At 45.3% G+C, this 144,179-nt stretch overlaps 1 non-coding gene and 1 pseudogene across 1 annotated transcript; both read right to left on the reverse strand.

Moving 5' to 3' along the window:
• Positions 1-46,911: 46,911 nt before the first annotated feature.
• Positions 46,912-46,995, reverse strand: LOC125549633 (small nucleolar RNA SNORD36). The gene has a single exon (XR_007301409.2). It is a non-coding gene; the product is annotated as a small nucleolar RNA SNORD36 (small nucleolar RNA).
• Positions 46,996-47,094: 99 nt separating this feature from the next.
• On the reverse strand, positions 47,095-47,179 carry LOC125549631 (small nucleolar RNA SNORD36; annotated as a pseudogene).
• Positions 47,180-144,179: the final 97,000 nt, after the last annotated feature.

A 144,179-nucleotide genomic window follows, 5' to 3' on the forward strand; every position in this document is an offset into this window, starting at 1 on the left:
TCCGATCTCGAAAGCCAAATCACGGTGCTTACTATCATAATAGCTCTTCTGGCGGGATTGGGCTGCTTTGAGGTTATCTCGAATGACTTTGCACATTTCCTCTGCCTCTGTGATTAAGTCATTTCCGAGAAGCTGACGTTCATCGGTTTCAGACCAGTTGAGAGGGGTACGACACTTCCTGCCATACAGAATTTCAAATGGGGCCTTGCCCGAACTTGCTTGAAAACTGTTGTTGTAGGAGAATTCAGCATAAGGAAGACAATCCTCCCACTTCATGTCGAAGGAGATCACACAAGCCCTGAGCATATCTTCAAGAATCTGGTTGACACGCTCGACTTGACCGCTAGTTTGAGGATGGAAAGCTGTGCTGAAGCGGATGTTGGTGCCCATGGCCTTCTGAAAAGAATCCCAAAACTTGGAGGTAAAGATGCTGCCACGGTCTGAAGAGATCACTTGTGGAATACCATGCAGATAGACAATTCGAGAGGTATAGAGTTCCGCCAATTGAGCTGCAGTGATTGACTCTTTGATAGGCAGAAAATGAGCCACTTTGGTGAGTTTGTCGATGACAACGAATATAGCATCATTGCCACGCTTGGACTTTGGAAACCCAGTCACGAAGTCCATCTCAATGTGGTCAAACTTCCATTCTGGAATGGCAAGAGGTTGGAGGAGACCAGCTGGCCTTTGGTGTTCTGCCTTCACTCTTCTGCAGACATCACATTCATTCACGAATTGAGCAATCTCGCGCTTCATTCGAGTCCAGCAATAAGCCTGCTTGAGGTCCTGATACATCTTCGTGCTCCCAGGGTGGATGGAGAGGAGAGAATTGTGAGCCTCGTTCATGATCACTTTACGGAGGTCACCTTTGGGTACAACAATACGATCCTTGAAGAAAAGAGTATCCTTGTCATCAAGGCGGTAGCACTTGTACTTGGGTAGACTCTTGGCAATCCCAATCTTCACCCTTTTCACCATAGCATCAAGAAGCTGGGCTTGCGAATCTGGTCTTCCAAGGTAGGAGAGACTTGAAGGTTGGCGAGGAAACCTTGAGGAACAACTTGCAGATTAAGTTTGCGGAAAGCTTCACAAAGCTCGGGTTGATAAGGCTTGAGAATCAGACTGTTGCAATAAGCCTTCCTGCTCAATGCGTCGGCAATCACATTGGCCTTGCCTGGAGTATACTCGATACTCGGATTATACTCTTGAATCATTTCAACCCATCGAGTTTGCCTGAGGTTGAGATTAGGCTGTGTGAAGATGTACTTGAGACTCTTGTGATCAGTGAAAATGTCCACTTTTCTTCCCAATAAGAGATGTCTCCAAGTCAAAAGAGCATGCACAACTGCCGCCAACTCGAGATCATGAGTGGGGTAGTTCTTCTAATTAGGCTTCAATTGGCGAGAGGTATAAGCAACAAATTTCTTCTCTTGCATCAACACTGCGCCAAGACCTTGGAGAGAGGCATCACAAAAGACCTCGTACGGCTTGGATTCATCAGGCGGAGTCAGAACTGGAGCAGTGATCAATTTCTCTTTCAAAGTGTTGAAAGCAATGTCACACTCCGGAGACCAAACGTACTTGACGTGCTTCTGAAGAAGATTTGAGAGAGGCTTCGTGATCTTAGAAAAGTTTTCAACGAATCTTCGACAATAGCTTACGAGACCAAGGAAGCTGCGGAGTTGCTTCACGTTCTGAGGAGGTTCCCAATTCACAATTGCAGACACCTTCTCAGGATTCACCGCAATGCCCTTGGCAGAGATGATATGACCAAGATAAAGAACCTCATCTAGCCAAAATTCGCACTTGGAGAACTTGGCGTAGAACTAGTGTTCCCTCAACTTATCGAGTACCAAACGCAAGTGCTTGGCATGATCTTCCTTGTTCTTCGAGAAAACCAAAATGTCGTCGAGATAGACCAAAACGAAGTCATTGGTGTAGGCGTTGAAGATGAAGTTCATCATGCGAGAGAACGTTGGAGGAGCGTTGACGAGGCCAAAAGACATGACAGTGTATTCATATGAACCATAGCTTGTTCTGAAAGCCGTCTTGGGAATATCTTGCTCACGGATTCGAATCTGATGATAACCCATACGGAGATCAAGCTTGGAGAATACTTGGGCACCTTTGAGTTGTTCGAACAGCTCGTTGATGTTGGGAAGTGGGTATTTGTTCTTGATGGTCTTCTTATTCAATGGACGGTAATCAACACAAAGTCGGTCCGTTCCATCCTTCTTCTTCACAAAAAGAACACCACAACCCCACGGAGAAGAACTAGGCCGGATGAGACCCATTCTCTCTTGAACATCGAGTTGCTTCTTCAGCTCCTTCAACTCTTCAGGTCCGAGCTTGTAAGGACGCTTGCACACTGGTTCCGTGCCAGGCTCAAGATCAATGAAGAATTCAACTGGCCGGTGCGGAGGCATTCCTGGAAGCTCTTCTGGAAAGATGTCTTGATATTCGCAAACGACTAGAATTTTCGAGATGGCATCGAGTTCACCCTTATCATTGAGAGAAAATAGACGGATGGTATCGTCATTCGCGGAAAAGACAATTACATCCTCAGACAAATGAGTCAATTGAATCTGCCTGGCTGCACAATCAAGCTGAGCCTTGTGCTTAGAAAGCCAATCCATCCCGAGAATAAGATCAATATCCGAGTTACCAAGAACCATTGGGGAAGCCAGAAACTTGAAATCCCCCATCATGATAGAAATATCCGGGACTATTGAAGTAGCCCTCATAGACTTAGCCGGAGAAACCACTCCCATAGGTTTACCCAACATTTGTGAAACAAAGTCATGCTTGGAAACAATTGATCTTGACATGAAACAATGCGAAGCACCAGTGTCAAAAAGAACTTTTGCGGGAAAAGAGTTAACTGGAAAGTTACCCATGATAACATCTGATGAGTCCTCTGCCTGAGCTGCATTCACCATGTTAACCTTGGCGTGCTTGGGGTTATGCTTGACCACAGCTGTACTTGCCAATCTCACAGGAGGAGGAGGAAGACGCCTCTGATTGAAGCACTTGTTGGCATAGTGACCCTTCTGTTGGCACTTGTTGCACGTGACCTCTAAAAGCAGACGGTGGTACGGAGCACTCGATCTTGGAGCTTGAGACGAAGTCTTGTTCTGAAAGCCAGGGTTGGGTGGGTGGGAAGAACCACTGCCACCTTTGCTCTTCTGATACGGCTGACGGAACGGAGGAGGAGGAAGACAATACTTCTGCTGCTTGGCCACTTGAGTAGAGGAAGAAGGAGTAGCATCTCTGACTCGCTTCTTGGAAGCAACACACCTCAGTTGAGCGGCCTCTTGCTTCAATGCCATGTTGTAGAACTCATCGTACCTCAAGGGCTCGAAGAGAACACGAGCTAGCTGGATTTCTTCTCTGAGACCACCGCTGAACTGGTATATCATGCTCTTCTCATCAGGGACGTCCTGCTTGGCAAAGCGGGCGAGCTTCTGAAACAACTTGTTGTAGTCATAGACAGACAAAGAGCCTTGCTTCAGGTTGCGGAATTCCTCACGCTTGCTTTCAACCACGCTCTGAGGGATATGGTGAGCTCTGAAATCTTGATGGAATTCATCCCAAGTGATAACACGTCCACCTCTGGAATCCTTGTACTGCTGGAACCATTCTGCAGCTTGATCTTTGAGTTGGAAGGAAGCGAACTTGACAAAGTCCTCAGGCCTGATGTTACTGCACTCGAAATGCTTGCACAGATCCACAAGCCAATCGTCAGCATCGGTTGCCTCAACACAATTGCTGAAAGTCTTTGGCCCATTAGCAAGGAACTGGTTGAGTGTAGCAAAGTGATTCTGATTGTTGCCTTGGTTCCCTTGGTTGCCTTGATTGCGCTCTTGAAGAATTTGCATGATCAACTGTGTGTTTGCATTGGTTGTGGCCATCACAGCTTGCCATGCCTTCGGAGGAGGTGGAGGTGGTGGCGGATCAGGATTCGGAGTCGTGCGCATTGGAGGAGCCATCCTGAAGAGGTTGACATCCATTAGCACATTGATAGACAAATATTGAAGCTGAATCCAACGGAATGAAAATTGCAACATATAGTCTTCACATCCGAACAAAATGAACGAATGCATTCCTCTTGAAATGGTCACATATCCATAAGTTGAGAAGCCACATAGAATTTAGGTAGAGAAATAAATCAACAAGGTACGGATCAACAACGAATACTCGGTAAGAAATACCAATCTCAAACCAAATATCCGTGGAAGAAGAACTAGAGCTACGAGAATTCCCACCTATGAAACTCCCGAACCTTTCCGGTTATGCAATCAAGTGTTGGGGATACAGGGGAAGCATAATATCTCACCCAAATCTAGCAAATCCTACATCCAGCTGTATCCATCCTTCAACACATAACCGAGAAAAACTTCGGAAACCATCTACCTCAACCTTCGAAAAGCATCCGTTATACAAGTTATGGCGATACTCCCGAACTCCCGCCCCAGTACTGGGTGGCGTCGAGGTTATCTCACCAACGAACTGCATAAAAGAGATTTTCGATGTCGGCGTACTAAACTCAGGTTTTCCAGAACTGCAACGATAAAATTATGATGACAACACCTCAGAGCTCAACTCCCCGGGACACTTCCACAAAACCCCTGACAGGAGGCACCAAGACAATGTTCTCATCATAAAACCATCGGAACGATTCCAAGATACCCGCGTGATCCTAAATTTTTTTAGTGAACTTTCAGAAGAGAAGAGTCAAAACTCTATGTCAGGATGCCTTACCAGAGCGATGAGGAGACTGAGAAGTAAAAAGAATTCCTAAACTCTCCGATATATAATTCCTAAATGACTCAAAACATTTTTCTAGACACAACTCAGCTGCTAAAAATGATCAAGCAATGGGGCTCCTAAGGTCAGGGAAGGCTATGATACCAACTTGTAACACCCTCGATGCGACTATATCTCCCACGTGTCAAGGCACGACTTAGAGGCATAATCGCATTGAAGGCATATGTCGCAAGTCAGGCAATCTTCACAACATCCCATGTAATATATAGATAATAAAAGGGGAGATAACATAGTTGGCTTACACTCGCCACGTCAATCAAGTACATAAATAACATTACATCATCCAAACACTCATGGCCCGACTACGGCGCCAAAATAAAAGATAACCCAACATGCGACACGGTCCCGATCACCCCCAACTGGGCACCACTACTGATCATCAGGAAAGGAAACATAGTATCGTTGAGAGTCCTCGTCGAACTCCCACTTGAGCTCGAGCGTGTCACCTGGAGTGGAATCATCAGGCCCTGCATCTGGTGTAATAGTATTCTGTGAGCCACAGGGACTCAGCAATCTCGCACCCTCGCGATCAAGACTATTTAAGCTTATAGGTAAGGCAAGGTAAAAGTATATGTGGAGCTGCAGCAAGCGACTAGCATATATGGTGGCTATCCTATTCGCAAAAGAGAGCGGGAAGAGAAGGCAAAGCGCGAGCGAGAAACTAGAGAGAAACCTGTGCAAGCATTACTCCAACACCGTGTTCACTTCCCGGACTCCGCCGAGAAGAGACCATCACGGTAACTCACATTGTTGATTCATTTTAATTAAGTTAAGGTTTAAGTTATCTACAATCGGACATTAACAAATTCCCATCCGCCCATAACCGCGGGCACGGCTTTCGAAAGTTCAAATCCCTGCAGGGAGTCCCAACTTAGCCCATGACAAGCTCTCACGGTCAACGAAGGAATAGACCTCCTCCCGAGACGTTCCGATCAGACTCGGTACCTCGGTTCTTCAAGACAACTCCGACAATGGTAAAACAAGTCCAGCAACACCACCCGCTGTGCCGACAAATCCCGATAGGAGCTGCACATATATCGTTCTCAGGGCACACCGGATAAGCTAAGCGTACGGGAGCCAACGTAACCCAAGTTGCCAAGGGACGGCCCCGCACGGTGCTCTAGGTTGGACCAACACTCAGAGGAGCACTGGCCCGGGGGGGGGGGGTTTAAAATAAGATGACCCTTGAGTCCGCGAAACCCAAGGGAAAAGGCTAGGTGGCAAATGGTAAAACCAAGGTTGGGCATTGCTGGAGGAGTTTTATTCAAAACGGACTGTCAAGGGGTTCCCATTATAACCCAACCGCGTAAGGAACGCAAAATCCGGGAACATAACACCGATATGACGGAAACTAGGGCGGGAAGAGTGGAACAAAACACTAGGCGAGAGGCCGAGCCTTCCACCCTTTACCAAGTATATAGATGCATTAAGATAACATGGCAATATAATGATATCCCAACAAGTAAACAATGTTCCAACAAGGAACGGTCTCCAATCTTCACCTACAACTAGCAACGCTATAAGAGGGGCTGAGCAAAGCGGTAACATAGCCAATCAATGGTTTGCTAGGACATGGTGGGTTAGAGGTTTGACATGGCAATTTGGGAGGCTTGAAAGCAAATGGTAGGCATCGTAGCATTAGCATAGCAAAAGAGCGAGCATCTAGCAAAGCAAAGATAGTAGTGATTTCGAGGGTATGATCATCTTGCCTGCAAAGTTGTCAGAGTTGACTGGATCCTCGAAAGCAAACTCAACGGGCTCCTCGTTAGCGAACTCATCTCCCGGCTCTACCCAAACAAGACAAACAAGCAACAAGGACCAATCAACCACGTGCAAGGATCAAACAATATGATGCAAAGATGGTATGCTATGCGGGATGCATATGCAAGATTTGCCAAGGGATGCATGAACCTGGCCTCAAGTTGGAAATCCAAGTGTACCACTGGAAATATGAGATGAAATCGCTTGAAAACGATATAAAGAACGCCGGAATAGGAGCTACGGTTTGGAAATGGCAAGCAATTCAAATATGACACCGATCTGCGATTTACAGCAAGTAGCCATCTAAATGCAATGAGATCAACATGTTACAGCACCCAAACATGGCAACAAAATACATGGCAGGGATGCATTCAAGATGCTTAACAAAAGTCTAGCACTGAGCTACTGCCAATTCATCCATTAACAGGTTCAAACAAGTATGGCAAAAATGCATATGGTAAACAGATTTCAGACAGCGAAATTAACACTTGTCTGAAATCTCAGATCAGGTAGCACTCTTTGGAGCAACAAAACTACGTGCTACAGGACCTGAACATGACAAAGTAAAACATGGCATGGAGCTACTCAAAAATCTTAACAAAAGTCCCTTAGTGACCTTGAGCCAAAAGGGATCAGAAAACATATTAGCAAGCATGTGAACATAGCAAAAGCATAATCAGTTTTCAGACTTAGTGAAAACTGGCACATGCTGAAACATATCTCAAGTAGGCATGTTTACGAGCTCGATGCACTCATTACGGAGCAAGTCATGAAAAGCTAAGCATACATCCATCAAGAATACACAAAATGCAAGCTAGACATTGCAAGAACAATAGCATAGCATGCATGGATCAACTACAACAACCTCGGCAAAATTGCTAACAAGTAGACAATCTGCCCAGATTCATGAAGTAGCAAAAGTAGAGCTCGATTGACTCAAGCTAGGTTGCTCCATAATTCCAAACAAAGACATTGATAGATAGAGCACTACAAAATTAACAAAACATCCTTACTGATCATCCTCAAAAGAGGCACGGATCACTAGGAAACAACATGAACATATGGCAATATGAGATAAACAGATCAAGGACTTAGTGGAAATGCTAAGTCCGTGAAATCAGAATTACCAAGTGCCTCACTTTGCAAGCTTGTGCTAGTCACCACACACATCACAAAAATACATGGGTTGCACCTCTGGAAAGATGGCAAAACCCTTAACAAAACATATGTAGTACTCATGGGCATATCATGCACACAATAATCATGGCAAAAATGACAAATAGCTAAATGGAGTAGCAGATCTGACAATTATCTCAAGTAGCACTCTTCTAACATCATTTTGGGCATCAAGATTAACTCAAATGAAAATGATGCAATGGAATTAAATGATGTACTCTCTGAGATGACCATTTTGATATGCTATATGCCAAAAACGGAGCTACGGATGCAAAGTTATGATGCTATGAACATGAGCATATGAGCTAGGGTTTCGCGCAAAAAGTCAACCGAGATCTAGATCCAGATCGGGATCCGGGCGCGATTTACGAGGTTGGCCGGAGTGAGTTCGCCGGAGTTGGAGAAGTGGCGGCCGGATCTTGAAGAGACGGTCAGGGGCGGCGCGGATCCGGTCGCCGGAGCTCGGGGCCGGAGCGGCGGACGGCGGAGATGGCCGGAGAGGCTTGGGCGAGGCCGAGCGGCACCGGATGCGGGACGGCGGCGAGCGGGGTCGGCGCCGGCGACGAGGGGCATCGCGGCGGAGCCGGCAGCTGGCGCGAGTGGCACGGCGAGGGAGGAGGCCGACCCGGGAGGCGACGGGCGGACCGGGCCGCTGGGGCTTCCCGCGGGCCTGGCGGGCCTCGGGCGGCGGCGGCGAAGCGGTCCCGCCCCGGGGACAGGTGGCGCTCCCGGAGTGGCCGGCGGGGGAACGGACAATGTCCGGTCGGACGGAAAAATGTCTGGCGGGCGGCGGGTGGAGACGAATCTAGGTTTTTAGGGTTACGGGGGGGGGGGGGGGGGAAGACGAAGAAGAATTCGGAGGAGTCTTTATATAGGCATAGGAGGAGCTAGGAGAGTCCAAATGAGGTGCGGTTTTCGGCCACGCGATCGTGATCGAACGCTCTAGATGATGGAGCAGGTTTAGGTGGGTTTTGGGCCAAATTGGAAGGGTGTTGGGCCGCAACGCACACGAGGCCTTTTCGGTCCCTCGGTTAACCGTTGGAGCATCAAACGAAGTCCAAATGGTACGAAACTTGACAGGCGGTCTACCGGTAGTAAACCAAGGCCGCTTGGCAAGTCTCGGTCCAATCCGGAAATGTTTAATCCCCACACACGAAAGAAAGGTAGAAATGACCACCGGAGGAGAACGAAGCGCCGGAATGCAAAACGGACAACGGGGAAAATGCTCGAATGCATGAGACGAACACGTATGCAAATGTAATGCACATGATGACATGATATGAGATGCATGACAACGACAACAACACACGGAGACAAAAACCCGAACCCGAGAAAATAAAATAACTTAAGGCCGGAAACGGCAAGAGTTGGATTACAAATTGGGAAAGTCATATCCGGGGTGTTACATGGAGCTCATCAAGGAGGCTAATGAGGCGGCTCCCGGGTCCATCGGTGCCCACATCAGATGCAGGCACGTCGGAGAGGCGAATCTCACCAACTCGCCGCGGAGGCAATCTCCACGCCATGCAGCGCGTCGGCACAGACGCCGTCTGGCGTGCTGGGTTGGCTGCACTCGCTAGGAAGGAACAGGGTTCCCGTCCAGAATAGGTCTCCGGGAGACGGTGCACCTCGCCCCATGGTGGGTGCCAAATGTCGGGGGTTGGGTGCGACATACGCCAAAGGATGGCTTATCATGGTGGGAACAAGTAGAACGTTGCCGGTGCCTGGAAGCAGGATTAGGCGTAGACATGAACGCCGGCGTACTTTACCCAGGTTCGGGGCTCTCCTAGGAGATAACACCCCTAGTCCTGCTCTGCGGGGTCTCCGCATGATCACTAAGGACAAGCATGTACAATGTGCTCCTTGAGCTGTATGCTATACTAGAAGGAGGCAGGGCTTGCTCTCCTCTCCCTCTAAGTGTGAGTCTAGTCCTAACAGATCCGAACCATTTGCATGGGTGCCTTGGGGGGTTTATATAGGTCTACCCCCAGGGGTACAATGGTAATCCGACTGGGTGTAGGGCCTAGACATTAGTCTCTCTGGTCACCGGCTTCTCCGCCGGCTGCTGGGGCTCGCAGCCTGGTGGGCGCCGCCGGCTGGTCTGGTACAGAGCCGACAAGCCGCCTCCGTCGCTCACCGGTCTTGCCGGCTGCGGATTACAGTAGCCGTGTTGCTAATGACACATGCTTGGTCAGGGGAGCGTGGCTACAGTCCCGCCGCCTGGTGGGAGATCACTTTAGCCATTCTGTGTCTTATCTGGTTAATGGTGCACGGGCCTTGCGGAAGGAGCGGGCCGCCTGCCAGAAGCCGGCTTCACATGGTCCAACTGGTGAGGCTCCCGCCGTCTTCCAGGCTCGCACTGAACGGTAGGGCCCGCCGCCTTCGGGCTGTACCGACAAGCGGTCGTGGGAGCAGTGCTTCGCCTGACAAAAGTGGCGTTAGGGGGGAGGGGCAACAGTGTCGCGCCGGGTGGAGATCTCCGCCTATACGGAGCATTGTGGCCATGCCCGGTCCTAGATGCGGGGATGATGGGATACACTGTTGCCTCGCCCTGTCCTGTCTTCTTAATGGTGGTGCAGACTTCGAGGGCACTATGGGCCGGCTGCTGGGAGCCGGCCTCTCTGGAGGCCACCTGACAGGAGTCGGCCCGTCTTGGAGCCGCATGCCAGGAGTCAGCCCGTCTCGGAGCCGTCTTCCTAAGTATGTCCGTCTTCTAGTAGTCGGCCGTTCGGCCAGCCGGCCACCAGAAGGCGGCGCTTTATCTTGACGTCTTGAGGGGCGCAGCCGGCCCAATTCCTTGAAAGGTTCTGGGACCCGGGTTTGCCTACCCGTGGCCCATTACTCCGGCACGCATCTTCCCCGGCTCCACGTCATCCCCTTCCTAGGCCTCGCTGTCGTCCACCGCCCTGGTGCTCTTGGCGCGGCGTGGTCAACATGGTCAAGGAACGGCTTCCATCGGACATGGACTATACGTGGAGAGGCTGACAGCTGGGTCCACGGTCGCAGCAAGGAAGTGCCTCCTTATTACGCGCAAAATAATTATTCCTCCACCTAACAGCGGGGACCCACCGGACGGGCCATCGTATTTCATGAAAAAAATGTTTCCCCTGACTGCTGGGACCGACCAACTACATCTTCGCACGCAAGGAAGTGCGTCCGGGCAAAAAAATAATTCGCCCCCTGACTGTTGGGACCCACCAGCTAAATCTTCGCACGCAAGGAAGTGCCTGATAGTCGGGACCCACCTAGTCAAAGCATATGTAGCATTGTCATTCTGGTCGCGAACGTGTACATACATACTGGTCGATGTAGAGGCGCGCACGTGCCGTAGTAGAGGCGCGCACGTAGCATGTGCACGTACGTACAGCGCCTAGTGTGCAAGAAAGAAAATACATCCACGTACGTACATACGGGCGGGGTCTCAAACGCCTACTCGCGCATACATACGGCCAGGGCTCGTGTACATGGCTGGGTCGGAACGGAGAAACTACATCATCGTCGTGTTCATGGGGAGCCAACCGGCTGGGTCGGAAAGGAATGCGTCGTCGTGTTCATCGGGAGGGCTTGGACAGAAGATCCGATGGAAACGAGGCTTGGCGTACCACAGAACGGAGGAAACGACCTTGTGTTCGACCGGCCACGTTCAAAACGGGATCCTGTTTATTAGGAGGGGTCTGGCGTGCCGCAAAATGGAGGAAACGGACCTCCTATGGTTGAAACGGGGTCCTGTTGATCAGGAGGGGTGTGGCGTACCGCAAAATGGAGGAAACGGACTTGTGTTGGAGCGCTACGGTCGAAACAGGGGTCCTGTTCATCGGGAGGGGTGTGGCGTACCGCAAAACGGGACTCCACGGGATTCTGTTCATCTCCACCGTCGAGCCCCTCCAGCCTCCACGGGCTACTGTTCATCCACCGTCGACCTCCTCCAGCCTCCACCTGCGACTGTTCATCCATGGGCTCCTGTTCATCCAGCCTCCACCGCGCGCTACTCCACCGGCTACTGTTCAACCAGCCCTCTCCACGGGCTCCTGTTCAACCACCCCTCCACGGGCTCCTCTTCATCCAGCCCTCCACCGTCTACTATTCATCTAGCCCTCCACGGGGTGGTCCTGTTCATCTAGCCCTCCACGGGGTCCTGTTCATCCAGCCCCAACCGGCTCGATCGATCGGGGTCATGTTCATGCAGAGGCAACACCACGGGGTCCTGTTCATCCACCCCCACCGGGAACTGTTCATCCAAACCCCCTAGGAATGCTCACTGTTCATCTAGGGGCAGCATCGATCGGCTACAGTTAGCAGCCGTAGCGAAGGAATCGCTCGATCGGGTTCAGTTAACAGCCATCGATCGATTGCTCGGGTTCAATAACGCGTAGCCTGCAGTGCAATTGCTCGGGTCCAGTAGGCTAACGCCTCGCTCGGGTTCAGTTATAGCCCAACGCCTCGCACACACACGCGTGCGTGTACGAGAGAAACGCGCATCGCTCGGCCTCGACCACCCACCATAACCGGGAACACCCCGATATTTTCCTAGCCATCGCTTCTACCATGGTTTTTTCCGCCATGGACGGCCCAAAGAATGTCATGCAGCTGCTTCTCCGGCCCGCCCAGGACGAAAAGCCCATTTTTTGTGATGATTTTTTGTCATTGAAGTAGGAGCCCCCCACATCTATGATGATACCGTCTTTTGTCACAATTATTGTCATAGAAGTGTCATAAGTATGACAGAAAAAATTTCATTCGGCCCAAAATGTCACGGATGTGTTTTTTTTGTAGTGCGTTGATGATCAACAACTGGTTTAACATCAGGCTCCATATTAATTTTATGCTGACATAGAGTGGGACTAATTCCCTTAAGATCATCAAGATTATATCCAATAGCGGCATAGTGATTCTTCGGAGTTTTCAACAATTTCTTTTCTTCATGCTCTGAAAGGTTAGCACTAATAATAACATGATATATCTTCTTTTCATCAAGATAAGCATATTTCAAATTATCAGATAATTGTTTAAGATTGAACACAGGATCACTCTTGGGTGGTAGAGGATCTCCAAGAGTTTCAACAGGCAAATTGTGTTTCAAAACAGGCATCTATTTAAAGAAAATTTCATCTAATTCCTTTCTTTCATTCATACACATATCTGTCGGATATCGGGTTCTGGCAGACCCTTGAGGTTCGAACACTGGGGTGCGCGTGGAGATCTCTCCCCTACCGATATACGTCCAATCTCCTCGCGTGATCTAAGATGGAAACAACGAACAACACAAGGGACATGAGGTTTATACTGGTTCGGGCCACCATTGTGGTGTAATACCCTACTCAAGTGTGTGGTGTGGTGGATTGCCTCAGGGGCTGATGATGAATAGTACAAGGGAAGAACAGACTCGTGAGGGGTGTTCTTGAGCTGGTGCAATGAACTGCTTGGGTGAGTTCATTCGCCTCTCTCTCTCTCTCTGCTAGGGCTCTATCAGATCTCTAGATGTCTCTGCTCTCTCCCTCATTTTCTCTCCTTTTCTACTCTGTGGTGCCTAGCTCTATTTATAGGGGCCCTGGGCCTCTCCCCAAATAATGAGCGGGAAGGGCGCCAACAATTGGCCATTTTGAAGGGGAACATCTAGTACAAGTTATCCTGACCAAAGGTGGTATTCGACTGCCAAAAGTACTGGTGATGACGCCGTCTTGGGCTCCACGGTGACCTCCGTCTTGCCGCTCTGCTAGTCTTGGTCTCGTTGCACCGGAATGGCAACGTTTGCCCGATGCCTTGGCCTGTGCTTGCCCCCTTTGCACCAAAGGGGAAACAAGGACACTGCGCAGGCAGGCGCCCGCCTGGCGCCCGCCTGGTCTCGATCGTCATGGCTTGCGTCACGGGCTCCTCGTGAGGTATCCCTGCCTTGATCTCTCCACCTCCTCGCGAGCCTGCCTGATGAGGCTGCCTCTGAGGAAGCTTTTTGTCGTCCGCCCCGCGAGGCTTGGCCCCTCGCGAGGGTCTTGAGCTTGAGCTGATGAAGATGGGCCACGCTGGGCCCCCACTTGAACCACGCCGCAGGCCGCAGGCAGGCAAGTCTGGGGACCCCTGTTCCCAGAACGCCGACAGTAGCCCCCGGGCCCAAGGCGCGCCCGGGCTTGGCCTAGCAGGGAAGCGAAGAGGCAAGCATGAAGTGCCGCGGGCCCCAATAGCCTGCGGCCTTGGGCGCCGCATGGTGATTGATTGGACGTGGACGCCTACGCTTCCCCATGACGCCTCAGCGGCCGGACGACTTGATGAGTCCCTGCATGCAGAGAGACCGGTCATGATTACCTGCGATCATGGTACTCGGCGGTTGGCCTCCTCCGACTATAAGTACGAGGCTGCGTGACCCCCTTCAGTCCCTCCCTTCCTGCTTCTCCTTTCCTTCTTCTTCCTCGTTCTTTCTTCTCCTTACGCCAATGGCACCAATCCGCCGGTTTTCCGCAGAAGAGAAGGGAAAGGCCCCCCGAGAGGGTCCTGACCCACTTCTGCCGAAGAAGCGGCTGGTCCTCTGCCACCGAGATGAGGGTGCTCAGCAGGAGGTATCGAGGCCCTGGTATGAGCGGCTGCCACCTGGGTATCCGCTACCCTTGTACGCCCGTGTGGTGGGTCTTGGGGGAGAAGGCGTCGAGCGACATCGACGGTGCCGCCGTCGATGCCGGCAAGTCACGGTGGTGCGCGTCATTCCTCCTGGAGTCCACGCCGAGCGCTCCTCTCGCGAGCTCGTGCTCCACGCCGCCATGCCTCCAAGCTCTTGGATTCGCCTTCCTTCTTCCTTTGCCTTTGAGATGCCGCCAAGCGGGGCTCTGGAGCTCTGGCTGCAGCACACTGACTGCAGTACCCTTGCGACCAGAGCGGAGGTCGCGGTCGTCGCTCCGGGCAAGGTCTTCATGACTGGGGGCTGGGGCGAAATCGCCCGGGTCTGCCGGACGGTAGGTGCCCTCGTAATTCATCTTGAATACAACGGCGCCTCCCTGATGTTCTTCAAGGTCTTCGATGCTGAAGGACGCCGGCTGGAGTGCTGCTCCAGGGAGAGCGGCAGGGGCAACAAACTGGCGAGGACCTGGCCCACCCATCGGCCCTCCAGCAGCTCCTCAGGAAGCAGTGAAGGAGCTGGGGAATCCAGCGGCTCCCCGGAGCTCCTCACGACTCCGGAGACGAGCGACGACAGCTACCAGCCCCCGAGCTTGCGCCGTGCTCGGGGCGGGGCAGCTGCGTCCAACTGCCGACGCCACTGATCTCGATGGGGTTGGCGCCGGCGTTGGGCAGCCCACTATTGATGATGATGTCCCTTGCGGAAGTGCGGGCGATTAGCGTTCCTTAGGATTAGTACTTTTGTTCCCTGCGAGGAATCGAAGCAACGCCCCGTGGGGGTATGTAAGGCGCCTGCCATGTCTTTCGTGAACATTATATCTTAATATGAATCAATGCGAGGTGCTTGTCCTGTCCCGGCTCGGCTCCCCCTTTCTATCCTCACGAGGACTTGGTGCTCTACACCGACAAGTCCTAGTCCCCAGGTAGGCTTCAGCCGTCGCTGGTATGCCAGGTCGCGATGTCGTGGTCAAGGGCAGGAGGTGAGCGGCTCGAGGTCCGGTAAGAGCCCTCGAGTCGCGATGCTCAGGAGGTCCCCTTTAGCGCTCAAGCAGCCCTCGCTGGGCGAGAAAGGAAAGCAACGTCGCCATGACAGAGCCGCTCTGGGCGAGGGTTTGGCGCTGCGTTGATCCAACTCCTGTAAGGGCGTGACTTATCTCTTGAGTCTGGTGTAGTTCCTCGATGAAGCGCCCGGCCCGAGTGGTGGCAGCTGAGGCGCTGTTGGGTTAGGTCCTCGCGAGCTTCTTCCCACTCCCCTGCACTTTCCTTAATGCTCTACGTCCTCAGATCCCGGCCCTCGAGTGAGCTCAGCCGCCGCTGGTATGACAGGTCACGATGCCGTGGGTCAAGGCCATGGGGTGAGGGCTGGAGAGCCAGTAGGAGCCCATGAGTCGCGATGCCCAGGCACCCCCGTTTTAACATGCAAGCGGTCCGTGCCGGAGAGAGGGAGAGATAGATCGCGACGTCCCCAGCGTTGCTCCTGGAGTAGGTCCTGCACACCAATCATGAAGAGAAACAAGACCTGTCGTTACGGTTGCGAGCCAACCTTTGGTCGCTCCGAGGAAGTGATTGGGGCACTGAGGGCCTGGTGAGGTGGCGCCTTGCGGGGCTGCCGCGTCTAGAGCTCGACCACTCAGATTTATCGGCGTTGCAGGGACGGACCCATGCGCAAATGCCGTGCCAGAGCGAGCGGCTCCATAGGTAGGCGTCAATCGAGCAGGCGATTAGGTCGGGTATGTTAAGCACGTAGGAGGAAATTCATTTTAAATAGACGCGAGAAAAGCAAACGCCGCTGAGCCAGGCCCGAGCAGCTCGGGGATGATGCAGCCCGAGGGGCGCCCCCAACAAGGTAAGTAAAGAGCATAAGCAAAATGGATACATGCCGCAGGGACGGACCCACGCGGCCTAGGAATGATGTGACCCTGTGGGTGCTCCCAGCTAAAAACGGAACTTAGAAAGATGTCACCTAGTGCTGTTGAAGATGGAGTGATGTTGAAGAAGCAGGCGATGCGCGATGAAGACGTCGATCCTCACGAGCCCCCAGGCCCAGGAGCCTCGAGAGGCTCCGGGGGCGCAGGTGGGTCTCCAAGGGCCATGTCCATCTCCACCAGGACCGCACAATGCCTGACCTCCTGGGCCTCCAGAATGCTCCTCAGCAGGTGCTGATGAGCGGCGACCGCATTCCGCAGGCTGAAAGGCATGCGAACGTAGCTGTGGGGTGGACCCTCGCAACGCCCCACGCGCGAAGGCCAGAGGCTCTCCTGAGACGCGGCTCGGTTGAGCCCTGGCACGTCGATGCAGACGCGCAGCCCACCATCCTCGCCTGGATGTGGGGCTACAGCGGGAAAGCGGCAGCTGCCGCGCATGACTCTCGACTCCTATAGCTCCTGGGTGTTCCTTGCGATGAACTCCTGTGGGTTTGGTCTTCCTTGCCTTGTACCTTCCTGAGGGAAACGTGCCTGGAAGCACCCCTCCAAGTGGTGCCCGAGCGCCTCCCTTGCGACCTTGGCAAAGTCGGTGGCTCTCCAAGAAAGAGCCCCCGAGCCCTGCCTAAGGAGGGCACCGGGCGCGCCTTCCTATGCGAGAGAGGGTGGTGCTCCCTGATTGGGCGCAGATCCTGACGCAACACCTCCGGAGGCGACTGCCTCCTTATGGCTTGGGCCAGGCAAAACATTCTTCTTCTTAAGGGTCGCCTCGGGAAGTCTTCCGTTCCTGTGGTCTGGGTCTTCAATTGCTGCAGCTTGGAACACGCGCTCAAGTGAACACACTGCGTCCCTTTCTTCACAAGGTATGGTGATGACTCCACCACTTCCTGGCATCTCGAGGACATTGTATCCATGGTGAGTCACTTCCATGAACTTGGCCATGGCTGGGTACCCGAGGATGGCGTTGTACGACAGACGGATGTGGGCGACGTCGAAGTCGATGAGCTCGGTGCGGTAGTTGTTGCGCTGCCCGAAGGTGACTGGAAGGCGAGCCTGCCCTATTGGAACAGTGGAACCGTCGGTGACTCCTGAGAAGGGCTTGGTCGGTTGAAGCTGATCGTACGACACTTGGAGATTGTCGAACGTCTCAACGGACAGGACGTTGAGTCTTGCTCCGCCGTCAATGAGGGTTCTAGTGACCTGCACGTTGCTGATGACTGGGGAGCAATGCATCAGGAGGACTCCGGCCGTTGCCGCGCACTTGAGCTGATCTACTGAGATGAACATGATAGCGCACGCAGATCACCTGAGAGGGTGCGTGGCCTCAATCTTGGGGAGGACTGCATTCACCTCGCGAGAAAACTACTTGAAGATGCACTGTGAGGTTAGGGCTTGCGCGCCACCCAAGATGCAAGCGATTGCGTGCGGCTCCTGGAAGGCCCCAGCTCCCTCGTCTTGATGCTGGCCTTCGTTCCTCCTTGGCGGTGGCGGCAGAGGAGGAAGGCCTGCGTTGCCGTGCGGGCGATCCTCACGAGGCTGATCTCTCCAGCCTCCCTTGCGAGGCCGGTCCTGCCAGTGGTCCTCGCGAGGTCGGTCATGCCACCCTTGGTGAGGGCCACGGTCTTCCCATCGTCCGCCACCTCTTCCTCCTCCTCGGACATAGTCTCTGTCGTTGCGCTTGGGGCGTCGGCCGACACGTCCATCTCTCACGGCCCTGAGCTCTTGATATTCATTGGTGTTGTGGGTGTGGAGGTCGTGGTACACGTAGTACCGGCAGCCCTTGGATGACTCAGGCTGATCCCTGCCCCGCTTTGTATCTGGTTCCGCTGCTAGCACGGCAGCCCCCTTGCGCTTCACGTCCTTGGCCTTGGGCTTCTTCTCTTCTGGGTTGGCAGCCGGGAGTTCGAGGAGGGAAAGGCGCCCTTCCTCAGCCCTAGCGCACTTGGTCACCAAGTTGAACAGCTCAGGGATGTGCATAGGTCTTCATGGATTGCTAGCTCCTCCTTCATCTTGATGTCGCGTATGCCATCGGAGAAGGCCGAGATGATGTCTTCTTCAGTCACCTTGGGGATATTGAGGCGAGCGTTGTTGAAGCGCTGGATGTATTTCTGCAGGGTTTCCCCTTGCTGCTGCTTGATGCGGCGCAGATCGCTCACGGCCGGGGGCCGGTCGCGAGTGCCCTGGAAGTTGGTGATGAAGCAAGTGTGCATCTCATCCCAAGAGGAGATCGTGCCAGGAGCCAGGTTCATGAGCCAGGAGCGGGGCCCGTCCTTGAGCGCCATGGGAAACCAATTCGCCATGACCCTTTCGTCTCTGTTGGCGGCTTCGATGCATAGCTCGTAGAGCTGTAGGAACTCCGCGGGGTCTGCCATGCCATCGTAGCGAGGGGGTAGGTCAGGCTTGAACTTGCCTGGCCATGCGACACCACGTAGCTCGGGGGTGAGGGCGCGGCAGCCTGCCGTGGCCACCGGCTCCTTTTGCTGGTGCTGGGCTTGTTCCTGGGGATTACCGCGCGCCGCCACATGGAGCAGCGCGGGGTCTTGGCGTGGAGGTGTAGGGACGCGATCTTGATGCACCGGCGCTGGGAGCGCGCATGCGCCTTCTTGGGGACGAGGGATCTCTTGGCAGCTCCTTTCTTGCTGCACAGGCACCGGACGCGGAGGGTCTCGCCCTGGGGCTGCGTGCCTTGGAGCTAGGGCACCTTCTTGGGGAGGAGGTGGTGGAGGCACCTCCTGATCCTCGCCTCCTGCGCGGAATGGAGGGCGAGGCAGCGAGAGGGACGGTAAGGGGAAGCCCCTGCGGCGCTGACGAGCTCGGTGATGCGGGCGAGCCAGTCCTCGTAGAGGTTGTCGACGGGGCGGTAGTGCAAGAGCTCTCTTGCCAGGAGCAGCGCGGCGTGCGCGTCCGTGGGGGCACGACGGGCGTGGGACAACGAAGCGGCTGGAGTCTGCGACGGTGTGGCGGTGCGGCCCTACCGTCGTACCGAGGGATGTTGGCACGAGGCCTGCTGCTCATTCCCCACCGGGCCGGTGGCGGCGTTGGCGGCAGGCGACGAGGAACGACGAGGGCGTCCGCCGACGGGCGCCGTCTGGGCGACGCGGGTGGCGAGAGCAGCCCAGCGCTCGGCGCGAGCCCGACGAGCGTCAGCCATGGACTTGACGGAAGATCACACGCGAACAACGGAAGAAAGATTCCGGCGCACCCCTACCTGGCGCGCCAAATGTCGGATTTCGGGTTCCGGTAGACCCTTGAGGTTCGAACACTGGGGTGCGCGGAGATCTCTCCCCTACCGATCTACGTCCAATCTCCTCGCGTGATCTAAGCTGGAAACAACGAAAAACACAAGGGGCACGAGGTTTATACTGGTTCGGTCCACCGTTGTGGTGTAATACCCTACTCCAGTGTGTGGTGTGGTGGATTGCCTCAGGGGCTGATGATGAATAGTACAAGGGAAGAACAACCTCGCGAGGGGTGTTCTTGAGCTGGTGCGATGAACTGCTTGGGTGAGTTCAGTTGCCTCTCTCTCTCTGCTAGGGCTCTATCAGATCTCTAGATGTCTCTGCTCTCTCCCTCCTTTTCTCTCCTTTTCTACTCTGTGGTGGCTAGCTCTATTTATAGGGGCCCTGGGCCTCTCCCCAAATAATGAGCGGGAAGGGCGCCAACAATTGGCCATTTTGAAGGGGAACATCTAGTACAAGTTATCCTGACCAAAGGTGGTCTTCGGCTGCCAAAAGTACTGGTGATGACGCCGTCTTGGGCTCCACGGTGACCTCCGTCCTGCCGCTCTGCTGGTCTTGGTCTCGTTGCACCGGAATGGCAACCTTTGCCCGATGCCTTGGCCTGTGCTTGCCCCCTTTGCACCAAAGGGGAAACAAGGACACTGCGTGGGCCAGCGCTCGCCTGGTCTCGATCGTCATGGCTTGCGTCACGGGCTCCTCGCGAGGTATCCCTGCCTTGATCTCTCCACCTCCTCGCAAGCCTACCTGATGAGGCTGCCTCTGAGGAAGCTTTCTGTCGTCTGCCCCATGAGGCTTGGCCCCTCGGGAGGGTCTTGAGCTTGAGCCGATGAAGATGGGCCGCGCTGGGCCCCCACTTGAGCCACGCCGCAGGCTACAGGCAGGCAAGTCTGGGGACCCCCGTTCCCAGAATGCTGACAATATCAATTTCATGGTTTAGCAAATATTGCACTCAAGGATCAGTAGGAGGCACAACAATAAAAGCAAGACCAATAATTTCATCTTTACTAGACAATTCTTTATCATGGGGTGTCTACGAAATTTGGAGAAGTTAAACTCATGGGACACATCCGCCAAACTTACACTAAAGTTTCTTTCTCATAATCTATCTAGCATTGATAGTGTTCAAGAAAGTTCTACCAAATATAATGGCACAAAAATCATCATGTGGGGAACCAAGAACAAGAAAATCAGTAGGGTATTTTACTTTCCCACACAAGACTTCAACATCTCTAACAATCCCAATTAGTGAGATGGTATCTCTATTGGCAAGCTTAATAGTAACATCAATATCTTCTATCTCAGCAGGTGCAATATCATTCATAATTTTTTGGCAAAGAGTTTAGGGAATCACACTCACACAAGCACCCAAATCACAGAAACCATGATAACAATGATCTCCTATCTTAACAGAAACAATAGGGATGCCAACAATAGGTCCATGTTTATCTTTATCATCGGGTTTGGCAATTCTAGCAGCTTCAGCACTAGGTTCAACTTTAATTTGTTCAGGGGTTGTAGGTGTTCTAGTATGACTATTACGAACCACAACTGAAGCTTTAACATGTTCTTTTATCCTAACAGGAAAAGGTGGTTTCTTAGTATAAGCAGTAGGAACAACTGGATCAACATTGTAAGTAATAATTTCTTCTTCCGCTTTAATAGGTTCTACAACTTTCACTTCAATGGTAGGATGATATTTAAACCACTTCTCCTTAGGGAGATCAACATGAGTAGCAAATGATTGACAGAAAGAAGCAACTATCTTAAAGTCAAGTCCATATTTACTGCTAAATTCATGAAAAGCATCGGTATCCATAAAAAATTTAACACAATCAAACTTAAGGTTAATACCTGACCCCTTACCTTCATCGAGCTCCCAATCTTTAGAGTTGCGTTTAATTCTTTCCAATAAATCCCATTTTAATTCAGTAGTCTTCTTCATAAAAGAACCACTACAAGAAGTATCGAGCATGGATTGACCATTACGAGAAAGCCGAGCATAAAAATTCTGAATAATAATTTATCTTGAGAGCCCATGATTGGGGCATGAATACAACATTAATTTAAGCCTCCCCCAAGCTTGAGCGATACTTTCTCCTTCATGAGGCCAAAAATTATATATATAATTCCGATCACGATGAACCAGATGCATAGGATAAAACTTCTGATGAAATTCGAATTTCAATCAGTTGTAATTCCAAGTCCCGATATCATCGCATAGCCTATACCATGTCAATGCCTTCTCCTTCGAAGATAAACGAAAGACCTTCTTCTTGACTTCATCCTCGGGCAAACCTGCAAGCTTAGATAATCCACAAACTTCATCCACACAGATCAGATGCATATCAGGATGTAATGGTCCATCTCCTGCATAAGGATTAGCTAGCAGTTTCTCTATCATACCCAAAGGAATTTCATAATAAATATTTTCAGTAGGTTGAGGAGCAACTTCTTTCTCTACCGATCGGGGTGAAGAGACCCCAAACAAGCCCCTTAAAGGATTATTTTCCATAGTGACAAGTGACACTAAATTTCAGCACGTAATATAAATGTTTCCTTACCAAACTCCACTTACCAAAGACGCCTCACTCCCCGGCAATGGTGCCAGAAAAGAGTCTTGATGACCCACAAGTATAGGGGATATATCATAGTCCTTTCGATAAGTAAGAGTGTCGAACCCAACGAGGAGTAGAAGGAAATGACAAGCGGTTTTCAACAAGGTATTCTCTGCAATCACTGAAATTATCGGTAACAGATAGTTTTGTGATAAGATAATTCGTAACTGGTAACAAGTAACAAATGTAACGATGGTGCAGCAAGGCGGCCCAATCCTTTTTGTAGCAAAGGATAAGCCTGGACGAACTCTTATATAAAGCAAATCGCTCCCAAATACACATGGGAATTATGTTTAATGTGCGTTTATGACCGTTTTCATTTTTTGGGTTGTTGCTTCTCAATCTATTTGCTATCCTTCACTTGTACTAAGCGGGAATACTACCTATGCATCCAACTCCTTAAACCCAAAGTTGTGCAAAATGAGTCCACCATACCTACCTATATGCGGAATTTCCATGCCGTTCCGAGTAAATTTGTATGTGCAAACCCTAATTTCAAAATGAATTTCTGTTTTGTGTGCCCGTATCACTCATGAAGCGGCAAGGGGTGGCCAATATTTTCCATGCTAGGTATTTTATTCTCATGATGAGGTTTATTGACTTGTCATTGCATGAGAGTGTGGCAGGTAATAGGGATGCCGAGTCCCAAAATGAAAATAAATATTATGATAATAAATTCCTTGTGAAGTGATGGTATGGAAGGCACCCGTGGATATGGCTAGCCATGAATTGTGAAAGAATGGTGGAAAGGAAATAAACTTTAATTTTTGTTTGGGAACCTCCTATAATTTGTCTAGCATGGAAGATATTGGGAATTCTTGGTCGTTTTCGTTGACAGGAAAAGCATGCCTCTCAAAACAATTTTATCTCTCAATTTAAGCTATGATCTCTCGCACCTCTAGAAATCTCTGCTACCCTCTGCGAAGGGCCTATCTATTTAGTTTTATGCAACTTTTATTTTTATGTTGAGTCTCCATCTTCTCTTATAAAACACTATTTTCATACTTGTGTATTGGATGTAGTTAATATTTGATTGTGTTTCATGAATGGATCAATCATTGAGCATAATGGGCTTGGGACAATTTTCTTTAGCGTTGATATTTTGAAAGACGTAGTTACTTGTTGATATGCTTGAGTATTGATGTTTTCATGTTAAATTATAGACTATTGATTTGAATCATTCAAGTCCAAATGTCCATGCTACAAAGAAAATAATATATGATGAATATGTTAGGTAGCATTCCACATCAAAAAAATTGTTTTTATCATTTACCTACTCGAGGACGAGCATGAATTAAGCTTGGGGATGCTTGATACATCTCTAACGTATCTATAATTTTTTTATTGTTCCATGCTATTATATTATCAATCTTGGATGTTTTATATCTGTTGAAAATTATGGGAGTCCCACCTCCCCTCCCACCAGCGCCCTAGGCTCTCCGGCGATCTCCCTCTCCAACCAGTAAATCTTGTTCTTTCTCCATCCATCTTCTTCGGCGTTCTCTGATCTATAACCCTATACCCATCTCACATGGGTCCTCATGGTGGATCAACTTTGGATCTGGACTTTTCCAAAGGAGAGGCTTTGTGGAGGATGGTTTTAGAACTTGTGGGAAATGCATTCACCCTTCGGACGACACACGCCATTTCATTATGGTCATGTCTTTTAGCAGGCACATCTTTCGTCTTGATGATGATTTGGCGGCGGCGGTGTTGGAATCTACAATTGGAGGATCAATAATTGATCTGTCTGTTCAACTCATTAAAGACAAGGTATTCTCATTTATTGTCTCTTGCAAACGTGTTGGTCTTCTTATCCTTCAATTGCGATCTTTTGTGTGTCCGCAATTCAAATGCTTTTTTGTGTTGCCCTAATTGGAAACGTGAGTTTATTATTTGGAAGAAAGAATGTGATGCTGAATGGATCTTAATCAGTCCCTCTAAGAGGCATGCTTCTCTCGGTATGATTGCCATGCATAAGCCACCTTCCAAGTCTGCTTTGTGTTCAGGTTCTGAATCATCGAAGAAGATCTCATTTGCCACTTTCCAACAGTATGATGTGTGCAAGGGATATAGTTCTCTAGCCTCGCCAGGTCTTGTTGATGCAGTCTTTGATGCTGGGTATTCAGTTCTGCCTCGTGAGAGAGTAATTTTGCCTCCGCCACCGGCGACTGATCTTCGATGGACGGTGGCCGAACCACCCATCATTTTCGGAACAGTTAACGTTCATACAAATTCTTTGGCCGGGTTTTCAGTGGCCACCCCAACTAGTTTGGACATCAATATGCATGTGCATGGGGGGAGCTGGTTGGACCAGCTTCTTCTCCAGCCCAGGTTGTTTCCCCAGCCCAGGTTGTTTCTCCGGACCAGGTTGTTCACATGGCCCAGGTCGATTCTACTTCTCAGGTTGCTTCTCCGGTCATATCAAATCTGGACTCTTCTAATATTTCTCCAGCTGTTTTTGGCAATGAGGCGAATATAGATATTCAACCAACAGACTCACCTGGAGATTCTGCTAAGTTAAATGATCTTATTGATGACATGGTTTTTAATGTGTGGAAATGCCAAAATTGTTTGTCCATGGTACATTTAACCAATGCGTGCACCAACAGGGTTAGGTGTCGTAGATGCTTTCGGTTGGGGCACCGGGCAAAGGACTGTTCGGATTCTACTCCTTCTCCCTCTTACAAGTGGGTCCCGCAGATCTAATCTGGTGAGTCCAACCGGTCAGCAGGAATTTCTATGCTGGACGCCTCGATTCCCTCCATAGCTAGTCCCGCTGGGTCTATGCCCAGTCCCGTCGAGCCTACCACCCCATCTATTCCACCATTGCCCGCAGAGCCACCACCCATAACGCCTCCTCCGCCTCCCTCCCCGCTACCATCACCTAACATCTCATCGCCGCCTGCATCGCCCACCTACTGCATCAACGATCCGTGCTGCTCTCCTTCCTCGGCACCGGCAATGGCCAACTTCGCGCTTGATCCCATGGAGTTTATCTCGCAAGGCGTTGACATCATCGGTGGCGGAGAGATGCGTCTGCCCCGCACCTTCTTCGTGTCGGCGGTGGCCCCGGACCGGCATCATCACGATTATGCCATCGCCATTGTCGAGCCAGCTCCTCTGCCTGAAGAAATCGCCATCTTTCAAAACATGGTCAATGATTTCGTTGTCAATAATCTGGGAAGAGCTGTTCTGGATGCTCAACCTTGGATTCAAGGGGTTGGGTTATTTTGCTTCCGTAATGCTCTGGCTCGTCAAGCATTAGTTGATCACCCACCCTTCGATCTGGGCAATGATAGATTTGTTCGGTTTATTCCGCACGATGAGGGTATAAATTATAGAGCAACGCAGGGTTTTCACCGTGGTTGGGTCATGTTTCTTGGTGTTCCTCTGGACTATAGGCATACAAAGTACCTAACGGATGTCATCAGCACGTTTGGTCGTTTCCACCATTGGCACCAATATGATCCGATGCTGGTCCGCTCACTGGCTTATTCCTCTTTCCCTGCACTGACCTTAGTTCCACGATCTGTGGCTTATAGAGAGTATGTAGACTTTGGTGGGGCTAGGATCTCTTGGGCTGCACCTGTCTATATCCTTTTAGTGGATTTTGTAGATGTCTTGCCAGCTGATGAAGATCCCATGCCCTTCAATGGTAATCCGCACCCCCTCCCTGGCAATATGCAGTTTGATAATCACAATTGGGTCATGCCTGAATTTCCAGAGCTGGGTTGGAATGATGTGCCACACCCTGTCAATGAGCAGCAGCAGAATGTACCTCCACCAGTCCAAGAAGCAGTGCAACAAGATGATGTTGAGGAGATTCAGTCTCAGGAGTCTATTGTTCAGCAACTTTCTGAGGACTCGGTCAACAATGTGGACAATGCTGCGGAGGTGGCTGTCTTCCAGCCCCCAATGGGACCACAACAGCCTCCCCTTCTGATCGGGCAAGTGTTCACTGTCTTTAGACCGGCCTTGCCCCCTGTGATGTAGTGGCAGCATACTTTTGAGAAGTTGATGCCGTTTATGTGGATTTCTGACATTCCCCAGCTTGTCTTCAAGTCTGAAATTGGTGCTTTGCCGAACATGCAGTCCTGGGAGTCTATCTGCAATGCTCCAGGCCCCAATCTTCAGTTGTTGCCTGCACCTATTTCCACTATCAACCCGGTGAGGGATATGCCACCTGTTAGAAGGCCAGTAGCTCAGACTCTTTTCTTTGATGATCTTGATGAGCCAGTTTCTGAAGCTTTTGAATTCTCGGCTATTCCTGAAGTCTCTTTGAAGCATGGAAGAAAGCCTAAGGCCTCAAGAGTTATTGTTGACACTAAGGTTCGGTGCAGTGCACGTCTTAGCACTCTCTACGACGGATACCGCAAAGTTACAGGTGGCACTCCATCTTGGAAGTCTCACACCCTAAAGAAGTGCAAGACCAAGACATCCCAGTCTGAAGATAGCCCTACTGTGCCCCCTCCGACAGCTATAGCTGACCTGCAGCGCATTGGTGCTCGACTTCGCATTGTGCCCGAGAAGATTTCTGCGGATAAGCTTGTTGCTGATCCTGCCAAGTCTGATAGCAGCATGGGTTCTTATGATTAACTACATCATGCAGGGTTCAGGTCCATGGCGTACCGTAATCGCCATTTATCTTTCTTTCTCTGTTTGGAACTATGCGATGCTTCTCTGCTTAGTGGGTCAGTGTAGGTCATTGCGTGGCCTACTTTTAATGCTTTTACTTTTGGTTTGTAATGAATCAGAAAAGGTTTAAGGATTGGAAAGTTCTATGTTGGAACATTCGGGGCCTCAATTCTGAAGCACGTCAGCTTGTGGTTAGGCAAAAGATAGATGAAAGCGGTTGTTCTGTCGTTTGTCTTCAGGAAACTAAATGCATGCATATTGATCAGCGTTTCATTAGGAAGTTCTGCCCGAGGCGTTTTGATAATTTTGTTTACATTCCGTCGGCTGGTGCGTCTGCTGGGATGGTGGTTATTTGGAATTCATCTTTTTTCATAGGTAAATTAATTGAGGCAAAACCCTATGGGATTATTGTGGAGTTTAAGTCTAAGCACACATCTAAAGCCTGGTCTCTAGTCTCGATTTATGGCCCATGTCAAGGTTTTTCCCGTTATGGATTTGTGCAGTGGTTATATAATCTTGATATTCAGTTTGGTGAGAATTGGCTGCTTTTGGGTGATTTCAACTTTATGCGATCGCTTGAGAACCGTAATCCTCTGGGTGGTGATGTAAACGGTATCTTCTTGTTTAATGAAATAATTGGTCATTTCGGTCTTGTCGAGCTACCAATCAAGGGTCGTCAATATACATGGTCTAATATGCAAACTTCACCGCTTCTCGAGCAGATTGACTGGTTTTTCACATCGGTGGCTTGGACATCTGATCACCCCAACATGATGGTTTTTCCTCTTGCACGCACTGCCTCTGACCACGTACCGTGTGTGGTCTCTATTGCCACATGTATTCCCAAGGCAAAAGTTTTTCGCTTTGAGAATTATTGGATTGATTTGCTTGGCTTTGCTGATTGTGTTTCTCAGGTTTGGAATAAGCCAGTGGCCAAATCTTCTATTGCCTTAACCATTTCTGCCAAGTTTAAATCCCTCCGATATGCTCTCAAGAAATGGCATCTCAACCTGTCCACAGTCAAAGCTCTCATTGCTGATTGCAATAAAGTGATTATTTTTCTTGATAATATTGAGGAAATTAGGCCCTTGAGTTGGCTGGAGTTCAATTTTCGCAGAATTGTTAAATTGCACCTTGAGGATATCTTACATTGGCAATTTATCTATTGGAAACAACGTTGCACGATCAGAAACATCAAAGTTTGCGAGGAAAATTCGAATTTTTTCCATGCTACGGCTACGGAAAGGTATCGGAGGAACACAATTTCCTCGATCAAGTCAGTTGACGGTGATGTGATCACTGACCATCAACAGTTGACGGGGATGTTCTGGTCTGACTTCAATCAACGAACGGGCCAATCAAAAGGCATTCAAATGGGTTTTGATCTAGAAACATTAATTTCCCGGATTGATGGTCAAGAGGAGTTATCTTTACCGTTCATGGACTCCGAGGTGGATGCGGTAATTAAGAACATGCCTACTGATCGTGCTCCGGGACCGGATGGGTTTACTGGCCTATTTTTAAAGAGATGTTGGTCTATTTTGAAAGAGGATTTTATGAAGCTTGTCCAAGAATTCTATGATGGGAAGTGCAATCTGGAGTGTGTCAATACATCCCTTATCACCCTCATTCCTAAGAAGTTGAGCCTTGAATATGTTGGTGATTTCTGGCCCATATCATTGACAAATACTTGCTTGAAGTTTTTAACCAAGCTTTTGGCTAATCGTCTCCAGGGTGTGATTTTGAAATGTATTCACCGCAACCAATACAGCTTTCTTCGATGTCGATCCATTCAGGACTGCCTGGCGTGGTGTTTTGAATACATCCACCAATGAAAAGCTTCTAAGAGGCCTATCATTCCTCTTAAGATTGATTTCACAAAGGCGTTTGACACCATCGAGCATGATATGATTCTCAGGATACTGAAATGTAAGGGTTTTGACAATCGTTGCACAAGTTGGATTGAGAGCATTTTGTCAACGGGCTCCTCTTCGGTTCTCTTAAATGGAGTGCCTGGTAGTCATTTCATCTGTCGTTCGGGTGTTTTTCAAGGAGATCCACTATCTCCTTTGCTCTTTGTGATTGATGTGAACTTACTTCAATTGGTTGTAAATGAAATGTGCTCAAGGAACATTCTCACCTTACCTATCCCAACATCTTCGATGGATTATCCGATTGTTCAGTATGCAGATGACACACTCATTGTTCTTCCTGCTATTGACAGCCAGCTCATTACTTTCAAAGAAATGCTTGAGGTCTTTGCTAAATCAACCGGTCTGAGGGTCAATTTCAGTAAATCCTCCTTGATACCAATCAATATGAGTGATGATGAGGGCAAGCGTGTTGCTAGTTTGCTTGGGTGTGATGTTGGTTCCATGCCGTTCACTTACCTTGGATTTCCCATGGGTACCTCTCGGCCAACAATTTATGATCTGTTGCTTTTGGTGGATCGTATTGAGAGACGATTATCTGCGTCTTCTTGCCTGTTGAATCAAGGGAGCTGGCTACAGCTCTTGCAATCTGTTCTTAGTTCTATGCCAATATACTTCTTGTGCACTCTTTCGCTGCCACAGGGCATTTTGAAATAGATTGAACGAATCATGCGGCAGTGCTTGTGGAGAGGGAACACGGATATGCCACGACAATCACTGGCGGCTTGGGATTTGGTCTGTCGCCCTAAAAACCAGGGAGGCTTGTGCGTTCTAGACTTGAGCATACAGAACGATGCCTTGTTGATCAAACATCTTTTCAAGTTCTTTAATAAGATGGGCGTGCCATGGGTATCACTCATTTGGGACACATATTATGCCGCAGCGCCACCCCAAGTCACTCAAAGCTGCGGTTCTTTCTGGTGGAGGGATGTACTGAAACTGTACGATAGATTTTGCAAGTTGGCGGTCCCACATGTGCGTGCGGGGGACACGGTGATCTTCTGGCTAGACCGATGGCATCTTGGTAACAATGCGGTTCTCATGCAACACCGGTTTCCGAGGCTCCACTCTTTTGTGATTGATGACACTCTCACCATCAAGGATATGATGGAACTATCAGGCCCAACCGACAATCTCCATATGCCACTGTCTGCTGAGGCCTTCGAGGAATTTAATGAGCTTCAGGCGTTTCTGCCTTTGGTCAACCTTCAGGAGGGGGAAAAGGATGTCTGGAAATGGCCATCCAAGTCTGGGGATTACCAGTCAAGGATATATTACATGTCTTGCCTTTCGGACACTGTGGTTGATCCCATATTCAGGTGGATCTAGAAAAGTTCTTGCACCCTCAAGTTTAAAGTGTTTGGCTGGCTCCTTTTGATGGATCGCCTTAACACTAGGGACATGATGCAACGGTGACATTGGATTATCCAGGATGACACTTGTGTTCTGTGTCACTCTGCCTCTCATGAGGACAGAGCGCATCTCTTCTTCGCTTGCAACTTTAGTCAACGTGTCTGGAATTACCTGGGCATTTCATGGATTATTTAGCCTAACCAGACTACTTATGAGATGGCTTCAACTGCTTGGAAGGATTTTGGTTTCCCATTTTTCTCAGAGGTAGTCTTCACTGCTACTTGGATTATTTGGACATAAAGAAATGGGAGGATTTTCATAAACGAGTTGCCTTCTTTCAGATCCTGGAGGAGAAATTTTCTTCACGACATTTCTCTTTTAGCTCATAGAATCAAATGTAAATATAGGAATAGCCTAATTTCTTGGATAGCTGCCTTACCTTAATCTCTCTTTGTAAGTATTCTCTCCTCTCTTTCCTTGACTTTAACTTGTAACTTTGTAAACTCTTTGGTTCTTTGGTTCAATAAAGGACTGTGAGGCTGCTGTCTTGCAGTATATAGTCAAAAAAATCTTGGATGTTTTATATACATTTACATGCAACTTTATATCATTTTTTGGGACTAACCTACTAACTTAGTGCCCAGTGCTAGTTGCTGTTTTTTACTTGTTTTTGACTTTGCATAATATCAGTACCAAACGAGGTCCAAATGCCACAAAACTATTTCGAGAATTTTTCTGGTAATAAGAGAACCTTGGAATCTTCTGGAGGCCACGAGAAGATGAAGGAGTGGCCCACTAAGCACCAGGGCATGCAAGGGGCCTTTGTCTCCTTGGTGGGTAGTGGGGCCCGCAAGCCTCTGTTTGACCTACCTCCGCCTTTATAAATACCCTAAAATCACAAAACCTACCGAGGAGTCCACGAAATTCTTTTTCCGCCGCCGCAAGTTCTAGAACCACGAGATCTCATCTAGAGGCCTTTTCCGGCACTCTGCCGGAGGGGGAAACAATCACAGAGGGGTTCTTCATCATCATTGCTGCCCCTCCGATGATGCGTGAGTAGTTTACCACTGACCTATGGGTCCATAGTTAGTAGCTAGATGGCTTCTTCTCTCTTATTGATCATCAATACAATGTTCTCCTCGGTGTTCTTGGAGATCTATTTGACGTAATGACTTTTTTCGGTGTGTTTGTTGGGATCCGATGAATTACGAGTTTATGAATAGATCTATCCATGAATATTATTTGAGTTTTCTCTAAACTCTTTTATGCATGATTGTTATAGCCTCGTATTCTTCTCTGATTTATTTGTTTGGTTTGGCCACCTAGATTGATTTATCTTGCCATGGGAAGAGTGTTGGGGAACGTTGCATGGAAAAAAAATTATACGCACACACAAGATCTATCCATGGAGATGCATAGCAACGAGAGGGGAGAGTATGTCTACGTACCCTCGTAGACCGTAAAGCGGAAGCGTTTAACAACGCGGTTGATGTAGTCGAACACCTTCCCGATCCAACCGATCAAGTACCGAACGTACTGCACCTCCGTGTTCAGCACACGTTCAGCTCAATGATGTCCTCGCCTTCTTGATCCAGCAAGACGGGCAAAGTAGTAGATGAGTTCCGGCAGCACGACAGCGTGATGACGGTGGTGGTGAACTTGTTCCCGCAGGGCTTCGCCATGCACTGCGGAAAACTAGACGGATGACGAAACTATGGAGAGGAGGCAGCCAGGAGATTGTCGTGACGTTGTGTGGTGCCCCCTCCCTCATAGGTGGGGTAGGGGATGCAGCCAGGAAGCGCCTCAAGGGTGGCCGGCCGGCCCCATTGGTCTCCTTCCCTCTACCGCCCCTTCCTTGTATGCATGCGGGGGGAAGGCGAGAGGAGGTGGCGCCCCCCTTTCCTTCCTCCTAGGTGGAGGGAAGGAAAGAGGGGCTAGCCCTCCCCACTTTTGATCCCTAGGGCCGGCGACCAAGGAAGGGGTGCGCCAGCCCCTTGTGGGATGGTGTGTTCCCCAATCCTGGCCCATAAGGCCCATTAACCTCCCGTGGCTTTACGGAACCCTTCCGGTGATCGATGACTACCCGATACACTCCAAAACCTTTCTGGTGACCAAAGAGTATCGTCCTATATATCAATCTTTACCTCCAGACCATTCCGGAGCTCCTCGTCATGTTCGTGATCTCATTCGGGACTCCTAACAACATTCGGTCACCAAATCACATAAATCATATAATACTATATCGTCAACAAACGTTAAGCGTGCGGAACCTACGAGTTCAAGAATGATGTAGACATGACCGAGACGCCTCTCCGGTCAATAACCAATATTGGAACCTAGATGGCCATACTAGTTCCTACATATTCTTCATGTCTATTACGCAACCTTCTTCTTGTAAACTCGTGTTGGGCCTCCAAGCGCAGAGTTTTGTAGGACAATAGCAAATTTCCCTTAAGTGGATGACCTAAGGTTTATCAATCCGTGGGAGGCATAGGATGAAGATGGTCTTTCTCAAACAACCCTGCAACCAAATAACAAAGTGTCTCTTGTGTCCCCAACACACCAAATACAATGGTAAATTGTATAGGTGCACTAGTTCGGCGAAGAGATGGTGATACAACTGTAATATGGATGGCAGATATAGTATTTTGTAAACTGAAAATATAAAAACAGCAAGGTAACTAGTAACAAAAGTAAGCTAAAACGGCATTGCAATGCTTGGAAAAAAGGCCTAGGGTTCATACTTTCACTAGTGCAAGTTCTCTCAACAATGATAACATAATTATATCATATGGCAATCCCTCAATGTGCGACAAAAGTCACTCCAAAGTTCCTATCACGGAGAACATAAGATGAAATTGCTTGTCGGGTACGAAACCACCTAAAAGGTATTATTTCTGATCAAATCATTGATCTATTCCTGTAAGTGTCTCAAACAGCCCTAGAGTTCGTAGTAAAATAACACCATATGACACACATAAATCAACCCTAATGTCACCTAGATACTCCAATGTCACCACAAGTATCCGTGGGTAAATTATACGATACGCATCAAACAATTTTAGATTCATAATATTCAATCCAACACAAAGAACCTCGAAGAGTGCCCCAAGATTCCTATCAGAGAAACAAGGATGAAAACGTGCATCAACCCCTATGCATAGATTACCCCAATGTCACCTCGGGAATCTGCAAGTTGAGTGCCAAAACATACATCAAGTGAATCAATAGAACACCCCATTGTCACGACGGGTATCCCACGCAAGACATATGTCAAGTGTTCTCAAATCCATAAAAGTATTCAATCTGATAATAGTGGAACCTAAAAAGTAAAACTCAATTCATCACAAGAAGATAGAGGGGGAGAAACACCATATGATCCAACTATAGTAATAAAGCTTGCGATACATCAAGATCGTGCCAAATCAAGAACACAAAGAGAGAGAGAGATCAAACACATAGCTACTGGCACATACCCTCAGCCCCGAGGGTGAACTACTCCCTCCTTGTCATGGAGACCGCCGGGATGATGAAGATGGCCACTGGTGATGGTTCCCCCCTCCAGTAGGGTGCCGGAACGGACTTCCGATTGATTTTTCATGGCTAGAGAGGCTTGCAGCGGCGGAACTCCTAATATAGGTTTCTTTTCTGTGGTTTCTATATTTATAGGAATTTTTGCGTCGGTTTCACATAAAGGGGGTCCACGAGGCAGCGACAAGACAGGGGGGTGCCCTCCACCTTTGCCGGCACCTCGGGACTCTTCTAGCCCAACTCCGGTGCTTCAGGGGTCTCTTTTCGTCAGAAATCACCATAAATTTTCAGCCCATTCTGAGAACTTTTATTTCTGCACAAAAAACGACACCACGGTAGTTCTGTTGCAAACGACGTTAGTCCGGGTTAGTTATAATCAAATCATACCAAAATCATATAAAATTATTGTAAACATGGCACAAATACTTCATAAACTATAGATACATTGGAGACGTATCAGCATCCCCAAGCTTAATTCCTGCTCGTCCTCGAGTAGGTAAATGATAAAAGAAATAATTTATGAAGTGTGAATGCTAGCAAGTGCACAAGTTTAATTAATGATAATTTCAATCACTTTTTCTAGAATCATTATATATCATAAAGAGTAGCTCATTTCATAAAACTTCTCATGATCAGGTAGCAAGCTATTCACATGTTAAAGCATAGATCATAAACTTTCTTGAAAACTAACAAACTATGTTCTCAGTCATCAAACAATTGCAATTCATCTTATTTTTAGGAAGAGTCTATGTAAGAGCTTTGATTTAGAAAATTCCACACACTCAACTATCATATATTCTTCCATGATTTCTACCACTCAAACATATTGTTAGAACAAATAACATCCATTGAACACAGAGAAAGATAGGGGCTTAATGTTTCGCCTCCCAACTTATTTATCATATAGATAATTGTCAACAATAATAATTCGTGATCAAATATATTTGAATGGCCATATATGCTTAGATATTTCCCCATCACATGATGCTTGCCAACTAAAGAGTAGGTTGGGATGAGAAGCAATAATACTGACTCTTGCATAAAAGTAAAAGATAGGCCCTTCGCAGAGGGGAGCAGGGATTTGCAGAGGTGCCAGAGCTCGAAGCTTTTAAAACAGAGATGAATATAATTTTGAGAAGTATGCTTTCATTGTCAATGTAACGACCAAGAGTTCTCACTATCTTCCATGCTAGACACATTATAGGCGGTTTCCAAACAGAATGGTAAATTTTTTACTCCCCCTCCACCAAGAATCACACTCCATGGCTGATCCGAAACAACGGGTACCGTCCATACCAACAACTTTCCTGGGGGAGTTTTTTTAATTATTAGAAATTTTCTTTTTGATCTTTTGATCATAGGACTGGGCATCCCAATTACCAGCCACTCTCTCGTGAATGATCAGTGAATAAACACTCATCATGAGAATAACCCACCTAGCATGGAAGATACTGACAGCCCCTAGTCGCTACATGAGCGATTCGGGCAAACAAAACAGATTATTATTTGAAGGTTTAGAGTTTGGCACATGCAAATTTACTTGGAACGGCGGGTAAATACCACATATAGGTAGATATGGTGTTCACTCATGGAAGAAACTTGGTTCAAGGATTTTGGATGCACAAGCAGTATTCCTGCTTAGCACAGAAATTCTGTCTAGCAAAACATTCTAAATAGCAAGCACCACATGTTGGAGGATCCATAACAATATAACTTCTATACAAATATACCCAAGAATAACTCATTATGTTATCTTCCTTGTCCAACTTCAACTAATTTTCTCAAGTTTGAAAATAATTAATAGGGCTCACAATCATAGAAGATGTCCAAGATAGTATATTTATATGTGAAATCTCTCTTCCTTCAATATTCTTTCATGAATTGTTCAAGTGACCAATACTATGTTTGCCAAATTTCAATAAATTACCACCTCTATGTATTATATGTGAAGTCATTACTCCCCATGGGATAAGCATATAAAAAATATATAATTTCAAATTTATGATATTCAATTCATTCAACCATTTACTCATAGGATATAAGTGAAGCACACGAGTAAATGACGAACTACCCCAAAAAGATATGAGTGAAGATCAATGAGTATTCAAATAATTAAGTAGCTATGTGAAGACTCTCTCATAAAGAAAATTTTGATCTTAATTATTTTATTCAAACAGCAAGAAAAACAAAATAAAATGACATTCCAAGTATAACACAACCAATGTGAAGAAGCAAAAACTTAGGCTCAACCGAGGCTAACCGATAATTGTTGATGAAGAAAGGTGGGATGCCAACTGGGGCATCCCCAAGCTAAGATGCTTGAGACTTCTTGAAATATTAATTAGGGATGCCTTGGGCATCCCCAAGCTTGAGATTTCATGTCTCCTTAATTCCTCTCATATCATAGTTTCCCGGAATCTTAAAAACTTCATGCACACAAAACTCAAGAAGAACTCGTGAGATAAGTTAGTATAAATCAATGCAAAACCTTATCATTCTCTACTGTAGAAAATCAACAAAATTATAATTTGACATTGAATACTAAATGCCTATGCATATTTAATACTCCTATACTTAAATAGAATCATTAAACAACCAAACATATGCAAACATAATAGCAATCGGTCTAAACAGAACAGTCTATAAAGAATGCAAGAGGAATCATACTTCCCTAACTCCAAAAATTCTGAAAAATTACCACACTGTATAAAATTTGTTGTTACTCATTGTGTAAATATTTCAAGATTTTATCACATTCTGACTTTCCAAAAACATTCGGACAATGATAGAAAACTTTCTGTTTTCAAAACAACAACATATAGACATGCAGAATAAGCATGGTAGAGGCTATAATTGACCTTTTTATTGAAATAAAATATGCAAAACATTACTCTAAGTAACATCAAGCAAATCCTAATAAAATAAAATGACGATCCAAGAAAAATCATATCATGTGATGAATAAAAATATAGCTCCAAGTAAGGTTACCGATAGTGTTGGAGACGAAATAAGGGATGCCTTCTGGGGCATCCCCATGCTTAGTTGCTTGGATCGTCCTAGAATACTACCTTGGGGTTCCTTGGGCATACCCAAGCTTAGGGTCTTCCACTATTTATTCTCCTCATATTGATATCTCACCGAAAACATGAAAACTTCAATCACATAAAACTTAACGAAACTTCGTGAGATGCGTTAGTATAATAAAGCAAATCATTCACTTAGGTATTGTCAAAGACAAGATTCATAATTGTTCTCACACAATTCCTACTGTAAATTATCATTTCCACAATTTATATCTCTTAATATAAGCTATGGAAACACTAAAACATGCAAACTATGCATTGAAAACAGAATCTGTCAAAAACAGAACAATCTGTAATGATCTGGACAACAACCATAAAAATTCTGAAAAATTAGGAAAACGTAGACAATTTGTATATAAATCTTGTGTAAAAAGTTTACATCAAAAGCATGTCCAGTGAATTTTCAAAATTCCTAGACCGAGAGCAAAAGTTTCTGTTTTTTAGTAAGATCAAATCAACTTTCACCATAGATCATCCCAAAGGTCTTACTTGGCACTTTATTGAAACAAAAGCTATAAAACATGATTAATACAGCAGCCTAATCATGTTATAACACAAAATAGTAGGGGTATATATTGGGTTGTCTCCCAACAAGCGCTTTTCTTTAATGCATTTCTAGCTAGGCATGATGATTTCAATGATGCACTCATAAAAGATAAGAATTGAAACATAATGGAAGCATCATTAAGCATATGACTAGAACATTTATGTCCAACCCACTTCATATGCATAGGGATTCTGTGAGCAAACAACTTATGGGAACAAGAATCAACTTGCATAGGAAGGTAAAGCAAGCAAAACTTCAAGATTTTCAACACGTAGAGAGGAAACTTGATATTATTGAGATACGTAGAAGCATATGTTCCTCTCTCATAATAATTTTCAGTAGCATCATGAATGAATTCAACAATATAACTACCACATAAAGAATTATTTTCATGATGCACACGCACAGAAATTTTACTACTCTCCACATAAGCAAATTTATTCTTATCAATAGTAGTGGGAGCAAACTCAACAAAATAACTATCATGTGAGGCATAATCCAATTGAGAATTAAAATCGTGATGACAAGTTTCATGGTTATCATTATTCCTTATAGCATACATGTCATCACCATAATCATCATAGATAGCAACTTCGTTCTCATAATCAATTGGAACCTCTTCCGAAATAGTGGATTCATCACTAAATAAAGTCATGACCTCTCCAAGTCCACTTTCATAATTATAAAAATAAGATTCAACACCCTCCAAAATAGTGGGATTATTATTTCCTAGAGTTGACACTCTTCCAAATCCACTTTCATCAATATAATCATCACAAATAGGAGGCATTCTATCATCATAATAAATTTGCTCATCAAAACTTGGGGGACAAAAAATATCATCTTCATCCAACATAGCATACCCAAGCTTGTGGCTTTGCATATCATTAGCATCATGGATATTCAAAGAATTCATACTAACAACATTGCAATCATGCTCATCATTCAAAGATTTAGAGCCAAACATTTTATAAACTTCTTCTTCTAACACTTGAGCACAATTTTCCTTTCCATCATTTTCATGAAAGACATTAAAAAGATGAAGCATATGAGGCAACCTCAATTCCATTTTTTGTAGTTTTCTTTTATAGACTAAACTAGTGATAAAACAAGAAACTGAAAGATCTATTGCAATATCCAAAGATATACCTTCAAGCACTCACCTCCCGGACAACGGCGCCAGAAAAGAGCTTGATGTCTACTACACAACCTTCTTGTAGACTTGTGTTGTCCCTCCAAGTGCAGAGTTTTGTAGGACAGTAGCAAATTTCCCTCAAGTGGATGACCTAAGGTTTATCAATCCGTGGGAGGCGTAGGATGAAGATGGTCTCTCTCAAACAACCCTGCAACCAAATAACAGAAAGTCTCTTGTGTCCCCGACACACCAAATACAATGGTAAATTGTATAGGTGCACAAGTTTGGCAAAGATATGGTGATACAAGTGTAATATGGATGGTAGATATAGGTTTTTGTAAACTGAAAATATAAAAACAGCAAGGTAACTAGTAAAAAAAGTGAGCGAAAATGGTATTGCAATGCTTGGAAACAAGGCCCAGGGTTCATACTTTCACTAGTGAAAGTTCTCTCAACAATGATAACATAATTAGATCATATGGCAATCCCTCAACGTGCGACAAAAGTCACTCCAAAGTTCCTATCGCTGAGAACATAAGCTGAAATTACTTGTAGGGTACGAAACCACCTCAAAGTTATTCTTTCCAATCAATCCATTGAGCTATTCCTATAAGTGTCACATATAGCCCTAGAGTTCATAGTAAAATAACACCATATGACACACATCAATCAACCCTAATGTCAACTAGATACTCCAATGTCACCACAAGTATCTGTGGGTCAATTATACAATATGCATCTAACAACTTCAGTCATAATATTCAATCCAACACAAAGAACCTCAAAGAGTGCCCCAGGATTCCTACCGAAGAAACAAGGACAAAAACATGCATCAACCCCTATGCATAGATTACCCCAATGTCACCTTAGGAATCCACGAGTTGATGCCAAAACATACATCAAGTGAATCAATACAACACCCCATTGTCACCACGGGTATCCCACGCAAGACATACATCAAGTGTTCTCAAATCCATAATAGCATTCAATCCAATAATAGTGAAACCTCAAAGGTAAAACTCAATTCATCACAAAAGGATAGAGGGGGAGAAACACCATATGATCCAACTATAGTAACAAAGCTCGCGGTACATCAAGATCGTGCCAAATCAAGAACACATAGAGAGAGAGAGAGCAAACACATAGCTACTGGTACATATCCTCAGCCCCGAGGGTGAACTACCCCCTCCTCGTCATGGAGACCGCCGGGATGATGAAGATGGCCACCGGTGATGGTTTCCCCCTCCGACAGGGTGCCAGAACGGGCTCCCGATTGGTTTTTTGTGGCTACAGAGGGTTGCGGCGGCGGAACTCCCGATCTAGGTTTCTTTTCATGGGTTTCTATATTTATAGGAATTTTTGGCGTCGGTTTCACGTCAAGAAGGTCCATGAGGCAGCGGCAAGACAAGGGGGCACACCCTAGGGGGTGGGTGCACCCTCCACCCTTGCCGCCACCTCGGTACTCTTCTGGCCCAACTCCGGTGGTTCAGGGGTCTCTTTTGGTCCATAAAAAATCATCGTAAATTTTCAGCCCATTCCAAGAACTTTTATTTCTCCACAAAAAATGACACCATGGTAGTTTTGCTGAAAACAGTGTCAGTCCAGGTTAGTTCTAATCAAATCATAACAAAATCATTCGAAATTATTGTAAACATGGCATGAATACTTCATAAATTATAGATACATTGGAGACGTATCAATTCTATGAAGATCTTTATCGATCGAACCTTAGGACAAGATACATAATTCCCTTTGTCTGTCGATATGTTACTTGCCTGAGATCCGATCATCGGTATCTTCATACCTAGTTCACTCTCGTTACCAGCAAGTCTCTTTACTCATTCCGTAATACATCATCTTGTAACTAACTCATTAATCACTTTGCTTGCAAGCTTCTTGTGATGTGTATTACTGAGAGGGCCCAGAGATACCTCTCCGATACTCAGAGTGACAAATTCTAGTCTCGATCCATGCCAACTCAATAGACACCTTCGGAGATACCTGTAGAGCATCTTTATGATCACCTAGTTATGTTTTGACGTTTGATAGCACACAAGGTATTCCTCCAGTATCCGGGAGTTGCACGATCTCATAGTAGAAGGAATATGTATTTGTCATTAAGAAAGCAATAGAAATAAACTGAATGATCATATGCTAAGCGAACAGATGGGTCTTGTCCATCACATCTTTCTCCTAACGATGTGATCTCGTTATCAGTGACAACACATGTCCATGGTTAGGAAACCTTAACCATCTTTAATCAACGAGCTAGTCTAGTAGAGGCTCACTAGGGACACGGTATTTTGTTTACGTATCCACACATGTATTTAAGTTTCGGATCAATACAATTCTAGCATGAATAATAAACCTTTATCGTGAATAAAGAAACATAATAATAACAAATTTATTATTGCCTATAGGGCATATTTCCATCAGTCTCCCACTTGCACTAGATTCAATAATCTAGATTACGTTGCCGTGTGATTTAACACCAATAGTTCACACCTTTATGTGAATAACACCCATAGTTCACATCGCCATGTGACCAACACCCAAAGGGTTTACTAGAGTCAATAATCTAGTTGACATTGCTATGTGATTACCACCCAAAGAGTACTAAGGTGTGATCATGTTTTGCTTGTGAGAGAAGTTTAGTCAACGGGTCTCCCACATTCAGATCTTTGTGTATTTTGCAAATTTCTATGTCTATAATGCTCTGCATGGAGCTACTCTAGCTAATTGCTCCCACGTTCAATAGTATCTAGATTTAGACTTAGATTACTCTTTATGACGAACTCTTTATCACCTCCATAACCGAGAAACATTTCCTTAGTCCTCTTTAGGTACCTAAGGATAATTTTGACTGTTGTCCAGTGATCTACTCCTAGATCACTATTGTACCCCCTTGCCAAACTCATGGCAATGTATACAATAGGTCTGGTACACAACATGGCATACTTTATAGAACCTATGGTTGAGGCATAAGGAATGACTTTCATTCTCTCTCTATGTTCTGCCATGGTCGGGTTTTGAGTCTTACTCAACTTCACACCTTGCAACACAGACAAGAATCCTTTCTTTGACTGATCTATTTTGAAGTTCTTCAAAACAATTGCCAAGGTATTTGCTTTGTGAAAGTCCTATTAAGCGTCTCGATCTATCCCTATAGATCTTGATGCCCAAGCAGCTTCACCGAGGTCTTTCATTGAAAAATTCTTATTCAAGTATCCTTTTATCTATCAAGAATTTCTATATCATTTCCAATCAACAATATTTCATCCACATATAACATCAGAAGTTCTACAGAGCTCCCACTCACTTTCTTATAAATACAGGCTTCACCATAAGTCTGTATAAAACCATGTGCTTTGATCACCTCATCAAAGCGTATATTCCAACTCCGAGATGCTTGCACTACACTAGTACGCGTCGGTGCTATACAAACGGTTTTAAACCCTTTTCGCGATGGCATTTGGAACAATCGCCAAGTGAGTGTGGGCGATAGGGGGGTCCTTCCCACACGATTCAGAAATTGACAGGGATAGGCCCTCCTGGGACACACATAGGGGCCATGTGCGATCGGGCGAGGCATCGAAACCCAATCATTTCCATAGGTATGTACATCCCACACGGTGAATCCCAGAAAAACATTTCCATAAGTATGTACATCCCACACGGTGAATCCCAGGAAAACATTTCCGTAGGTATGTACATCCCACACGGTGAATCCCAGAAAAACATTTCCGTAGGTATGTACATACCACACGGTGAATCCTAGAAAAACATTTCTGTAGGTCTGTATATCACACATAGTCAATCCAACGAATACATTTCTATTCTTATGTACATCCCACACAGTCAATCCAGGGAAAACGTTTCCATTCGTATGTACATCCCATGCAGTTTTATGTGTAGGCTCATGTGTGAAAGGTGTAACTATCACACACGATCTGCCTTGGTTAACTGTTTGCTGTTATCAACTACATCACACACGATTTGATGAAGAAAACTGGGTGGCATTGGGCTATCCATCGCAAGCGCTTTTACTAATAGAACCATTTGCAAAGGTCCATGGCACATTTAGCAGGTTTATTAGTTTACAATTAATAATTCTAGTATTACGCAAATTCACATTTCATATCGAACAACTGTTTGCCAATTTCATATCAGGCACATAAATATATTATAACATCACAGTAAGATAGCTACATGAAAACAGCACAGTACAACATATAGCTAGTTCAACTTCATAAGAACAATATATTCATTTCCCTAATCGAGATCATCCAGGCTCGTCTTATCCACCTCTGCTTTTAGTTCAGTAAGAACCTGTTTTGCACGGGCCAACTGGGAATGTGCCTCCTCCTTTGCCAACACCATCTTAGAAAAGTCTGATTTAAAAAATCTGAGCTCATTGCCCACCTTCAAATTTTTATCCCGCATCTTCAAATATTCTTCAGTGTTGACAACAGTTTCTCTAAGCCTACGTCTGTTCTCTTCCTCATACATGCTCCAGAGCTTCGCTAGGCACATCTTCGAAGACTATGGCCACTCTTGATCATCCCACTCCAAGTAAGAACACTTCCGTTCATCCTATAATATTTAAAACTAGATCAATAACAATTGTAGGGGAAATGGGTTTATAGCAACATAGAAAATCACCAATGCTTATTTTGAAAAACCGAAGAAACATGTTAATTATGGCATATCTTCTCAAAAAGATCAATGTGCAAATGAATTAATTGCTACTGAGACAACAACCAAATTCTGGAACATCGGAAGCTATAATTAACTACAACAATGCTACAAGTTCTTACTCATGTACAATAAATAACAAATTGAACATTTTATGAGGAAGGCAAATTTAACTGCAATAGCATAGCGACAGTGTTTGGATGACAGCAAATTGGTACTAACAGGTGTGTACATGCACACATTTAGTAACATAGAACAAATAGCACTAAGGACGTCCACTATGTATGCCAAAACTGGTCTAAAGACAACTGTTGCTACATCTTGCACCGGTGACCTACAGTGGCAAGCCGATGCAGCGAGAAAAATCAAGGACTCGGACTCCGGAGCACGTAGTTGCTTTGATGCCCTGTTCCTTCGTTCCATAAAGATTTAGTATTTTACTGCTCGGCTGCTCTGATGTGTGGACCAAAGTTGGTTGCACAAACTGCTGAAGCGGTGCCAAATAATTTTCTAATGGCACCGCTGATGAGATGGCAACAATTTAAGATACTAGGTACAAGCTGTGACACTGTCTTAGGATGTGTTTGGTTGAAGGTGTGGTATGAATGGGTTGGGACCGTGACAGTGTCTGAATCACATCTAGCAAATGATTTGTAACAACGAAAGAGGGCCTAACCTTCTCTGCACATGCCAGAAACTTCCTCCCACTATCCATAGATTCAAACGCGACTAGCTTCACGCATGGAGATTGATGGTGACAACGAGCACATAGATCTTCAGCCACCCCGCTCCATTCATTGCCATTGATGGTCCTTGGGAGCTACAAGAGGAAGAAATGACTCAAATCGACTGCCGAGTAAAAATCCTTCATTCCAAGTCATAGCCTGAGAGAGAGAAGACAGGCATACCCAGGTGGTTAAGGAGTCGTCGCCGGCGGAGGAACCACTGGAGAGGTCTTTGAAGAAGACCATGGCGACCCCAGCGGTAGGATATGAGATGGCGAGAGCGGGGAAGTGGCTATAGCTTAGGAAGGAAGGAAGGAAGGAGGAAACGGGGAAAATGTGACTTGTGGTCGGGGAGAAAAGGGGGTGGGGAAGGGGGGAGGGGCGGGGGTAGATATTTTGGCGGTAGGCTAAAATTTTGGAAATGTGGAGGGAAACTTTGCGCGTGGTGTCGCCGGACCAATCACTTTGAACGATTGTGTGCATCGCAAACGATTCTTCTGCTTTACGCGCATGGATTGAGTTTGATAATTCAAATTTTGGTGGAAATTTCCCCGGGTACGTCATTGCATAATTTAACATCGCTTGCTAATTTGGGCACACAAAAGAGTGTACAACAGACATACCACACTAACTGAATCGAGCAAATTTTAGTAATTAAACAGAGCCAGTTGACCTAATCATTGCTCTAACTAAAGCCCAGCATTATAAACAAACTCTACAAAAAATACACTTTCGTGATGATATGTGTTTGTCACAGTAAGTCACATTTTCTGTGATGCATGTACATCCATGACAATTTTATGACAAAATAAAGATAGTCATACCTGTGCTGTCGTACAAGTGTTCCATGACATTCCAAAATTATCATCACGGAAGTGTCCACTTCCATGATGATAAATCGCGCATCACAAAAGTGCTTTCATCAAGGGTGACCGACACGTGGCATCCATCGTAACGGGTCGCCGTTAAGCTATCGGGTATGGTTTTGGATCCATAACTCGTTAACAGCCTGGACCAATGGGAAATTTCCACGTGTAAAATTCTGATTGGCCAGAGGAAACACGTGTCAGCTCGTTAGTGGGTCAGATAGGCGCCTATGATATGTCGACACGTGCGACGGCCCAACACTGGCCCATTTAGCTTACAAAGGTCGGCCCGTTTGACTTGGTCAAAAGTTATCGGGCTGGCCCATGAAAATCCTGTTAATGGTCTCTTCGCAAATAGCCCATTTTATGGCCCGGTAACTCATGGCCCGCTAGGGCCTATGCGAAATCGGCCCAACAATGTCATGTGGGTCGTCGGATATAACAGCAGCCTGTTTCACTTTCGGCCCATGTATCACTACAAGAAATATGTCAACTTGTGACCACCACTATTGGTCACTGAATGGTCACAAATTTCCATTTGTGACCTTTTTGTGACAAAAAACATAAGGTCAAAAGCTGGTCGTCATAAACTGACTATAGCGACCTTTCTTCTGGAATGGTCGTAGACGTTTATGACCAAAATACGTCTACTGTGGCGTTTTGGTCACTAGCAACCTCCCCAGGCCACGTAGGCATCCAGCGTGGCAATCTGACATGGCACAAGATTCAGCCCGGTCCAATTCGATTTTCTACATGGGCCTAGCCCAACAATTCGGCCTATTTGTGTTTTTTCTCATATTAATTTTGGCTAGGTAGATGGGTCAAGCCCAACAATTAAGCCTTCTCATTTTTGGGCCTAGGCCTTTTTATTTTCTTGGCCTTCAGCTTTTCACAATTGATTTTTAAGCGATTTTGTTCATTTTCCTGAATTGTCTGATTTGTGCCTTTTAGGGCCCAAATAGTATCTGTTTCATTTTGATGTATCAGCAATTAATGATCTGATCCTCAAAAAACAATAAATAATCAACATTTCCAATATTTCAATCACACAAATTTTCATAAATGGCGACCAATATGAGTATATTATATATATTACAATCATGTGCTAGTTCACATCATCCAGGAATTTAGAACACCCAGGAAGTGCAAACACCCAGGAACATCCAGAAACATCTCTGAAGTAAACACCCAGGAACACCCAGGAACATCTATGAAGTAAACACCCAGGAACATAAAACACCCAGGAAGATAAAACTAGCTACAAAGATGAAGTGTTCCCTTCTTCGAACTTCTTCAGCCTAGAGCTCCTAGAAGAGAGGAAATTATGTTATCATGGCTGCCAATGAAAGCAATATCTTCTAGCATAAACAAGTAGGAAAAGAATAATGAACAGAATAATAAACAGATACACAAGCAGCTAGGAGTATGGATAACAAAATAATGAAGTATGGATAACCGTAGCAACACTAGTATACTGTTGCTGAGGCATTAGTATAATGAATAGAACTTCCTGAAGTATTCTACTGCTACTGCTAAGTTTGCATCAGTTTAGAGATCTTACAGAATAATTTGTTTATGCCTGGAATGCATCAACTTGCATCAGTTTGTACAATACTAGAAAGGGCATATAAAACAACAGAATTGCATAGGGAAAATAAAACGCGTTAACCTGCTGTTGCTCTACACTTCAACATGGATAATAAATCTAACATCGATGGTTGGCATCATCCTTGCGTTGGCTAGTTAAAACTAAGAGCACCAGAGCAGATATGTGTATTACGCAGACAAATAGGGGTGCTCCTGTTGGGTTGCAACATGAAAGAGCCATGTTTATTACTGCTAAAAATACTTAGCGACCTCAACAAATTATTATCAAAGGAATGGTAACGAATCTAAGGTTTTATTTTTGGCAAACTATCCAAGGTTGAGAAATGAAAAAATGCAAAAAAACGTCGATCTGCTGTAGTTGTTTAACCATCACCACACTAACGAACATGTGTTCAAGAGAGTCGTTTGATCCAAAGAATTGAAGACAAATAAACAAAAGAGAAAATTTTCAATTCTATTCAGAAGTATAGTCCAAGCTATATCTGACTTCTGATGAAATGCATAGGTCCAACCGATGACTACACATCAGCAGCTACTTCAGACATTGGCTGGAGAAATGCTTATCTTTTTTATTCTTCAATGACGTAAAAAGAAATGACAACACAGCACTAATAACAGTAGACTCTCACAGCCAACTAATATACTAGAACTAGATCAACCAAGCATTAGTTTTAAAAAAGCTCGGTTTAAGATACTTCAATGACGTAAATCTCAGTAGCATCTCCTTGTAACATCATATGCTCAGCTGACAAACGATTCACATGCAACTCCTCTACATTATATCAAACCAACACAGAGAGCTGCATCTCTAGATGAGGAACAAAAAAACGTTGATAGCATGCTAGGCATCAGTTTTAAAAAGCTCAATTTTAGATCATCAAAGACCGGAAAGGCCACAGCGGTCTAAATGTTTCACATCCTCTGCCCAGCACAACATCATCATCGTCACGGAAATTCCCTAAACAGTCAGCTATCGACAAAAACATAGTGAACCAGAGCTACTGTGAGCATGTAAGGACCAGATACCATGCAGAGCTACTAAGCAAATGGGATCGGGCGGAAGGGCAAAGAGAGGGAGGTGGCTACCTTCTCCAATGGGGAACTTCCTGGTGGTGATGTTGAGCAGCATCCTGACGGGGCCCTTGACAGCCGCTTCTCCTTGGCACCCTTCACCAGATCAGTGGTCACTGTTCAACACACGCACGCACAAACGCATCAGATCAAAGACGCAGAAATCCAGCCAGATCCTCGGTCACCTCAATGAAAGAGTCTTCCATCTGCCAAGCAAAGTTGTCACAATTCAGTTCACTCCAATCAAGCGATGTGCTAAGAGCAGAGAGAGCATATGGCAATGAAGGGTGACAAATTATAGAAGAAAGCAGCAGAATCCTGGGCTATAAGGTAGCACTGTAACCATGGGGCCAAGAATAAGAGCACTAACTAGTCTAGAGCTGGCCAACTATGCGAACGAATAATACTAGTTCGCAGAAATTAAGCTACAGCAAATCATTGATGGTATATTACAAAATAAAAAAGAACATCTATTGCGGTGGCGAGGCAGTAAACGAGGCAGGCAGAGCAGAGCACAGGACCTTCTGTGGCACGCCGTCATGGTCGGACTGGACGATGCCCTCCTTGTCGAGCTCGAGGTCGGACTCGACTATGTCCTCGTCTAGCCCGTTGGGCTCGGTGGTGGGGTCGCGTATGTCCTGGTCGTCCTCCTTGTCCTCCTCTTCATCGTCGATGTCGTCCACGGAGGTCGCCTGCGCTTCCAAATCCAACACAGTAAAATTAACCAAAAAACACATGGTCCTAGATAGTATAAAATTAACCTAAAACGAACTAATACACGAAATTAGTTCAGGAAAATGGATACAAGCGGACGAATCAGCCTAACTAACCAGAAACAAAACATAGCAGGTATGTACAGGGTGGATACAGACGAAATGAATTCATAGGACCCTGAACCTAGCATAGGTGAGGTGAGGCAATAATAGTCTGAATCCAATCCAAGGAAAGGCGTGGAATAAATTCCACCGCCACTAAACTCTGCCGATTCCATTCGCGTGTGAAAATCTTTAAAAGATCGAGATGCAAATTCTTCTTATTTAACTTAGCATTCTCACGCTACTCTGGAGTGGAGTAGATGGATAGCACGCAGGCATGGAGCTGAAACTGAAGCTGTACAAGAGAAGGGAGCGAGTACACTAGGACAGACAGAGAGACAGAGTTGGTTCGCCCCCTGCCCTCCCGTCCCCTCGCCACGGTCACCGGGCTGGTCCGGCTGGCTACCACCACCACATGTGCGTCCGTCATCGCCCTGGTCGTTGGCTCTCGGACGGGGACGAGGCTCTACCTCGGAATCGGATCGGATCGAACGCACACGTCGGGAGGGGAGAAGCAGGAGGGGAAGGGGTAAGGGGACTCACGAGCCTACGCAGTGTCCTCTCGGTCGCACCGCCTGCTCCGGATCTTCCCCGCCAGAGCGCTCCCGCCACCAACGCCGCTGCCATTAGCCTACTCTTCCTCCCTTCCCTCTCTCTGAGAAACGCAATGCAGTGAGCGAACTCCCGAGGAACTTGGCGCGGGTCGGCGGAGGAGCGGTCCGCGACGAAGGATCAAGGTAGCCGGATGCGGATGGGGCGACGTAGATCGAGGTAGCCGAATGGAGATGGGGTGATGCGGATCGAGCTAGCCGGATGTGGATGGGGTGATGTGGATGGAGCCACTTGAGGGCGGGGAGGCATGGTGACTCGGGCTCCTCATCGTCAACGCAGGGGTGGAGGCCGGCCATGGTGCGGGGTGGGGAGAGGAGGAGCTTTAGTGGATCTGCAGCCTGGGAGGAGAGGGGAGAGGAGCGGAGGTGGTGGCTGAGGTGAGGGGAGAGGTGGCGGCGGAAGGAAGGGGAGGATGGGTCGTCGACCGTGGGATCTGGGGGAGGCCGGCAGCGGGATAGGGGATGGATTTTAGGTTGGGGCGGAGAGGGAGGAGCTGGCAGCGAGGAGCTGAGCGAGGAGGAGTGCGGGTGCGGGTTAGGGTTTGGGTGGTTGGGCTGCGGTTGGGTGAGGGGGTGAGGGCTGCCGTTGGATCCACAAGCATTCGACGGTGGTTGATACATGATCCGCGTGATATTCCTATGGACCAATCAGAGCGCACCAAACAATTTGAAGATTTTTTGACCATATAAATTGGTCATAATTGATTACATACAAATTTTTCATTTCATTTTTCAATGCTTAAAATGAGTTTTTTTGTGAAAGACCTATCAAATATTTGTTCAAATGATGTCATATTTTGCACAAGTTTACACAGAAGACCTAACAATGTTTCCTAAGGGAGTTTTCATTTTATTTGCACGAAAAATTCATTTTCCATTTTTCAAGTGCCCGAAATGAGGTTTTTTTGTGAAGGAACTACAGCATAATTGTTGCAAAATTGTACCAAATCAATTTTATAAAATACTAGGCCATATTTAATGCACAATTGACAAAATGGTTGGAAGCGGGTCAAATTTGAACTGTAGCTGCCTCATAGTTTGCTATTTATTTTTTCCAAAAATCATTTCTAGGTACATTAGTATCTATTTAATCAGAGAAACATCAAAAGTTTTTTCCAAGATTCAACCACTAGTTAGGAACGGTCAAGCCCGCCGTTTTGACCGCATTTTAAACGGGCATAAACAATTCAAAAAAATTGAGAAACCTTCGCATTGTGTCATTATATGTGACCAAGTTTCCAGAAAAAATAATAAACTTGTAATACTGCAATTATTTTTAAAAAGTGTTCTCATAAACGAGCTATCATGCATGAAGATTCATAGCTTTCAAGCCAAATGATCAATCTTATGGCCACATTCATGGTATAGTTTGTTCAAATGATCTCATATTGTGCACAAGGGTGCATCTTGGAATTCCAAACAATGTTGCCTAAGGGAGGTTTCATTTTCTTTGCACGGAAAATTCAATTTTCCATTTTCCGAGTGCTTGAAATGAGTTTTTTTGTGAAGGATCTACCATATATTTGTTGCAAAATTGGACCTAATCAATTTTATAAAATACTAGGACATATTTAATGCACAATTGACAAAATGGTTGGGTGTCAAAAGTTTTGATCCACCTCTGGTGAAAAAGACAAATTCCCGCCGATTCAGTTGGAAGTGGGTCAAATTAGAACTGCAGCGTCCTCATTGTTTGTTATTTATTTTTTCCAAAAATCATTTCTAGGTACAAAAGTATCTATTTAATCAGAGAAACACCAAAAAAGTTCCAAGATTCAAGCACTAGCTAGGAACGGTCATTCCCGCCGTTTTGACCGCATTTTGAAATGGGCATAAAAAAATAAAAAAAAATAAAAAAATTGGGAAACCTTCGCATTGTGTCATTATATGTGGCCAAGTTCTTAGGAAAAATAACAAACTTGTAATACGACAATTATTTTAAAAAAGTGTTCTCAGAAACGAGCTATCACGTGTGGAGATCAATGGCTTTCAAGCCAAATGATCAATCTTATGGCCACATCCATGGCATAGTTTGTTCAAATGATCTCATATTGTGCACAAGGGTGCATATTGGAATGGCAAACAATGTTGCTTAAGGAAGTTTTCATTTTCTTTGGACGAAATAACCATTTTCCATTTTTCGAGTGCCAAAAAGGAGGTTTTTTTGTGAAGGACCTCCCAAATAATTGTTGCAAAATTGGACCAAATCATTTTTATAAAATACTAGGCCATATTTAATGCACAATTGACAAAATTGTTGGGCGTCAAAAGTTTTGATCCACCTCTGGTGAAAAAGACAAATTCCCGCCGATTCAGTAGGAAGCGGGTCAAATTTGAACCGCAACTGCCTCATAGTTTACTATTTATTTTTTCCAAAAATCATTTATAGTTACATAAGTACCTATTTAATCATAAATACATGGTTTGATGGCGATACATCGAGGTTTGGGTGGTGGCCAAGGCCCCCAACTCTAGAGCGCGTAAACTCGCATGCCCGACGCATGGTCACCGCGTGACCGTGGCGTTGCCATGTGTTCTGGGCAGCCTAGGCATGTCTAGTGGGTTGGGCACTCCCCAGGTAGGATCTAGGAAGAAAATTACAACATAAGGTTCTCACGAGGAGACCGATCGATGCTTAAACATGAATTAGCAGCCAAGTGTTTGATTAGCGGTATGGGAAATGCACATGGCCAATGGGCGTGAGTTTTTGCTGAGGATGATCATCTATTAAGAAGAATGTCTTCGCAAATTTTCAGATCAAAAGGAGGATCCTAGGTGGTACTTGCTTTGCAAAGTACCACACTGGACAGAAATATGAATGTTGAAGCTGGGCTCAAAATAATGAATGGATTGAGCTGAAATTTGGTGGAGGATGGTTATTTGGGCATTGGAAAGCACCATAGAAAATTGATACCATTTGGACATGCCAAAGTGGTACTTCCTTCACAATGCTCTTCTATGGACAGAAACTTGGGAAAACTAGTGAGAGAAATTGGATGAATGAAATGAGCTCAAATTTGGTGTAGGTAAGTTACCTAGGTATGGTTATGCCTTGGTAGATTTTCAGATCATTTGGGTAAGACTAGCTAGTACTTACTTCACAAAGCTTCTCTCGAGGTAGAAACTTTGAAAATTTCCTGAGAAAGATTGACTAGGAAAATGGAGCTGAATATTATCATGTGGCAATGATTTGGATATGGAAGAGTGACCAAAGAGTTTGAGGTTAATAGGAGGGGTCTAGATAACACTTGCTTTGCAACGTGCCAATTTGGCCTTAAAATATAAATTGAACCTGGGCTCACATAGATAATTTGCCTGAGCTGCAATTTGGAGGAGGGTGATAATTTGGGCATATGAAGAAACTGTACAAATTTCATGTCATTTGGATATATAAAAAAGGTACTTCCTTCACAATGCTTCTAGGTGGACAAAAACTTTGGAAATTTGCCGAGGAAGATTTGCTAGGCAAGTGGAGCTGAATTTTGTCATGCGGTAATGATTTGGATAGGAAAGAGTGCCCAAAAATTCCGAGGGCAATCGAGAATATATAAATAGCACTTCCTTCATAAAGTGATGTCGTGAACAGAATAGGAAAATGAATATTGTTGAATTAGTTTTGAACTAGGCAAGGAAGGATTTTTACATATTTGATGAAGATATGACCCAAAGAATTTATGAGATTTTTTTGGGAATTTTGGGAATGACAGAAATATAGGTTGCTTCACAACCTAGGGCAAAAACTGCCACATGGACATGACACATAGGCAAAACTGATGAGGTGGCGCCTAGTCATAGCAACCCACCACAATTTACAAGGTTATGACCATCTATATTGGTCATGATCAGCTGGAAATAAGGCAGCAGACCAGTGCTATCTGCTTTATGACCATTTCATGTAAGGAAATTATGACCTTTCTGACCAAAATGGTCGTTATAGTTTAGGTTTTGGAGCCCCCCGAACAACTTTTGACCAATTGGTCTGAAATGGTCATAGATCTATGACCAATTCTTCCAGGGTCACTAACAGAAGGTCACAAGTTGACATATTTCTTGTAGTGTATGGCCCACGACGTCTTTCGGCCCATATGAGGCCTTCATATCTTTAGGCCCTTTAGAGGCCCACAGTGACTCTAGCCCATAATGAACAGTAAATTTCTATGTACCCATTAACGACCCATGATTCACATGGGCCGTTTCCAGCCTGTGTTAGCTTTCGGCCTACTGATGGCCCATACGTTCTTGGGCTCCTTCCCGGCCCTCGAGTACTTCCGGCCCATTACTGGCTTGTTCCCCTAATGGTCCAAATTTGGCCCGTGGCAAGAGTCGGCTCATTTCTGGCATGTTAACCCGTTGCGCCATTTCCAGCCTGTCCTATATTCTTGTCCATTAACGACCCATTATGCCTGTGAGGGAATTAAGACTTTGCTGTCCTCTGGCCTGTTAATGACCCATTACTGTGCTAGGCCAATATCAATTACACCCATTTACGGCCCATGTAGACCCATTTATCCGATGGCCCGAGGCCCACCGATTCTACGACCTTGTTGGAGGCCCATTTATCTATGGCCCATAGGAGGCCCATGGATCCTATGGCCCGTAGCAGGGTCAAGGTTACCACGGTCCGTATAAGGCCCGTGGTTGTTGCGGCCACTAGCAAACCAGGGAAAAAGAATACTAGGAAATAAATAAGCCCGAAACTAATGCTAGGCTATTAAGGCGATTGCACAAATTACATCCACTGGGCATCAAAGATTGCCACCAGTGCAAATATAGGGAACACCCTACACTATACAAAAATGGCTTGCCGTTTTCTTCAACCAGTGGCTGCACGTTAAGAACAAATTTTGTGTCGCTACACAACAAATTACAACTATAAAACAAAAGGAAGGTTGGCATAAAAGTGAACAGTCTGGCAGATAAATGCACCACCGCAAGTTCAGAAGCTCAGTTAATTTGACCTGACTGTTATGTTTTCATGTTGTATTGTCCGATGGAGCACCATAGCCTTCGCCTTCATTTATCCTAGGCTCCTAAACAACATAGCAAATGTCTCATAGTCTGGTTTCAAAACCATGCATATCTTGACGACATCGAACAATGTATGTCCTTGTTTCACAAAGGGTCTCTGTTAGGGAATGGACTTGTGTCTGGAGCACAGATATAACATTGTTTTGAGCTTGCATATCTTTATCATCAGGCTGTTTGGACGAGATTGCCTTAACAACCAACCCAGTATTACGCAGGAACGTGCTTTTGGCACTGTTAGTGGACAGGTATTGACCCACTGCAGCAAGAGCTGACGTTGCGGTTATAGTTGCCTCGCCACCTTCAAAAGGTGGAGGTTCCACCATTTTTTCCATAGCTTGCTGAAAAGTTGAGTTTTTACATTAGTAGTACCAGAACAAAAGATATTAAGGAGGCAGCAAAACCAAACAAAATAGCTTTGGTCTATATACAGAACTTATTCTGGTGAACCCATGTAAAATATTAGTTGTATTTTACTACAAAGTACATTATAAAACTAGGTTCCAAACATATGATCATGTACCACGGCTAATGTATTGTCTATTTCTTCACATTATATTAACAGCTAAGGATAAAGAGATAAATTTTATAATACGGTAAGCATAGTATGACATCATTAATATCACAAAACAACTGAGAACAGACAAACAGGAAATTGTAACGTTGTGTGGACATGTCCAGCACCGAACTAGATTACAGGTCAAGATCAAAGGAACATCACTCCTCTCTTTTAAACCTTGTAAGGTGCAATGATACGCTAAGAAAATTGTGTATAAAATTGAGAAGAGTAATGGACATTGGCTGCAAACCATGCAGTTCAAGGCACAAGTCAGAGTAAGTAGTAGTTAAAAGGTATGAGGATTAAGGACTTACAACAGCGGCTTTGACTGGTGTAGTCATGCCTTTCGTCTTGCTAGTGTGACAGTCCTTGAATATTTCCACAACATTTGGTTCAGGTACTTTTTGGTCCTTGCGGGCTTTCCTTTGCATTTGGAACAAGTCAATATATATATCTGATAATATGGTACAACAAAAAGAGTCAAACAACAGCTAATTACAAGAGCCTCGCAATGTGCAATATAGCTACGAGATCCTGTCGTCTATTGGAATTTCACTTTCGTATGGTTGGCCTTGTTCTTTGAACAGTTCACCTACAAGAAGATAGATTTGTGTGGCACATGCGCAAATAGGCCTTCAACATGTGATGTGATCACATATATATAATGTACCTGATACTTTGGATCAAACCCATGTTTAACGAGGCCTTTACAGATAAATGGTCGAGGAAGGTGTTGAACTAGGTTTCGTCTTTGTCATTTCTGTATTGAATCCATGTTGGGAGGATACGTACATGACACCTAATGGCAACCGCTGCCTCTGATACTAACTTGGCTGACTCTGTAGCATCACGTGGCCTTTTTAAACCTGCCTCAAAACATATCTCCATTCGTCCTCCTCTAGATTTAGTTAACCTATCGAGCATTATCCCTGATGTTTGTTTCCTCTTGCGCCTAGGTGCTAGTCCAACAACAAACATAGGAAGTGTTAGTGTACATTAAACTGTGAGACTACATATAAAGAAGCATGCAACTGTAACTTGACTCTAGCAACTACCTTCTTGCTGTTGAAGCTCACAAAGTTCATCTGATCTTGCCAACTCATCTTGTGTCAAGACTGCTTTGGAAGTAGTGTCAGGTGGCAAGGGAGCTTGGGAACGTGCTGCTAGCTGAGTTGACCAACGAGTAACTCGTGTAGCTGGTGGTACTTTGGAAGGTGTTGCAACAACTAGGGTTGTCTCTGCTTGTTTGGTGGCAGCTATTTGTTTCTGTTTGGCTTATTATGAAGCTTGTGTAGCATGGGATACCCTGTTTGTACAATTTTCCGTCTGACTTTGACCTTCTATTGCACCATCAGTGCCAGCAGAATCTGCAGGATTCTTCCGCTTCCCTTTCCCTGTCATTTTGTGTTGCTTCCTCTTTCTTTGTGCCATGTTAAGTCAAGCTAACAAGAAAAATGAATAGCAATTTAGTTCTTCAGAACAAAGTGATGCATGATATAGACGAACTGAACTTTGATGTTAGACAACCACATGATAGGAGGATGTAATATGCACAAAAAACAGGACGTCATGAGATAACCAGAACTATGATGTGTAAACTAAGCAGAAGAGATTTCACTAAATTAGAAGCAATGCAATGGAAGGTAGACACCATATGAAAGATGCTACAAATATCGCTTTGCCAAGTTAACAGTGTCTCATCATAAATGGTGTTTAAACAAATGTGAAGCAGTACAAGAAATAAATCATATGCAAGATGCAAACAACATCACACTACCAAGTTAAGGGTCTCTCGTCATTAGTGCCATTGCATATTCATAGCATCGCCTATTCACAGCTTCTGATGTGTAAACTAAGGAGAAGGCATTTCAACAAATTAGAAGTAGTACAAGCTAGATAAGAATATGAGATGTAACCTATATCACACTCCCAAGTCAAACGTCTCTTATGATAAGTGATTGTTGTAGGTTACACAACAGTAGTACTTTGATGTAAGAACATGGTGTGATAGATAGATATTGTATGTTTTAGAAATAGGAACATGTGTCTTATTCACAACTATAATGTGTAAAGTAAGCAGATGGAATTCAACAAAATTAGAAGCAATACAAGCTAGACATCATACATAACATGCAACCACATATAACAGTGCCAAGTTAGAGGGAGCACCTGTGATGGTGCACTAGGGGAGACGTGCTCATCATCAACACAGCTACGTTGAGTGTCTATGCATGTGTTGTCTTGCAAATCATCTTGGGGGGTGGAGGAGTAGAATCTGTAGAGGCCCTCCATTTGGAAGGAGCACTTTTATCCGCTGACTTGCTAACTTCCTTCCGCTTTATTGATTTTGAATTGTCAAGTAAAAACGACAAGAAAAAGCAATAAAATTCACTCTTCAGAACTCATTTGTGCATGATACTAACAATCACTACTTTGAGGTAAGGAAAACACATGATACCAGGATGGAATATGTACGAAAAACAGGATGTCATGGAATATTCACAATTGTTTGTGTAAACTAAGAAGAAACCATTCCAACAAATAAGAAGCAATGCAAGCTAGACACCACATGAAAGTTGCAACCAATATGACTCTGCCAAGTTAAAAGCGTCCCATCATAAATGGCATTTCAACAAATTAGAAGCAGCGCATGCTATAAATCATATGAAAGATGCAACTAATATCACACTGCATATACTAAAGGTGTCTCGACATATTGATTGATGCGGGATACAAAAAACAATAGTTCTATGTAAGGACATGCTTAATAGACAGATGTACTATGTACTAAAAATAGGAAGGCGTGTCACATTAACAGGTATAATGTACTGTATAAACTAAGCAGAGTAGCACATGCAATTTAACCAGATTGGAAGAATTAAAATCTAGACACCATATGCAACATGCAACCACATATCACACTGCCAAGTTAGAGCAAGCACCTCTGATGCTAGTGTAGGGGAAATGCGGTAATCAACTACAGAGCTACATTCATTATCTTCATCTAGCCTTGCTGTTTCTTGAGAATCATGTCGGGAGGCTAACGCTTCATTCTTTAAATGAGGATCTTTATTCACAGTAGTCCACTGGCCTGATTTCCTCATTATAAGTGATTGATGAGGGATACACAAGAACATTAGTTTGATGTAAGAACATGGTTAATAGACAGATGTACTAGTATGTACCAAAAATAGGAAGGCATGTCATATTCAAAGGTATAATGTGTAAGCTAAGCAGATGCAATTTAACCAAATTGGAAGGAATACAAGCTAGACATCCGGCTGGAGTGGTGAGCATGATCATCTAGGACCCGAGAGCCTGGTGGGAGGCGGGCTGCTTCACCACCATCGTGGATTTTTAGTTGGCTTCCAGGTGATGCATGTCTGTGCTGGGCTTGTCACTGGCTCGGCCAGTTCCCTGACAAGCTATTTGTCTTCTGGTGCTCACGGGATGGTGGTTCATGTAAAAAAATATATCTTTCCTTATCTTAAAGACCGACTTCGTCCTTTCGAATACAAGCTAGACACCATATGCAACATGCAACCACATATGACACCGTGAAGTTAAAGCAAGCACCTGAGATGGTGGTTCATTGCGAGCGAGGTCATCAACTCCCGAGCTACGTCTACCATCTCCATCTGCTGACACTGCACCCTTTATAAGGTTGAAAAGTGTCTGGCCTATCCGCGTACGACGCTGGAGCGACTTCTCTCTTTTCTTTTCTGCTTCTCTCATGGCAGCAGAGTCTGAAATACCCTAGCATAAAAACACAATAGTGAGAGTATGGGTGAAGTGTGTGTAGAACTAGTGTACTGTAAAAGTAGCAGATAGCAGGTGGCTGAAAAATAAATGACAGGAGACATATGATAGCTCTACAACATTGCATGGCAAACAAAATTAGATTCCACTCCGTATGATTTTGTAATATATGAGCACAGGAAATGCAGGTACTCCTCCAGCACACCACCACATGTGGTCCCATCAAGATAATAGTCGACTGAAAATAAATAGGTCAGTCGATTTTTTATGAAGCATCCGATCTATAAGGAACGGGCAGATGGCCTTTGTCTACCTCCCGCCAGTCACTGTTGACGATCTTTCTCGAACCGCCAGCGACCACCAGCCTAGACCCAAGCCTCCACCGCCCCGCCCTCCCCTCGACCTCACACCACTGCCGTGCTTGGCATCGCCCCCAGGCCATCCCTTCAATCCCGGCCGACCTCCATATCGGGCGCCAGCAGCTCTAGGCCCCACGCGCCCCTAATATAAACACCGAGGCACTGCTTCCCCGATGTAATAGGCGGACTAGCGCCTGTTACATTGGGGAATGCTTCTGTTAATTGGGAATCAACTGACCAGGAATTGAAATCTAGGGAGGCGACGGACCTCTAGCAAAGGTGAAATAGTATATGAGGAGAAACCTTGTGCATCGCAAGTTACTAGGAACCTCTAGTATCAAGAAGAAGAGGTCAACTAGTGTCTTCTGTGGGATGAATACCGTGCAAGCAGACACGTAAGATTTGCACGAATAAGGGAAGAGTAATACCATTTCCGGTTGCCAGTCTGGTGTCCTCCATATGTCCCGGCGATCTTCTTCTTTTTTCCAGGGGAATCGATGTTTTGGAGGAGGGTGCAGCCTTGGACGAACCCATGGCCAAATTGTTGACTGTGTTGTCGTGGCTATTTATCGGCGGAGGGGAAGAAGATCTGAGGCGGTGAAGGACGGTGTAGCAGGAACAACTCCGGTGTGGTGGACGGTGGCGAAGTTGGAGCGGCAGCGGTGAGGCGCAAGATGGCATGGTTTGACTGGCTTGGGTACGGACGGCTCGGCCTCGGCTTCAACTACTAGCCGTGGAGGGCGTTGCGGTTGAGGTTGCGGTGGACGACAAAGTTGGGGTATCGAGCATGATGGAGGAGGGCGCCGGTTGATGGGTGGGATGGGGTGGCGGACGGAGGACGCCGGGGTTATGTGGCTGGTGGACAGGTAGTTTTGGCGCCCACAGAATAGGAATGGGGAATCGGACGAGGGGCGTGGCGGGGGTTTCTTAGGGAGAACCATGTTTCGGTCTGGGACGCGCTTGTTTTTGGCTTTTTTGAACAGATGGGACGCGCTTGTTTGAAATTTGGGGCAAGTACAAACTTTCCCCCTCTTAAATTTCGGACCTACTGCGAGTCAGGGGTAGGATGGTAATCCCAGGTGTCCCTAATAGTGGGCGGGAGCTATTTCAGCCGAGCGCATTTGTGCTTAGGCGGCCATTGTGTATGAATGTTTTTCGGAGGCAGTTGCATGGCGTCTAGATGAAGCTACAAACCTACCCCGGTTTAGACCTTTGGACGTCGGGCCAGTAGATTTCACGGGTCGGAGTTAGAAAAGTAATTTTCTTCTACTACAAAACATAGGTCTCACAAGGTTTCGGGCAAGTAGAGGCTCTTTTGGCGCTTCGTTCGAAATTTTGAAACACAAGCATTCGCGTTTAGAGTACTCTTGAACTTTGAGATTGACCTAAATAGACAACGTTAAATTTGACCTTGTATGTTTGGAAACCTCATTAAATTATCCGCTTCTTTTTGAAATTTTGACACTTGAAAATCCCATCACTAAGATTATTTTGGAATGGAGGAGCTAAATTTGAATCTATTTTGTACACGACTATATATGCTATTATGTACAAAATCAAAGCAAAGATTGGTGCCCCCATTATTTAGGTACGATTTACAAATTCCATGATATCGATTTCAAATAATTGAATGGACTTCATATTGAATTTGAATTTTTTTAAACCACCTTATGTTGAATTCAAATGTATGCTAGTTCGTAGCTAGCTATTTATAGTGTTCATTGTGTAACTTTCGTATGTATAATGTGCTTTACACAGACAACATGAACTATACTCACCTTGCAAAAAAAACATGAACTACACTCATGTTTATATTCGATTGCTAAAGCGATGCATTGTCTGGAGTTCAAAATACTAACTACGTGGATCAATTATATCAAATAATAACATAGAAATGCTCAAATTCAATAGAATCTAGATGTCTGATGGATCAATGATCGTTTCTTACGCGAATTGCAAATATCATGATCCCATCCTAATATTTGGATACAATTTATATCTTTAATCAATGTGTACATCAGTCGTTTGCGTGTAGTTTCACTCTCCATCGGTGGTCTCTCACACATGCTCACACACTCTCTCCCGAGGTGTCTTTCTCGTAGACATGCTCTCGATATAACCCTCCCTCCCTATCGTAACCATTTACGACTGTTTTCACTAACCTTTATCACAATCACTCTTCCTCTCACAAGCATACACACGCACAATCCCCATCGACCCTTTCTATACACATAGACCTGCCTACGTGTCTCCTGTACGCACATTATCTTTAGGCCTATCTCTCACGTATTGTCTCACACCTCTCTTCCTAATCAACGAGTATGATTCTAGCGGAGCATTCTGTAGGATGCCCCTTAAAGTTAGGTTGGATGAACAGTAATATCAGAGATTAGGGGTTACCTTAGTACGAGGACCTAGGGTTACAAATCCTAGCTGGCTTTGTCAGTGGACACAGAGTCCTTCACGATTCTACTATCTTTGTCTTGTATGACTAGTCATCCATGGGTCTCCCTAAATGTGTCACGGGCCGAGGAATGTGGCGCAAGACGGAACCAAAACAAGGGCCTCACCTCGACCCACCGGACCTCACGCGATGACACACCCTCTCCCCAGGTCTCATTATCTTCTCACACCCACACATACCAACACAGACACCTGATACGTCCATTTTGCATCATGTTTTCTTACTATTATTTATAATGTTCTTATCTATAATAATGCTTTTTGGAGTAATTCTAATGCCTTTTCTCTCATAATTTGCAAGGAACACACCAAGAGGGAGAATTCCAGCAACTGGAAATCTGGACCTGGAAAAGCTATGTTAGGCCACCTATTCTTCACAACTCCAAATGAGCTGAAACTTTACGGAGATTTCTTATGGATTATTTAAGAAATACTGGAGCCAATAAACACCAGAGGGGGGCCACCAGGTGGGTTGTGGCCTCCTTGGCACACCTCCGGTGCCCATCTTCTGGTATATAAGTCATTTTGACCTACAAAAAATAAGGAGAGGACTTTCGGGACGAAGCGCCACCACCTCGAGGTGGAACTTGGGCAGGAGCACTTTTTCCCTCCTGCAGAGCGATTCTGCCGGGGGAACTTCCCTCCCGGAGGGGGAAATAATCGTCATCATCATCACCAATAACTCTCCCATCTTGGAGAGGGCAATCTCAATCAACATCTTCACCAGCAGCATCTCCTCTCAAACCCTAGTTCATTTCTTGTATGCAATCTTGTTACCGGAACTATAGATTGTTACTAGGGGGTGACTAGTAGTGTTGATTACATCTTGTAGTTGATTACTATATGGTTTATTTGGTGGAAGATTATATGTTCAGATCTAGTATGCTATTTAATACCCCTCTGATCTTGAGCATGATTATTATTTGTGAGTAGTTACTGTTGTTCTTGAGGTCATGGGAGAAATCATGTTGCAAGTAATCATGTGAATTTGATATGTGTTCGATATTTTGATAGTATGTATGTTGTGATTCCCTTAGTGGTGTCATGTGAATGCCGACTACATGACACTTCACCATATTTGGGCCTAAGGGAATGCATAGTGGAGTAGAAAATAGATGGTGGGTTGCGAGAGCGACGGAAACTTAAACGCCAGTTTATGCACTATTCCATAAGGGACCGATTGGATCCTAGAGTTTAATGCTATGGTTAGAATTTATTTTTACTACTTTTCTCGTAGTTGCGGATGCTTGTCGGAGGGTCAATCATAAGTAGGAGGTTTGTTCAAGTAAGAACAGCACCTAAGCACTGGTTTACCCACATATCAAATTATCAAAGTAGCAAACACAAATCAAACCAACATGATGAAAGTGACTAGATGAAATTCCTGTGTACCCTCAAGAACGCTTTGCTTATTATAAGAGACCGTTTTGGCCTGTCCTTTGCCTCAAAAGGATTGGGCTACCTTGCTGCATACTTGTTACTATTATCTTTACTTGCTCGTTACAAATTATCTTGCTATCAAACTACTCGCACTTACTATTTCAGCACTTGCAGACATTACCTTACTGAAAAGTACTTGACATTTCCTTGTGCTTCTCGTTGGGTTTGACACTCTTACTTATCAAAAAGAGCTACAATTGATCCCCTATACTTGTGGGTCATCAAGGCTATTTCTGGCATCATTGCTGGGGAGTGAAGCGTCTTTGGTAAGTGGAATTCGGTAAGGAAACATTTATATAATGTGCTGAAATTTATTGTCACTTGTTACTATGGAAAACAATCCTTTGAGGGGTTTGTTCGGGGTATCTTCACCTCGTCCGGAACCACAATTAGCTACCCCTCAGCCTAATGCACCTACTGAAAATATTGAATATGAAATTCCTTTGGGTATGATAGAACAACTGCTAGCTAATCCTTATGCAGGAGATGGAACAAAACATCCTGATATGTACTTGATGTATCTTGAAGAAATTTGTGGATTGTTCAAGCTTGCAGGTTTACCTGGAGATGAAGTTAAGATGAAGGTTTTCCCTTTATCTTTGAAGGGAAAAGCATTGGCATGGTATAGTCTATGCGATGATATTGGATCATGGAATTGGAATCGTTTGAAATTGGAGTTCCACCAAAAAAAATTATCCTATGCATCTAGTTCATCGTGATCAGAATTATATATAAAATTTTTGGCCTCGTGATGGAGAAAGTATCGCTCTAGCTTGGGGGAGGCTTAAGTCAATGTTATATTCATGCCCCAACCATGAGCTCTCAAGAGAAATTATTATCCATAATTTTTATGCTCGGCTTTCTCGTAATGATAAAACCATGCTTGATACTTCTTGTGTTGGTTCAGTTATGAAGAAGACTATTGAATTCCGGTGGGATCTTTTGGAAAGAATTAAACGCAACTCTGAAGATTGGGAACTCGACGAAGGTAAAGAGTCAAGTATTAAGCTTAAGTATGATTGTGCTAAATCTTTTATGGATACCGATGCTTTTCAAAAGTTTAGCACTAAATATGGACTTGACTCTGAGATAGTAGCCTCCTTTTGTGAATCATTTGCTACTCATGTTGAACTCCCTAAAGAGAAGTGGTTTAAATATCACCCACTTATTAAAGAAGAAATTAAAGAACCAGTACCAGTTAAAGTAGAAACTATACTTTATAATATTGATCCAGTTGTTCCTTCTGTTTACATAGAGAAACCACCTTTTCCTGTTAGGATAAAGGAATATGCTAAAGTTTCAACTATGGTTAACAAAAGCTATGTTAGAACACCTAAACCGATGAACAAATTAGGGTAGAACCTAATGTTGCTATGGTTAAAGATCTCTTGGAGGAAGATATAGATGGGCATGTTATTTACTTTTGTGCAGAAGCTGCTAGAATTGCTAAACCCGAAAAAGGGATAAAAATAGACTAGTTGTTGGCATGCCTGTCATTTTAGTTAAAATAGGAGATCATTGTTATCATGGTTTATGTGACATGGGTGCTAGTGTGAGTGCTATCCCTTACACTTTGTATCAAGAAATTAGGATAGACATAGCACCTACAGAGTTAGAAGACATAGATTTTACTATTAAACTTGCAAATAGAGACACCATATCACCTTGTGTTAATAGAGATGTTGAAGTCTTGTGTGGGAAAATAAAATATCCTACTGATTTTCTTGTTCTTGGTTCCCCACAAGATGACTTATATCCTAATATCTTTGGTAGGCCTTTCTTGAACACAGTTAATGCTAAGATAGTTTGCAAGAAACAAACTGTGGGTGTTAGCTTTGGTGATGAGTCTCATGAGTTTAATTTTTCCAAGTTTAGTAGAAATAATCATGAAAAATAATTGCCTAGTAAGGATGAATTAAATGGTCTTGCTTCTATTGTTGTGCCACCTACTGATCCTTTAGAATAATACTTGCTAGACCATGAGAATGATTTACATATGCATGAATGAAATGAAATAGATAAGATTTTCTTTGAACAACATCCTCTGCTTAAACACAATTTGCCTATTGAAACTCTGGGAGGTCCTCCTCCACCTAAAGGTGATCCTGTGTTTGAATTAAAACAATTGCCAGACACTTTGAAATATGCTTATCTTGATGAAAAGAAGATATATCCTGTTATTATTAGTGCTAACCTTTTAGAACATGAAGAAGAAAGATTATTGAAAGTTCTAAGAAAGCACTGGGCTGCTATTGGATATACTCTTGATGATTCAAAGGGCATTAGTCCCACTCTATGTTAGCACAAAATTAATATGGAACCTGATGCTAAACCCATTGTTGATCACCAACGTCGGTTGAATCCAAAAATGAAGGAAGTGGTAAGAATGGAAATCTTAAAACTTCTGGAAGCAGGTATAATCTATCCTATAGCTGATAGTAGATGGGTAAGTCATGTTCATTGTGTCCCTAAGAAAGGAGGTATTACTGTTGTTCCTAATGATAAGAATGAACTTATTCCACAAAGAATTCTTACAGGCTATAGAACGGTAATTGATTTTAGAAAATTAAACAAAGAAACTAGAAAAGACCATTACCCTTTGCCTTTTATTGATAAAATGCTTGAAAGATTATCTAAGCACACACACTTTTGCTTCCTTGATGGATATTCTGGCTTTTCACAAATACATATTTCTCAACCTGATCAAGAAAAGACCACTTTTACTTGTCCATTTGGAACCTATGCTTAGAGACGTATGCCTTTTGGTTTATGTAATGCACCTGCTACCTTTCAAAGATGTATCACTGCTATATTCTCTGATTTTTGTGAAAAGATTGTTCAGGTTTTAATGGATGACTTTTCTGTTTATGGGAAGTCTTTTGATGATTGTTTAAGAAACTTTAAGCGAGTTTTGCAGAGATGTGAACAAACAAATCTTGTCTTGAATTGGGAGAAGTGCCATTTTATGGTTAATGAAGGCATTGTCTTGGGTCATAAAATTTTTGAAAGAGGTATTGAAGTGAACCAAGCTAAGGTTGATGTAATTGAGAAAGTGCCATGTCCTAAGGACATCAAACGTATTCATAGTTTCCTAGGTCATGCTGGTTTCTATAGGAAGTTTATTAAAGACTTCTCTAAAATTTCTAGGCCTCTCACTAGTCTTTTGCAAAAGGATGTTCCTTTCGTTTTTGATGATGATTGTTTAGAAGCCTTTGAAACACTCAAGAAAGCCTTAATATCTGCACCTATTGTTCAACCACCCGATTGGAACTTGCCTTTTGAATGTGTGATGCTAGTGATTATGATGTTGGTGCTGTTCTAGGACAAAGAGTTGATAATAAATTGAATGTTATCAATTATGCTAGTAAAACTCTAGACAGTGCTCAAAGAAATTATGCTACTAGTGAAAAAGAATTCTTAGCGGTAGTGTTTGCTTGTGATAAATTTAGACCTTATATTGTTGATTCCAAAGTAACTGTTCACACAGACCATGCTGCTATTAAATATCTTATGGAAAAGAAAGATGCTAAACCTATACTTATTCATTGGGTTCTCTTGTTACAAGAATTTGATTTACATATCATTGATAGAAAAGGAGTTGAGAACCCCATAGCTGATAATTTGTCTAGGCTTGAAAATGTGCTCGATGACCCACTTCCTATTGATGATAATTTTCCTGATGAGCAGTTGGCTGCAATAAATGTTGATAATAGTACTCCTTGGTATGCTGACTAAGGTAATTACATTGTTGCTAAATATCTACCACCTAGCTTTACATACCAGCAAAAGAAAAAAAATTCTTCTATGATTTAAGACATTACTTTTGGGATGACCCACATCTTTATAAAGAAGGAGTAGATGCTATTATTAGACGTTGTGTACCTGAGCATGAACAGGGACAAATCCTACAGAAATGTCACTACGAGGCTTATGGAGGGCATCATGCTGGAGATAGAACTGCTCACAAGGTATTGCAATTTGGATTTTATTGGCCTACTCTCTTCAAGGATGCCCGTAAGTTTGTCTCTTCTTGTGATGAATGTCAAAGAATAGGAAATATCGGTAAGCGTCAAGAAATTCCTATGAATTATTCACTTGCTCTTGAACCATTTGATGTTTGGGGATTTGATTACATGAGACCTTTTCCTTCCTCTAATGGGTATACACATATTTTGGTTGCTATTGATTATGTTACTAAATGGGTAGAAGCTATTCAGACTAGTAGTGCTGATCAGAACACCTCTATTAAAATGCTGAAGCAAGTTATTTTCCCAAGGTTTGGAGTCCCTAGATATTTAATGACTGATGGTGGTTCACACTTTATTCATGGTGCTTTCCCTAAGATGCTTGCTAAGTATGATGTTAACCATAGAATTGCATCACCCTATCATCCTCAGTCTAGTGGTCAAGTTGAACTTACCAATAGAGAAATAAAACTAATTTTGCAAAAGACTGTTAATAGGTCTAGGAAGAATTGGTCTAAGAAATTAGATGATGCACTTTGGGCTTATAGAACATCATATAAAAATCCTATGGGTATGTCTCCTTATAAAATGGTTTATGGAAAAGCTTGTCATTTGCCTCTTGAGTTAGAACATAAAGCATATTGGGCAGCTAAAGAACTCAACTATGATTTCAAACTTGCTGGTGAAAAGAGGTTATTTGATATAAGCTCCCTGGATGAATGGAGAACCCAAGCTTATGAAAATGCAAAGTTATTCAAAGAAAAATTTAAAAGATGGCATGACAAAAGAATCCAAAAGCGTGAGTTTAAAGTTGCAGAATATGTTCTTTTTTACAACTCTCGTTTTAGATTTTTGCAGGGAAGCTCTTCTTGAAATGGGAAGGCCCCTATGTCATCGAGGAGGTTTACCAGTCTGGAGCCATCAACCTAAATAATTTCCAAGGCACTAACCCGAAGGTTGTCAATAGGCAACGAATAAAGCATTATATCTCAGGTACGCCTATTAATGTTGAAAGTGATATTATACAAACTTTGACACGTGAAGAACACATAAAAGAGTCCTTCCGGAATACTCCAGAATCGTGAAAATAAGGAGGTACGTGATACGGTAAGTAAACGGACTACGAAAAATCTGCAAAAATATTTTTTTATCAGTTTTGGAATATTTTAAAATTTTGGAAATAAAGAAACTCCCAGGAAGCGTACCCTGGTGGGCACAAGACACTAGGGCGCACCATGCTTGCTTGGCATGCCTAGGTGGGTTGTGCCCACCTGAGACATCTTCTGTACTCTTTTTTTCTACCATATACTTGTCCTCCAAGATAAAAAAATCTATATATACTTCCAGAACATGTTGATCACTCTTGTTGTTTTCTGGAAGATTCCATCTACCATGGCCTCTTCAAGCTCCTCCAAGGACAAGATTTCTCCTTCATCACCACCATCATCTCCTTCACCACCAAAAGGAGAATTGAGTATCGGGTATTGGCACTCCCCTTCGCTTCCGCCAAGCTTGGGGGAGGTGCCCCGATATCGTATTATCCCACTATCTTTTTGCTTTTATTTATCTTGGTTCATTCTTTTGCTTTTAGATGAAATAAAGTTTAGTTCGATCCTTTCTTCTTTTGAGAGTTTGCTTAGTGATATATCCTTGTAATCGTGTGCAAGTTATATAATGAAGTTAGTTTTAGTTTTTTACTTTCTTTACTTTCATGTTGCAAATGAAGAAAAGAAATAAGGAAGAAAGAAAAGGAGAAAGGAAATAAATGCAGAAAGGAAAATAAATAATGAAAAGATTATGTACTAATCCTATGATAGGTGATGGCACCACATAAGGAAAAGTATAGGTAGAAAATTTTATTAGAGGTTGACAAACATATCATTAGTCAATGATGCAACTAATGAAAGAATTAATAAGGGAAGAGAAGATTCACCGATAGATATACTATCCTAGAAATCTTTTGTGATTGTGAGCCCTCATCAAAATATTATATGCCAAAATTGTTGATGTTGTACAAGGAAGACAACTTAATGGTTTATGTTTGTTTATATTCACATAGAAGTCATATTGGCATAGATCCTTTAACATGTGATGCTTGCCCCCTATCTTTGCTAGCCAAAAATTCTGTACTAAGTAGAGATACTACTTGTGCATCCAAAAACTCTTAAACTCAAATATTTTTCAAGTGTCCACCATACCTACCTATGGATTGAGCAAGATCCCTCAACTAAGTTGTCATCGGTGCAAAAGGGCAATAAAAATTGCTTCTAAATATGTGAGATCATTTAGTGTAAGAGAAAATCGAGCATTGTACGAACTTGGATGGCAAAGAATGAATGCGACAGACTGCATAATAAAGGTTGTCATCTTAAGGGGTAATACAACGTGACGTTCTCTTGCACTAAGGGATTGAGCATGCAAACAAATAAGCGCATGGCAACCTCTGCTTCCCTCTGTGAAGGGCCTATCTTTTACTTTTATGTATTTACTTTTATGCAAAGAGTCAAAGTTTTCCTTCTATTCCTTTTTATTTTCTCTTTTGGCAAGCATCATGTCGTGAGGAAAGATCTAGGAACATATGTCCAATTGAATATAGATAGCATGAGTTATTATTGTTGACATCACCCTTGAGGTGAGTATGTTGGGAGGCGAAACTATAAGCCCCTATCTTTTTATGTGTCCGATTGAAACATTTTGCTCATGGGTATAAGGTGAGTGTTAGCAATCATAGAAGACTATATGATGGTTGAGTATGTGGACTTGCCTAAAGGCTCTGACACGTGACCCTTCCTGAAAAGATGATGAATTGTAGTTGCAAAGTTGACTGAGAACATAGTTTGTTAGTTTCTAATGGAGTTTTTGCTTCATACTTCGATTGTGTGATGAAGTATTACTTATTCATGAGAAGTATATGATAAAAGTTCTATGATAAAATTCCTATCACTAGTGCGCGTCGGTCCTAAACAAACGGTTTTTAACCCCTTTCCGCGACGACATTTGGAACCATTACCAAGTGAGTGTGGGCGATACGGGGGTCCGTCCCACACGACCCAGAAACCGTCGGGGATATGCCCTCCTGGCATGCATGCTCAGCAAAATGAGAACTCTGCGACCGGCGAGCGCTCAAATACGGAAATACATACAGTAGAGCTAAAAAAATACAATTATACGGTGAAATTGTTTCCAGTCGCAAGTACATCCCACACAGTCAGTCCCCGCTAAACGTTTCTGTTCGTATGTACATCCCACACAGTCGCTCCAAGGAAAACGTTTCCTTTCACGGGTACATCACACACAATTTTTCCCGTTAAATCATTTGCGTTATTGAATGTATCACACACGGTCCATAGAAGAAACTGTGTGGCAAAGGCTATCCATCACACACAGTTTTTATGTGGTAAACGTTTGCACAAGGTGGCCTAACACAAACAGTTTTCAAGAGAAAGTCATGTGTGATTGTTCATTGACCCAACACGGTTTATTCCTAGAAACTGTGTGCGTTGCGTGAGGTCATCGCCCACGATATTTTTTCAATGACCGTTTGGAATAGCAAAACCCAATTAGCAGGCTAATTATCCAATTATTCATAATCCATTTATTAATCTAATTGACATTTCATATTAAGCACACAATATATTTCATTTCCATATTAAGGAAGCAGAATTTCATAATTGAAATACATCAGAGTACAACATGATATAGCTTCAGCACTCAGCTATCCCATTACACAACTGCACCCGCAGCAAGTTCCACATGCAACATGTAGAACCTTTCGAAATTAGCATCATAGATGGTATATAGACAGATGCATCTCATCGGGAAAACTGCTGAAGCGGAAGGCGAATATTGAGCCCTCATTCATGTTGAAGGTCTTTGCAACTTTAGGCTAGTGCTTGTGGATGATTGACCGTCCGTCCTTCGTACTCTTCAGGAACAGTTCAATATTGAACCGTGGGTGTTGTATAAATACCTTCCTCGCCTCCTGACCATAGAGGTGGTTTGGGAGGTAATCATCAGTGAACTACTTTGGAGTGGCCTGAAAACAAGGATGTGCATAAATATCTTCTCCATATTGGAAATGGGGCAAAGGAATAAAAAAGGCAAGGTATAATAGTTAGTACCATCTTGTAGTGAACTCATGTCTTCTTCATTGTGCAGACAAAGATCTTGTTGTTTTTTTTCGCTAATTTATTTATCCTAACAATCTTTCTGAGTTTCTTGATTTGATTGATATTCATGGACAACTCATTTCCCCATATGCAAAAAGGGTCGAACAGTGGGTCAAAACCTCTGACAGCAGGACCTACATGTGCAAGACCAAATTGTTAAAAACCAAAATATTAGAATGGTTCCTGCAATTACACAATAATGTGCTATTAGAGAACGGACCATGCACGTGCTAACCTCGATTGTAAACCTCAGGGCTTCCCATTGTTTCCCTGCAACACATATAAGGTAGCTAGTCATCAGGTTAAGTAAGGGTTCGCATGCTCTCAGTAAAATATGTTGATGAAAAATAAGTACATTGTAGATTCATCAGATTAATTCAAGCCACATGGAAAACCCATTTACCCAAACCAAGCATGATTAAGAACTAGGAAACATAGCACTTGTATATGTTTCTCATGTATTAAGTGTAGGCAAATTCGATTTATTCCTCACATGCACAACAATACAAAATTCTATCCACGACAATTGGACATCACATTGCAGAATTGAACCAAGCAGTTAACTAAACACCACAACAAATGAACCAAACACTAACTGAGCACCACATTGCATAATATAACGTACTCCTAATAGAAGATTAGACAGTTAACCAAACAGTTAACTACAACCAATTGTAATAATTGTATTTGTTTGTCATATATTTACTACAGCCAAATTCAATTTATTCCTCACATGGTATACAATAATAGAATGCACCCACAACTATTGAACATCACACTTCAGAATTGAACCAAATAGTTAACTAAACACCACTACACAAATGAACCAAACGTTAACTGAGCACCACATTGCACAATGTATAACCAAACCAAGCATGCTTGACAACTTGGAAATATAGAAATTGTATTCGTTTCTCATGTATTTTGTAAAGATAAATTCGATTTATTTCTCACATGGAAGACAATACAGAATTGCAGCTGAAGAATTGAACATCACATTTGCATAATTGAACCAAACAGTTAACTGAAGACGACAACTAATTAACAAAATAGTTAATAAGTGAGCACCACACTAATGACATATAGAACATAAACACTAGAGCAACAGATTGCATGGTAAAATTAGATAGCACAATTCACTAGAATTTGTGAAGGAAAGGTAGGAGAAGCACACGCAATGGGTAAATCGAGCATGCTTAACCGGCGTAGCTAGCAAATGGCAAGGTGCTCCTCCAAGATCTAGGGGTCGACACGAATGGCAGCCATCGCGACCTCATCCGCGTGTGCGGCCACGATTTGCTTCTCCGCTACCAAATGTTGCTTGAGATCCTGACTATACTGCGTGCACCATGACTTGGGGCAGCGCTTATTTGGTGGAGGGGTCGGTGATTTGGGTGGAAGGTGTCGCGCTTGCGCCGGCGGTCGAGGCATGTGGGATTTGGAAGGAGGAGGAGGATGGGGGTTGGGTGTGCATTACCTGCCTGGGTAGACGAGGCCGAGCAGCGTGAAGGAGGGTCACCGACGAGGAGGCGGCGCTTGAGGGAGTCCTGGATTAAGGGGTCCTCGGGCGTCCGGCCTGTTATCCATGGGCCGGACTGATGGGCTGTGAAGACATGAAGGCCGAAGACTATACCTAAGTCCGGATTGGACTCTCCTTGGTGTGGAAGGCAAGCTTGGCGACCGACTATGAAGATTCCTTCTTATGTAACCAATTCTGTGTAAACCCTAGATCCTGTCGGTGTCTATATAAACCGGAGGGGATAGTCCGGAAAGGGCACATTCATTACCATAGTCATATAGGCTAGGTTTTTAGGGTTTAGCCATCACGATCTCGTGGTAGATCAACTCTTTTAACACCCATATTCATCAATATCAATCAAGCATGATGTAGGGTATTACTTCCATAGAGAGGGCTCGAACCTGAGTAAACATTGTGTCCCCTGTCTCCTGTTACCATCGATCCTAGACGCATAGTTCGAGACCCCCTACCTGAGATCCGCCGGTTTTGAGACCGACATTGGTGCTTTCATTGAGAGTTCCACTGTGCCGTCCACGAAAGGTTCGATGGCTCCTTCAATCATCTACAGCGACGCTGTCCAAGGAGAAACCTTCCTCCCCGGACAGATTTTCATGTTCGGCGGCTTCGTACTGCGGGACAACTCGCTTGGCCATCTGGAGCAGATCGATAGCTATGCCCCTGGACACAGGGTCAGGTTTGGAAGCCTAAACTACGTCGCAGATATCCATGGAGACTTGATCTTCAATGGATTTGAGACCGCAGCGACCGCTCCCCCTCGCTCCGATGAACATGACCTAAATTTGTCACCGGATCACATCCAGCGGATGGTCCCTGCTGCTGCAACGGCCTTAGAACTGGAGCAAATCGTGCCATCCGAAGCCACAGAGTCCCAGGCGTTGGAGCCGCACACGGACTCAGCACCCCGCGATATCTATGTCAATGGAACTCCGGACTCGTCTCCAGCTATGAGTTCCAAATCGGGCACGCCTGCGGACACCGAGCTGGATCGACTATCGATTTTCAAATTTAGCGTCACAGACATCTTCAGGCATTCGCCCTGTGGTGATGTGCTAAGCTCTTTAAAGAACATGTCCTTAGAGAAGGACTCACAACTAAACTATGTTTGGTTCGAGCCAAAGGCTGATGATGGGAAATTTTGTTTCCCACCCGCCACCCACTTCATAGCCACTGTCGATGATTTAACCAACGTGCTCGATTATGGATCCGAAGACATCGACGGTATGGACGACGATGCCGACCAGGAGCAAGGACAAAACCCGCCATTTACTGGACGTTGGATGGCCACCTCTTCGTACGATGTGTACATGGTTGACACACCTAAAAAAGCTAGCGACGATGACAAAGGAGATCCAGTTGCGAATAAACCTCCTGAGACACAGTGCAAGCGCCGGCACCCTAAACGCCGCTCTAAGCCTCATCTCTCAAACGACGGGAATACTGGCACCGGAGAGAATACCACTTCGGGCGATGCCGAAAATAACGAAGACCCTGTTGGGGCTGTATCCGAACAGGAGGAACAAGACAACGGGCAAGATAACCCCGATAATCAGACCATGCCCAATGACCCAGACGATGACAGTTATCGTCTAGTCTCCGAGGATGATGAGAGCCTCGGCAATGAGGACATCATCATACCTAAGGCACCCCTCGAGCAGGAGCGCTTCAAGCGTCAGCTAATAGCCACCGCGAGAAGCCTAAAGAAGAAGCAGCAGCAGCTTCAGGCCGATCAAGACCAGCACATTGACAGGTGGACTGATGTCCTGGCAGCCGAAGAATACGGCCTCATGCTCCCAGCCAAGAGTTACCCAAAGCGTAGACTGCTACCTCAGTTTGATGAGGAGGCACTAAATCCCATACCTCCCTCACGCAATGTGGACCGACCACCACACGGTCGAGATAGTGCGGCGGACCGACCACCCCGCGGTCGGGATAAAGTGGCAACTCAAGCCGAACAACAGCCCGCCCCACTACCTCGCAAAAACAGGGACATAACAGCTCGGGACCTTACATACGACCTTCGGCAGGAGCTGGACAGCAGAGCAGAACACACTAGAACAATCTACGGATCGCGAGGATGCTTCCCAACTCGGAATGACGGCTACCTATTCGGGCGTGACAAACCTAGTCACACCCGGGCCGATAACCGCATACGCACTCCATCGGAGGTGCGCCATGATGCGGCTCGATATAAAGACTCCGCACACCCTCTCTGCTTCACAGACGAGGTGCTGGATCATGAATTCCCGAGGGATTCAAGCCCATCAATATTGAATCATACGACGGAACAACCGAACCCGCAGTATGGATTGAGGACTTTATTCTCCACATCCACATGGCCCGGGGAGATGACCTCCACGCCATCAAATACCTCCCACTGAACTTAAAGGGCCAGCTAGACACTGGCTGAATAGCCTACCTGAGAATTCCATCGGCAACTGGGAGGATCTGGAAGAGGCCTTTCTAGACAACTTCCAAGGTACATATGTCCGGTCACCCGATGCCGATGATTTAAGCCACTTAGTTCAACAACCTGGAGAATTAGCCAGAAAATTCTAGACTAGGTTCCTAACCGAAAAGAACCAGATCGTTGAATGTCCGGATGCCGAAGCCCTAGCGGCCTTCAAACACAGCATCCGTGACGAATGTCTAGCACGCCACCTTGGCCAAGAGAAACCGAAGTCCATGGCACCCTTACGGCACTCATGACCCGCTTTTGCGCGGGAGAGGACAGCTGGCTGGCTCGTAGCAAGAACACAGCCAGCGAGACATGCCCCTCCGAGGCCAAGAACAGCTCTGAAAAGATCCGGCGCAATAGACACAAACGCCGAAGCAATGGCGACAACACCGATGACACAACTGTTAACACCGGATTCAGCGGCTCCAAGTCCGGATAGCAAAAGAAGCCCTACAAAAGGAACAACGAGGGTCCATCCAGCCTGGATCGCATACTCGATCGTCCGTGCCAAATACATGGTACCCTAGACAAACAAGCCAATCACACCAACAGAGACTGTTGGGTTTTCAAACAGGCTGGCAAGTTAAATGTCGAAAACAAAGAAAAGGGATCACAAAGTGAGGACGAGGACGAAAAGCCCCGGCAGCCGAACACCGGAGGGCAGAAGAAATTCCCCCCTCAAGTCAAAACGGTGAACATGATATATGCTACACACATCCCCAAAAGGGAGCGCAAACGAGCACTTAGGGACGTCAACACAGTAGAGCCAGTCGCCCCAAAATTCAATCTGTGGTCGTCATTCCTGACCACCTTCGATCGTCGAGATCATCCAACTAGTATCTGGCATGGTGGCTCAGCCGCACTGGTCCTCGACCCAATCATCGACAGATTTCACCTAACACGAGTCCTAATGGAAGGCGGTAGCAGCCTCAACCTGCTCTATCAGGATACAGTGCGGAAGATGGGCATTAATCCCTCACGAATCAAACCCACAAAGGCTACATTTAAAGGAGTTATACCAGGCGTTGAGGCCCATTGCACGGGCTCAATCACGCTGGAGGTGGTATTCGGTTCCACGGACAACTTCCGAAGCGAGGAGTTAATCTTCGATATTGTCCCATTCCGCAGTGGCTACCACGCATTACTCGGACGAACCGCGTTTGCTAGATTCAACACGGTACCACACTATGCCTATCTCAAGCTGAAGATGCCCGGTCTGCGCGGCGTCATAACAGTCAACGGAAACACAGAACGCTCCCTCCGGACAGAGGAGCACACCGCCGCCCTAGCAGCAGAGGTACAAAGCGGCCTTCTCAAGCAGCAGCATAATCTGGCTGCCGAGCCCCTGGACATCATTAAGAGGGTCCGTACCACACTGCAACAAGACATCACGGCTCGTCAAGAGCTCGATTAGCAATTCGGCCTCCGTCCCAATCCCGATGAGGTAGTGGCATTCATACCACGCATCCATAACTACGCACTCAAAATTCCATGGGCATCGACGGAGGCACAAGCTATCCCGGATCCACGGTTCGGCCAGACCGATCCCGGACACACATATAACTTTACTATCTCTTTTTCCTTGTTTCAGGTTTCTCCTATGGGGGCCTCCTTCAACGGCCTGATTAACGACCCCATCAAAGGATAAACACACCGGATTGATACGGAGCACAGGCGTGCATGGGAAGCCCCAGAGGCTAACCATTTTTAGGACCCACGCGCAATCCACCTTCGGGTATGGCATGTTAAATAGCCGGTTGCTTTTTGCATTATCTTGTACCAATGTGCTTGGACACATAAACGAAACTATAATGGAAACAGTTCATGAGCCAAGTTCAAGGGCTCCGGACCCTCTCTCTGTTCTCCCCCTGTTTTCCTTTATGTTTCTTATTTCCTAGCAGTCGTACACTCTGGTATGTGTCATATTTTCCAGGGGCTCCCCATCGCCCCATGATACGGCAACAAATCCCGCACAATCCCTAAAGATAAGTTCAGCACCCCGAATTTAGCATTATATGCATTGGCTCCGAATCATGTCTTTGGTCAATAGTTGGGTTGCCTGGCTCCTGTGCTTGATACCCTACGTTCCGCTAAATCGGCTAGGGTAGTAAAGGGAGAACTACTGCGATTGTGCCCTGGCCTTGGCCAGATGAGCACCTTAGTAGAGAAAGCCGAAAACTGACTGTCATGATATGGCGAGAGCCGGTCAGCTGTTCGAGGGTTACAAATCGTTGGAGATTTTTTCCGCATTATGCGAAAGATCGGCACTTCCCAATCAGATGCTGACAGCCCCCTGGTTCGAACCAGGGGCTACACCTATGCTTTATTATAAAACTCCTGTCGCTAAGTGAGGGCTTTTAAGCCGTACAATCTGATTGCCTTGTTCGTTGCGCTAAACAACTCTTTAAAGGACCATACAATTGGATCAAGATTTTTTAGATTCCATCGTGAACACCTCCGTACTACTTACATGAGGGCAGAAGCCGACGACTGGCCAACCCTCAGATTACATACAAAACGGCCGCACAGGAGGAAACAATTCAAAGCATAATAATATTACATTACAAAACAGGCTTTGTGCCAGTAATACAAGGCAAAGATAACACACATACATTTACTCAAATACAATATCCTGCGAACATTGTGATGCCGCAAGATGAGAACCCTCCAAGACATCCGCAAAATACCGTTCGGGTGTGCGGTGTTCCTTGCCCTCCGGTGGCCCTCTGGTCACCTCGACGGCGTCCATCTTCGCCCACCACATCCTGCAACGGGCGAAGGCCATGTGCGCACCTTCAATGCAGGCCGAGCGCTTGATGACGTCCAGCCGAGGACAGGCGTTCACCATTCGCCTCACGAGTCCGAAGTAGCTGCGTAGCATCACTTCTGCTGGCCATAGCCGGATTATGAAATCCTTCATGGCTAGTTCGGCCACCCTATGCAGCTCCACCAGCTGTTTCAGCTAATCGGTGAAGGACACGGGATGCTCTGGCACCGCATACTACGACAAGAATAGCTTCTCCGTAGAACCCCCTCCTTTGGCTCGGTAGAAATCCGCGACGTCTGATACACTGCGTGGAAAATCCGCAAATGCTCCTGGGGAACTCCGAACCCTGGTTAGTAAAAGGTACTGCTTCTCTGCATACTTGCTTTGCATCTTAAATGCCTTACCCGATGTGATCTTCTTGGCCTCCTGGATCTCCTGGGGGGCAGCCTGGGCCTCATTCCGTGCGGTCTCCGTGCTCTGACGAGCCTTGGCGAGTTCGGTCCCTTGAACCGACGCATCATGCTCCAAGGCTTCGCATTTCTTGACCGCATCATGGAGCTCTTGCTGGATTTATTTGACCCGGGCCTTGGACTTCTTACGAGCGGCCTGCTGCTGGACAGCCTTCTCCTCGGCCTCGCCCAGAGCCTTCTTCAGGGCCTCGACCTCGGTCGTGGCTCCTACACATATTTCGACACATCGATCAATATACGGAGCCTGTCCTTTCTAAACAAACAACAAGTAGTCACTCACCTTGCTTCTCCTGGAGCCGAACCTTGACCTCACTGAGCTCGTTCTTGGTCCGCTCTATCCTCTGCCTCAGCTTAGAGACTTCGACAGCATGGGAGGTCGCGGCCAACAGCGACGCCTGCTCATTCATACATACTACATTAGTCTCCTACAACAGAAGAATTGATCCTCTGTCCGGTTATTCCTACCGAACACCGGACAGTGTCTCAGGGGCTACTGGCTACATGGGGTTTTTCTCTTTCTTACCTCGAAACCTATCAATAGGCTGCTGCAGGATTTGTTTAATCCACCCTTGGCGGACTGAATCTTCTTGATCACTGCACCCATAAGGACACGGTGCTCGTCCACGACAGAGGCGCTTCGAAGCGCCTCCATCAGGTTATCCGGCGCCCCTGGATGGACAAGGGCCACCGGTGGGAGCGACGCATCCCCCTCCTTTAAAGGGGGCCACTCGCCTGACTCCGGAGCCATATGGGCCTCCAGAATTGTATTCGGCCGAGGGCCGGACTGGATACGGCCCTCAACGCCAATCTCCATGGGGATCGGTTCCCCATGTGTCCGGCAGTGGAGGTCCCGCCCTGTGGCGCCTCCCGGACAGCGTCCTAGGCTCCTCCCCGCTTTGGAGCGGTCCTTTGAGATAACACCTCGGTGTCGTCCCTGGCCCCGAGAGAATAAGCAGGCGGTGGCGACATGCTCGCCATCTCCGATGGAGCCAGTGAACCTCCAGATGAGGACCGTTGGGTAAGGTCACGGGCCGAACTACAATAGCACAATTAACTATGTCATCATAATAAAGAGAAAGGGCCGGATGTGTGCATGAGAAAGTCGTGTCACTTACGATGCGGCCGGGGGCTTAGCGCGGGGGTGTCTCTCCAAACTGCTGTCAACGTCCCACCCGGTGCTAACCGCTGGGATGCTTTTCCCCTTCTTGGGTGTGTCCGCCTCCGGATGCGCCGAAGCCGCCCTCTTCTTCTTCCTCTCCTCAATGGGAGGGTTGTTTTCCTCCTCCTCCCCCTCTTCCTCGCCGTTGTCCTCGGGGACAGAGGCATGAGCTTCGTCGTCTTCGGACATCACGTCCAAATTGCCCTTGCGACGGGGGCCACCCTTGGCCCCCTTGGCCTTCTGCTCCGGCACCTTATAAGGCACAGGCACCAGCATCTTCACTAGACGCGGGATGACCGGTTCTTCAGGTAGCGGAGCCGGACACTGGATCTGCTTCACCCTCTCCATCCAGTCCTGGAAATGTAATAATAAGCTCAGACATCATCCTTGAAAGGATTAAATTGGGGATGCATCAAAAAATAGCATACCTCACTAGCGAGGTGTCTACAATCGTGACCACGGTCTGAATCCGTGGCCGGTGGCTTCTCGTTGCCCTTAAGGAGCAACTTCCATGCGCCTTCTTGAGTAGTCTCTAAGAGCCTCACCAGAGTCTGATCCTTCTTTGGGTTGAACTCCCATAGAGGACGGCTTCGGCACTGGCATGGAAGAATTTGGTGAACCAGCATCACCTGGATCACATCAACGAGCTTGACTTTCTTGGTGGACATGCTCTGGACGCGCGTCTGCAGCGCTATCACCTCGTCAGGGGAACCCCAGTCCGGACTCTTCTCGACCCAGGAGGTTAGTCGCGTGGGGGCGCTGGAGCGGAATTTGGCAGCTGCTGCCCAGGTGGTGCCGCGAGGTTCTGAGATGTAGAACCACTGCTTCTGCCACTCCTTCACTATGTCCACAAAAGTGCCTTTGGGCCAGGATACGTTGGACAACTTCCTCACCATGGCTCCTTCGCACTCCGCGAGCTGGCTATCCACCACCTTCGGCTTCACGTTGAAGACTTTGAGCCACAACCCGAAGTGGGGATGGATGCGGAGGAAGGCCTCACACACGACGATGAACGCCGAGATGTTGAGAAAGGAATTCGGGGACAGATCATGGAAATCTATCCCGTAATAATACATCAGCCCGCGGATGAAAGGATGGAGTGGAAACCCTAGCCCACGGAAGAAATGGGGGAGGAACACCACCCTCTCAGTGGGCTCCGGCATGGGGACGACTTATCCCTCGGCCGGCAGGCGGTGAGCGATCCCCTTCGCCAAGTATCCGGCCACCCGAAGCTCCGCAATGTTCTCCTCCTTGATGGAGGAAACCATCCACTTGCCCTGACCTCCGGATCCGGACATGGTTGCTTGGGTAGGAAAGATATGAGAACTTGGGCGCTGGAGCTCGAGATTGTAAGGACAGAGAGAGGGCGTGAGGAAGGAAGAGGGAATCCTTATCCCCTTATAAAGGCAACGAATATTGAACGCCTCCTCACTCGCCTTAAGATTCGCCTATTCCCAAGGGTTGTATAAACAGCACGGTTGGGTTACCCGCGCCCGTATTGATGAGAATCCCGTAATAAGGGGGCACGATCTCTGCTTTGACAAGACGTGCCAATGGCAACCGCATCTCGAAACATGGAGCAACAGACGAAAAACGCTCCAAAATTATGACCAGACAGACGTGATGTCATATTATAAAAGCTGTCAGCGGATTAGACTCGTGCAAAAATATATATTCCCTCTACGGTTTTGTATGGTGTGTGTGACAGGTCTGGATACTATCATCGCATCCGAAGACTATTTTGAAGTTTGGATAAAAGGGAACCCGCCTTGCAATGCCGATGACAATCTGCGCGCCAAACTCCTCGTCATTTAAGCCAAGTTCAGGGGCTACTGTGGGAGTCCTCGACTAAGGGGTCCTCGGGCGTCCGGCCTGTTATCCATGGGCCGAACTGATGGGCTGTGAAGACATGAAGGCCAAAGACTATGCCTGAGTTCGGATTGGACTCTCCTTGGCGTGGAAGGCAAGCTTGGCGACGGACTATGAAGATTCCTTCTTATGTAACTGACTCTATGTAAACCCTAGATCCCCTCGGTGTCTATATAAACCGGAGGGGATAGTCCGGAAAGGACACATTCATTACCATAGTCATATAGGCTTGGCTTTTAGGGTTTAGCCATCACGATCTCGTGGTAGATCAACTCTTGTAACACCCATATTCATCAATATGAATCAAGCAGGACATAGGGTATTACCTCCATAGAGAGGGCCCGAACCTGGATAAACATTGTGTCCCCTATCTCCTGTTACCATCGATCCTTAATGCACAGTTCGGGACCCGCTACCCGAGATCCGCCGGTTTTGACACCGATGACGCTGCAATCAAGGAGTGAAGGTTTCAACTTGGAAAGGAAGGCGGAAAGAGGGGAAATGTGGCTTTTGGTAAGGGGGAGGTAGATATTTCCGTGGAAGCCAAAAATTTGGAATCGCTTCAGCCAAAAAACTGGCGCACAGAGTGTCATCAGACACGGTCCCTTATTCAGAACTGTGTACGATATGTTGACATCACAAATGATTCAGATAGCTTCACCCGTGGTTACAGTGGTCATCCACGTCATTGCATAATTTGGGTACACAAAGGAGACTACAGCACACCTACACTTCTTAATCGAGCAAGTTCAACAATTAAATAGAGCTAGTTGACCTAAACATTACTCTAACAAATTAAAGACTCGCACTCTTAATTAAACAATACAAAGAGTACTACTACAGCTGGTGCTCATCGATCTCCGCTACCGCCTCCATGTCCAGCTCGCGTCCGACGGTCTCCTAGGGAAGGGGCTCCATGTCATCCATCGCACCATACTCGGCAAGCATCTCGCCATCTGCATCCACCATCTTTTTGGAAAAGGCCGCCGCGAGCTGGGCATGGGCAGTCATGATCTAGGCTTGGACGGGCTCTTCCGTTGCAAGGTATGCAGCGGAGGAACGCACGGCTGCATGAACGCTCTAGGAGATTGCCACCTCTTCGGCCATGGTTCGCCGACCATTGTCGGAGAAGCTTCGTTCGGTTTGTGCGGTGACTGCCAGGAGCTAGGCATGGGCGGCCTCGACATGGTCATGGGCGGCCTCCGTCAGGGCTAAGGCCGCCGCTGCAGAACGGACAGCTGTTGTGTCACTCTCGCCAGTTGCTATCCCCGAGGCAGATGTTGCTGTCGCCGCCTGAGAAGCAACATCGGCCGTTTGGGCTGCCTTTGCCGCCCGGTCGCAGATTGCGGCCGCGCTCATTCACCTTGTTAGCACGTGGATGGCGGCTGCGGCTGCGCTCTCGCCAGAGTGGGCTACTGAAGTTGCCCTCACGACACGGGTCCACGTGCCTATCTTTCACCGCGACGATTGAACAGTGAAATGATATTTGGCAAGTGAGATAGTGTGCTTGAGACGTCGGCTGTGGATTGTAGCCGACGCACCTTCCCGCGTAAGCCATAGGCATACTATACACCAACGGTGATCCAGGATATTTTGTGCTGCATCTCACACGATTGCTGATAATAAACTGTCTGTGATCTATTTGATTTTTCATCTTGATTTGAATTACATAATGGGGTCACAGCGGCAATGGACGGTGTTTGAATTGCTAGACCTTTTATCTGGAGTGAACATGCAACTATATGTGTGTCGTAAAAGAATTGGAATTATTCAGGGTTCGTTTGAACATTTTATATATTAAATTGGTTTTGTAGCCATTTCAGGTGCATAACTCAAATTTGAACTACATGCACATGCTCCGGTGCATATATATTGGTTGAAAAATCAAATTTCTGTCCTTGGGTGCATGCTTAGGTCCCATGCACGAAATGGGAATGAATTTCAAACACCAGGGCATCGTTGATTACCGGCAAAACATTGAGATGCCTGGTTTTTAAATTCTAGTAAATCCAAAACCCGTCTGAAATTCATGAAACTTGGCATGCTATAATGGAGTGGCATCAACATGTTGTGGTAAATTTTTTGTCCCATTTGGGGGAGGTTTGGGTATATGCTTCTCACAAACCGGAGCTTCTCACAACAAGCATGATGGTTTTCGGTAGGGAACATCCCACCTTTGGGGACGAAACGATATCCATTGCCTCTTATTGCTTTCAAATTTTTCTCGTGTCAACATCGAACAACAGGAGTGTTGTGTGAATTATGTGATTTTTCAGGGTTTGTTTGGACATTTTTATGCATTAACTGAGTTTTCAATGCATTTATGTGCATATTCAAATTTGAACTACATGCACATGCTCCAGTGCATATAAATTGGATGAAAAATCAAACTTCTGTCCTTGGGTGCATGCTTAGGTCCCATGCAAGAAATGGGAATGAATTTCAAACACCCGTGCACCGTTGATTGCCAGCAAAACATTGAGATGCCTGGTTTTTAAATTCTAGTAAATCCAAAACCGTCTAAAATTCATGAAACTTTGCATGCTATCATGGAGCAGCATCAACATGTCGTGGTAAAAAATTTATCTCATTTGGGGCAGGTTTGGGTCTATGCTTCTCACAAACCAGAGCTTCTCACAACAAGCATGATGGTTTTCGGTAGGGAACGTCCCACCTTTGGGGACGAAACGATATCCATTGCCTCTTATTGCTTTCAAAAAATTTCTCGTGTCATCATAGAACAACATGAGTGTTGTGTGAATTTTTTTTCGATTTTTGGGGGTTCGTTTTGACATTTTTATGCACTAACTGAGTTTTCAATGCATTTATGTGCATAATTCAAATTTGAACTACATGCACATGCTCCAGTGCATATAAATTGGTTGAAAAATCAAATTTGTGTCCTTGGGTGCATGCTTAGGTCTCATGCAAGAAATGGGAATGAATTTCAAACGCCAGGCCACCGTTGATTGCCGGCAAAACATTGAGATGCCTCATTTTGAAATTCTAGTAAATCCAAAACTCGTCTGAAAATCATGAAACTTGGCATGCTTTCAAGGAGTGGCATCAACAAGCTATGGTAAAAATTTTGTCCCGTTTGGGGCAGGTTTGGGTATATGCTTCTCACAAACCAGAGCTTCTCACAACAAGCATCATGGTTTCGGTAGGGAACGTCCCAACTTTGGGGACAAAATGATATCCACTACCTCTTATTGCTTCCAAAAAATTCACTACAAGAAATACGTCAACTTGTGACCACCACTATTGGTCACTGAATGGTCACAAATTTCCATTTGCGACCTTTTTGTGACCAAAAACAGAAGGTCAAAAGGTGGCGGTCATAAACTGACTATAGCGACCTTTCTTCTGGAATGGTCGAAGACGTTTACGACCAAAATATGTCCACTATGGCGTTTTGGTCACTAGCAACCTCCCCAGGCCACGTAGGCATCCAGCGTGGCAAGCTGATGTGGCACAAGATTCAGCCCGGTCCAATTCAGTTTTCTACATGGGCCTAGCCCATTAATTCAGCCTTTCTATATTTTTTTCTGTCAATTTTTGGTCGACTTCATGGGCCTGGCCCAACATTGCAGCCTTTTTTATTATTGGGCCTTGGCCTTTTAGTCTAAATAATTATAATTTCCTTTTTTATTAAATGGGTCCACCAGTCAGATGGGTCCCAGTTGTCAGGTTTGGGTCTGGTAAGTGAGTCCCATCTATCAGGCTCATATTCTTCATATTTCAACTAGTATTTAACTTGGCAGACAAAAGCACACATGATACTTCAAATAAGAGCAACCAGATCACGTTGCCAATACATATGACCATGTGTAATACAGTACTTTACAAGATCTACATGTGTAATGAGCTCTACAAGTGTGATACAATACTGCTTTACAAGAAAATGACGACATGCCGGACTCGCTGGACAACCATAATCAAGGCTGGGAACAAACAAAACGGCAACATGGCTTCCTCTGTCAGGGCTGCCGGTGCTGCTCCTTCCCCGCCGCCGCACAGGTGAATTTCCTGCACAAGTGAAATTGGACTGAATCTATAAACTTGTTTATACTCCTGGACTGTGTTTGGAATGAATTTGGAGTACAAGGAAACCAAAACAATATCTGGACTGTGTTTGGACTAAATTTAGAGTACTCCTGGACTGAATTTGGACTGAATTTAACTGAAACAATGATCAGGACAATGAACAGTACACAAAACATTATAGTCCAGAACCATATGTGACGGACGGTACCCCAACATTACACAAAGGATGGTCAATGATCAAGACTAGTGTGCAATGATATATACCTTTGGTGACCGGGCTAGAATAATGGACCATAGCCTGAGGATCACGACGTTTGTCGTCTTGACGTACTCGTGCACCTTCTTCATGATGTGCTGTGCCTCCACTATACTCTCCATCGTCATCTTGTCCGAGGACTTGTCGATGATCACCTCTGAGCATATCTCACCTATCTTTCTCTACTTGGCCCGGACCATCGCGCCCACCGCTAGGAGCAAGGATGCTGCCAGTGCATAACCGACCCACTCGCTGCAATAGAAAAGATGAAACTTCCATATTATTCCAAGTCCCATTTTCAACTTGAGTACACACAAAAGTGTAACCAGGATTCAATGAAAATGATGCTTATAATCTTAATGATGCACTAAGCAGACTAACGGAAATATATATGGGAGGTATTCAGAAACATGTTTAATGGAAATATCCAGGTTGGAGATATTCAGAAGCATGATACTCCTAATCATGTACTTATGCTGAGAATATTTATGCTTGCATGTTCAGAATATATACTCTACTCAGCTTTACTAAGAAATATTGTTAAATCTTGACAAGTTAAATCTTGTTCGGTCTTGTTAAATACTCCAAGCAACTAATCCTACTACGACTGCATCTTGAGTATAGTTACTCCAAGCAACTCTCTCGGACGAGTACTAACTAGAAAGAGCACCATGGGGACGGCGAGGGTTGGATGGAAATCTCACCAGGATGAGGTCGAAGATGAACCAGGAGGTGCCGAAGAGGAACACGAACAGGGACAGCAGGAATGGCATGAACTCCAGCCCTCTTCGACCAACCTCTGCACAAGCACAACCACACGCATGTCTCATGATTCAGTTGTCAGCGCATACACCAAACTGTTGACTGTGGATTTCAGAAATGTGTGCGTGCGTACCGTGAAGACGGCGATCCGTGAAGCTGATCGTGACGTTGACGCAGGGCACGGCGATGGCGCCAAGCCGTGATGCCTCCGCCGAGGACGACGAGGGAGAGGACCAGGACCCCCGCTCGCAGTCGGTGGTGGCGACCAGGAACATACAAAGAGTACAAGAACAAACAAAGCTCATGGTTACACTTAATTCACATTTTCTAACTCTCTTTTTACATGTATAAGATGCTAGAAATAAGATGTAGAGTTTTCAAAAAATAATCAGCATACTTGCATTTTGCAGTGCTACTGTGTGCACTGGACAACAATCATTTATGGACTTAATTCAAAACACTTGTAACATAACAGAAGCAGGGTGAACAGGGTACCGCATTTGATACCAACTGAGAACACTTATTACATAACAAGACAAGAGCAAAGTGAACTTAGTGTCGCAGTGTTGTTTAAGAGAGCGGCTTGTTCAATTTAAATTCACACCGAATGAGGCCAGAACCAACTTACATGATCTGGTATAAATCTACCAAATACCCTATTTCAGCAACATCACAGAACACACGAACTAAACCTAACATACAAGTGAGGTCACGACCAATATACATGACCTAGTAAGGAACCAAGGACCTTCAGTAGAAACCACCAAAACCTTGGCACGATCCACATAAACAATATTGTTCTACTGTTTGGTTAAAGCTAGAACACTGCGACGCTGCATACATCTCCCTATGCAGCAACTAAAATCAAGTGTCTTCGCCATACACAAGACCAACACGGTACCAAAAATGATCTATTGCACAACCACGTCAGTTAGTACCAGCCAGCACAGTTAAAGTTGCATCCACGGATCATGGCACTGGAGAGAAGTGATATACCTCGTTGATGGTGAGCATCTGGCCGTTGGCCTTCTTCACCTTCTTTAGCTTCCTCAGGAAGTACCTGCGCGCAAACAACCAAACAATCAAACACATAAGCGCCGACGAAACTAGCGCGCGAGGAAGATCGAGGTCGGGGGAGGAGACTGACCAGAACTTGGACTTGGCGTGGACCTCGTTGGTGGCCCAGAGCTTCATGCGGTAGATCTTGGGCTGCTCATCGCCGGGGGTCGGCAGCGCGCGACCCACCACCTGGTACTGGTGGAACTGCACGCAAACACAGAGAGGTCAGCCACGATGGGGGTAAGATCGACGGCGCGGCGGATCTAGAGGACTGGGGGAGGACGGCGGGGCGGGGAAGAGAGAGAGAGAGAGGGACGAGGAGCTTACCCTGTGGGCAACCATTCTGGCGAGCTCTTGAGACCAGAGTGCGGGGCGGCGAGCGCGGGGCGGCGAAGCGAGAGGCGAGGTTGGATACGTAGTGCTGGAGGAAGGAGGAGGCGGCGGCGAGGGGGGTGGGAGGCGGGGAGGGGGAGGGGCACCGCTGAACTATATCGACACCGCGGACGACGACGAGCACTCCCCTCCACCTCCGCCCCCGAAGCTCATCTCCATGCCTCCTCCCTGGTCACCGACGCCTTGCGCGCCGGAGATGGCTGCCGGCCTAGATGGCGGCGACGGAGAGGGAGTTCGGTGAGCGGGTGGGGAGAGGGAGTGGGTGGATCTGGCCGCCGGTTGAGGGGAGAGGAGGGGGAGCAGCAGCGGAGAAGGGGGATCCGACGGGTTGTGGCGCAGGTTGAGGTACGGGTGTAGGGTTAGGGAAGGGAGGTGGCTTGGGGGTGGCGATGCGGTGGGGAAGGGAGGGGTCGGGGTGGCGATGCAGCGAGGATGGGCGCGGGGAGACCATGGATGCGGGGAGGTCACCGCCGGACCAATCAGAACGAGGGAGGGGGATCTGAGGGGGACGAGGGGAGAGGAAGAAAGAAAGAAAGAAAGAAAGGAGGCGGGGGGGGGGGGGGGGTGGATGGAAGATGCCAGCTAGGGTTTCGCCTCAGGTGGGGTTGGTGGGGGAGGTGAGGAGCGACGGCTACTGTTGGATCCGGGAAGATCCAATGGTGTTTTGTGCATGATCCGTGTGTCTTGTCCACGGACCAATCAGAACGCAATACAATATTATGACCAATTGAATTGGTCATGATAAATTTAAAAATAAGATGTTAGATCATCTTAGCTATTTACTTGACCTGATACATTGGAAAAAAATGAAACAAATGAAAAACCTTCTCATCATGTCATCAAATGTGACCTAGTTTTTAGAAGAAAAAATAACAAAATAGTAATAAGGAACTTTTCATTTTCTTTGCACGAAAATTCATTTTTCATTTTTCGAGTGCTCAAAATGAGTTTTTTTGTGAAGAGCATACCAAATATTTGTTGGAAAATTGTATCAAATCATTTTTCTAAAATACTAGACCATATTTAATGTACAAATAACCAAATGGTTGGGTGTCATTTTCTTTGCACGGAAAATTCATTTTCCATTTTTCGAGTGTCCGAAATGAGGTTTTTTTGTGAAGGACCTACCATATATTTGTTGCAAAATTGTACCAAATCATTTTTATAAAATATTAGGACATATTTAATGCACAATTGACAAAATGATTGGGTGTCAAAAGTTTTGATCCACCTTTGGTGAAAAAGACAAATTCCCGCCGATTCAGCTGGAAGCGGGTCAAATTTGAACTGCAGGTGCCTCATAGTTTGCTATTTATTTTTTCCACAAATCATTTCTAGGTACATAAGTACCTATTTAATCAGAGAAACACCAAAAAAATTCCAAGATTCAACCACTAGCTAGGAACGGTCAAGCCCGCCGTTTTGACCGGATTTTGAAACGGGCATAAAAAATTCAAAAAAAAAATCAAAAAATTGGAAAACCTTCGCATTGTGTCATTATATGTGACCAAGTTTCCAGGAAAAATAATAAACTTGTAATACGGAAATTATTTTAGAAAAGTGTTCTCATAAATGAGCTATCATGTGTGAAGATTCATGGATTTCAACCCAAACGCTCAATCTCATGTTCACATTCATGGCATAGTTTGTTCAAATGATCTCATATTGTGCACAAGGGTGCATCTTGGAATTACAAACAATGTTGCCAAAGGGAGTTTTCATTTTCTTTGCACGGAAAATTCATTTTCCATTTTTCGAGTGCCCGTAATGAGGTTTTTTGTGAAGGACCTACCATATATTTGTTGCAAAATTGTACCAAATCATTTTTATAAAATATTAGGACATATTTAATGCACAATTGACAAAATGATTGGGTGTCAAAAGTTTTGATCCACCTCTGGTGAAAAAGACAAATTCCCGCTGATTTAGCTGGAAGTGGGTCAAATTTGAACTGCAGCTGCCTCATAGTTTGCTATTTATTTTTTCCAAATATCATTTCTAGGTACATAAGTACCTATTTAATCAAAGAAACACCAAAAAAATTCCAAGATTCAACCACTAGCTAGGAACAGTCAAGCCCGCCGTTTTGACCGCATTTTGAAACGGGCATAAAAAATTCAAAAAAAATCAAAAAATTGGAAAACCTTCGCATTGTGTCATTATATGTGACCAAGTTTCCAGGAAAAATAATAAACTTGTAATACGGAAATTATTTTAGAAAAGTGTTCTCATAAATGAGCTATCATGTGTGAAGATTCATGGACTTCAACCCAAACGCTCAATCTCATGGTCACATTCATGGCATAGTTTGTTCAAATGATCTCATATTGTGCACAAGGGTGCATCTTGGAATTCCAAACAATGTTGCCAAAGGGAGTTTTCATTTTCTTTGCACGGAAAATTCATTTTCCATTTTTCGAGTGCCCGAAATGAGGTTTTTTTGTGAAGGACCTACCATATATTTGTTGCAAAATTGTACCAAATCATTTTTATAAAATATTAGGACATATTTAATGCACAATTGACAAAATGTTTGGGTGTCAAAAGTTTTGATCCACCTCTGGTGAAAAAGACAAATTCCCGCCGATTCAGCTGGAAGCGGCTCAAATTTGAACTGCAGCTGCCTCATAGTTTGCTATTTATTTTTTCCAAAAATCATTTCTAGGTACATAAGTATCTATTTAATCAGAAAAACATCGAAAGTTTTCCAAGATTCAACCACTAGCTAGGAACGGTCAAGCCCGCCGTTTTGACCGCATTTTGAAACGGGCATAAAATATTCAAAAAAATCAAAAAATTGGAAAACCTTCGCATTGTGTCATTATATGTGACCAAGTTTCCAGGAAAAATAATAAAATTGTAATACGGTAATTATTTTAAAAAAGTGTTCTCAGAAATGAGCTATCAAGTGTGAAGAATCATGGCTTTCAAGCCAAATGATCAATCTTATGGCCACATTCATGGCATAGTTTGTTCAAATGATCTCATATTATGTACAAGGGTGCATATTGGAATGGCAAACAATGTTGCTAAGGAAGTTTTCATTTTCTTTGGACGAAAAAAACCATTTTCCATTTTCTGAGTGCCTGAAATGAGTTTTTTTTGTGAAGGACCTACCATATATTTGTTCCAAAATTGGACCTAATCAATTTTATAAAATACTAGGCCATATTTAATGCACAAATGACAAAATGGTTGGGTGTCAAAAATTTTGATCCACCTCTGGTGAAAAAGACAAATTCCCGTCGATTCAGTTGGAAGCGGGTCAAATTTGAACTGCAGCTGCCTCATAGTTTGCTCTTTATTTTTTCCAAAAATCATTTCTAGGTAAATAAGTATCTATTTAATCAGAAATATATGGTTTGATGGTGAGACATCGAGGTTTGGACGGTGGCCGAGGGCCCCAACTCTAGAGCGCGTAAGCTCGCATGCCCGCCACGTGGTCACCGCGTGACCGTGGCGTTGCCATGTGTTCTGGGCGGCCTAGGCATGTCTAGTGGGTTGCGCACTCCCCAGGTAGGTGCTAGGCAGAAAATCACAACATAATATTCTCACGAGGAGACCGATCGATGCTCAAACATGAATAAGCAGCCAAGTGTTTGATTTGCGGTACGGGAAATGCACATGGCTAATGGGCGTGAGTTTTGGCTGAGGATGATCAGTTACTAAGAAGACCGTCTTCACAAATTTTCACCTCAAAAGGAGGAGCCTAGGTGGTACTTGCTTTACAAAGTACCACACTGGACATAAATACGAATGTTGAAGCTGGGCTCAAAATAATGAATGGATTGAGTTGGCATTTGGTGGAGGATGGTTATTTGGGCATAGGAAAGCAAAGACCGTCTTTACAAAGTACCACACTGGACATAAATACGAATGTTGAAGCTGGGCTCAAAATATTTTTGAATTATTTTTGAACTAGGAAAGGAAGGTTTTTACATATTCGACAAAGATATGACCCAAAGAATTTATGAGATTTTTTTGGGAATTTTGGGAATGACAGAAATATAGGTTGCTTCACAACCTAGGGCAAAAACTGCCACATGGACATGACACATAGGCAAAACTGATGAGATGGCGCCTAGTCATCGCAACCCACCATAATTTACAAGGCTATGACCATCTATATTGGTCGTTAACAACTAGAAATAAGGCAGCAGACTAGCGGTGTTTGCTTTATGACCATTTCGTGTAAGGAAATTATGACCTTTCTGACCAAAATGGTCGCAATGGTTTAGGGTTTGGAGCCCCCCAGACAGCTTTTGACCAATTGGTCTAAAATGGTCATAAATTTATGACCAATTCTTCGAGGGTCATTGACAGAAGGTCATAAGTTGACATATTTCTTGTAGTGATTTCTCGTGTCAACATAGAACAACAGGAGTGTTGCGTCAATTTTTTGTGATTTTTCGGGGTTCGTTTGGACATTTTTATGCATTAACTGAGTTTTCAATGCATTTATGTGCATAATTCAAATTTGAGCTACATGTTGATGCTCCAGTGCATATAAATTGGCTCAAATCAAATATGTGTCCTTGGGGTGCATGCTTAGATCTCATGCCAGAAATGGGAATGAATTTCAAACACCAGGGCACCGTTGATTCCCGACAAAACATTGAGATGCCTGGTTTTTAAATTCTAGTAAATCCAAAACCCGTCTGAAATTCATGAAACTTGGCATGCTATCATGGAGCAGAATCGACATGTCGTGGTAAAAAATATGTCCCATTTGGGGCAGGTTTGGGTATATGCTTCTCACAAACTAGAGCTTCTCACAACAAGCATTATGGTTTTCGGTAGGGAACGTCCCACCATTGGGGACGAAATGATATCCATTGCCTCTTATTCCTTTCAAATGTTTTCTCGTGTCAACATAGAACAACAGGAGTGTTGTGTGAATTTTTGTTATTTTTCGGGGTTCGTTTGGACATTTTTATGCATTAACTAGGTTTTCAATGCATTTATGTGCAGAATTCAAATTTGAACTACATGCACATGCTCCAGTGCATATAACTTGGTTGAAAAAACAAATTTGTGTCCTTGGGTGCATGCTTAGGTCCCATGCAAGAAATGGGAATGAATTACAAACACCAGGGCACCGTTGATTGCCGGCAAAACATTGAGATGCCTCGTTTTTAAATTCTAGTAAATCCAAAACTCGTATGAAATTCATGAAACTTGGCATGCTTTCATGGAGCGGCATCAACATGCCATGGTAAAAAATTTGTCCTATTTGGGGCAGGTTTGGGCATTTGCTTCTCAAAAACCAGAGCTTCTCACAACAAGCATCATGGTTTCGGTAGGGAATGTCCCACCTTTGGGGATGAAACGATATCCACTACCTCTTATTGCTTCCAAAAAAATTATCCTGTCAACATAGAACAACAGGAGTGTTTTATCAATTTTTGTGATTGTTCGGGGGTCATTTGGACATCTTTATGCATTAACTGAGTTTTCGATGCATTTATGTGCATAATTCAAATTGGAGCTACATGCAGATGCTCCAGTGCATATAAATTGGTTGAAAAACCAAATCTGTGTCCTTGGGTGCATGCTTAGGTCCTGTGCAAGAAATGGGAATGAATTTCAAACACCAGGGCACCGTTGATTGCCGGCAAAACATTGAGATGTCTGGTATATAAATTCTAAAATCTGAAACTCGTCTGAAATTCATAAACTTGGCATGCTATCATGGAATGGCACCCGACATGCCGTGGTATTTTTCGTGTCCATTTTGAGAGAAGGCGCACTCGAATAATGACAGCCAACAAAGGCATTTTGAAAAAATAGCTGCCACTTTAATATCTCAAACGTTTGTATAATTCAAACCGCGTGCATTTTGTTAACCATTCACGTGACGTCACGTGTCTTGGTTTTAATGGTTGTAGGAGGTGCCGTGCGGACAGCTGCTTGACCTTGACTGAACGGGAGGTGTGCGAGCGTCGTTCGGTGTGTAGGCTAACCGAGAGGCGTGCAAGCTGTCCTCGAATGCGCAGGCTCACCGGGAAGCATGCGAGCTATACGCTGTGTAGGCTCACTGGGAAGCGAGCCCTTTGACTTCCATGGCCGCTCGCCTTGCTCGCATCCTCTCCATTAATGGCACCCAAGCCGTAGTTTATTTCGCTGTTTAAATATAAAACAATAATCGCAAACATTTTAGTTAGAGCACCCGTATGCAAACCGACAGCTTCCCTAGGAAGCCAAATGAAAATGTGCCGAGCAGGATTTCTGCTGCGCTTGATCGCAAACATTTTAGATAGAACACCGTATGCAAAGTGAGAGCAGCGCAGGATTTGTGCATCCCTTCAACGCAAACGGTTGTTTTGGATGACCCGTGTGCAACCACATACAAACAATTTGGTAAGATTTGTCAATCCTTGTAACACTGCGATTTGTCAAAATATGAAGCTAAAAATCACTAGTAGTATCTAATTTTTGCAACTAAAATCCAATAATTAAGCATATATTTCATTCATAGATTAAGTAGGCGTTCTTAATTTATACAAACAGTTCAACTCGACAGCTGAACCGGCCAAACTTTTCCCCAATTGTTGCCAACCATGTACTGAAATAGCTAGTTCAACTATATATACTAGCTAATTTTAAGTACGTTCTACAGTTCCACCATATCTATTGTAGCGACCAGACCTCAAACAGTCTGATCTCTGTGCTCCGGTGTCATCCCTGGATCAGTAATGCTGACACCACACAGTACTCGGGGGATTTATAACAGAGTAGAAATCACAGACTTATTACATCGAGTGTCTCCATGGAGAACTTATTACAATAAGTATGGCTTAAGGCCATCTAATAACGATAACAGCGGAAGGCTTGGAAGATAAGTGAGTCCATCAACTCCAACGGCATCACTGAGTATAGAACCACGACCTAAAAACTCCTTAATCGTCGTCTGAAAAGTTTGCAACATTAACGTTGCAGCCCAAAAACGGGTCAGCACATGGAATATGCTGGCAAGGTAACACATAGAGAATAATGGAATGAAGCAGCTATACTATATGCATATTTGGCTGGTGGAAAGCTCTATGGTTACAGTTTTGCGAAAAGCCAATTTTTCCCTACTATAAAGGAATACGTTTAATTACTATCATGGTGGTTGTTAAACATTGAGAATGGTTGACACCATTCTCAATCCCAATTAAAAAATATCATTAACAAAACCCAACAAAATTAATTTAGAGTAACATGTTGAGATTCACATGATAATCCAAGTACTAGCTACTCAAGATGTCCATAACCAGGGACACAGCTAACCATGATTAGTTTGTTACACTCTGCAGAGGTTTGCGCACTTTTCCCCACAAGACTTGATCGCCTCCCTTTGGTTTCTCGCACTACATGGTGTTTGAGAAGACGGATGACCGAGACATAGTCTTTCAGAAGCTCTAGCACCTTACGATCGGGTAGACCGTACCACCTACATCCCCTACATCTGCTAGTCTACCACTGTAAGAGTGCGCACGACTTAGTCAACTATGCTAGAGCCCATAATAGCTTGTGGCTGCACACGGAAGTTTCTAGTATGAATAGTCTCATGATCCCTTTGAGCCTGGGTGGCGGTCCAAAAGAAAACAGGCAAGTCCTGGAATACCCAGGTGCCTCAATCCACCCAGATGTGTGTTTAAGTTGCCACCTTAGATAAACCATTAATTAACAAACTCACATCTGTCATGGATATCACTCACCCAATCCACGTCTACTAGCATAGCATGGCATAAAAAGCAAACGTAGAAGTAACTCCCAAAGATTTGATAATAAACGGGTAATAGGTACTACCTCAACTACTTCCCATCCCACAATTTAATTAGATCCTAATCATGCAATGTTTGAGGATTGATCTAATGCAGTAAAACTGGGTAGTAGAAAGGGTATGATCAAAGTGTTACTTGCCTTGCTAATGATCCGGGAAACCTAGCGATTCGAAGTAACAAGCGGCGCACTCCGGGTATTCTATCGCATACAAACAAACAAGCACACAATAAGTACTCATCTAATGCACAGGTAAAACTCAAATAAGAGATCTAACCAGAAGGTTCAACTTAAGAACTCCGGTTTGCAAAAAGAATCAAATCGAACGAAGCAACGAAAGTCGAACGGCGAAAGAAAACAACTTCGTTCTACTAATCAGGATCTAGGGTAAATTTTACAGTAGCAAAAACTTGTTTAAGTTGGTTAAAAGAATAGAGGCTTTCGAGACGAAACTCTAGGCGCTTGAATCGCGTGATTCCGATAAACGAGCGAAAAGTTATACTAAAACGAAAATCGGATCAGGAATCGCGATCAGAAAAATCGCGGATTAAATCTGAGAAAAAGAAAAACGACGAACGTTTGTTAGAACGAATGTACGGACGAACGCTCGCTATTTAAATAAACCGGGAAAACCGATCTATTTAAAAAAACAAATCTAATAAAATAAAATAAAACTGACGAAAAACCGAACGGTTTTTTGAAAAAAACAAAAAAAAACCGGCATGGAAAACGAGGTGGCGGCGGACCTCGGGCGGCGTGCGGTGGCCGGGCGGCGCGGCAGAGCGGCGCGGTGGCGGCGGCTTGGGGCGGCTTGGGGCTGGCTAGGGTTTCGGCTGGGCCTCCCCCGGCTATATATAGCCTAACGGGCCGGGAGTCCTAGTCGGACACGGCCCTAGGTTGGTTCGTTTTTTTTAAAATAATTATGCGCAGAAGAAAAAAATAAAAAGAAATACTAAACAGACTTCAAAAATTCCGAAATAAATTTTCACGGCCTTCTAAAATCAAGCCGCACAAGGTGAACATTTATTTGGGGCCTAAATGCAATCTTGAAAAACGCACATTTTCCTAAATTCAAATGAAATAACGAAAAACTCTAAAATAAAATCTTATTTGATTTTATTATTAAATCCTCAATATTTCTTTATTTTGGGAAAGTCATTTTATTCCCTCTCTCATATTTTTGTAATAGAAATAATTGATGATAAAATAAATAAAATCAAATGATCCTATTCTCAAAATTTGAGAAAACTCAAATATGAAAATAATGAATTCCCCAACTCTCTCCGTGGGTCCTTAAGTTACGTAGAAATTCTAGGATCAAAACCAAACGCAAATAAAATATGATATGCAATGATGATCTAATGTATAACATTCCAAATTGAGAATTTGGGATGTTACAAACCTACCCCCCTTAAGATGAATCTCGCCCTCGAGATTCGGGTTGGCTAGAAAATAGGTGAGGGTGGTCCTTGAGCAAATCTTCCTCTCGCTCCCAGGTGGCTTCATCCTCCGTGTGGTTGCTCCACTAAACTTTGCAAAACTTGATAACCTTGCTGCGAGTGACTCGGCTGGCAAACTCGAGAATCTTAATTGGTTTCTCCTCATAGGTCAAATCGTTATCCAACCGAATAGTTTCCAATGGCACTGTATCCTCAAGGGTATGTCAACCATCTCAGCGAGGCACTTCTTCAACTGGGAAACGTGGAACACATCATGAACTCCTGACAATCCTTCAGGCAATTCCAACCTGTAGGCCACTTCTCCCATACTCTCCAAAACTCGATATGGTCCTACAAATCATGGCACTAACTTCCCCTTAACTCCAAAACGCTTTGTTCCCCGAAGTGGTGATACTCGAAGATAAGCTCTATCTCCAACTTCGTAAACTGTCTCCTTGCGTTTTGAATCTGCATAACTCTTCTGTCTGGACTGGGCTATCTTGAGCCTATCGCGAATCAATTTCACCTTCTGTTCAGACTCCTTAATCAAGTCAGGTCCAAACAACTGGCGGTCTCCAACTTCGTCCCATGACAACGGTGTCCTGCACCTCCTTTCGTACAAAGCTTCGAAAGGGGCCATGTTCAAACTGGTTTGGTAACTGTTGTTGTAAGAGAACTCTGCATATGGCAAATTATCGTCCCAACTAGATCCGTAATCTAGCGCACAAGCTCTCAGCATATCTTCCAAAATCTGATTGACTCTCTCGGTCTGTCCATCTGTCTGTGGATGAAAAGCTGTACTGAATTCTAGCCTGGTACCCAAAGTTTCATGCAACTGCTTCCAAAATTTTGAGCTAAACTGGGTTCCTCTATCTGATACGATACTCCTCGGAACTCCATGCAAACATATGATCCCGGTCATGTATATCTTTGCCAACTTAGCACTGGTGTAAGTGGTCTTTACCGGGATGAAATGAGCTACCTTCGTCAATCGATCGACTACAACCCAAATCGAGTCATAGCCTGAACGAGTCCTGGGTAATCCCGTGATAAAATCCATGCCTAACTTATCTCGCTTCCATTCGGGTATCGGCAATGGTTGTAACAATCCTGCTGGCTTCTGATGCTCTGCCTTTACTCTCTGACACACATCACAGACTGCTACATACTCCGCAATATCCTTCTTCATTCCGGTCCACCAGAAAATATCTTTCAAATCCAAATACATCTTGGTATTTCTTGGGTGAATCGAATATGGTGAATCATGTGCCTCTTGCAGAATCAACTTCCTAATCTCCGGGTCATTGGGCACATAAACACGGTCTTCAAACCGTAGGGTGTCGTGCTCAGCCTCACGAAATCCTTTAGCCTTTCCTTTGCTCAGTCTCTCCTTAATAGAGGCAATCTCCTTGTCAGTCTTCTGAGCTTCTCTGATTCTATCCATCAAGGTTGACTGAACCTCCAATGCTGCTACATAGCCTCTAGGAACTATTTCCACACATAGTTCACGAAGATTTTCTGCTAACTCCCTTGGTATTCCTCCCGTCATTAATGTATTGACGTGGCTCTTATGGCTTAATGCGTCAGCTACTACATTAGCCTTTCCGGGATGATAATGCAATCTCATATCATAATCCTTGATGAGCTCCAACCATCTCCTTTGTCTGAGGTTTAACTCCTTCTGCGTGAAAATGTATTTCAAACTCATATGATCCGTGTACACCTCACAATGATTTCCAATGAGGAAATGTCTCCATGTTTTCAATGCATGCACTACGGCTGCTAACTCCAAATCATGCGTAGCATAATTCAACTCATGAGGTTTCAGTTGTCTTGAGGCATAAGAAACAACTCTCCCTTCCTGCATAAGCACTGCTCCAAGTCCTCGACGTGAAGCGTCGCAATACACCTCATAGTCCTTGGTTTGGTCTGGCAAAATCAATACTGGTGAGGTAACTAAACATTTCTTCAACTCCTGGAAACTAGCCTCACATTCCTCCGTCCATATGAACTTGGTATCTTTCTTCAACAACTCAGTCATAGGCTTCGCAATCTTTGAGAAATTCTCAATAAATCCCCGGTAGTATCCTGCGAGTCCCAGAAAACTCCGTATCTCTCCAACCGTGGTCGGTGCTTCCCATTTGGTCACGGTGTCAACTTTAGCGGGATCTACTGCTATTCCTTCTCCGGATATAACGTGTCTGAGAAATCCTACTTCCTTCAACCAAAATTCACATTTGCTGAACTTGGCATACAACTGATGTTCTCTGAGCTTCTCAAGTACCAATCGCAAGTGTTCCTTATGCTCTTCTTCATTCTTCGAGTAATCCAGGATATCATCAATGAACACTACGACGAACTTATCCAAGAACTCCATAAATACTTTATTCATCATGTTCATAAAATAGGCAGGTGCATTAGTCAGACCAAATGACATAACAGTATACTCGTACAGCCCATACCTGGTGGTAAAAGCTGTCTTAGGTATATCCTGTTCTCGAATCTTCAATTGGTGGTACCCTGATCGCAGATCGATCTTGGAAAATACCTTAGCTCCTTGCAATCGATCAAACAGATCATTGATCATTGGTAGTGGGTACTTGTTCTTGATCGTAACTTCATTCGATCCTCGATAATCAACAACCATCCTTAACGATCCATCCTTCTTTTCCACTAGAAGTACTGGCGATCCCCAAGGTGAAGAACTTGGGCAAATATATCATTTATCCAGTAACTCCTTAATCTGCTTCTTAATTTCCACCAAATCCTTTGCTGGCATCCTTTTTGTCTCTTTGATATTGGCCCGGTGCCTGGCAATAGCTCAATCAAAAACTCAATATCTCTATCCGGTGGCATGCCTGGTAACTCTTCTAGAAATACTTCAGGGAAATCCCTTACCACTGGTACTTCCTCCTGCACAACTCCTGTTTAAGCAATTTACTTGTGTCCTCTTTGGCACATGTCGGGATACATACTTGATCCTTCTTCCTTCCCGTGTGGTAAGAAAAATTGACTTACTAGCACATCCAATATTCCCTTCATACTTTGATAACCAATCCATGCCTAATATCACATCCAATCCTTGGCATTCCAATACTATTAGGTGTGAGGGAAAAACATAGTTACCAATCCTTAATGGTAACCGATCACACCATCGACTAGCCATATACTCTGCTCCAGGCGAGGTTACTAACATGGGTGACCTAAGGGCTTGGGTTGACAGTCTATACTTATCCACAAATCCCCTTGAGATGTATGAATGCGATGCGCCAGTATCAAAAAGAACGAGTGCAGTAAATGGCTTAACCAAAAAATTACCTATTACTGCACTAGGCTGAGCTTCAACCTCCTCCATGTTAACGTGGTTCACCTATCCCCTGTTGAAAGGGTTCGGCTTCTTCCCAGAGCTTCAATTGCCATTTCCATTTTGTAATTCAGGACATTCATTGGCATAATGTCCGGTCTTCGAACACTTAAAGCAAGTGACTTGGCTCAGGTCTTTCTTGGCTGGGGTTGATGGGTTGGTGCAGTTCTGGCCGTTGCTTCCTTCATTACCATTACCATTCCTGGTGCCATTATGATTGTGCGAGCTACCTCCTCCATGGGTATGCTGAAAATGTCCTCCCGGTCTAGGGGTAAAACGTGGCTTCTAATGAGCTCCTGAATTGCATTTCCCTTGTCCATACTTCCTCTTGCGGTTCTCAATTTGCTGCTGCTTGCCTTCAATCATAAGAGCACGATCTACCAACTCCTGATAGTTGTTGAAGGTTGCTACCATCAACTGCATGCTCAACTCATCATTCAGTCCTTCCAGAAAATTCTCCTGCTTAGCTGCATCCGTAGCAACGTCATCTGGGGCATAACATGCTAATTTACTAAAGTCCTCCACATACTGGCCAACTGTCCGTCCTCCTTGGCGCAAGTTGCGAAACTCACGCTTCTTCATGGCCATAGCTCCTGTTGAAACATGGGCAGTACGAAAAGCCTGCTGAAACTGGTCCCATGTGACAGTGTCGACAGGGAAAGTGGCTGTGAAATTCTCCCACCATGATGCTGCGGGTCCTTCAAGCTGATGTGCGGCAAACTTCACCTTCTCCGCATCCGTGCATCCTGCTGTGGTCAACTCTCTAGCTGTCTTGCGGAGCCAATCATCTGCTACTATCGGCTCGGTGCTACTGGAAAACACCGGCAGATTCAGCCTAAGAAAACAGGCTAAGTGATCAATAGGTGGTGGTGGTGGTGGGTTGTTGTTGTTGTTCCCCTGATTTTGATTCTGGACTAGCAACTACATCAATGTGTTCTGCTGCTGGATCAACTGGGTGAGCTCCGGTGGAAAGGTAAATCCGGGGTCACGTCTCGGAGGCATCTGAGGGTTTAGAAAAGATGAGATGTAAGAATAGAGGGGGTCTAAAGAGAAAACACTACCCATATGCACATGAGGCAAAAGCAAACAATTCACTTCATTCAATCAAACAAGGGCATACAATCGATCTAACTATCGCAAAAGTGCTCGAGCTACTTTATTTAGATGGTGGACTACTACTACTAATGAGGTGGTCTACTAGAAATATTCTTCGGTTGCAGACTCCATGATATTGGCTCCGGCTTCATCAACATAGTCAACATGATATCTAGGTCCGAGTCGGTGTCGTCGATGATGATGTAGTCTTCCGGGCGAATCTCCTTGGGTTCTTCGTCTTCATCTACTGGTGTAAGGCCTCCCATAAATATCCCGATCTTCTTTGTTAGGTCGGCATTCTTATCCACCAGTACTTCAATTTCTTCTTCATAATCCTCACGTGTAGCCTTGAGTTCTTCCTCCAGTTCCTTGATTCGTGTCTTAGCCTTCTTCAGATCTATCATGTCGGCGCACATCTGGTTTTCCTATCGTCGAATGTGCTGGTTTAATTCCTGGATAAAAGCTGCAATTGATCTATCCTTCCTGGTGCTAATCATCTCCCAGTGCTCATCTCAGCGCCCACAAATATGGTAGATAGTATCCTTGAGATCATTGCGGTAGACTTCTCCAATACGTCTCATGGCGATGTGAGCTGCCATGCTCTTTCCTAGACTCCAAGTTGGTGCATCAAAAGAAAACTCTATGGGCTCAGTGACTAGCATGAACGTCCTTCCTGGAACTTGAACTTGAATCATCCAGCGCTGTTCTTGAGGTAAAGTGGTGTTGTATGTTCCGGTGAAGTTTGGTATTCCTATGTTCAGGTATCTAGTGACTTCCTTCAAGTGACGTCCAAAGGGTGTGTCTTCATCCGGTTGCGTGAACTTGTTCTTTGCATCCGACATCCTAAAGAGTAGAAAATATGAGAGGTCAGAAGAGAAGAGAGTGAATAGTGATCTAGGTCTTTAGCTTAGTGGTCGTGTCCTACAGTCAACGTGTGCTCTGATACCATCTCTGTAGCGACCAGACCTCAAACAGTCTGATCTCTGTGCTCCGGTGTCATCCCTGGATCAGTAATGCTGACACCACACAGTACTCGGAGGATTTATAACAGAGTAGCAATCACACACTTATTACATCGAGTGTCTCCATAGAGAACTTGTTACAATAAGTATGGCTTAAGGCCATCTAATAACGATAACAACGGAAGGCTTGGAAGATAAGTGAGTCCATCAACTCCAACGGCATCACTGAGTATAGAACCATGACCTAAAAACTCCTTAATCATCGTCTGAAAAGTCTGCAACATTAACGTTGCAGCCTGAAAACGGGTCAGCACATGGAATATGCTGGCAAGGTAACACATACAGAATAATGGAATGAAACAGCTATACTATATGCATATTTGGCTGGTGGAAAGCTCTATGGTTACAGTTTTGCGAAAAGCCAATTTTTCCCTACCACAAAGGAATACATTTAATTACTATCATGGTGATTGTTAAACATTGAGAATGGTTGACAGCATTCTCAATCCCAAATAAAAAATATCATTAACAAAACCGAACAAAATTAATTTAGAGTAACATGTTGAGATTCACATGATAATCCAAGTACTAGATACTCAAGATGTCCATAACCGGGGACATGGCTAAACATGATTAGTTTGTTACACTCTACAGAGGTTTGCGCACTTTTCCCCACAAGACCCGATCGCCTCCGTTTGGTTTCTCGCACTACATGGTGTTTGAGAAGACGGATGACCGAGACATAGTCTATCAGAAGCGCTAGCACCTTACGATCGGGTAGACCGTACTACCTACATCCCCTACATCTGCTAGTCTACCACTATAAGAGTTTGCACGACTTAGTCAACTATGCTAGAGCCCATAATAGCTTGTGGCTGCACACGGAAGTTTCTAGTATGAATAGTCTCATGATCCCTTTGAGCCTGGGTGGCGGTCCAAAAGAAAACAGGCAAGTCCTGGAATACCCAGGTGCCTCAATCCACCCAGATGTGTGTTTAAGTTTCCACCTTAGATAAACCATTAATTAACAAACTCACATCTGTCATGGATATCACTCACCCAATCCACGTCTACTAGCATAGCATGGCATAAAAATCAAACGTAGAAGTAACACTACAAGAAATATGTCAACTTATGACCTTTTGACAGTGACCCTCGAAGAATTGGTCATAAATTTATGACCATTTTAGACCAATTGGTCAAAAGCTCTTCAGGGGGCTCTAAACCCTAAACCATTGCGACCATTTTGGTCAGAAAGGTCGTAATTTCCTTACACAAAATGGTCACAAAGCAAACAGTGCTAGTCCGCTGCCTTATTTCTAGTTGTTAATGACCAATATAGATGGTCATAGCCTTGTAGATTGTGGTGGGTTGTGATGACTAGGCGCCATCTCATCAGTTTTGCCTATGTGTCATGTCCATGTGGCAGTTTTTGCCCTAGGTTGTGAAGCAACCTATATTTCTATCATTCCCAAAATTCCCAAAAAAATCTCATAAATTCTTTGGGGCATATCTTCATCAAATATGTAAAAATCCTTCCTTGCCTAGTTCAAAACTAATTCAACAATATTCATTTTCCTATTCTGTTCACAACAACACTTTATGAAGGAAGTGCTATTTATATATTCTTGATTGCCCTCGGAATTTTTGGGCACTCTTTCCTATCCAAATCATTACCGCATGACAAAATTCAGCTCCATTTGCCTAGCAAATCTTCCTCGGCAAATTTTCAAAGTTTTTGTCCACCTAGAAGCATTGTGAAGGAAGTACCTTTTTTATATCTCTAAATGACATGAAATGTATACAGTTCCTTCATATGACCAAATTATCACCCTCCTCCAAATTGCAGCTCAGTCAAATCATCTATGTGAGCCCAGGTTCAATTTATATTCTATGGCCAAATTGGCACGTTGCAAAGCAAGTGTTATATAGACCCCTCCTATTACCCTCAAACTTTTCGGGCACTCTTCCATACCCAAACCATTGCCACATGGTAATATTCAGCTCAATTTTCTTAGTAAATCTTTCTCGGGAAATTTCCAAAGTTTCTACCACGAGAGAAGCTTTGTGAAGTAAGTACTAGCTAGGCTTACCCAAATGATCTGAAAATTGACCAGCGCATGACCATACCAAAGTAACTTACCCACACCAATTTTGAGCTCATTTCATTCATCCAATCTCTCTCACTAGTTTTCCCAAGTTTCTGTCCATAGAAGAGCATTGTGAAGGAACTACTACTTTGGCATGTCCAAATGGTATCAATTTTCTACAATGCTTTCCTATGCCCAAATAACCATCCTCCACAAAATTTCAGCTCACTCCATTCATTATTTTGAGCCCAGCTTCAACATTCATATTTTTGTCCAGCGTGGTACTTTGCAAAGCAAGTACCACCTAGGATCCTCCTTTTGAGCTAAAAATTTGTGAAGACATTCTCCTTAGTAGATGATCATCCTCAGCCAAAACTCACGCCCATTGGCCATGTGCATTTCCCGTATCGCAAATCAAACACTTGGCTGCTAATTCATGTTTGAGCATCGATCGGTCTCCTCGTGAGAATCTTATGTTGTAATTTTATTCCTAGCACCAACCTGGGGAGTGCCCAACCCACTAGACATTCCTAGGCCGCCCAGAACACATGGCAACATTACGGTCACGCGGTGACCACGCGACGGGCATGCGAGTTTACGCGCTCTAGAGATGGGGCCCTCGGCCACCGCCCAAACCTCGACGTATCGCCACCAAACCATGCATTTATGATTAAATAGGTCCTTATGTAACTAGAAATGATTTTTGGAAAAAATAAATAGCAAACTATGAGGCAGCTGCAGTTCAAATTTGACCCGCTTCCAACTGAATCGGCGGAAATTTGTCTTTTTCATGAGAGGTGGATCAAAAATTTTTACACCCAACCATTTTGTCAATTGTGCATTAAATATGGCCTAGTATTTTATAAAAATAATTTGGTCCAATTTTGCAACAATTATTTGGTAGTTCCTTCACAAAAAAACCTCCTTTCGGGCACTCGAAAAATGGAAAATGGTTTTTTCGTCCAACGAAAATGAAAACTTCCTTAGGCAACATTGTTTGCCATTCCAATATGCACCCTTGTGCACAATATGAGATCATTTGAACAAACTATGCCATGAATGTGGCCATAAGATTGATCATTTGGCTTGAAAGCCATTGATCTCCACACGTGATAGCTCGTTTCTGAGAACACTTTCTTAAAATAATTTCCATATTACAAGTTTGTTATTTTTCCTGGAAACTTGGCCACAAATAATGACACAATGCGAAGGTTTCCCAATTTTTTTTATTTTTTTGAATTTTTTATGCAAGTTTCAAAATGCGGTCAAAACGGCGAGAATGACCGTTCCTATCTAGTGGTTGAATCTTGGGATTTTTTTGATGTTTCTCTGATTAAATAGGTACTTATGTAACTAGAAATGATTTTTGGAAAAAATAAATAGCAAACTATGAGGCAGCTGCAGTTCAAATTTGAGCCGCTTCCAACTGAATCGACGGGAATTTGTCTTTTTCACGAGACGAGGATCAAAACTTTTTACACCCAACCATTTTGTCAATTGTGCATTAAATATGTCCTAATATTTTATAAAAATGATTTGGTCCAATTTTGCAACAAATATATGGTAGGTCCTTCACAAAAAAACCTCATTTCGGGCACTCGAAAAATGGAAAATGTATTTTCCGTGCAAAGAAAATGAAAACTCCCTTATGCAACATTGTTTGGAATTCCAAGATGCACGATTGTGCACAATATGAGATCATTTGAACAAACTATGCCATGAATGTGACCATGAGATTGAGCGTTTGGGTTGAAATCCATGAATCTTCACACATGATAGCTCATTTACGAGAACACTTTTCTAAAATAATTACCGTATTGCAAGTTTATTATTTTTCCTGGTAACTTGGCCACATATAATGACGCAATGCGAAGGTTTTCCAATTTTTTGATTTTTTTTTGAATTTTTATGCCCGTTTCAAAATGCGGTCAAAACGGCGGGAATGACCATTCCTCGCTAGTGGTTAAATCTTGGAATTTTTTGGTGTTTCTATGATTAAATAGGTACTTATGTACCTAGAAATGATTTTTGGAAAAAATAAATAGCAAACTATGAGGCAGCTGCAGTTCAAATTTGACCCGCTTCCAACTGAATCGGCGGAAATTTGTCTTTTTCACGAGAGGTGGATCAAAACTTTTTACACCCAACCATTTTGTCAATTGTGCATTAAATATGGCCTAGTATTTTATAAAAATGATTTGGTCCAATTTTGCAACAATTATTTGGGAGGTCCTTCACAAAAAAACCTCCTTTTGGGCACTCAAAAAATGGAAAATGGTTTTTTCGTCCAAAGAAAATGAAAACTTCCTTAAGCAACATTGTTTGCCATTCCAATATGCCCCCTTGTGCACAATATGAGATCATTTGAACAAACTATGCCATGAATGTGGCCATAAGATTGATCATTTGGCTTGAAAGCCATTGATCTCCACACGTGATAGCTCGTTTCTGAGAACACTTTTTTAAAATAATTGTCGTATGACAAGTTTGTTATTTTTCCTGGGAACTTGGCCACATATAATGACACAACGCGAAGGTTTCCCAATTTTTTGATTTTTTTTGAATTTTTTATGGCCGTTTCAAAATGCGGTCAAAACGGCGGGAATGACCGTTCCTAGCTAGTGGTTAAATCTTGGAATTTTTTTGGTGTTTCTATGATTAAATAGGTACTTATGTACCTAGAAATGATTTTTGGAAAAAATAAATAGCAAACTATGAGGCAGCTACAGTTCAAATTTGACCCGCTTCCAACTGAATCGGCGGAAATTTGTCTTTTTCACGAGAGGTGGATCAAAACTTTTTACACACAACCATTTTGTCAATTGTGCATTAAATATGGCCTAGTATTTTAGGAAATTGAGTTGGTCCAATTTTACAACAAATATTTGGTAGGTTCTTCACAAAAAAACCATTTTACCGCAAGAAAATGATTAAAAATATCTAGAAAGATAAAAAATGCATGCAAATTGGTGATCATCCATAAAAATGGGGTCTAACTTGAGTGAAAAATTTAGTTGTGCCGTTTTGCAAAATATTTTGATAGTTGCTTCACAAAATTCCCCTATTTTTAGTACTTAGAAACTATTTTAAATCACTGATCTTCCGAACCAATCAGGGCTCTTCCCACGGATCGATGACATGGTGTCCATCCATCCATCCATCCATCCATCTCTCCATCCCACATCCACCCATCCATCCATCTACAGAAAAAAAGAAACAAAAAAGAAAAAGAGACACCCCACACACCCCCAACCCTAGATCAAACCCCACCCCCATCGCACCCCTCCTCCCTCCTCCCAATCTCCTCGCCGCCGCCACCTCCTCCTCCCCGTCCCCGGCCCCTCCTGATCCACCTCCTCCCCGTCGTCTCCCACCCACCGCTGACCTCTTCGTCCTCCTCACCAACGCCGACCTCGTCCCTCCCTCCCCTACCCTAGTGCCGCGCCCTCCCCGCCAGCCCCTCTGCAATCACACCAACCCCATAGGCACAGATCTGGCGTCTCCGACCTTGATTTCACTTCCCATCCCCCTTCCCCACGCTCCCCTCGAGCTCCAGATCCCCGGCCGCGATGACCCCTTCCTCAGATTCCTCTGGGAACCCTATCCCCTCAGATCCACCCGCCGCCACATCATGGTCGAGTTCTATGCGCCCTGGTGCGGCCACTGCCGCGCGCTCGCGCCTCACTACAGGGGATCACGACCTGGCCGGATCCGCACCCACCGGAGCGTCCTTCCTGATGCGGTGGCCTTCTCTCTCTCGACGCCGCCGACCAATTAAGGCCGGTTCTTCCTCGACCTCCACGACGCGCATCTCCTCTCCGGCTGGCCATGGTGGGTGAGCGTGAATCCCTCCCTTGTCTTTTTCTGTTTCTTCATCTGATTCCTCCTGCCTGCCTGCGTGTGTGTGATTTGTTTTGTGTCCGATCTGATCTATAGAAGCTGCTCTGCTCAAGGTGGTGCACAAGGAAGCCCTCATGGCGGCTGCTGCAGCTAGACGTCCTCCTCCAACCCACCCCCTATCTGACGAACTTGGTGAGCTCTACCCAGCCCCCCTGATTGATTTGATTTGATTTGCACATGAACGCTAGTGATTCTTCTTCTTCCGGACACAAATTGGTCATGTTATGCTGTTGCAGGAGGACGCCGGGCCATGGAGCAGCCCTTCCTTGTGTCAACTTGCTGTTTGCATATTTCCCTTCTCTTTTTCTGAATGATTGATTCATTGATGCAGAAAATTATCCATCTTCTCACCGTGTGTGTTGATTCACACTAGTCATGTAAACTGCACATTTACACTGTAACTCCGCTGTAGAACTGTAAATATACTAGTGCATTCAACCGATTCACTACTGTAAATTACAAATGAGGTTCACAAACTTACACTCATTTATAGTGGTATAATCTACAATTCTTACAGTGGTTATATGCAGCAGTTTTTTTTCATAATTTTCAAGATGTACTCATGTTAATCACATTGCAATTTTTGTTCTACTGTTCATCTACTTTGTTCTCATGTATACATACTACTGCCTGCCATCATGTGCCACCATATGTTCTAAGTAAGACTAGCAGACTATTAGTGGCGTGTGTACCAATTTTCTCGTGCCCATGGTTGGCGTGCGCTGGGGTAAACACAGGACCACGCACTAGTAACTGCACAACTCTGAAATGCTTCCTAATGATTACTCATCTTTGTTACACCATGCATGCGGTCTAGCTATGCTTGGATCTGCGGTTGTTGTAGGGGTTGTCAGCTAGATTTGGGCCGCTGTTGCTTGTTTGAATCTTTTGCTATATAGTTTGGTTGCACGTAGTTTCCTACATGACCAGTAATTGTGTAGTGCTAGGAAGCTAGGTACTACTACCACTTGGGATCAACTAGGGGGCATGTTTTTTCGCGTAATGAGAATCCTCCTAGTTTCAAGCAAGCAGTTATGCATGAACTCATGCTGTTAAGAGTGGTTCAAGCGCATCTCAGTACAAGTGGGTATACAATTACCAGATGCGGTTCTGTGTTTTGACATTTGAACTCCTTTGGCACACTTTAGAGTTCGGGAAAATCTTCAGTGCTGGAGAGCGTTGTTGGAAAGGATTTCCTGCCCAAGGTTCAGGTATGGTTATTCAAGCAGGAAGAGCTTGTCCATTTTGGCGTCCTGTTTTGTTTTTGTGACGCATTGATTTGTTTTGTTTGGTTTGATTCTACAGGGATTGTCACCCATCGCCCGCTGGTTCTGCAACACCATAGGATTGATGAAGACAGGGAGTATGCAGAGTTCATGCATGTCCCCAGGAAGAGATTCATCGATTTCGGTAATTCCTCTATTCTTTGTCTTATTTCCAAGTGCTATGCTGATGATGATATTAAGGTTGATGCATGATTGAGGGGCTCTCGTGATGATAGTGAACCATATTAGTATATATGGAATGTAATTTGAGTTCGTGAGGCTCATAAAAAATTCCAATTTGATGTCAGAACCCACTGTTATTCAAACTGTTGCTCTAAGTCGTAGTTTGTTATTTCCTGAAACATAGCTGAAGCACTGCAATTGTTGGCAAAATTCTCTATCAGGTGCTTCTTTTAATATCTTTAAATTTTTTTGTTAGAGATAGCAATTCCGATTGTACCCGTTAAACAAGCATCTATTCTTCCTGGAATGTTTGTCTATCAGCTAGTATGATGGCATATTAACATCTTCCTCAGGGTGCTAGAGTCACATACTCTTGGGTTCCATGTTAAAACGAACTAATGGCTATATATCTTAGTAATATTAAACAAAGCTATATGGCTTATCTTTCGCTGCTACCGCCCATCTCTCTCACCATCATATCAGGCAGGCAGGCGGGCAGCCTACAGACTCATCTCTTTCCACTACTGTTCTAGACAGCGTGCGGCATGCAACAAGCATTTCGTTTCCTTGTCTAATTTTGGGAATTTTAGGCCTACCACTCTTGTACACTTAACCCGTCCATTTATATAAATAGGCATATTAATTGGCCTATGCATTTGGCAGATATAGTAGTGTTTGTACTAACAGACTGAGCACAAACATAATTTGTTAAGAGGGCCCTGCAGTTATATTTTGGCTGCCTTTTGCTCCTTCATTTTTGTGTGTTTGAAAATCAATACAACTGACATGCTTTACTTCTTTTACGTGCAGTGATTGCTAAAAATGACAGGGATGAGATCCAAAACCAAGAATGATGCATAGCTTAACTGCTGTCGTAGTCGATTTCCAACAGGGAATACCTTTCTAGACTCCAACCTTCATAGTTCTCGTTGATTCATCTTGCTAGCAACCGAGTAGCTTTTTTGCATACTTCTGTCAACATCTCAATGCCACCAAATGTTTTTTGCCATTCTTCTCTGTTATACAACATCTGGTATACATGATACAATGACGAGCTCCGCATACACCAACCATTGTACAAACATATCATTATTGGTAGGAAATTTTTGAACCTGCAGTATGTCACCTTGTTTTCTAGATGGGCAATAGACGCCGTCGTACTGTACTATAATAGTGTCTTATTGGGTGTTTTGCTTTGTACAATGCTTGCACTAGAAATGTTGAACAATCGAGGCAATAGACGCCGTCGTACTGTACTGTAATAGTGTCTTATTGGGTCTTAATTTGTTTTGCTTTGTACAATGCTTGCACTGGAAATGTTGAACGATCGAGCCTCATGTACTCTGTTCTGTCGTATGATTACAATTGCATTAGTATTATTGGATCTGTTAATCAGTGCCTACATGTTAGATCGGCTTGATTTTGAGATGCAGCAAGACTCTGATGTTTCTGAATTTTGATGTGAAAGAATGTCTACATCAGTACAACTTTGCATGCATATTTTATTGACTAGATATATACGTGTTGACTGTCTGTTCCTCTAGTTTTCTTATGTGCATGTTTATTTGGATCCACTGAACCTTTGCATGGCTTATCTTTCAAGTTTGTATATAGATAGACAGGTTTTCTGAAAGTGTGACCCCACAGTATTGAGAAGTAATTAAGTTTCCTGTAGTTTTTACAGGAACCACGACCACCGGCTCAACGCCGACCCGACCGTCCTCATCGCCTTGCAGGACGACGAGGACGCCGTAGGCGCGGTCGGCCTCGGCGGCGGCTTCCACCACTATGATGTCATCGTCACCTACCAGGTCCACGATGGTGTCTGGGCCGTCGAGTCCTTCTGCAGCTGCTGCCGCTGCTCCTTCCACAGCTTGGGTGGGACTCGTCGGATTGGCCTCCTAGTTTCCCATTTCAGGTAGTACATCCTTCTTGCTCGAATCTACTATTTGATCTTCCTGCACATCTCCCGCTCCGGCACATAATTGATGGGTCTTCTTGGATTCTTGTGTAATGAGCTCTTGTTTTTTAGTACTTCTGTAATGGTATTCAGAAATAAAATTCATATGTTTCTATATATGTTCTTTTAGATTAGTATGTCAATACATAACTAGTAATGCAAATGGTGTGACCCAGTTCTAAATATAAATGCAAATAGCTTGTGAATGTCAATCTCATGTATCAGGGTCCTGTTCTTGTAAACCTTATGTAAAGCTAAAATTCTTGTTGTGCAGGGTGACTAGTGATGCAGCACACCAAGAAGTAGCAGGCAACCAAGAAGCAGCAGGGGGAGGGGCTCTCTCGAACGTCGCCGCTGCCACTCATTGCTACTGTCACTGATTGATGATGGATGATCGCTGTTAGTTTAGCTCGGTCGCTGTTCGTTTAGCTCCTTGGTAGTCCCTACCGCTGCTGGTAGAAATAGAAATGGTAGCTGTAGTCCCATGTAGTTGTAGTACCATGTAGTTCCTCTACTTGGGCTGCCCTTTGTTGCTTCATTCCTATGTTAATTTAGTCTATTGAATGTATCTACTATCTACTTTGTGGCTGTGGCTGTTGAAAGAAATAAAATGGTTTGGATACATGCGTACATGCTGATATGTCAAGCTGGAATAGCTGCCCTTGTGATGTCAAGCTTCTAAATGTATGTTGTGGAGGCCCAAAATAAATTGGGCTGTAAAAGGGCTGAGGCCCAAAAAAGAAATGAATTATAGAAGGCCACGTCCTAGAAAATAAAATGGGCTAGGCCCATGTAGCTAGCGAAAATTAACAGAAAAATATATATTGAAAAGGCCGAATTGTTGGGCTAGGCCAATGTAGAAAACTGAATTGGACCGGGCTGAATCTTGTGCCACATCAGCTTGCCACGCTGGATGCCTACGTGGCCTGGAGAGGTTGCTAGTGACTAAAACGCCACCGTGGACATATTTTGGTCATAAACGTTTGCGACTATTCCAGAAGAAAGGTCTCTATAGTCAGTTTACGACGCCCAGCTTTTCACCTTATGTTTTTGGTCACAAAAAGGTCATAAATGGAAATTTATGACCATTTAGTGACCAATAGTGGTGGTCATAAGTTGACATATTTCTTGTAGTGTAACTCCCAAAGATTTGATAATAAACGGGTAATAGGTACTACCTCAACTACTTCCCATCCCACAATTTAATTAGATCCTAATCATGCAATGTTTGAGGATTGATCTAATGCAGTAAAACTAGGTAGTAGAAAGGGTATGATGAAAGTGTTACTTGCCTTGCTGATGATCCGGGAAACCTAGCGATTCGAAGTAACAAGCGGCGCACTCCGGGTATTCTATCGCATACAAACAAACAAGCACACAATAAGTACTCATCTAATGCACAGGTAAAACTCAAATAAGAGATCTAACCAGAAGGTTCAACTTAAGAACTCCGGTTTGCAAAAAGAATCAAATCGAACGAAGCAATGAAAGTCGAACGGCGAAAGAAAACAACTTCGTTCTACTAATCAGGATCTAGGGTAAATTTTACAGTAGCAAAAACTTGTTTAAGTTGGTTAAACGGATAGAGGGTTTCGAGACGAAACTCTAGGCGCTTGAATCGCGTGATTCCGATAAACAAGCGAAAAGTTATACTAAAACGAAAATCGGATCAGGAATCGCGATCAGAAAAATCGCGGATTAAATCTGAGAAAAAGAAAAATGACGAACGTTCGTTAGAACGAACGAACGAACGAACGCTCGCTATTTAAATAAACCGGAAAAACCGATCTATTTAAAAAAACTGAATCTAATAAAATAAAAAACCGATGGAAAAACCGAACGGTTTTTCAAAAAAACTAAAAAAATGGCGCGGAAAACGAGGCGGCGACGGACCTCGGGCGGCGTGCGGCGTCCGGTGGCGGGGCGACGCAGCGGAGCGGCGCGGCGGCGGTAGGGGCGGCTTGGGTCGGCTTGGGGCTGGCTAGGGTTTCGGCTGGGCCTCCCCCGGCTATATATAGCCTAACGGGCCGGGAGTCCTAGTCGGACACGGCCCTAGGTCGGTTCGTTTTTTTAAATAATTACGCGCAGAAAAAGAAATAAAAAGAAATACTAAATGGACTCCAAAAATTCCGAAATAAATTTTCACATGCTTCTAAAATCAAGCCGCACAAGGTGAACATTTATTTGGGGCCTAAATGCAATTTTGAAAAACGCATATTTTTCCTAAATTCAAATAAAATAACGAAAAACTCTGAAATAAAATCTTATTTGATTTTATTATTAAATCCTCAATATTTCTTTATTTTGGGAAAGTCATTTTATTCCCTCCCTCATATTTTTGTAATAGAAATAATTGATGATAAAATAAATAAAATCAAATGATCCTATTCTCAAAATTTGAGAAACTCAAATATGAAAATAATGAATTCCCCAACTCTCTCCGTGGGTCCTTGAGTTGCGTAGAAATTCTAGGATGAAAACCAAACGCGAATAAAATATGATATGCAATGATGATCTAATGTATAACATTCCAAATTGAAAATTTGGGATGTTACATCTATAGTCAGATGAACTAAACAAAATAGCCCCTAAATACTACTACTACTACGGAGGGGCTTTGTACTACTTCCGGCTGCCTCGCCTCTGCCGAGCGCGCTCAGTAAGAGGCGGAGGAGGAGCCTACCGATGAGCTGGGCAACCGCAATACGGTGTCTGCCGCTATTGCAGCTTCAACGACGCTCACCTCGAACGCCCTCTGCCGCTCCAGACGACCCCTCTCGAAGCAGTGGTTCTCCTTGTAGATCTCCTGATTCCTCGCCTCCGAGGTGGCGTGTGCCGCGGCCACGATGATGGTAAGGCTCTTTGCATGCTCGACGAGGCGCTCCTCCTCCTTCCACAGGAACTCCGTGTAGCGCGCAAGGTCGATAACGCACGTGCGGGCATCCACCTCCGCCTCCCGCCTTCGGGCAGCGGTGGCGGAGCGAGTGATGACTGTGGCACCCCGGCTCAGAGAAACCGGAACGCCCCGTATTCCAGCCTGGAGATCAAGGAGAAGTCTTTGGAATATGGCACTGCTTGACATAGAACAAATCAGCTCTTATTACAAGAATAATAATACAAGAGTCCGATGTTACAAAGAAGCACATCAGCATGGCGACACCACGCCTGCGATACTACACTTGCTCTATGCTAGCAGCGAAGCAACTCGTAGCAGCGGAATGCTTCTGGCAGCGGAACAACGACGAAGGTGGTGAACTCCACTCTGCAGGGACTCTGGCTGGGACACGATCTAGATCACACGCATGGCAACCATCGACAAGCAATCAAGCAATCATGGCATCACCTGCAATCTGGCATGACACGCCAGGTCAGTACATTGAATGTACTTGCAAGCTCACAACAACCATAAACATCAAGGCAAGACAATAACAAAGCATTTAACAAGTTAATTAAATTAACAACTATTATGATGAAACAACTACTAAGCATGGTATGAAACTTATACAATACTAGTAAATCACCATCTCGGATCTCCATAACCATATAACTCTTAGCTAACCGGCCAGGAAATATACCATCTCGATCACCTTGTAATCAAAACCAAACGGTGATCATTTCGGTGATCACAACCATGACCAACACTTGGTCTCAAACGGTGATCTTCCGGTGATCACTACCACGACCAACACTTGGTCTCAAACAGTGATCCTTCCGGCGATCACTACCATGACCAACACTTGGTCTCCAACATCATCATCAACATCCTGTCCATCTGTACTGCTCAACACATCAACATATAACTCACCTATAAGTCATTCCGTCATGTGAGTGTTGATCAAACGGTGTGACCTAGTACGTACCCTTGCCCATGACCGAGGACGCGGCTATCGATAGATTAAACACACACACTCTGCATAGGTAGCGCACTTTACCCACACCACGAAATCCATGGCCTCGCACTCCCATTCGGGTGGACCAATGACATTCCGACAAAACCAATCTACTGCCATGACACTCTCCCGGCCACTCCGAACAACTCCCCTTTGGGTCGGGTCATGGGTGGCCCCTTGTCTACCAAAGACACAACGACCACCGTCGTGGCCAAAACATAAACGTCCCAAACGGGGACAAAAAAAGGCGCCTAACAACAACTACGGGCACACAAGGTTATGTCTGCCTACCGGGACAGGGTACCGCACGTGCATAACCTTCCCTCGTTGGAGGCACCGGCGAGAGGCATGACAATAGACCGCATTAGGACCTTCCCATAAAGGCAAATGTGGTTGCACTGGAAAAAGCCCGGTTCGGTGGCACCTGACCAACTTAATGATGGAATTTATCCCCAAAATATCATAGTAATGACTACTGCTCTGATATCATCTATCTACCTATAATCCAAGTCATAGCAATATCCAACAAATAATCCAAAGCTGAATATCGTGATATCAAAATACTCCAAGGATAGTATAACACTACTATCATGATGAATCCAAGAATGATAAGACTACTACTCAAATATCCAGAACTAACTATCCAAATATGATCCACATGCAAGCATCATCTCCAACATCATACTCCAAACATAATATCATCTAGCATCATGATGAAAATAACACTAGCCACTAATAATCCAAAGGCAACATGATATCCAGAGTAATGCTCCAAGATAATAACAGATACCACCATGACAATAATCATACTAGCCACTAAGAATTCGAAGGCACATGATATCCAAAGGAATGCTCTAAGATAATAACAGATACCATCATGACAATAATCATACTAGCCACTAAGAATCCAAAGGCACATGATATCCAAAGTAATGCTCGAAGATAATAACGGATACCATCATGACAATAATCATACTAGCCACTAAGAATCCAAAGGCACATGATATCCAAATAATCATCAGAATATAAGTCCTAGAACTCCAAGCAATATCATGGCAAGATCAAAACAATACTCCGAGAAATGCCATGATCACATCATACATAGCTAATGCAATATTTTAAACAAGTTCAAATAACTTAAACCATGTTACTGCATTGCAATCATGCTAATGGAGGGTGCGGCTTGCCTGGGGTGGAAGAAATCACCGAGAAGAAGTGCGAGAGGCTCGCGGAAAGAATCGCCGGAAAACATTCTCTCCCGGAGGGGCTGGTTTAGTGCTAGGGGAAAATGGTCATTTTTAGAATGTTGTCACATGGTGAAAATGATACCAATAGAACGGGTTCAATGAAACGAAGAAGTGGGCTTTGGAATGACCTCATTTGGAGTTAGGAGCAAAAAGATATGAAGTGTATTCTGCTAAGGACCTTTCTACAATAAAATCATCACAAACAGGTCCCTGAGTGAGAAAACAGAAGCGCCTAAGGAGAGAATACATTTTCAAACTAGGAAAGCGCACTTACGGATGGAGCAGAAGAAGAATACCCTTTCTGAAGGCGAAAACGTACTTCTGGGAAGTACGCTTCCACTAATCCAGCATGGCAGTGGGGCCCGTGGCGCTGTGTAGTTGACCAGTGGGGCCCGCCTTATCCATCTCTTTACCTCTCTCATCTTGCCTGGCTTCTTCCTCACACCCGACAGAGAACAGATGAGAGGCGGGGCTGGCTCGGCCGGCGTCTGGCCTGACCGGCACCGGCCATCTCTGTTCGTGGGGATGGAGCCGGCGAGCGAGGCTTGGCCCACCGCGTGCATGCAGAGGGAAATCAGGCATCGGGGAGGGACAGAATAGCGGCATCGCGCAGCAACAACAAGCAGGGGAGGCGGCGGCCGATCATGGGGATGACAGCCACAGCTACTCCGGCGACTAGTCGAGGGGAGAGGAGGCTTGGTGGGTAGAGGGGAGGCCTCTGGTGGTGGTCGGCGGAATGGAGGGGCTCGGCTTCGGGCTAATTTAGCCAAGGCGCTCCGGCGACCGTGTCGGCCAACAGAGACAGGGAGGAGCTCCAGGGCTCGGGCGAGGGGCTTGGAGGGGTTAGAGGAGTGAGGCGAGGCTGCTAGTGTGCTCGAATGGCTTGGGGGAGGCCTATATATAGGCGGGCGAGAGGGATGGGCTCGGGTGCCGTCGGGCACGTCCGGCCGAGGCTCTGGCGACGGCCAGTGAGCACGGGAGGGCGCGGGAACACGACGAGCTATTGATTCAGAGCTCACGGAAGGGTAGGCGATGCCGGAGAGCAGAGGAAGAGGCCGAAACGAGCACGGAGCCAAACGGAGCACAGTGCACCCGTGGGCGAGCGTCGGTGAGCGTCGGTGAGGAAACGGATGGGGGGAGAGGGGTCTAGGGGAACAGCGACGATGAGGTGAAGCCAAGGGACACGCTCACGTGCGCGAAGACAACGAGAGGGGAGCGGACGAAGTAGAAACGGCGCCCTGGACGCGGCCACTGCGCACAGAGCACGCACACAGTGATGCCATCGTTGTGGTCACCATGTGAACCGGGACATTCAATGCTCTACAACACCCCAAACATTGTCTAGCTGATAGTTCATCCGGGGGAGGTTGCAACTGTGGTGGTAGCTCAGTGAAAACTGCTATGGTTAAATGGTAATTACCGCCTGAAGTTTACTACAGTAAACTTGACTGAGAACTGCTGATCAACAGGAAAGGGTTTGGAGCCATAGAGTTTGTCTGTGAGGTTTATGGTGAGAAGGACTTTCATCCTGGTAACTTTGAGAAGATTGGGATAAAGATTTAATGTAGTTGCTTAACAACCACATGATCTGGTCAGAAACTAGATTAAGATGATGCACTCAAATGGTGATCCCATTTAGGCTGAAATTTGGCAAGGCTTAGTTATTTGGTCACAGTAAAAATCTGTAAAAATTTCATACCAAATGAATTCACCAAAATGGTACTTCCTTCACAGCTATCTTCAGTGACCAGAAACTTGCAATAATTCTAGAGAAATATTGGCTTGATTAAATGGTGCCAAATTTTGTGGAGAGAAGTTATTTGGGTAGTAGAACCATCTGGTAATTTATCAGGATTTTTTAAGCAATATAAATTATACTTGCTTCACAACCTGGAAATATTAACAGAATCAAAAATTTGGTCCTCTGCTCACATCGATCAAGGGATGGAGCTCAATTTTGGAGGAGTGGGATAATATGAGCACAAGAATAGGCATGCGAAATTTCAACTCATTTAGATAACCCTAGCTAGCACTTCCTTCACAAAGGCTTCCCTCAGACAGGAACTTTGAAAAATCACTGAGGAAGTTTGGATAGGAAAATAAAGTTGAATTTGTGCACGGTACAATTATTTGGACATGAAAAGATGTCCAAGAAGTTTGGGGTCAAATGGGCAAAAATAAATAGCACTTGATTCACAAAGTGCCACTCTGGAAAATATGAAGAATAATTATTGGGGAACTATTCTTGGGCTGGGACAGAAAGTTTGGGCATATTTTAGCAACATAGGACCCAAAGGAATTATGAGAATTATTTGGGAATTTTTGGATGGACATAAATATACGTTGCTTCACAACCTAGGGTAGATAAGGTTATTCCTTTAATAGAAAAAGGAATATTCCTGAGAAAAAGAAATTAGGGTTTGGTCAAGCAGTGGAGTGACATGATCTTGGCAAGATTTTGAGGATGATGAGCCACTTGGGAGAGGAAATGAAGATGATTTCCCAGGTGACAAGGCCACATAACCACTCCAAAAAGAAAAACAACGCAAAACCAATAAATCAAAAAGAAAAAGAAAAGGGCCAAAATCCAGGCTGTTACAACTCTTGCCCCCTTAAAGAAATCTCGTCCTAGAGATTTAGTTGCTCAGGGAACAAGTATGACTTTAGGACACCGTTTCCAGCTCGGGTATCCTTTTTCCTTTATTTATTGTTCTCCCAAGAATTTTATACAATTATCTTCCCTTGCTATGGGGTGGTTTACTTCACCTTTCCCCAAATCCTGACAGGTCTTTGCTCATATACCAATTTATTTTTACCGACGTTGATTCTCCATACCTGTGGTGGTATCCAATGGATCTGAGCTTAAATTTTCTTTTGGTCATGAAAACCTTAATATTTCTGTCATGGGGTTGCTTCAAATAAATGCAAGCCTTCTGGTTTCAATAAATGCTGAGAATTGATCATGGCAATCTTCTGACAAGATCTGGCTGCTCATAGGTGGTACTGATTTTGATTTATTTCTTTGGCTCGAGCGTGAGATATGTACCAAAGATCTGACTGCCTTTTGTCAGGAGCAATATAACGGTGTATGGAGTTATAGCTATGTCATACCTCAAATATTTACATCTTGAGACTTTGCCCGACAGGGGGCTGATGGACAAATGTTTTTCCTAACAGACTGACCGTGTACTTGATTTCGTCGGCGAGTATACCGGGTCTGAGCTGATTATTCAGCTTTTCACTTTCTCATTTTGTCGGTATACCTATTTGGATTTTCCATATTAACCATTCCTAGTGGGATATGAAATCCTTGTAAAACAGAGTAGGCCGCTGAGAGTATGTCTTTATGGATCCATATGCAATTACGGCCTCCAACCGATTTGGATATCCGGACCCTGATGGTCGCGCAAAAATCATCATACCTTTGCTGTCAGTCTCACTCTTCTAACGGTCATGATTTTCTTCATCCGGATACCTTACTGAAATAACTTGGCCACACCTCCTTGATTCTTCGTATGACCATGGGTGTGATTAATATTTTTGACATTATTCATTGTGCTTGTTTTTCTGACCTGTGCCCGCACATATATGACGTATAGTCGGGGTTTGTAGCTGTACGGAGCTCATTGCTGAGGCCAATCATACAAGAAGGTGACAAGGTTTCCTGATATCACCTTGTCTAGTGCGGGAATAATGACCTTGATGACCATTGGCAACACTATGGATTCTGTGATGTCATCCCCAAATCTTGTCGATCCTTGTAATTCATGAGATGTATCTATGCTTATCTTCCTTTGCATGATTCATGAGGCTGTGGGATCCGTACTTTCCTTAGGTATATCTGTTGGATCCTTGTCGTGCCTCGTATGAATGACTGATATGATTGGGGATGCATGCTAACCATATGTGTAAGAATCATATGCAACCGAACACTTGATCCTGGAGGTAGGCATATGTCCTGACACATATTCTCTGAGGATGGTGCAATATTGTGATACTGGTGCGGACTGAGTGGCTTACGAGAGAAGCCATCCGAATAGCTTGTTGAGGAAGACTCATTATCTTCTGCTCAAATCTTTTGTCTGGGTATTGTGTCGAAGAGGGCTCTATAGCTTATACACGAAGCTTGGTCTGATTATTGTGCTGGAGAAGCCTGAGTTCCGTACTTGAAAAGCTTCTCCTCGGGTTTGCTTGTTGAGAAAAATTCATTTTCGTCTGTCAGAAGCTTTTACCGAGGTATCCTATTGAAAAAGACCGGGTATTGTGGGCCGGAAATTGTTCACATATCATGCTGAGGAAAAATTGAGGAGCCTTGCCTCATAAATTTCTTCCGATAGTGTGTGGAATAATACTGGGTTTCTTATATCCAAAACTTCATACTGATATGTAGACTGAAATCCATACACATGCCCAAAATATTTTGTGGCTGATTATTTGCATGAGAAAATTCGTTTGACCGTCTTCCTTGAGCATATTACATTCTGATTTTATTTCGGATGATAACATATTTCAAGCCTCATGCCTTGCTGAGCCAAAATTTTGTATATGCTCCATACCTTTGACTGAAAATATACCATTGATCTTGTACCTGACTTGTCTTGCTGCTGACTTGACTATTACTGCTCTGAGTATTTTGTACTGATGTAGACTTGAGTTATCAGTACTCTTGTGAGGAGTGCACACTAATGTAAAATTGATTATCAGCCTCAAGCTTAGTTATTCCCCATTTCATTGTAGTCGACTGGAAATTTCATTATGTTTAGCTGAGTTTCCAAATATTTGAACTCCTTGCTGATTCTTCGGATCCGGTGTCAGATTATGAGCAACTCTTTATAGGGGAAAAATAATGTAACACCGGGGCCCAAAAAGAAAGAAACAAAAGAAAACTCCACAAAACAAAAGCACACAACAACAATTAAATCACACACAATCAATGTCACTGAGTACTGCTAGTCACACAATATGCATGCCTACTTAAGAACACAAATTTCGCAGGATCTCCGGTTCTACGATCTAGCATGCTGTGACGATGTGCATGAGGACGAATAAATGTGTGGAAGAATTGGTGTAAACAGTGCTACACCAAGTGCTAGCTTAGTCAGGTAGCAACCTGGGCTGGCTCGAAGGCGAGGACGTACTTGCTAACTATGTAGCAGGACACAAATGTCGTGACCACATTATTATCAAGTGGACGGAAAATATCCATACTCGTCAAGAAATAAGGATAGCGGGGAAACTGACGCTGCTGACATTGCCCTTTCTTGATAACTCAGATCATTAAGGGTTACCAACACAACACAATAAAAGAGCGATTCAGGATAGAAGCATGTTCATCACCGAAACGATAGGCGGGGCTGAAAGGAGGAAATCGGCGAGATACCTGAGCACCATTTTGGCAAATAGTGTCGGGATCACTTGGCATCACTCCGCTGGGACGGAAATGACGCCAAACACCGAAGAACGAGTAAGAAAAGAAAACTGGAGAAATGCAAAGGCTGAGCTGGAGTGGATCCGAGATGATACCAGTTATACTCACCAGATAAACCGTTAGCCACAAATACTAAGGCTATATGCATGCTGTGCACAAACAAATTTAGCAACCAAATGCAATAAACAACCCAAACTATAAACTAACGATTTCTACCGCTCGCACTGACTCGGGCATCCTACAGCCAGACCTGCTCTAATACCAAGCCTGTGGCACCTCGGCTCAGAGAAACCGGAACGCCCCGTATTCCAGCCCAGAGATCGAGGAGAAGTATCTGGAATACGACACTGCTTGACATAGAACAAATCAGCTCTTATTACAAGAATAATAATACAAGAGTCTGATGTTACAAAGAAGCACATCAGCACGGCGACATCACGCCTGCGATACTACACTTGCTCTATGCTAGCAGCGGAATGCTTCTAGCAGCGGAACAACGACGAAGGTGGTGAACTCCACTCCGCAGGGCCTCTAGCTGGGACACGATCTAGCTCGCACGCATGGCAACCATCGACAAGCAATCAAGAAATCATGGCATCACTTGCAATCTAGCATGACACGCCAGGTCAGTACATTGAATTTACTTGCAAGCTCACAATAACCATAAACATCAAGGCAAGACAATAACATAGCATTTAACAAGTTAATTAAATTAACAACTATTATGATGAAACAACTGCTAAGCATGGTATGAAACTGATACAATACTAGTAAATCTCCATCTCGGATCTCCATAACCATATCACTCTTGGCTAACCGGCCAAGCAATATACCATCTCTATGACCTCGTGATCAAAACCAAATGGTGATCATTCCGGTGATCACAACCATGAGCAACACTTGGTCTCAAACGGTGATCTTTCCGGTGATCACTACCAAGACCAACACTTGGTCTCAAATGGTGAACCTTCTGGCGATCACTACCATGACCAACACATGGTCTCCAACGTCATCATCAACATCCTCCACATCTGTATTGCTCAACATATCAACATATAACTCACCTATAAGTCATTCCGTCATGTGAGTGTTGATCGAATGGTGTGACCTAGTATGAACCCATGCCCATGACCGAGGACGCGGCTATCGATAGATTAAAGACACACACTCTGCAGAGGTAGCGCACTTTACCCACACCACGGAATCCATGGCCTCGCACTCCCATTCGGGTGGACCAATGGCATTCCGACAAAACCGATCTACTACCATGACACTCTCCCGGCCACTCCGACCAAATCCCCTTTGGGCAGGTCATGGGTGGCCCCATGTCTACCTAAGACACAACGACCACCGTCATGGACAAAGCGTAAACGTCCCAAACGGGGACAAAAAAAGGCGCCTAACAACAACTACGGGCACACAAGGTTATGTCTGCTTACCAGGCCAGGGTACCGCACGTGCATAACCTTCCCTCGTTGGAGGCACCAGCAAGAGGCATGACAATAGACCGCATTAGGGCCTTCCCATAAAGGAAAATGCGGTTGCACTGGAAAAAGCCCGGTTTGGTGGCACCTGACTAACTTAATGATGGAATTTATCCCCAAAATATAATAGTAATGACTGCTGCTCCGATATCATCTATCTACCTATAATCCAAGTCATAGCAATATCCAACAAATAATCCAAAAACTAAATATCTCCATATCAAAATACTCTAAGGACAGTATAACACTACTATCATGATGAATCCAAGAATGATAAGACTACTACTCAAATATCCAGAACTAACTATCCAACTATGATCCACATGCAAGCATCATCTCCAATATCATACTCCAAACATAATATCATCTAGCATCATGATGAAAATAACACTAGCCACTAATAATCCAAAGGCAACATGATATCCAAAGTAATGCTCTAAGATAATAACAGATACCACCATGACAATAATCATACTAGCCACTAAGAATACAAAGGCACATGATATCCAAAGTAATGCTCCAAGATAATAATGGATACCATCATGACAATAATCATACTAGCCACTAAGAATCCAAAGGCACATGATATACAAAGTAATGCTCCAAGATAATAATGGATACCATCATGACCATAATCATACTAGCCACTAAGAATCCAAAGGCACATGATATCCAAATAATCATCAAAATATAAGTACTAGAACTCCAAGCAATATCATGGCAGGATCAAAACAGTACTCCGAGAAATGCCATGATCACATCATACATAGCTAATGCAATATTTTAAACAATTTCAAATAACTTAAACCATGTTACTGCATTGCAATCATGCTAATGGAGGGTTTGGCTTGCCTGGGGCGGAAGAAATCACCGAGAAGAAGTGCGAGAGGCTCACGGAAAGAATCACCGGAAAATGTTCTCTACCGGAGGGGCTGGTTTAGTGCAAGGGAAAAATGGCCATTTTCAGAATGTTGTCACATGGTGAAAATGATACCAACAGAACGGGTTCGAAGAAACGAAGAAGTGGGCTTTGGAATCACCTCATTTGGAGTTAGGAGCAAAAATATATGAAGTGTTTTCTGTCAGGGACCTTTCTGGAATAAAATCATCACAAACAGGCCCTTGAGTGAAAAAACAGAAAGCGCCTAAGGAGAGAATATGTTTTCAAACTAGGAAAGCGCACCTACGGCTGGAGCAGGAGAAGAATACGCTTTCTGAAGGCGAAAACATAGTTCTGGGAAGTACGGTTCCACTAATCCAGCATGGCAGTGGGGCCCGTGGCGCTGTGTAGCTGACGAGTGGGGCCCACCTTATCCATCTCTTTCTCTCTCTCTTCTCGCCCGGCTTCTTCCTCGCGCCCGACAGAGAAGAGAGGAGAGGCGGGGCTAGCTCGGCCGGCGTCTGGCCTGACCGGCTCCGGCCATCTCCGGCCATGGGGATGACGCCAGCGAGCGAGGCTTGGCCCACCACGTGCATGTAGAGGGAAATCAGGCGCCAGGGAGGGACAGAACGGCGGCGCCGCGCAGCAACAGCAAGCAGGGGATGCGGCGGCCGATCTTGGGGACGACGGCCACAGCTACGACGGCCACAACTACTCGAGGGGAGGGGAGGCTTGGTGGGTAGAGGGGAGGTCTCTGGTGGTGGTCGATGGAAGAAAGAGGCTCGGCTTCGGCCTAATTTAGCTGAGGTGCTCCGGCGACCGTGGCGGCCAACAGAGATGGGGAGGAGCTCCGGGGCTCGGGCGAGGGGCTTGGAGGGGCTAGAGGAGTGAGGCGAGGCTGCTGGTGTGCTCGAACGGCTTGGGGAAGGCCTATAAATAGGCGGGCGAGAGGGATGGGCTCAGGTGCCACCGGGCACGTCCGGCCGAGGCTCTGGCGATGGCCAGCGAGCACGGGAGGGCGCGGGAACACGGAGAACTATTGATTCAGAGCCACGGAGGGGTAGGCGACGCCGGAGAGCAGAGGAAGAGGCCGAAACGAGCACGGAGCCAAACGGAGCACAGTGCACCCGTGGGCGAGCGTCGGCGAGCGTCGGTGAGGAAACGGACGGGGGGAGAGGGGTCCAGGGGAACGGTGACGATGAGGTTAAGCCAAGGGACACGCTCACGGGCGTGAAGACGACGAGAGGGGAGCGGACGAAGCAGAAACGGCGCCCTGGACGCGGCCACTTCGCACAGAGCGCGCGCACAGTGATGCCATCGTCGTGGTCACCATGTGAACCGGGGCATTCAATGCTCTGCAGCACCCAAAACGTTGTCTAGCTGATAGTTCATCCAGGAGAGGTTGCAACTGTGGTGGTAGCTCAGTGAAAACTGCTATGGTTTAATGGTAATTACCGCCTGAAGTTTACTGCAGTAAACTTGACCGAGAACTGCTGATCAACAGGAAATTGTTTGGAGCCATAGAGTTTGTCTGCGAGGTTTAGGGTGAGAAGGACTTTCATCCTGGTAACTTTGAGAAGATTGGGATAAAGATTTAATGTAGTTGCTTAACAACCACATGATCTGGTCAGAAACTAGATTAAGATGATGCACTCAAATGGTGATCCCATTTAGGCTGAAATTTGGCAAGGCGTAGTTATTTGGTCATAGTAAGAAGCTGTAAAAATTTCATACTAAATGGATTGACCAAAATGGTACTTCCTTCACAGTTATCCTCACTGACTAGAAACTTGCAATAATTCTAGAGAAATATTGGCTTGATGAAATGGTGCCAAATTTGGTGGAGAGAAGTTATTTGGGTAGTAGAACAATCTGGTAATTTATCAAGATTTTTGAAACAATATAAATTATACTTGCTTCACAACCTGAAAATATTAACAGAATCGAAAATTTGGTCATGTGCTCACATAGATCAAGAGATGGAGCTGAATTTTTGAGGAGTGGGATAATATGAGCACAAGAATAGGCATGCAAAATTTCAACTCGTTTGGATAAACCTAGCTAGCACTTCGTTCATAAAGGCTTCCCTCAGACAGGAACTTTGAAAAATCATTGAGGAAGTTTGGCTAGGAAAATAAAGTTGAATTTTTGCACAGTGCAATTATTTGGACAGGAGAAGATGCCCAAAACGTTTGGAGTCAAATGGGCAAAGATAAATAGCACTTGCTTCACAAAGTGCCACTCTGGACAGAAGTGAAGAATAATTATTGGGGAATTATTCTTGTGCTAGGACAGGAAAGTTTGGGCATATTTTAGCAACATTGGACCCAAAGGAATTCTGAGAATTATTTGGAATGTTTGTATGGACATAAATATAGGTTGCTTCACAACCTAGGGCAGATAAGGTTATTCCTTTAATAGAAAAAGGAATATTCCTGAGAAAAAGAAATTAGGGTTTGGTCAAGAAGTGGAGTGACATGATCTTGGCAAGGTTTTGAGAATGATGAGCCACTTGGGAGAGGAAATGAAGATGATTTCCCAGGTGACAAGGCCACAGAACCACTCCAAACAGAAAAACAGAGCAAAAACCAATAAATCAAAAAGAAAAAGGAAAGGACCAAAATCCAGGCTGTTACAACTCTTGCCCCCTTAAAGAAATCTCGTCCTCGAGATTTATTTTATCAGGGAACAAGTATGACTTTAGGACACCGTTTCCAACTCGGGTATCCTTTTTCCTTTATTTATTGTTCCCCCAAGAATTTCATACAATTATCTTCCCTTTCTATGGGGTGGTTTGATTCACCTTTCCCCAAATCCTGACAGGTCTTTGATCATATACCAATTTATTTTTACTGACGTTGATTCTCCACACCTGTGGTGGTATCCAAGTTTCCCTTTCTATGGGGTGGTTTGATTCACCTTTCCCCAAATCCTGACAGGTCTTTGATCATATACCAATTTATTTTTACTGACGTTGATTCTCCACACCTGTGGTGGTATCCAATGGATCTAAGCTTTGGTCCTGAAAACCTTAATACTTCTGTCATGGGGATGCTTCAAATAATGATGAGCCACTTGGGAGAGGAAATGAAGATGATTTCCCAGGTGACAAGGCCACAAAACCACTCCAAAAAGAAAAACAGAGCAAAAACCAATAAATAAAAAAGAAAAAGAAAAGGGCCAAAATCAAGGCTGTTACAATGACCCCGGCGGTCGACGGTGGGCTGGCGGCCACGGCGGCCGACGACGGGGTGGCGTCCATGACCACCACCTCCCGCTTTCAGGCCACAGTGGCAGAGCAGGTGATGGACATAGTGGTCGGCAGTGGGGTGGAGGCCACGATAGCCACCTCCTGCCTTCGGGCCGCGGTGGAGGAGCACGCGATGGCCCTAGCTTCCGACGGTGGTGTGGCGGCAACGGTGGCCGGCAGCATCTGCCGATGGGCACCGGCGGCGGAGCATGTCGTGGATGTTCCACGCACACCCAACAAGGACGCCACATGCACTACACTACGCCGGGGACTGCACCGCCGCCGCGGTGGAGCCTCCCAGCTGGAGCTGTCCTCTGATGATGGCGGAGTGGCTGAGCGACGATGACGGACCGGTGCCATTGGCGATTGTGGGAGAAGCAGACGAGATAAGCTACAGGGAGGGAGGGAAAAATGCGACGTAGGACTCGCCGACCGTGAGGGTTTTTATAGCAGGCAGGTAAGCATTGGGATTTTGGGGGATTTCACCGAGTTGGGCGGGAAGCTTGAGCGGGAACCTGAGAGGTTGTGCGGGAACGGGCTCGCCGACGATTCATTGGCTCCACCGTTTGGCCAAAAGAACGTCCCTGCGCGCTGCGCAAGCTTGCATTGTAAGCCGTCTCTGGCAGGGGGGTGACAAGACGTGCGAGAGGAGGACAAAAGGCCACATACACATACGGTTAATAAAAAAATTGTGATTTAATTACCTACTATACCACCATCCTGGTTTATAAGTATGATTTAACTAATAAAATACGAATGCACGCCGCCAAAGATTATATAGTTGGAGTTGTATTTGAACATAGTTTCCAATTATATAATTTTTAAACATGCATTAAGATTTTGTTGGTTAAATTTGAGGGCAAAGTATGGAACGGAATATAAAGGAGACTATAGACTAGACGAAGGTGGTAGCACACGGCCGCTCTCTACGCAGCGACGCAACTGTCGATCGGCTTTGTAGGCGCCCATTTCCTGCCTATTCAACTGCTCTATGCGTGTGGTTGCTTGCGGTTCAGGCCGTCGCGGCGTGCTCTACTCGCGTCCCGCCCCGCCCCGCCCGCTCTACTCTCGCGTCCCTCCGGGTGCTCTGCCCTCGTCCCTCCATGCACGTTGTCAGTGTTTGGGGCTGGTCCACGATCATGCACGTATGCGTGTAAGCGGTTGCGCCGGGTGCGGTGCGACGATGCAGTTACCCGCTGCAAAAACTGCCATGCGGACGCGCAGAGAATCCATGCCGCCCGGCCCCCTTTTACTCCTGCGTCCATTTACCTTCATCTCTCATCTCACACGACACAATAAGCACACCCACGAGGACACATGCGGAGAGGACATCCAGCGGTTCCAATGGAGCTCCCCGTAGCTCCAATGACGCTCCCAGCGGCCGACGGCAACAACGGCGGGTAGTTCACCATGCATCACATAGTGGACACCCACGTGAGGGGGAAGGCCCTCTTGGTGGTGTACACGAACGATCCGGTCTCGGTGGAGAAATCCATCCAAACTATGGAGCAGTTCCTTGCCGAGGACAAGTACCGAGTGGTCGGCCTCGACCTCGAGTACACCATCGGTCATGCCGGGCACGATCAGAAGGTTGTCGTCGCCCGGTTGTGCGTGTGACATGACGTCCTCGTCTACCACTACCACCTCGCCACTAGGCCTTGCGAGCGTTTCTCCAGGTTTATCAACAGCTCCGACTACAGTTTCGCTACGGTGGATACCACCAACGATCTAAAAGCGCTTAAGGTTTCGGACTTGAAATGCCCGAATCTTGTCAACATCCAAAGCCACTACAAGGTCTGGGGCAGCGACAAAAACAAACTGAACTCCCTGGTTGACCTCGCCTCGGCCATCATCGACCCCTACTACATGAAGATGAAGAATGAGATCAATAAGGACATGAACGCCTGGCACAGTGTGTGGCATAAGAGACTGAACGAACAACATGTCAAGTACGCGGCCATGGACACGTACACAAGCTACAAGATGTGCAGGCGGATCGTTGACATGAGGAACTGTATTCTTCATGACCCAGACGAGGGATCGAGCCACATAGCAGTGGCGGGAGTGTCACAAGAAATAGATGACTAGACGATCATTTTCCTACTTTAGAATGCACGCAATTGTTTATTGAGGTGTGTGCGAATGATCTGTATAGTCACTTATGGAATTGGATGTTTATTTCAGTTGTATATATATACATGTTATTCTATTGTAGACACAGCAAATCACACGGCTTATTAGCAGAAATCATTTGTGTTATTATTGGTCTTCGCACACATTTCTGATTACGGACATGTTTGCCGCGTATCACACACACCTTGATGGCTGACCGTTTCTTTTGTGTTGCCTAATCACAAACAGTTCATCCGAGTGAACTGTATTCTCTATATCGCACACGCCTTCATTAGGCTACTCGTTTCTTTTGTTATGCCTCATCGCAAATAGTTCATTGAGATGAACTGTATGCCTTGCATCGCACATGCAACTAAAATCTTAACCGTGTTTGATAGCTCCGCCATCACAAATGTTTTGCACCTTTTTTGATGGTTCTTTTATACCATCGTTAGCGATTATAGCATCGCACACAGTTTCGTCAAAGGGTCTCTGATCGTAGTGTCGCGTTTGGACCATCCTACAGCAGTGTATGTTTAATTTCGTTGCTGTTATAATAATCAACATGATGCTTCTATGTCCGTATTTTGTTTTTATCGACACCTCTCTCTCAAAGCATGTGGACATTTTTTTCAATTTTGGTATTTGCTTGAGCACAAGCAAGGTCTAAGCTTGGGGGAGTTGATACGTGGATTTTGCATCATGTTTTCTTACTGTTATTTATAATGTTTTTATCCATAATAATGCTTTTTGGAGTAATTCTAATGCATTTTCTCTCATAATTTGCAAGGAACACACCAAGAGGGAGACTTCCGGTAGCTGGGAATCTGGACTGGAAAAGCTACGTCAGGCCACCTATTCTGCACAACTCCAAATGAGCTGAAACTTTACGGAGATTTTATGGATTATTTAAGAAATACTGGAGCCAATAAACACCAGAGGGGGCCACCAGGTGGGCACAACCCACCTGGTGCGCCAGGCCCCCCTGGCACGCCCTGGTGGGTTGTGGCCTCCTCGGCCCACCTCTGGTGCCCATATTCTAGTATATAATTCATTTTTCCCTAGAAAAAAATAAGGAGAGGACTTTTGGGATGAAGTGCCGTCACCTCGAGGCGGAACTTGGGCAGGAGCACTTTTGCCCTCCGGCGGAGCGATTCTGCCGGGGGAACTTCCCTCCCGGAGGGGGAAATCGTCGTCATCATCATCACCAACAACTCTCCCATCTTGAGGAGGGCAATCTCCATCAACATCTTCACCAGCACCATCTCCTCTCAAACCCTAGTTCATCTCTTGTATGCAATCTTGTTACCGGAGCTATAGATTGTTGCTAGGGGGTGACTAGTAGTGTTGATTACATCTTGTAGTTGATTACTATATGGTTTATTTGGTGGAAGATTATATGTTCAGATCCAATATGCTATTTAATACCCCTCTGATCTTGAGCATGATTATTATTTGTGAGTAGTTACTTTTGTTCTTGAGGTCACGATAGTAATCATGTTGCAAGTAATCATGTGAATTTGATATGTGTCGGTGTCAAAACCGGCGGATCTCGGGTAGGGGGTCCCGAACTATGCGTCTAGGCCGGATGGTAACAGGAGACAAGGGACATGAAGTTTTACCCAGGTTCGGGCCCTCTCGATGGAGTTAAAACCCTACGTCATGCTTGATTAATATTGATGATATGGGTAGTACAAGAGTAGATCTACCACGAGATCGGAGAGGCTAAACCCGAGAAGCTAGCCTATGGTATGATTGTTGATGTGTATGTTGTCCTACGGACTAAAATTCTATAGACACCGGAGAGGGTTAGGGTTACACAAAGTCGGTTACAATGGTAGGAGATCTACATATCCGTATCGCCAATCTTGCCTTCCACGCCAAGGAAAGTCCCTTCCGGACATGGGGCGAAGTCTTCAATCTTGTATCTTCATAGTCCAGGAGTCCGGCTGAAGGTATAGTCCGGCCGTCTAGACACCCCCTAATCCAGGACTCCCTCAGTAGCCCCTAAACCAGGCTTCAATGACGATGAGTCCGGCGCGCAGATTGTCTTCGGCATTGCAAGGCGGGTTCCTCCTCCAAGTACTTCATAGAAGATTTTGAACACAAAGATAGTGTCCGGCTCTGCAAAATAAGTTTCCACATATTGCCATAGAGAGAATAATATTTACACAAATCTAATCTGCTGACGTATTCCGTAGTGTGACACACCACGGCCAAGCCTTTATCCGAGTCGTTTCATTATCCCACCTCAGCGCGTCATGCGAGGCGGTTTCCTTGGCACGTCTTGTTAAAGCAAAGATCGTGTCCCCTTATTCTGGGATTCTCATCAATACGGGCATGGGTAACCCAACTGCGCCATTGATTACGGCGCTTCGAGATAAGCGAGTTTTACCAGGCTGGTGGGGACACGTAGTTGCGTCCACCCATATAAGGGGATAAGGATCCACCTTTTCACCTACGCCTTCTTCCTCCCTTGCTTATCCATTCTCGTGCACTCGAGCTCCAGCGCCCAAGTCCGCACTCCCCACCTCAACCTTCTCCGGCCATGTCCGGAGCGGGAGGCAAGTGGATGGTCTCCTCCGTCACGGAGGGACACATCAAAAAACTAAGGAAGTCCGGATACTTGTCTAACGACATTGCGTACCGGCTTCCCGAAAAGGGGCAGCTCATCCCCACCCCTAGGCCCCATGAGAGGGTGGTGTTCCTCCCCCATTTCCTCCGCGGACTGGGCTTCCCTCTTCACCCATTTGTCCGGGGGCTCATGTTCTACTATGGCCTGGATTTCCACGATCTGGCCCCGAACTTTGTCCTCAACATCTCGGCGTTTATCGTCATGTGCGAGGCTTTCCTCCGCATCCGCCCCCATTTCGGCCTATGGCTCAAGACTTTCAATGTCAAGCAGAAGGTGGTGCGAGGCAACCAGGCGGAGTGCGGAGGCGCCATGGTGGGCAAGATGGCCAACGTCCTATGGCTCGAGGGCTCCTTTGTGGAGACCCTGAAGGGGTGGCAATCGGGGTGGTTTTACATCACCGAGCCGCGCGACCCCGAATGGGTCGCGGCCCCCGTGTTCTGATCCGGACCCCCTACGCGGCTCACCTACTGGAAGGAGACGGGCATGTCGTGGGGTAAAAAAGGAGAGCTAACCGGACTCTAAACATGCATTCAAAGACAAGAAGCTCAAACTTGTCAACGTAGTCCAGGTTATGCTCATCCGCCTGATCCTCCCGTGTTAACAGCGGGCTTTCAACCTGTGGGAGTTCAACCCGGCGCGACACCAAATTCTGAGCAGGCTCTTTGACACGACGTACGAAGATGCCTGGAAGGTGCTTATCAAGGGCACCGAGGCACCCGCATCCGCTACCGAGGATCGCAGATTCAGTACGCAGCATCACGCTCATGCGGTAAGCTGTTTTTTCCCTTTACATGGTATCAGTTTTTCATAGTTTGACTCCATGCGGGATCTAAACTCCCTTACCTTTGACAGGATTGGCAGATCAACTCTCCGGCTCCTTTGCCCGAAGGCCCAGCGGACACTCGCTTAGCGAAGCTGCTGGTTCCGACACCCTATGTGGTGCCGGAGAAGAAGGCCGCGAAAAAGGCCACGGGGACTCGAAAGAGTGCCCGGCGCCAGGAGGTGTCGGATCCATCATCCGATGGTTCCAAGGCGCATTCCTCCCGTGAAGATGAGGAGGAAGAAGAAGAAAACTCTCCCCCTCCGGTGGGAGGAGAGAAGAAAAGGAAGGCCTCCCTCTCTAGGGAGGCCGGAGGGTCCAAGAAGGGGAAAACCCTTCCTCCGGACTACTCCACCGACGCCGACGACGGCGGAGAGGAGTGGCCGCCCAGGGCCAAGCCCCTGGCAAAATCGTAAGTATCCGGATACAATTCATAGCATTCGTTTATTGCACAACTTTCCCTTATGTCGAATATGTTTATGTAGCCCACCCAAAGACCGGCTCGACGCGTCGTCGAGCGGCTCACTGGACTCGTCGGATGTGAACTCGCTTCCGACGGCTTCCTCCCCCCGCCCTACAGACGACACTGAAGTGTTGTCCCAACAAGTTCCAAGCTGGGAGGAGGTGGTCCTGGAGGCGCCGCAAGGTGACCTCCCGGACTCCAGGAGCAAAGGGGATGAAACCCCCCAGGGATCCAAGTCCGGCTCTAGGCCGGACACCGCTCCGGAACCTTCAAAGGTTCTAGAGTCCAGCGGGGGACCTCCTTCCAAGAGGAGCAAGCCCACCGTGCCGGTGACCCCCGTCCAACCGGAGGTGCCGGACAATCTGTTGGAGGCGCTCCAAGGCGCCTCCATCGACGAGGAGCACCGCACCATTATGAGTGCGGTGGTCAAGAAGGTTCAGTCCGGCAAGAGCGGATTTACTGAAGCTTGTACTAGCCTTTGAACAGGCTTTAAGGTAAGTAAATAATGTGTAAATAATATTACCGCATAGACAGTAGCCCCTGATGCTCTATTTGGCATTCGGGAAGAAAAGCCAAATAGAGGATCAAATAAAATTCGCAGGAGTCTAAAAAAAGGAGTCAATATGCGTATGCAGGCTTCTCTGCTTGCGTCCGCCGCACTGACTGCGGAAGTGGATACGCTAAAGCAAAATCTCGAGCGGTCCGAGCAAGAGCTCGGTCGTGCCAAGAAGCAGCTCAAGGACAATGAAGGTAAGAAATACCTTGTTTAAACATATATAAAAAGGTGCATTTGCAAAAAATGACAGGATTATCGTGGCTATTGTAGGGGCCACGTCTGAGGTGGTGACTCTTAAGCAAGCGCTGGTCGAGGCCGAGAAGAAGGCGGCCATGGAGCGCATCGAGCGAGAGAAGTATGAGGCCGAGGTTGGCAAGGTACAGCAAGAGCTCCAGGCTCTCATGGAAAAACATGAGAGTTTGGAGCTTGACTCAAAGACGCGAGCGTCCGAGCTCGCGGTGGCTATTGAAAATGCCAAATCTGCCAAGGCCGAATCCTAGAAGACCCTCCAGGAGTTGGATGAGGAGAAGAAGATAGCGGCGGGTAAGGCATTCTTTATGCAAAGCAAACACATAAACGTGAGTTACTTGTTACTTACCCGAATCCGGAGCTCTCCAGGAGCGTTCGCAGATCTTCCCCGGAGTGTGTCCGATGCCGCCGCATTCTATCGAGCCGAGGAGGGCAGCTCGACAGAGAAGGTGTTCTGGTCTCAGTATGCTGAGGCCGGACACCCCGTGCCCCTGAGCGACCAGTTGAAGCAACTGGTCGAGCTCCACAAGGCGGCTGAACGGGCCATGAAGGGCCTCATAGTTCGGCTGTGGCCTGGAGAGGCTCTGCCTGGGAGCTATTTCGGGCTGGTGCGGCGGCTGGTGGCGGCCTGTCCAAGGCTCGAAGTCATCAAGCGCTCCGTCTGCATTGAAGGTGCCCGTAGGGCCCTTTCCCGTGCTAAGGTGCACTGGGGCAAGCTGGATGCTGAGAAGCTTGTGAAGGATGGGCCACCGCCATGGAAAGAGCATCGCAAGCCCGAGAATTATTATAAGGATGTTCTGAAGGGTGCCTGCCTTGTGGCAGATGAGTGTTCTAGGGATGTAATTTTGAGTGAAACTTGCTCGTTTTGTCCTGTGCGCTGAAAACTTGTTCGTATGCGCTAAGCAATGCTATTGGAATTTAAAATATTACCTTCTGTGCGGCTGTTTATCAATTCTGAGAGATGGCAAGTCGTCGGCTTCTTCCCCCGTGCCGCTAGTGCTGGGGTGTTCGGGGATAAACCTGAGCGCTCTTTTTCCCATGTTTGGGTCCTTCGAGGGAGGCGCTCAGCCCAACAAACAAGGAAATCAGACTATAACGCGTGAACACTCTCACTTAGCCATAGAATTCTATAATTTTAAATTTCGACGAAGCCCCTGGTATTCGGAAGACCGAGTTCGGGGCGCTATCCACGCCTTGGCCGGACAGAGCCGGCTCCTCGCTCTAAGCGGCATAAGTCGTTAGGGACTTGAAAAACCTCTCGAACAGCGACCAGCTCTCGCTTCATCATGACAGTCAGTTTTAGCTGTCTCCACTGAGGTGCTCGACCCAGCTCAACTGGGGCACAATCGCAGTGGTTCTCCTAGTGCTACCTTAGCCGATATAGCGGAACGTAAGGCACCAAAACATAGGAGCCGGGCAAACCAACTATTGTCCCAAGACATGATTCGGAGCCGATGCATATAATGCTATAAGTTCGGGGTGCCGCACTTGTTAAAGTGTTCGGACTTCTCACACCATATTGAGGGGTACTAAAGCCCCTGGTGTATTTTGGCCGTACCAACATGTACGGGTGCAACATGTCGTTAAGGAACATATATAAAGAAAAAAGGTAATGCAAAAATAGACGAAATCTATGCATTGTTTATTAAAAAGGGCTGCGATCAAAGCAGAATGATACAAATAATGCGATAAGTGAAAGGTTGGACTAGTTAACATGTCCGTTCCTGGGGCAAGCTGAGGAATAGTAGGCGGAACAGGTATACTGCTCGTGATAGAGACCACCTGGGAGTTCCGTAATGCGGTGTGGCTTGTCTGCTTCCCTGGTTCTTGCATCGTTTGTGCGGCAATTGAACTGCCGAACAGGCCTTCCGAAGGATGGAGTCCTGAAAGTAAGAGAAAATTAAAAAATCGGCAGCCCCTGGTACGGTTTAAGCCGTGTTTCGGGCGTGCCGTGATGGTGACCCTCCCCCTGTACCCATGGTATCTCTAGAGCGTAGTTTTGTACGCGAAGTACTGGCGTCGCCTTTTTGCGAGGGTTGGGGTTGGGGCCGCATTGCTATGCCTGCTCGAATCGTGCCAGGCGGTCTTGTTGTAGGTTACTCCGGGCGCGCTTGATGGTGTCCGGCTGTTTAGTGGCCGGACTGGAGAACTGCCTAGAGAGGCTGCTTTGTACTTCCGCTGCAAGGGCCGCCGTGTGCTCCTCTGTTCGGAGGGAGCGTTCGGTCTTTCCATTGACCGTGATTACTCCTCGAGGGCCTGGCATCTTGAGCTTAAGGTATGCGTAGTGCGGTACCGCATTGAACTTGGTGAATGCGGTTCGCCCGAGTAGTGCGTGATAACCACTGCGGAACGGGACTATGTCGAAGATTAACTCCTCGCTCCGCAAATTATCCGGAGATCCAAAGACCACTTCAAGTGTGACTGACCCTGTACAGTTGGCCTCTACACCTGGTATTATGCCTTTAAAGGTCGTTTTGGTGGGCTTAATCCTCGAGGGATCTATGCCCATTTTCCGCACTGTATCCTGGTAAAGCAGGTTCAGGCTGCTGCCGCCGTCCATAAGGACTCTAGTGAGATGAAATCCGTCAATAATTGGGTCTAGAACCAATGCGGCGAATCCGCCATGACGGATGCTAGTGGGATGGTCCCTTCGATCAAAGGTGATCGGGCAGGAGGACCACGGGTTGAACTTTGGGGCGACTGGCTCTACCGCGTATACGTCCCTTAACGCGCGCTTCCGGTCCCTTTTGGGGACGTGGGTTGCGTATATCATGTTCACCGTCTGCACTTGTGGGGGAAAACCCTTCTGTCCATTGTTGTTCGGCGGCCGGGGCTCCTCGTCGTCATCGCTATGCAGCCCCTTGTGTCCATTTTCGGCGTTTAACTTGCATGCCTGCTTGAACACCCAACAATCCTTGGTGGTGTGATTGGCCGGCTTTTCGGGGGTGCCATGTATCTGGCACAAGCGGTCGAGTATTCGTTCCAAACTAGACGGGCCCCTAGGATTCCTTTTGAATGCCTTTTTCCGCTGACCGGATTTAGAGCCTCTGAATCCGACATTAACTGTCGTATCCTCAGCATTGTCACCATTAATGCGGCGCTTCTGCTTGTTGCGACGCGACCTGCCACTACTGTCCCTAGTGTCCGAATTACCAGGCTTCTTGGTCATATTGTTGCTACAAGCAAGCCAGCTGTCTTCTCCCGTGCAAAAGCGGGTCATGAGTGTCGTGAGTGCTGCCATAGATTTCGGCTTTTCCTGTCCAAGGTGCCGGGCCAGCCACTCGTCATGGATATTGTGCTTGAAGGCTGCTAGGGCCTCAGTGTCTGGACAGTCGACTATTTGATTTTTCTTTGTTAGGAACCGTGACCAGAATTGCCTGGCCGATTCCTCTGGCTGCTGAATTACATGACTTAGGTCGTCGGCGTCTGGGGGTCGCACATAAGTGCCCTGGAAATTGTCGAGGAATGCGGCTTCCAGGTCCTCCCAACAACTGATTGATCCTGTTGGCAAGCTGTTAAGCCAATGCAGAGCTGGTCCTTTAAGCTTGAGTGGGAGGTATTTGATGGCGTGGAAATCATCACCGCAGGCCATGTGGATATGAAGGAGATAATCCTCGATCCATACAGCAGGATCTGTTGTGCCATCATATGATTCGATGTTTACGGGTTTGAAACCCTCGGGGATTTGATGATCCATTATTTCGTCTGTGAAGCATAGTGGGTGTGCGGCGCCTCTGTACTGGCTATATCATGACGTAGCTCCAATGAGCTTTGTCTACTGTGTTCGGCCCTGCCAAATTTGTGGCCAACGTGACAGTTATCGTCTCGAGCCGTGGGGCGCCCTCGTGATCCGTAGATCGATCTTGTTTGCCTTGCCTTGTCCTCCAACATATCTCGTAAGTCCGGCGCATATTCCCGTGCCTTGGTACGGGGTGCGGCTTGAGTGGAGGTCCGAGAGGCCTCTCTATCGCGGCCATGAGGTGGCCGGTCGGCCGCATCAAGTGCTTCCTCCTCTAATCGGGGTAGCAACCTGCGCTTTGGGTAGCTCTTGGAGGAGCGTTCGATTTTATGCTCTTCGGCCGCAAGGACTTCAGTCCATCTGTCGACTAGCAAATCTTGATCAGCTCTAAGATGTTGCTGTTTTTTCTTGAGGCTTCTTGCCGTGGCCATAAGCCTGCGTTGAAAACGCTCTTGCTCGACGGGATCCTCTGGCACGACGAATTCGTCGTCGTCGAGGCTTGCCTCGTCTTCGGAGGGAGGCATATAATTATCGTCCTCGACCTCTCTGTCTGCCGCTCTCTCATGAGGGCTGGTTGCTCCATCCTCCTGTGCTAAATCTTGCTAGAGGGGGTTTTCTTCGGCACTTTCCGGAGTATTATTATCTCACGTGCTGGAATCACCGTATTTGTTTTGGCGGGATTTTGAGCTGCGCCGCTGACGCCGGCGCTTAGGCAGTTTCTTGGAGGGGTCATCCTCCGCTGTTCCATCGCCATCTCCTTCTTTTGGGGTGTCCACCATGTATATGTCATATGACGAGGTGGCTTTCCAGGGCCTGATAGGCACGGGATCTTCATCGTCTCCTTCATCGGCGTCCATACCGTCGATGTCGTCGGAGTCGAAGTCGAGCATGTCGGTTAAGTCGTCGATAGTGGCTACAAAGTGGGTGGTGGGTGGGCTTTGAATTTCTTCATCGTCCGAATCCCAACCTTGCTGACCGTAGTCCGGCCAGGGCTCTCCTGATAAAAAGAGAGACTTCAGTGTCTTCAGAATATCGCCAAAAGGCGAGTGCTAAAAGATGTCCGCGACAGTAAACTCCATAATCGGCGCCCAATCGGATTCGATCGGCAGGGGCGCGGAGGGTTCGGAGTCCAGAGAGGAGTCCGGCTCCTTGGAGTCATGAGTCTCGCGGAGTACGGGGCTAGTGCTTGGCTCAATCGCCGTTGGGATCGCAGCCCCCGAGGCGGTGTCCAACCACCCATCCTCGATCGGCGCAGTTGGCTCCGAATTAAGGGTCGAAGCCGATGCGGGTGCGGCCTCCAGGGCACTGTTCGGCGGCAGAGCTAGACCATGCTCGTCGTGACAGTGCAGCGCGCTCGACAGTGGCTTGAATCCATCGAAGATCAAGTCCCCGCGGATGTCAGCCGTGTAGTTTAAACTTCCAAATCTGACCTGACGGCTAGGGGCATAGCTTTCGATCTGCTCCAGATGGCCAAGTGAATTGGCCCGTAGTGCGAAGCCGCCGAAGACGAAGATCTGTCCGGGGAGGAAGGTCTCACCCTGGACTGCATCGCCATTGATGATCGTAGGAGCCATCAAGCCTGACGGCGACGGCACAGAGGAACTCTCAATGAAAGCACCAATGTTGGTGTCAAAACCGGCGGATCTCGGGTAGGGGGTCCCGAACTATGCGTCTAGGCCGGATGGTAACAGGAGACAAGGGACACGAAGTTTTACCCAGGTTCGGGCCCTCTCGATGGAGGTTAAACCCTACGTCCTTCTTGATTAATATTGATGATATGGGTAGTACAAGAGTAGATCTACCACGAGATCGGAGAGGCTAAACCCTAGAAGCTAGCCTATGGTATGATTGTTGATGTGTACGTTGTCCTACGGACTGAAACCCTCCAGTTTGTATAGACACTGGAGAGGGTTAGGGTTACACAAAGTCGGTTACAATGGTAGGAGATCTACATATCCGTATCGCCAAGCTTGTCTTCCACGCCAAGGAAAGTCCCTTCCGGACACGGGACGAAGTCTTCAATCTTGTATCTTCATAGTCCAGGAGTCCGGCTGAAGGTATAGTCCGGCCATCCGGACACCCCCTAATCCAGGACTCCCTCAATATGTGTTCTATATTTTGGTAGTATGTATGTTGTGATTCCCTTAGTGGTGTCATGTGAACATCGACTACATGACACTTCACCATATTTGGGCCTAAGGGAATGCATTATGGAGTAGAATTAAACTCACAGAAACTTAAACCCCAGTTTATGCACTATTCCATAAGGGACCGATTGGATCCTAGAGTTTAATACTATGGTTAGAATTTATTCTTAATACTTTTCTCGTAGTTGCAGATGCTTGCGGGAGGGTTAATCATAAGTAGGAGGTTTGTTCAAGTAAGAACCGCACCAAAGCACCGGTTCACCCACATATCAAATTATCAAAGTAGCGAACACAAATCAAACTAACATGATGAAAGTGACTAGATGAAATTCCCGTGTACCCTCAAGAACGCTTTGCTTATTATAAGAGACCGTTTTGGCCTGTCCTTTGCCTCAAAAGGATTGGGCTACCTTGCTGCATACTTGTTACTATTATCGTTACTTGCTCGTTACAAATTGTCTTGCTATCAAACTACTTGCTACTTACTATTTCAGCACTTGCAGACATTATCTTACTGAAAACTACTTGTCATTTCCTTCTGCTCCTCGTTGGATTCGACACTCTTACTTATCGAAAAGAGCTACAATTGATCCCCTATACTTGTGGGTCATCAACACCACACACAAAAATAATCTCCTCGTGTCTCTAGCCCCTCCCCCTAGCATATACACACTCAAGGGAATCTCTCGTCGTGACATCATATTCGTCTCTCTCTAGACCTCTCACATTTCTCGTGCTATCTCTCCCACACCCCCCTTCTCCCGCCGGCCCCTCTATCCATGCCTCTCTCGAATACGTAATACACACTATAACATCCCAAATTTTCAATTTGGAACGTTATACATAGGTCATTCATGCATATCATATTTTATTGCATTTCGTTTCGTGATCCTCGAAATTCTAAGCAACTCAAGGACGCTCGGAGAAAGTTGGGGCTTTCACCATTTTCATATTTGAATTTTATGAAATATCGAAACGAGGATCATTTAATTTATTATTTTTCTCTCCAAAATATTTTCATATTAAAATATATGAGAGGAGATAATATGACTTCTCCAAAATAAATGAAATATTGGAGGAAAAATATTAAAGTCAAATATTTGATTTTATTCGGATTTTATTGCTATTTTATTTGCATAGGAAAAATGCGCGTTTTTCAAAATTGCATTATAGGCCCAAATAAATGTTCACCTTGTCCGGCATATTTTTAGAGGACGAGGAAAATTTATTGCGGGATTTATCGAGTCCGTTTAGTATTTATTTTCTTTCTTTTTCTGCACATCGGACTATTTAAAAAAACGCGCAACCGACTCCGGGCCGTAACCGGCCAGGACTCCTCGGGCCGGCCTTTAAAGCCCGAGACCCCGAGCCCCCAGTAGCCGCCAGCCACCCGAAACCCTAGCCGCCGCCCCACCTCGAGAACCATGCCGCCGCCTTCGCCCCACGTTGCGCCACCGCCGCCCTTCGCGCCGCCGCCGCCAGATCCGCCGCCACCTTGCGCAACCGCCACCGTCTCACGCAGTCGCCACCGCCTCTCGCGCCGCCGTCTGCCGTCGCCTCGCCTCGCCTCGCATCGCCACCCGCCGGACGCCGCCGCCGCCATTTTTCCTATTAAAACCGTTCGGTTTTTAAAAAAACCTAGTTTCGTTTTTTTATTAGATCGGTTTTTTTGATTCGGCTAAATAGCGGATGTTCGTCCATACGTTCATTTTAACGAACGGTTTTCACCCGTTAGTCACAGATAGCAAACATTCGTTCGTTAGCCTGTTCATCAGTTTTTCTTTTTCTCGGGTTTTCTCGCAATTATTTTCGATCGCGATTCCTGATCTGATTTTCGTTTTAGTTTATCTTTTCGCTCATTTATCGGAATCAGGCGATTCAAGCGCCTAGATCTCCGTCTCGAAACCCTCTTTCTGTTTAACCAACTTGAGCAAGATTTTGGTACCATAAAATTTGACTTTGCTTCAGTTTAGTAATCAGATCTTGTTTCTTTCGTAGTTTGAGTTTTGTTGCTCTGTTTGATTTGATTCTTTTTGCAAACCGGAGTTCTTCAGTTGAACTTTCTAGTTAGATCTTCTTATTTGAGTTTTACCCATGCATCTATGATTGATTGCTTATGTATGCTATTGTTTGTTTGTGATAGAATTCCCGGAGTGTGAAGCGTGCTACTACGAGTCCCTAGGTTTTGTGGATCGTTAGCAAGGCAAGTAACACATTGATCATACTCTTTTCATACCTAGTTTTCATGCATTAGTTCCAATCCTCAAACACTTCATGATTAGGATGTGATTAACTATGGGGTTTGGGAAGTAGTTGATGAGGTAGAACCTATTGCCTTGTTTTGTTATCATACCCTTGGGAGTTACTTCTACGTTATGCTTATATTGCTATGCTATGCTCGTAGACGTGGATTGGGTTTGAGTGTATCCATGACAGATGTGAGATTGTTAATTAATGGTTCAACTTAAGGTGGCAACTTTAATACACATCTGGGTGGATTGCTTGTTTGGGCACTTGGAGAATCCAGTGTTGTCCTAGGATATCCCGGAGTACCTGTGTGATTTTCCTACGGTCCGCCACCCAGGCTCAAAGAGATCTTAAGATTATTCATGCTAGAAACGTATGTGTGCATACACAAGCCATTATGGGCTCTGGCATAGTTTGTGTAAGTTGTGTGACCTCTTTTAGTGGTGGGCTAGCTGATGTAGAGGGAAAGTAGGTGTAACTGTCCACCCAGAGTAAAGAGTTAATGCTTCCGAAAGACTGTGTCTCAGTCATCCGTTTCTCAAACATCATGTAGTGCGAGAAATCCAACGGAGGAGGTCGAGTCTTGTGGGGAAAAGTGCGCAAACCTCTGCAGAGTGTACAATCTAATCATGGTTAGCCGTGTCCCCGGTTATGGACATATTGAGTATCTAGTATTTGGATTATCCTATTGTATCTCATCACTCTAATTTAATTTGTTGGGTTAATGAATTACTTTAATTGGGATTGAGTTGGAGGAACCTTCTCATTGATGTTTAAACTACCATGATAGTTAAAATAAAACTTATTCCTTTGGTCTAGGGAAAAAATGGCTTTTCGCAAAAACCTTATAACCATAGAGCCTCCACCAGCCATATATGCATATAGTGATAGCTTTATTCCATTCATTGCTATACTGTGTTACATTGCCAGCATATTCCATGTGCTGACCCGTTTTCGGGCTGCAGCATATCATGTTGCAGACTTTTCAGACGACGAGTAAGGTTCGCTAGGTCATTGCCGTGCAGCTCAGCTATGTCGTTGGAGTTGATGGACTCACTTTATCTTCCAAGCCTTCCGCTATTATCGTATTAGATGGCCTTAAGCCATGTTTACTGTAATAAGTTCTCTTTTGGAGACATTCGATGTAATAAGTGTGTGATTGCTACTCTGTTATAAATCCTTTGAGTACTGTGTGTGTCAGCATTACCGATCCATGGATGACACGGAAGCACAGAGACTTGACCGTTTGAGGTCGGGTCGCTATAAGATGGTATCAGAGCACACGCTGAGTGTAGGACACGACCACTAAGATAAAGTCCTAGATCACTACTCTCTTCTCATTTCTGACTCCTCTCCATTGTCTACTCTTTGGGATGGGGGACGCAAGGAACAAGTTTGCACAGCCGGATGAAGAAGCACCCTTTGGATGACACTTGAAGGAAGTCACTAAGTACCTGAACATTGGAATACCAAGCTTCACCGGGACTTACAATGCCACTTTACTAGAAGAGGAGCGCTGGATGATTCAAGTTCAAGTTCCAGGAAGGACATTCACGCCAGTCACAGAGCCCATAGAGTTTTCTTTTGATGCACCAACCTGGAGTCTAGGAAGGAGTATGGCAGCCCACATCACCATGGGACGCATTGGAGAAGTTTACCACAAGGATCTTAAGGATACTATCTACCAGATTTGTGGGCGTCGAGATGAGCAATGGGAGATGATCAGCACTAGGAAGGATAGA

Source organism: Triticum urartu, chromosome 3A (assembly GCF_056163025.1).
Source record: "Triticum urartu cultivar PI428250 chromosome 3A, HENAU_Tu73, whole genome shotgun sequence".
NCBI lineage: Eukaryota > Viridiplantae > Streptophyta > Magnoliopsida > Poales > Poaceae > Triticum > Triticum urartu.